Here is a 126,066-nt window from a genome sequence, read left to right as displayed (position 1 = left end):
GCAGATATGCTATGATCTCATTTTTTTCTCTGTTTCTTGTTACAACAGACAGCAAGCAACTAATGACACAGTGTCTATCTAGTAAGCACGGTGATAGCTACAGAGGCACAATCTACACTGTTTGAGCAACGAAAAAAAGGTCACACTCTAATATTTTGCTAGACCACCTTTACCTTTGATTATGTAATTTATCATGACCTCAATTTGATGAGCTTGCACAATGTCAACATTTATTTCTGTTCAGAATTTCATTCATTTTTCTGCAAGATATTACATTGATGATGGGACAGTCACACACACCCACTTACAAATTATTCTTTAATAACTTGAGCCAACTTAATCTGAACATTGTTGGAATATGCCTGTCAACAGGGAAGATAAAGATTTATTGAAGGTCATTAAGTGTATTCAAGTCAGTTGACCTAATTTTTTGGAATATAATGTTACTATACCTAGACCAGACCAATCGAAGCATCCCCAGATCATAACTCTTCTACACTCATTTGTACAGGAAACAGCTGCAGCATCTCTTCTGTTGCTCTTCATACTCCAATACCCCCATCCCTCTGAAACAGGGTAGATCTGGATTCATCAGACCAGATGACCTTTATTTGTTAAGTCCAGTCTTTATGCTCCCTTTATCTCAATTAGTCAGACTGAGAAGTTTGTCTTAAGGTTATGAAGCAGTGCAAGTTAATTCTCTTTAATTTTCAGCATCTTCTTAGTTTGATTGTTTGATGCAAACCAGCAATTTGCAACAGGCTCTCCAACTGAAACAGTCATACAGGTTATTACTTCACACCCATTAATACAAACAACACTAGCATTCTGTAAATGATGGTCTCCTAAATTAACTCTTAAGTCACAAGTTTTGATGCTAGATGAAGTGATCCCATCAAAATTTTACAATTTTTATGAGAAGGCTGCTTTATTGTCATATTGCACATACAAGTCATGCAAGTTCTGTGCTGAATCTAAAACTATTTTAGCATTTACACTTTTCTAATTAAAAAGATGTAAATAAATGGAAAAAATAAATAAAATAAAATATATTCATAAGAGAAGCATAAAGTGCTTTACATAAAAACAAACAGAATATAAGAAAACACTGTACTGTACTAGCCATCTTATTAGATCCACCTTGCTCGTACTAGAATGGACCTTGAACAGTACTTCATCTCCCTGCAGCATAGATTCAACAAGGTTGAATCTGATGACATGACAGCATCACACAATTGCTGCAGATTGTCAGCTGCACGTCCATGATGAGAATCTCCTGTTCCACCACAACCCAAAGCTGCTGTATTGGATTGAGATCTGGTGACTGTGGAGATCACTGGAGTCCAGTGAACTCATCGTCATGTTCAAGAAAGCAGTTGGAGATGATTTGAGCTTTGTGACATGGTGCATTATTCTGCTGGAAGTAGACATCAGAAGATGCTACTTTGTGGTCATAAAGGGATGGACATGGTCAGCAACAATACTCAGGTAGGCTGTGGTGCTTAAACAATTCTCAATCGGTAATAAGGGGCACAAAATGTATTAAGAAAAGATCCCCTAACACATTATACAACCAGCAGCCTGGACAGCTGATACAAGGCAGGATGGATCCGTGCTTTCATGCCACATTCTGACTCTACCATCTGAATGTTGCAGCTGAAATGGAGACTCATCAGAAATGATCCAACTCATCATTTAGTACCATTAGTAAATGTGCATGGTACAGAGAGAACTAGTTCAAATGTTATGTACATTTTAAGTGCAAAAAAAAGTTTATATCTCCTAATTAGCCGCCCAAACCCACTTAATCTACAAAAATGTGATTAAGAAATGTATTTACAAAATGCTGGTTAACAAATAATCAGAATTTCTTGATGTATTTATTTTCTAAATTTAAAAGAAATAAAAGAATTCTTGATTTTTTTCGCTTGCATGTGTTCACTGAAAACAAAGATAAGTTTAGTTATTATTTACAGCATGTATTGGCTTCATTTAAATGCACCCGAGAAAGACATTTCTTGAATAAAGGGTTCATATCTTTGAAATTGTGCTCAGATATAGACAAAAATAATTCTGCGGCAGATATTTTTATTGTTCTCCACCAAAATAATTCCTAATATTTTTAATAATCTTATAACAACTTCTAACTGTTGTGAATCCTATAAACATAAATATACATATTCACATGTAATGTCGCTGTTTTAACTTTAGTAAAGGTTTTATCATTTAATTAACAGTATGCAAACTAGTTATATTTTACAAATCTTGGACAAAAACCAACAGTATGCCAAACAGATGCAACCACTTTGTGATGCAAATTAAGAGTGACAAGGATTTGCGAGATGGTTGGCCATTATTAAATGCATGAAACGTCTTTTCAGTCTTTTCTTGTCTATTTTTGGTGAGCTGTATGAATTGTAGCCTTAGTTTCCTGTTCTTAGCTGACAGGAGTGACACCTGGTGTGATCTCCTGCTGCTGTAGCTCACTGGATAATTTCTCTTGATTGGATTATTGTCTGTAAACCCTAGAGATGGTTGTCAGTGAAAATCCCAGTAGATCAGCAATTTCTGTGTTTAGATAACCCATCTGGTACCTACAACCATGCCATCTTCAAAGTCACTTAAATCCCCTTTTTCCTCATTTGGTTGCTCGGATTAAACAGCAAGTTGTCTTTGACCATGTGTTCATGCCTGAATGTGTTGAGTTGCTGTCATGAGATTAGCTGATTAGATACTGGTGTTAACAAGTAATAAAAAATGTACCTAATAAAGTGGCCTGGTGAGTATAATTCTGTCTAATAAGTGTATTAATATATTGCCAATTGGAGAATGTTTTGCAAAAAGTGTCATTATGCTCTTGTTTCTGTAAATTTGGGATGATGTTTTGCTCCTTATGTGTAAAGTTTTGCTGCATTACATCTTTAGATTAATAGGATACTAAATTTTATAGTTCATAGTTCTTCTCTCATCTTCAGGCAGACTCTGTGTTAGATTCCCAATGCAGTCTGTCTTTGAGATGAACCCTCAGGCATCTGTTGGCCTCCAAAACATGAGCGTAACTTAATCTTGGCAGCAACACACAGAAGAAACATTGCCTTGCAAAAGGCCTTTCTGAAATATTTTTTTCTATATTCCTAAGACCACCATTAAATGTAGTTTAAAAGAAGAAAAAAGTGTGGAAAAAAATGTAGGGAACTCCCAAAACATGTAGAACAACGTAATCAGATAAGACTAGAACTGAACTTTTTGACCACTGAAGAACATATGTCTTATTGCCAAAACCAGCTCCTCTCACCATCCTAAGAACACTGACCCACAGTAAGGCATGGTGGTGGCAGTAACATGCTGGGGGAATGTTATGCAGCAACAGGCAAATTAGTAATAGTGATGGATTGTGCTGAATATTTGCAAATACTTGAGGAAATTCTGTTTCCATCCAAAGAACTGAGACTGGGACTTAGGTTCACCTTAAAGCTTGACAATGACCACAAGTTATCTGATGGCTCTTAACTAGCAGAACTTAAACCAAGTAAATAGAAATTATTACCAAAAACGTCATTCTTTCTAGTAATTCAAAACCAATTTTTGAATGCTACTTGAGTTTAAGGGCACATTCACACCAGCCTCTGATTTGAATCCTGCTCCATTTGCTTGGGGACTTCATTTGGGGAATTGTGAATGTGCAAAGGAACTCTGATTCGGATGAAAGAAACTGACTTGGGTCACCTACAAATGCAGATCTTAGTCCGCCTACTGAGGCGATATGTAGCTCTGGACGGGAGAAATGGCTCAGTTAAATATGGATTCAACATTTTTACCAAAAGTTTTTTACCAAAGGTTTGCCAAAACTAATCAAGCTTAGGAAAAACACCTAATCTGGTGTTAAATACAGCCTTTCATCATCTTTTTTTTTTTGACTGACAGAGTTTTATGTGATACACATACATACAACTGAGAAATTAAAGAATTAATGGGCTAACAGCTATGGTAATTCTTCTTTCTGGTGAAGTAAAGCTCAGAATTCGGCAAAATAATTGGTGGGAAAAGTCACAGTTTAGGCAGCTGCAGCACAAGAAAGCAGATGACAAGTTAGACCTTATGCTACAGCGTTTAGAATTTAGAAAAGGCAAACGACAGATATTTCTGCTTTAAATGTGAACGACATGGGAAAGATAGCTTCTGAATAATGACCAAATAAATAATGAAAAACACAGAAGAAGATCATATCTACAAGTTCCACTACAATGGAGAGGATAACGATCCTGAAAAAGATGATGAGAGAAGGGGGAAAACACTAAGTGAAATATGGGAGGGGGGGATTCGGAGAGAAACTAAGATAAGATGAAAATAAAAGTGATTCAAAGTGCTAGTTTGATGTGACAAATTAATACATTCAAGTGATTTCAGTTTATTTTATTTCATCACCAAGCAGCCACACTTCTACGAGCAGAGATACATTTTGGCTTTTTCACAGGAATGCATGCATCACCCTGAGTAAAATTTAGCATTTAGATATGTCTTGCAGATTAAGCATCGTCTGATTAGGAATGAGGGCAAAACTGTCAGTTGAGATCATATTCACTGCTGAGCCTTCAGGGGTTAACATTACAATCCCTTAACAAAGGAACAATCTGAATCAACAGGGTATGATAGGAAGACACTGCAACATGAGGGAAGGAGGTAAGAAACTAAGAAATGAAAATAAGTATTTTTTTTGGGGGGGGGGGGTCTTGAGGACAGTGACTAACTTGTCTCATATGAAGCATCACATAGCACAGGGTATTTCGCACATTTTGATTGTTTGGTTGTCATGGAGGCGAAGCGGTCAGATGTGGTTACCATCACAGGGACAGTCTACTCACTGGGTTTTTATAAATAAATCACTGGTGGATGCAGACGCCCTGTGGATTCATGGTCGATATTTAAAGTGAGCGTTCATCCTTCTAAATCTGCAGATCCATCTTCTGTGCAGATGCTGGTGCATCACAACAGCATTTTGTACAAAATAACAGACATCAATATATAAAAATGCTTTAAGTCAGAAACTTAATTATCAATATTTTTTCACTTCTGAAAACTGTCTTACTAAAAGTGTGTTACATACCTAAAATCAAACACTGATAGATGAGACAGGATTCAGGCTAATGCTGATTGACAGTGGCCTGCACCACCATGACACACAGTTACATCTCTCTCAGCCTGAACAGTGTGGTCCCTCTCAAAACACAGCAGGCACAAAGTTAAAACGCTGCATTCACTTGACTGGATACACTTCGTGACAGGTGACCACAATGCACCCAGTGTGACTTTTTACTGGAGGAAAATTAATCTTTTGGTCCCATCTACTCAGTTTATTTTTTTTCACTTGGTGCAAGAAATCAAAAAGAGTTTTTTTCCTTGGGTAAAGTTTCAACTATGCATTCTCCAGATATTTGAAACTGCTGCAAAGCTGCTGCTCATTCGAATGAGATAGGACTAGAAAACACTCAATGTGCACATGCATTTGTGCATTTATGCCCGAATATTCATCTGCCACTTTAGGAAGATTTTTTTGCATAAGAGAAAACTTGCAGTGACACAAGCAAATGCTCATAAAGTGCACAAGTAGGATGAAAATCCTCACAAGAGAAGACATTTAAGCCCACAATTCAGCAGATATAGCATTACCATGTGGGAGCATGCACCCATATCTCCTATTGCACATGTACAAACTCCCATCAGCACATGTAGACACACATAGAGAGAAACATGTGCTGGAGCTTTGTGAGTGTGTTGTGTGTCTTTGGTGAGGGATTTGCTGAAGATAGCAGTGAACATAGCGGAGGATTTCTGTCATCATTGAGCACATGGGGAGTGGAGTCTGCCTAGACAGCAGCATTGACAGATTGCATGAATAATTTAGGAACAAAGTGAGAGGCCTCATAGACCTCTGAATCACTACCAAAGACAGCTGCTTGCTCTGACTTTAGTTCCCCTCTCATCTTTTTTAATGCATATTATTTCCATAAATACGTCCCTTTACATCTTGAAGCTGTGCCTGGGCACAAAGGGTGTAACACTGGATCATTGATGTGCAGGAAGAGACTAGGGCCAGACCAACAATGCAATATATTTTTTTAGAAACTAGTGAAAGTCATACATTCAATAAAGATAGCCTCAAGCCATCAATCCCAACAAGGGGTTTTCAGTCACATATGACAGAGAAATTTTGATTGCAAGACAAGTGGAATTTTAAAGGAGTTACGGAAAGATTGGTTGGAGAGCAGATGGAAGGCATTGGAAATGAAAACTGGTGCAATGCATGAGTCAAAAAAAGAGGTACACATCAGCTGTGCCATTAATCTTTCACAGACAGACACTGTCATGCAGAAAATTCTAGTTTCACAACTAAAACTGCATGTAAAGGCAGAAACCTGATCTGCCAGATGGTTTGTTAGAAAAAACCATCTGGGTTGTCTTCCACAAAAACCTCCTGTTAAAGAAAGCAGGTATTTAAAAAAAACTTAGCAGGTATTGGGTGAAACATCTGGCTAGAACTTCCACAAGCAGACTTTAACAGATCAGATAAATAAAGTGTTATAAGTGGATTTAGTGAGTGAAGTGCAGCAGCTGCCTTGGAGCCTGTTTATCATGATTGTGATTTTACAAACATGTGCTCTTCCAAGGTAAGCATGACAAGCTCAAAACATGGAGAAATTATTACAAGTTTAAGTTATGTATCACTGCATGATTTTAAAGCAGTGTATATCTTAAATGTATTTTCTGTATTTTATTGTCCCTGCCAGTTTAAACATTTCTACCTTTTCTATGATTCTGTTTACTAGCAAAGCAAATCTGAAGTGATCATCTAAAAAAAGCCTCAAACAAGACTCATTTGAAGTGAATAAACTAGGCTTTGTAGTGTCATTGCGGGGTGGTGGTTTCGGCTTAGCTAGCACTATGGTAATTTAGTGAAAGAAGTAGTTTAAATTAAAAACAAGGGGTAGATGAAAAGTAAAGCAATGACCTCCTATTTTCTTTTCCAAAGTTCTCATTGATCTCGTTGGAAAATGTAATGACGTTAAGGAAAAATGGCAGGAAAAATATGAAACTTTGGGCTGATCACAAGAGATGCTGTTGCAGCTGAGTACACACTTTGGTGAAATGTTGAAACACTCCACAAGAGAATGGCTGCTGCCTAACTTCTGTAAACAGAACACTGGTTCCCCAAAATAACAGATAGTTACAGTAGTTAACCTTATTTAACCAAATAAGTCAATTGAGAACCAATGATGACCTAGGCCAGCGGCAACAATAAAGCATACACTTGGTCCTACAAAATACAGTCAAATTGCAAAAAATTAAATACAAAATATACATTTTAATTAAAAAGTTGCAATTATTATGATAGTTAATAACAGGAGCAGTGATAACAGACTAGTTTTTGCAATCAGTTTGTAAAAGAGAAATATGGAATGAATAAGCTAAGTTTGATATTCTGTTCTAAATAATTCCAGTTGTTAGAAAATGCAAATTGGATTGTGAAAGGGCCAAAGGCTTGGTGGGCTTCTGGGATAAGTCAATGTGGTTAGTGGAGCGTAACTTGCAATCACTGTTATGTATAGTGTGTAAAGAGCGAAGGTAAGCAAGGGTTTTACCGATTAAGGTTTTATAAATAAACTGATACCAATAGATCAACCTACAGGAGTGAAATGATAGCCAATTGACACACGAATACAACTCACTGTGATGCATGCTGAAGGGACCACCAGAAAAAAAGGGGGTGACAACATGGTAGATAATATCCAGCTTAATGAGGAGGCTCTTAGCTGTAGTTCTATAGATAGTGTTGCTATAATCAAACAATGGGAGGATCGACATTTTAACCAATAAGTATTTTGCAGAGTGGGTGAAAAATGTTTTATTATGATACAAAAAACAATCCTAGATTTAACTTTGGAAAGGAAAGAGTTGATGTGCCCATTGAAGGAGAGATAACTATCAAGCTAAAGACATTGTTATTTGTAGGTGTTAATGCATTAATTTCTGAGCCATCCAGTCAAGAAATTCTTCCAGGGTATTGTAGTAAATTCCAGGGATATGTGGTAATTTTTATTGAAGAATTATACATTTAGTTTTACTTGTATTTAACAGGGCTTGAAAAAGCCAACTGCAAACAGTTTAAACTATGTTGTAAAGAAATCAGAGCTATGATTAAGGATGGACTAGAGGTGTACAGAATGGTATCATCTGCATACAAATGAGTGTTAGAGTTACTGGTAGCATAAGCATTATCATTAATGTAAATTTTGAAAAAGGTTGGACCAAGTATGGATTTTTGAGGAACACCCTTGGACATGGGCAGCAGATGACACTGAACAGATTGCACATGGCCAGAGCAATAACCCTCAAACCATGCCAAGGCACGCTCTGAAAGTCCAGTAGTGCTTAGCCTTAAAGGCAAAATATTATGGTCCACTGAATCGAGGGGCTTTGCAAGGCTTACACGGTATTCTTTTTCATCAATAGCACATATTCTGTCATTTAAGGCTTTAAGTGTTGCAAAGATACAACTGTGTCCTGTTCTTAAACCAGACTGCACAGATGGTAAGACACTGTGGAGCTCCAGGTTATCAGGGATTAATCCCATAGTTCTGTGCATGGTGATGTCAGTGCTAAATTTCTATTGAGTGAATTAAATTTATTCAACTTCAGTTCATTTTTGAGTCAGATCTACTCAAATAATTGTGTTTCTTTTAAATAAAGAATATGAATTTCTCTTACTCAATTTATGGAAGGTGATGAGAAAACTAAATACAGGGATAAAAACACACAGACATTAGATAAACTTTGTAAATGTCCTGATGAAGACCACTTCATTCGGTAGAGTTAATCTAAATATTCTAATAGCTCAGATCTCTGCTCCTATACCATGTTTTTCCCAGGTGGTGCTTTTGATTATTAACAACTTCTGACATTTTTACCTGTTTTTTTTTTATTTTTTTTTTATATATATTAGTAGTTTGGGTATTTTGTCATTGCAGTCTTAAGCAATAGCTTCACTGTCAGCAGCCTTGCCATAGAGGCCAAATATGTGCTTGCCCATTCCTTTAGCCACACTTTTACAGCTTTCAATATCCATGGCTCTAGAAATCAAATCAAAAACAAAAGGCACAAATTCCTTGAATGTGAAATTATATTCTTTCTCTTTAAATTCCAGTCAATATTTGGGAACTGCGTGGGCACTGTATTTCTTGTAAACAACATTTAAACATCCAACCTCAAGTGTTGTATCCACCATCTTGTTTCTCCCCTTTCATAAACGCTAGTGGAGACAAAAGCTGTGTTTTACCTCTGTCACAATCATTACGCATATTTGCATAATTATCACTCTTGGGAAACAATAGCTTTGTTTATCGTGTCATTATTTACCATGCAGAAATAATTTACAAGGAGATGCAACTCGAAGCAAAACTTTCTCTATGCTTTGATGTGCCTTGTTTTCTTACCGTCACATCCAAGCAAAGCTTTAATTATAATACTGCTTCTGCAGTGTTGTGCAAAGGGAAATTAGGGTGCTTTACTCTATATTTGGACTTGGTAATTTTGAGGGTTCTGTCAGGTTGTATACAATGTTTTTCTATGGAATAAAAATTGGACCAATGTGAAACCTTTAGTATTAAAAGTATAAAACATTAACAATGTTTAAAACCTTGACATAATAATTCTCAGGTCAAACATATCTTTTTCTGGAGACTCTATGTCAACATGTAATTAAATATAAATTGTAGATTTACTTAAAGGGGTTATCTAAACTGTGTTTACCAGGCTTTAAGTGTGTTACAGCCTGTCCTTTCACTTTCAGTCAGTCACTCCATTCCATCTGCACTTCCCTGATCCTCCACACCTGTTCCTGATCCGCTCATCATAATCAAGCCAACCTGTCACACCTGTCTTCCACTGTGTCCCCAGTCCTCATATACTCCAGCACCACAGTCACTCCCTGTCGGACCTTGACCTACATACCATATGGACTCACTCCCTCTCCATTCCTGGCGTCCTCAACCCTTTGCCTTCTCCACTATCGGTACCAGTATGATTCTTCTCCTGAGTGCTGATTTATAATAAAGTCTAGCTACCTGCTCTTGTCTCCCTGGAGTCCTGTGTAACAAAGTGGATGAACAACTGTGCATCATCTGCATAGCAGTAGAAGTTAGTGCTATATCCAGGAATGAATTTAAACCTAATGGCAACATGTAAACAGAAAATCTGAAAGGACATGAAATACATCTATAGGAGTGCCAACCGAAAACTAGCAAATAAAAGTGGTCTCCCAGTTTTATAAAGATTAAAGAGAATGGTCGGAATTGCCCGGAAATTAGAGGAAACTAAAAATAGCTTTTTCAAAACAGCGTAAATATTGGCTCATTTAAACATAAAGAGAAAGTCAGTAGTAGAATGAGCACAGTTAATAGTGGCAATAATCTGAGCTGACCATGTGAAACACAAGTGCAGATGGATGGTTTGGAGTTCAACAGTTTCGTCAAAGGCTACTTAACTGATTAAATAAACTTGAAAATTAAAGGACAACGACAATAAGAAAAATGCAATCCATCTATGAAGGTAGAAATGTGCTTATGTTTCTTCTTTTCCTTTTTACTAAGTTTTTAAATTCAAGCAAAAATTATGTTTTAGTTTTATAAATCCTAAAAATCATTGTAAAATCTCCAAAACTTGCTAAAGCCTGATTGCCTCTCTCTATTTTTTTCATGAACAGATGTAGATACTACCCTAATTAGTAATTTGCATATAAAAGCACAGCATGCATTACAACTAAATAGATATAATAAAACAACAAAATAGAAATGCATGCTTTACCAAATGACAAATCAAGTCCCTTACCTATACCCTTTTCTGAAACCCTTACCAGTAAAGAAAATTAAATCGGCTTAAACTCTGTTATGAAATCACTGCCAAAACACAAACTGCTGAATCGTGACTAATCAACCATAAATGTTCAGAAGAAATCATAAATTCAGTAAAGGTAAGAAAGACATTGGGCTTGGGTTGTATTGGGTTGTATAAGTGATAGTCAAAGAGTGTATCAGGGCTGCAGGAGGACTGACAAACTTCTGGTCTATCTTCAATGCATGAACACAAAGCCTGTATTTTGGGTTATACATATAAAACTATTCAGACAGATGATGGTATGTTTGTGGTTTTCTGTAACAGCCACTGCAGGTCTTAAAGGTGCAGCACAAACAAACAAACAAAAAAAAAAAACAAAGGTCAATGACAAAATAATTTAATAGATTAATATCAGTAATTGGTACTCACTGTTCCTTCGCTGTGCATGAACCATTAATTGCCTTATTCCAAAAAAGCTGCAGCTGCAGCTGCAGTTTTTTAAAAATTTTTTTAGTTTCCACAATAAATATGATTATATTGTAAAAATAAATAAATAAAATCATTCAACCAAAAATCTCTTTATTAATAAAGATAATATTCAGCATGTTTAACCTGAACTTGACCCGAACCGCTACAGTGAATACAGACATTTATGGAGGTGGGAGTGTGATGATATGGGGCTGCATAAAAGCAAAGGGTGTGAGAACATGTCTTGTTATATATTGCTTATGGAAATATAAAAATGCTGGCTGACAAGATGACTCCCAGGCTGCTGAAGCTTGGCAGTGGGGGAATCTTCTGGCATGGTGCAGACACACATGATATCTGCAAATATGAAAAGTTGTAAAGCGAACAACAAACTGGCCCACTTCACTGCATCATGTTTAAATTCAAGCGAAGCTGCAGTGGTTGATATATTCACTTGGGCTGATGATTAAGGGTTTAAAACCCTGTATGGGGAGTTTGTTTGCGTATGTGTCTCATAGAGAAATAGACAGTCTGGGATATGGTAGTCAGAAAGGATTGCAGGCTGCAGCATCAGTGCCTGCAAGTGTTTGGCTTGATGCTAACTTTGGACCACTCTTCCCACAAGAAGCATCTTCAGAAGTGTATGCAAGTTGTTTCTCTGAGGCAACAAAAACAATCAAGGTGGGAACTGGCCAAATCCCACTAGGCACTCTGTAATCCCCATAGCCTTTATTAAAAACTGACCTTTTTCATTGCTGATTTATGTGGGAGGATGGGGGGGGGCAAATCCTTTTTTTTTTCTTTTAATGGCCGTTTTGCACAAGAAGTGATTAGAGGCAGGATTTTTGTTCTTGTGTCACGTACAGAGGGACTGACAGTCAGACCCACTGAACCACCCCCCCCAGCTTTCCAAAGAGGAACTTAGAATTGGTGGTCTGTGATTGTGTTTTAATGAGAGAATGACTGTGGAGAGCAGATAAGGCACCCAGTTCAAGCTGAGAGGTCCTTGGTGGGATTAAAATAATCATCAAAAAATGCCATGTCTTTAAAAAAAAAAAAAACACACACACACAATGAAATAAGGCAGCTCCTGACGTCCTCTGCTCCACTACCTCTGCTCATCCCTCCACCTCTCCCACCCCTCCAACACTCGGCCAGTTGACATTCCAGTGTGTGATGGTCCCCCGCTTGTGGTGGAACGTGACATTTCCTCTCGTCACTGTCTTTACTGAGCCAAATTCTCATTCTTACAGATTAGAGGGGGGCAGTGAGCAAATGTGAAGAGGTAGGTAGTGTGGAGGGAAGATGTGACTGATGTGGAATTCAGATACTAGCAGCATCGTTAGCCACTGCAATTCCTTTTCTTCTGTGCAAACTGTATTTGCATATTCGTTATTTACTGTGTAAAAAGCAGCTCTGTTTGAGCTTGATTTGAGCTCTGTTGCTGACCTGTGTTAGGTCACACAAGGACATTTATACACTGCAGTAAAGAATTAAAGAGGACAAAAATGGGGGGCATCAAATTTTAGATACAAGACTAACTATGGTAAACATGGTGACAAACTTACATTATATATTATGCATTTATTGTAGACTTGTCAATGGTAGAAATCATCCTTATGCACATCACAGACATAACAAAGGGTTGGTTGCAAATCTTTTAGAATTTTCTGTATGCAGTAGACCTAATCCATATGGTCATGCAGGTCTAACAACCCATAGTTATATTCAAGACGCAGCCTCGCAATTCAACCGCTGTTTTTAAAAACAATAACCAGTGGATCAAGTTGATGAGAGGCTGATCAAATTATTTCTTTGGTGTTTTCCACAAGCTAATAAAAACACTGAACCATACTGGATGCCATTGTTGTTTTAAAACAGAAAATCCCTACCGAACTGAAGTGAACCATCAAAAGAACTCCGACCTGGTGAGTTTACCGGCTGATACCACCCCTACTGCCACCTTCAGATTAGGAGGAGAAACTGCAACATGACACCAAAACAACGCGTACCCCTAACGCTCGACTGTGAGAGCAGACTCACCAGCGTCAGCTATGCTAAAGCCAACTGTGCGCAAACACCTCGCGAGTATAAATCCGGCTTTAGTAAAGGTCCACCACTGTATGGACAGAGCTCTGCAATCCACATGGGGAGGACGTTAATGTCATCACAGCATACATCACAGACTACATAAACTTCTGTTTTGAGAACACTGTTCCCCTGCCCAACCTACTCCTTTACAGCAGCCCAGGTGAGAAAAGAGCTGAGGAAGATCAAGGCAAAAAAAAGCTGCTAGACCAGATGGCATAAGCTCCAGGCTCCTTAAATCTCGCACAGATGAACTGTGTGGCGTTATGGAATATGTCTTCAACCTCAAGCTGAAGGTGGTACCACAGCTCTGGAAGACCTCCTGTGTGGTACCAGTGCCAAAGACGTCTTACCCCAACAAACTCAAACTATACTGGACTCACAACATGGACACACTGTACAGAAAGGGTCAGTGCAGGCGTCTATCTTCTGAGGAGACTGCAGTCTTTCGGAGTGAAGGGGGCACTCCTGAGGACCTTCTATGACTCTGTGGTGGCATCAGCCATCCTGCATGGTTTAGTCTGCTGGAGCAGCAGCATCACAGAGAGAGGGGAAATTGGACAAAGTCATCAGGAAATCCAGCTCTGTCCTGGGCTATTTTCTGACTCAGCGCAGGAGGTAGGCAACAAAAGGTTCCTGGCAAAACTGACATCCAAGCTGGACCATGAATCACACCCCATGCAGGATGGCCTGTCTGCTTTGGAGAGCAGCTTCAGTGACTGATCCATCCTCACTGTGTGAAGGAGAGATACCGCAGGTCTTTCCTCCCTGCTGCTGTCAGACTTTACAATGAACACAAGGAAACTGTCTTTACATATTTATATACATGTTTATATACACATTTATATACTGTACATACTCACCCCATCAGCCCATATACTGTACATACTGTTTTTTTATTTGTGTGTTTGTGTGTTCTCTTCTCTAAAATGTTTTCTATCACTAACCAGCTGAGGTTATTGTCTAAACTGAACTAAGAGACAAAACAGTTTAAGTGAAGCATTGTGTTATTAACTTAACATTGTCATATCATCATTTTGAGCATGTGCCATGAACGTTTGAAAGCGGTATGTAAACGTACCATCCAGCCCAACATCTTGCTTTCTTATTAGGATTTTGTACCTTGTTTATGGAAACACAATGAGAATGACATCTGCTCTAATATGTAAATGGTGGTACTGTTGGGATGTTCCAGGACACCATGATGGGTCACATTCAGTGTTAACAAACAATCTATATGTTTGTTTGAATTGGTGAACTTTTTACAAACACTTCATCAGTCAATGTTCATCTGCTCTGTTTGGCATCTTAATGAAAATCTGAGGAGTATTTCAGAGTGCAAGTTATCATGAGGTTGTGAGTTCAGAATTACATTTTGTTTGTTACGAGCCCTGCAAACAGCACAGACTGAAACAAAGGGATTCCATGGAGGCAGCTGTGTAACTTTCATTTTAATTATCAAACACAGAAAGCTAGAGTGTGATAAGGTGACAAAACCCCTCAGGGATGGGGAATGTGAACTCTGTTCAACTGGAACTCTCCCTTATTTACTTCTCTCTAAATGCTGTTTAAATCACTCTAGCTAATCTGGGCGGCTTTACCAGTGCTGATGTGTGTGTATTCAGTGTGTGACAGAGAGAGGAGGCAAGGGGATAGAAAGAGAGCGAGGTAGAGTTAGTTTAAGGCCTCGCTCTACAGGGAGAAGGGATTATATTTCTCTGCTGTCATGTGTTCTGACATTCAGAATGTTATTAAACTTCAATAGACTGAGCTCAAGGTTCACTGATTACTCTTACTGGAGCCGAATCCATTATTCAGGGTTTACTTCACACCGTGTTTACCGAAATCACAATCATACCTGCGCTCTTCACACACTTATGCAAATTCACCGGCACAGGAACTTATATATGCATACATGCAGAGTTATACTGTACACACAGTTAATGAATGCATTGGAATAAACTTTTTTTTTTTTTTTTTTTTTAATTTAATTACTTTTACAGTACTTTTTAGATAATGTCACTATCTTAGCAAATTTGATTTGCATGCCAGCTTATTGACTTGCAAGAGGGAGAGGGCTGAGATTCAGAGGTAAGAATGTTTCTGTAGCAATGAGTCTTTCAAGATAACTCTTGACACTGATAATGAGGGCAGAAAGAGATTGGCCACTTGCAGCACCAAGCAGATGCACCTCACAGGAATGAAAAATGTCTCCCATTTCAAAAAAGTTCTTTTTCAAGAAAATGAAACATTAATTGAAGAATTGCTTTGTGGTGAAGAGATTGAAGTAGGGAATTCTTGACTATTGAGTGAAATATTACACTGAAATGGAAGATATTTCCTGTTCCTTGGTTTTGACCCCATCCACCAAAGGAATTGGCTAGGAGTCATGCTGGGTTCAGAAGGGAGGCTCCCTAACTTTGATCACTGGAAAAAGTAGCCCTGCACCACAGTCCTCTCATCTGTCATTCTGTCTGAGGCGATGTGGAAGACCATACATCGCTCTCTCACCATCTCTCCAGCTATCCTACACTCTCTGTCTCAAGCTCCTGTTTACTACCTCCATCCATCTTACCCCACAAGGTCATCACTGCCTTCATCTGTTGATATGGACAGTTGGGAAACAAAGGACAAGAAGTTAGCTTTAGGGTACCTGTTCTCCTCAAACTTCAGGAGCAACAGCATCTTCTTTGTTTCCACAACGATGGTCAAACACAAATTGTAAACAGGGACGGTTAATCTTGAGAGCACTGGACTAACAGGCTCTGTCTTGTGATTCATCGTCTCTTTCAGCCAGTCCCTGAGTGACCCTCAACATCGCAGAGGCATGCAAGGACCAGTACAGCTGCAGCTGGATAATAACTCATCATAACCGCACACATTTTCATTTACAGCGCAAAATAACTGCATTACAGCTTATAAATCAATGGCTAATGGGATAAGTGAAGCTTCAAACTGTGAGCCTTAATGTGTGTACTGACCACTGAAGAGGTAAAGTAATGTAACTCTAACCTCCCTCAGGCCCACATATTTGTGTCTGGCTGCTTCCTCTCTGTACTGAAGTAAACCTAACTCTAACCCAAGTTACTGTCGAAATACTCTTTAAAAGCTTTTTAAAAAAATCAATCAGTCAGTCAGTTAACTGTTTATAAACATTTCACTGACAGACATAATTACAATTTGTGGGAATTTTTTTTCCAGGTACAACTTTGTCCTAAGTGTAAAACACTGCTATTTTGTTTCTTAAAACCACAGATTTACATACTTAGTATCTCCCAGGAATAAAGTTAAAAATATTTAAAAAAATAAATAAATAAGATGATGTGCCTCATTTACCACTAAGCAAGTATGCATTTGAAGACTGGAGTTGTAGTGATGGAATAAATTAGAATAAATGAGCTGCTAGTGGACATTAGAGCACTATGGTTAACTATAAGCACACTGAGGTTAGCAACCTGCTGAATGGAACTATAACACCGGTCGATGTTCTCGTCTCTGGAGTCAAATCAGTCCTAAACTGGGAGTTGAATTAGGGTTGGAAAATAAAGGCTAATCAGTTAGCATACATACTGGATGTAGAACATCATTCTGTGATTTCATCCACTTTACAAATACAGCTGTTGTATGAAAGAAGATGATTCAGCCTTTCCTGAAGAGAAGCTTTGGAAACTTTACTGAGCCCAGATTTGAAAAATATATTTTACTATCATATTTATTATTACATTATCATTTTTCCCAAAACTCAAGTTCCTTCATAGCAACATTTTCTGTATTTCCATGGCAATTTCAGAAGAATTATCTAAACTGGTCTACTCAAGGGTGTAAAAATGTTACCGACTGACATACGGCCATGCTGAACCTCCCTTCAAGACTGTGCTGAAGTGTGGTTTATGTTGGCTTTAGGATTTAACTGCTGTGAAACAATATGAAAATAAAGTTGTACCTATGTGAATCATTTATTTGTTTTCGCTCAACCACTGCAGCTTGCACAGTGTGCTATCTCTTTCCAACCGATGAACCAGTCATGAGAATCAAAGTTAAATCTAACGTGCTTTGCCTTTTCAGTGCTCTCCAAATACAGAAAGCCAGTGATACAAACACAGGCCTACCTTGAAGTCTTGTTTAACGGGTTGCTAGCCTTGATATAATAATGACCAGCCTTATCATGCTAATGCCAGATTAGTCCAGTAGATTGTTGGATTGGATTTTAAAGCCGCCGCATTTGGTTTATTTCACTATGTAACAGCCCTCTTATTTTCCTCCTCTGGTTTAGTGTCTGTCCTGTATGGCATCTTTTTTCTCATATTCTTGATTTTGTTCCTTTTGCTGTGTCATCCACTAACAGTTGAGTCACAGTCATTTAATGACAGGTTTATGTCAGTAAATGATTCTGCCATAAGACGTCATCTAATGATTTTTGTACACAGACTTGACTGTTTTCTGTGTACGCTGACATGAACGAAATGAGAAATTCTTGAAACCTCCTCCAACGGAGTGTGGACAAGATTTAACCGGCAAAATGTGATGTTATACCAGTATAAAGCTGTAGACCTGAGTTTATCTGCAGCCTAATCCACTTCTTTTTATGCTTTATTTAAATTTCTGCTTTTCACTCACTGTTTTATTTGGATATCATTGTGTTGATATCCATTTGCTAGCATGTGACACAGTGCCGTAAAGTGAAATGATGCTGTAAGTGATGAACCAGGGTAGAAAAAAAGTTGTAAAGTGCTGTTTCTTAGCCTCAGGATGCTGCTGGGCAAAGACAGCTCCCAGATAGTGCATAATTAATTTCATTGTCTTCTCACACCTTGCATTGTATAGATGAGAATTTAACATATGTTGCAAATGTTGCATTCTCATCTATACAATTCTAATTCTACAAATTCTACAAATGTATTCCAATTTCCCCCTTCTGATACCAGAGTGCACTCTGCTGGATCACATCTAACAAATAGAAGCACACATCTGTACAGTCTATGTTTAGAAGCACTTACAGACCACAATGTTTGAATTCAAAGTTTCTACCTAAAGTTCTAACAGATGTTCAAACTTCAAAGTAGCAACTGAAATTTCATTCTTTAACATCCTCCAGTGTGTCATGAGAAACAGAAAATACATGTTCATCAGCTCAAAGACTTTTTCTTTTTCTTTTTCTTTTTTTTTGCCTCTTTTAACATAAAGTGATGGTTGGATGTGCAAATTGAGGTTTACAGATGATATATCACTGAAGAGCACTAGTGACCAGCAACATTATCTATCAGCTGCAAAGAAATCAGTCCTGACATTCCTCCTGAGCTGGTTTAACAACTATTCACACTTTTATCCACACACACAACTTTTACGGTACTGACAGAGGTCAAATACCTGAGACAACCCACAAGTCAGTTAGATCTGAGAAAGCCTCTTGGATGGGAAGTGCATCACCTTACAGTGAAACAAGGTCCAGTCTGTTTATGGTTAAGCTTTTAGGATGACCTTATTAGATTTCTTGTCATAAAGCACTAGTCCCAGCATAGCTATACCCATTTCATATCTGAGATCAAAACCCCCTGCACCTTTTGTGAAAGAAATTTAGCTACATATGGTAATCACTCATATATACTCATAATAATCATATGTATATTTAGTTTTCTTTATTAATTTAACATTGTTAATCCATTCACTTTTACATTTTACAGAATACTGAAGTTACAGTTTTCATTGTGTATGAGTGTGTGAGGTCAGACTGACCACTTTCTTCCCAGAGCTCTGATATGACAGAGTTGAGACTGGTTTTCGCACCTGCTAGATAGCAATAGTTGTTTGGGATATCAGCTTGTTGTGGTATGTGGGCTTTGTCTGAAAACTGGAAGAAAGTGGCGCCACTAAGTCTTCTATTCCTCATTTATTATTTTGCTGTTTGACCTTCGGCTGGGGACCAGCTGAATAAAACAGTTTCTCTCTGATGAATCATCGGTCTCTTCCGACTCCATGAGAGTCGGGACGATCACTCTCTTACTTGCAAGTAATTCTTTATTCAATACTTCTCCTGTAAATAAACCTTATATACTTTTACTCATTCCAGACTCTTGGTAATTTTTCTACAACACTTTTCTTTCTTAATTTTATTTACAAATATAAATCAATCCTGAACAAAAAAGCAGAGATATATTTGGCCATCAATGCATCCACTCATAAGTCATGCTAATGGACATACAAGTCCATTTATAAGTTTTATAAATATACAGTCTATTATTTTAATACAGAAAGTACATATCAGTTTGCAAATTTGGTGAAACAGTATCCAGTGTCCATCTTTCCGGTCGATTGTTTTACTAGCTGCCAACAATATATTTAGAATGCAGTGTTATTTTCCAACCTTATAACTCCATGTTCCGGACTCTTTTGATGGCTCAGTGACATCGATAATGTGCATTTTCATAGCCATTGTTATTCAGCAAGGTCCAGTAGCCGAGAAACTGCACCATATAACTTTTTCCTTTGGAACATCTCGTGATATTGCAGCTGAATTTTGCTTTATGTCACGCTAGCAAATAGATATCAACACATGTTTTCTCCAGCTGACAGATTGTACTGAAGGAGCGCTCTATTCTTACTGAGTTCATCTGGTGACAGTGATTGAATGAAATGTCAGCTTGTAGCCACATGTTACTAATCCATGGCCACAAGATGTTATCCATGCATTGGCCATGCATTAAGTTGTGACCACGTGTTACAAAAGTGAGGGAATGAGATAATTAAGTTGTGCCCGCAAGGTAAGTTTAATTGTATAGCAAATTTCATGTACAAGACAATTCAAAGTGCTTTAAATAAAACATTAAAAGCTTTGCAGTGGGGTGCAGGAAGCAATAACAAGTGCATTAATAACAAATTTTAAAAGAAATAAAAGAAATCCAATTTAAAAAAAAAGCTAAAGGACTGGAGATATATGATCCTCTTTCTTGGTCTTAGGACTCAAGCGGCAGCATTCTGGACCAACTGCAACTGTCTGATGGACTTTTTAGGGAGACCTGTGAGGATAGCATTACAGTAGTCCAGTCTACTAAAGATAAATGCAAGGACACGTTTTTCTAAATCCTGCTGAGTCATTAGTTATTTAATCCTTGATATGTTCTTTAAGTGATAAAAGGCTGACTTCACAACTGTCTTAATATAACTGCTAAAATTCAGGTCTGAGTCCATGACAACTCCCAGATTTCTGGCTTGGTTGTTAGTTTTGAACTTAGTTTGAAGCTGAGTACTTAATTTTAATCTTTCTTCCTTGGCTCCAGAAACTATTATTTCAGTTTTGTCTTCATTTAACTGAAGACAGGTTGCTAATGCATAAACAACTTGCTCAGTGTTTGTTGTTTTGTAGTTGATTTATTCAGAAAAGTGAACCCATCACTGAGTCAGATCTCAGGCTGAGAGGAAAGGAGTTCCAGAGGAATGGAGCCACTGTTGCAAAGGCTTTGTTACCTTTGGTTTTCAGCCATGTTTGCTTCAAACCAGCATACCCTGATCACATGATCTCAGGGACCTGCTGGGAATGTAAGGCTGCAAAAAGGTCCCTGATATAAACTGGTACTTGATCAGTTAGAGCTCTGTATGTTAAAACCATAATTTAAAAATGCAATATGTAATGAATGGGGAACCAGTGCAGCTGGGTTAGGATAGGGATGACATGAAAACACTTGGAAGATTTTACTAGTCTTGCATTAACCTGAAGACGTTCCAGATATTTTTTACTTTAACATGTAAAAATAGAAATACAAAAGATGTAACAAAATGAAGGCATGAATAATCATCTCCATCTCCGATTGTAACACAAGTGGACTTGGCAATTCTTTTTAAATGATAATACAAGAATGAACCAAAGATTTAATATGAGCATCCAAAGATAGCACAGTGTCAGGAGTAACCCCAGCGTTCCTAAAAGGGGGCCTAATAAACTAAACAAGTGGGCCTGACAAACTGTCAGGTGCACAAACAAGGACTTCATTTTTTACATCATTCAGTTGAAGAAAGTTGTCATTCATTCACCTCTTGACAGAATCCAAGCCCCCAAGCAAGATCAGTATCTTAGAAACATCCTGAGGTTTAAAAGAATGTTATAGAGAATGTTATAGAGAGCAAGGTGTTATCCTGTGGCCACACATTATTAAGCCGCGGTATTGCATGGCCACGAGTCCATTTTCTTTTCTATCGATGTCACCGTATGGGCTCCTCTTCCATTAATAAGCATTCTTTGTATTTTTCTTGAATTTCCTGCCAAATCATGGAACATTTATGTTATATTTCACAACTGTCTTTGTCCCTTAATTATACTGAGGAATTATGTTTAAATGGAGGCAATGAGTTCGGATATGAGCAGACATATTCGCTTTGACTTGACCTTAAAAAAAAAAACAGAAGAAAAGAAGTCATGCCTGTGTTTATACTGAAATATATGTTTGATCAAGGGAGAGCTGAGATCATCCTGAGGCAATTTCTATGTCTTGACAACATGTCAGATGCTTTCCTCAGATTTCATACTGCCATGAGTGACAGTCGCTCAGACTGAAAGAGCCGGCCTGAGGGCTGGATGAATGAGAGACGAGAGGTGCTACATGCTGTGAAGGGCCTTCAGTCTCGCAAGCATCTCTGCAAGCGGTCTGTGTGCTTGTGCTCGTGCACGGGTTGGTTGGCATGTCTTTGCTCATGTGAATTAAAAGAAGAAGAGGAACAAAGAAAACACTTGACCAATGTGTCCAACCATTGCCTGAAACAACAGGCAGGTGACTTACAAGTGACTTGAAAGAGAAAGTGAGGAAGAGGTAAAATCTACATTAGTGAGTGTGAGCAGCTCTACCCTTTTATTATAAACTGAGGTAGTTCAGTCCTGCGATGGACTGGCGACCTGTCCAGGGTGTACCCTGCTTCTCGCCTGTTAGTTGCTGGGATAGGCTCTAGTTTTCCCACAACCCTTAGCTGGAATAAGCGGTACAGAAAATGCATGGATGGATGGATGAGGTAGTTCATTCAGGTGGTTTCAAAGGGGAACAAGGTTTTCCTCCCTGATGGCTGTGAAGCTTTACTCCGTCCCTCAAACACAAGCTGACAGCAGCTTCTTTACCACTATTGATTTCCTTTCTTCCTCAGTTTAGAACAACATTGTTCACATGCCAGGAGGAGGCACTGCAACAAAGTTAATCTACCACCACTCATAACCACATTACTAAAATGCAAACCAAGGAGAACAAACAAAAAAAACACTAGCAGCAAAAATCAATAGCAAATATTATTTGACCAGCACAAAGTCTCACACCATTACCAAGTACGAGGCAGCAGGTGTCATCTGGCATTTTGGAGAATTTCATTTGGGCACCATGACGAATCTCCCAAACAGCGGTTAGTGGCTGTAGCTATTGTTTAATATACTTTGGATTTTTACTTGTGTTGTTGTGTTTCAGGGCTCTAAGAGACTTTTGGCTCCTTATAAAAAAAGGACCAAAATGACTGGATCAAACATCATAACAAATTCTATTCAAAATAAATAAAAGTTTGTTTTCGGTGCTCCACTTGCATATAACAGATTCATCTTTAAGAACATGTTTGTTGAGCGTGGGTTTGCATCCACATCTGTGTGTCTTGGTCTCTTGGAAACTCGCCCTGCTTTTTATTCCAATGCCCCCATTAGAGAATTATATGCTGATTAGCTTGCTCGTGATTGTGTACATGGACTCTTGCGTAGGTATAATGCTTCTCTCCAACATGTCTCTAATGAGGGAAGGATTGTGAGAAATTGACACCTGGACACAATTAGCTGTCATTCACTTTAACAAAATACTCTCTCTGTGCTTCTGCTTTTTTCTGTCTCTGTTGTCTATTATAGCATCCAATTTTTTCTTTTTTTTTTTATCACCACTGCACCTGCAGCTGCTTATGTGAATATCCATCATCATGCTGTTTAAGGTGTAATTTCCAGCATACCCCTGAAGGAACACAGAGCTTCACAAGTCATCTTAACTTTAGATTCACTGTTCACAAAATGTCCACAGAAAGTGATACATCCAGATTTAATGTTTTATAAGCACTAGTTATTTTATTCCTATGTTAATCCAGAGTATTAGTTTGTACTGCAACTTTGTAAGTCCATCAAGTCGTCTTTAAAGTTGACAAGCCCATATTATTCTCATTTACCAAATCCTGAAGGTTTAACACAATTGGTTTGCATGTTAGTGTAAAAAAACAAACAAAAACAAAAACAAAAAAACAAAAAAAAAAACAAAGAAAAAAAGTAAAAGCACCTTATTTTCTCACGCCATGGATGAATGGATGGATGGATGGATGGACATTTTAATTGTATATATGTAATTTAATTTATTTATTTAGTCTGTTTTTGCCAGCCACAATACAATATAGGAAAAAAGAAATTGCTCTTCCCTTTTAATCAATTAGTTAAGAAAACAAACAAACTAACAAACAAACAAAACAAAAAGCAAATCATTGCTTAAACCTTCCGTCAAATCAAATAATTTTCCTCATCATGTTGATTAAATTGCTGCCCTGTAATTTCTATTTCTATTGTTTTTGTTTTACATTATGTATTTGATGTTATCTGTGATTGTGTGAAGCCCTTTGTATAACTTGTTTAGAGAAGGCTAAATAAATAAAATTATTTATAATTGTCATGTTAAATATTGTAGAAACATTGCTTCCCAACTGGGGTGTTCTTCTCGCTGTGGCTTGTAGATGATAATTTGTCACCAACTGTGCAGAGATGAGGAGAGACAGTGCTTCAGATGGGTCTTTAGCTCCTCTTCTGAGATGTTGAACACAATGAACAAAATTTTGAGTAAAATTATAGTAAATGGACTTGTACTTATACAGCGCTTTTCCAGTCAGTTTGACCCCTCAAACCGCTTTAAAGTACATATCACATTCACCCATTCACACCCCGATAAGCACATCGGGAGTCAACGTGAGTTTACCCAAGAACACATTGACATGCACTCAGGGAAAGCCAGGAATCGATCTGCTTACCTTCTGGTTAAAAGACGATTGCTCTTCCTACTGAATTACCAGCCACCCCAGGATTAAGGACCATCTAGAATCCTAAAGGTTAATGATCAGTGATTTACCTCTGTCTGGACCCATTTCTCAGCAGCTTTCAACTTCACAAAACAGCTCAGAACCACATTGTCCCCAATTTTAACACAAAATTGATTTAATTTGTAATTACATTGTGCTTAATTGTGATAAATTACACTGAGTCAAGAGATTAATGGTTACAAAAAAATCTAATGTACATGATTTCAGTTTTTCTGACGACTCACTGTTTGAAGCCCTTGGTTTTTAGCTCCTATCCCTTTAAGGAAACATATTTTATGGAGATGTGAAGAAGTAGAAAATGGATGGCAACCCTCTGGCTGATGCTGAAAAGTCAGTTGTGTACCCCGTGTGGTCAAGAGTGTGTCCACAGTCATGCTGTTATAGTAAATGTTAAAGGTTAGCATCGTGATTCAGGCCTTTTCCCTGTTGCATGTCGTATGACCCAAAACAGAAAAAAACAAGACTGAAAGAATTACCAACAGAAAGAGAACAACTACAAAAAAAAAAAAAAAAAAAAAAAAAAGCTGAATATTACCGGGCCCAAAGCACTGTATGCGTTTTCACACAAAAATAAGAGATCACCTTAATATGTATTTGTTAAACAACATGTGTACAAAGTCCCAAAAGAATTTTTAGAGTAGCTGAATGAGAATAAGTAAAGAAAATTTTAAAAGTTAAAACACAGAGCATTGGAAAAAAATGAAAGACAGACACAGGAAGAAGTTAATTATACAGTAGACACTGGCTGTCAGAGTGAGGAAGAGCGGGTCCTCTTCTGCAGCTGATGTCACTAATCATTGGGTGTGACCCAGCATGACATCCTGCTCTAATGTAACACACAAGCATACTCATGCACACATGCACAAATTGATAAGTGCTACGGTGCAGTGACACATTTCTATATTTATCCTCATTATAATAATAATAATTTAGAAAGCATATCATGCAAAGCAACTGTTGCATGAAATGTTTCTTCCAGGTAATATGTTTTCATTTCCACCCTGTATGCACAAAGGGGATTTTGCATGTTTGCATGTGGATGAGAAAGTAGACTGATTCAATTTGAAATCACCAAGCACTTCGGATTTGTGCAACCAGAAGCAACAGCTTCCATCTTGTCTTATTTGACTTGTGTTTAGAATAATCTATGTGGACTTACATGCAATAAAAAAAAAGGAGCATCACATTTTTTTACAATAAGGTTGAGGATTTGTTGATTTTTCACAGTATATTATAAAAGCTGAAATTAATTCCTCCAGTTGTTTTGTGCAATTCCTTTAAATGTGCTTAAAGTTAGATCAGAGTTTGGAATAATGTTTAGAATCAACAAGCAATGTACAAATGTACTGCTCACATCCAGTTTGGGTAAAGCAAAGCTTGTAAGCTATTTCTGGTAGTCAACAAGTCTGCTGCACACTAGCATGGTGCATAATTTATGCTTTTAATCCTTTTCCAACTCTGCAGGTCCTTGTAAAATGCTGTTATGACCCCTCTCAGGACTAGGGGAAGCGGAGTCAATAACAAAAATAACCCACCGGACTCAAACTAAAAGATATACCTGTATTTATTCAAAACCCCAGGCAAATAACAATCACTATGTACAAAAGTAAACCAAAGTCACACAATTCACAAAGCAAATAACAAAAGGTGTCCTTATTTCAAGGTTAGTAAATTATAACTTAACACAACAAATGTAGAGCTAATAGGAAACAACCCAAAACAATCAGCTTAATAAACAAAATGTCTTATCTCCCAAAACAAACAAAAGCTCTCCTATTGAGACTAGTTAACAATACAAACTTAAATCAGCTACTCAATTATGAGAGCGTCTCTTCTCAATTCTTCAAACTACACAAACGTGTATCCACACTACCAAAAAAGGGAAATCTAACGGCTTTAAACAATACTACTACAGACCAGCGTCTCTCCAACAATCCCAAGGCGAACTGTGGGTCTCAATGGATCACAGCTGCCACGAATACAGCCTCATTCAGTCTTTTAAAGATCCAGGTGTTCTTGGATAGGTCTCGAGGCAGGAGGTGCGGGAGTGGCAGCGTCCAATCCTGACGAAGGAGGGTTGGTCCGCAGACGGAGGAAGAAGCGGCCAATCACAGAGGAGGATGGTGCAGGGGGTGTTAACCGGCTTGACAGCCAATGGTCGAAATGTTCCAGTTCAGCCGGCTTTACATGAAACACGGCCTCAGGCCAGAGGCCTGGGGACGTGACAAATGCATTTTTGAAAGATGCCATAAATGCATTAAATGGTAAATTTGATGAAGAGACTACTAAGTGCTTTTGAGTTTGTATGTGACATGGAGAGGTGAAACAATATTCTCATGAGAAATTTCCAGCACCATGGGCATAAATGTGTGTGTATAAACTGGGTCCATACAACCGAACCATACCGCACCATTTCAGGACCTCCTTCAGTTGTAGGTCCATAGGAAAATTTCTATGGTACGGTTAAGGCGGAAGTACTGGCAACACCGATGAAATCTATTGATTGGCAGACAGAAAAACGTCACTGCCCACGACAAAAGCAGGCGCAACACAAACAACGCTGCTGTTCAGTTTGTGGTTCAGTTGCACATTGTATTTGGGCGTCGGAAAGATACTAGAAAAAGGATGTCTGCAAGTAACAGTAAGGTCTGGTCGGCTCTGGAACTACAAACTTTCCTGGCTATAGTTGGCGATAGCGTGATTCAGAAAAAGCTGGATGGAGCAGTGAGAAACGAAAAAGTGTACAAAGAGATTTCTCAGCGGATGGCTGCCGAGGGATTCGAAAGGACATCCGAGCAATGTCGGGTAAAGCTTAAGAAGCTTAAAGGACAATATGAAAAACTTAAGGATGACAACAGCCGTAGTGGGAACAGCCGAAGTACTTGGAGGTGGTACAACGCAATGGACGACATTTATGGCCATAGACCAGCAAACAAAGGCAGAGAGGGAGGGCTGGACTCGGCAACTGCACTTCTAGAATCCATAATAAATCCTCATGGTAAGAATTTTCCCACTTGGGATGAGCGTTAGCTATGCTAACTAGTTAGAAAATTACAGTAAACAACCAGTCAGTCTTCGCACAACTTCTTTGTAAATTCAGATTAAATGAAAGGCTCGTAGTTAGAATGCTAGCATAGCTTAGCATTCTATTGTTTCCTGCCTGATGCTAACAGCTATTTACGATCCCTAACCGTTCACATCTTGTGTAATATTCTCTTTGTTTGTGAATCAAACTCGTGATATTTTCATTTTCAGATTTAGTGGAGGGACTTGACACCGATGCCTCGTCCTTTCTGGACGAGGGTCCATCCACTTCGTCAAGTAGCCCCAGTACTCCTGTAATTGCGTCACCACCGACCCAACCAGAGATGACACCCACTGCACTACCGCGTCAACACACCGGTAAGTCATGATGTTCTGAAGAAAAGTTGTGATTATGCATTTCTCCAAACTTAGAAATGACATTAAGCAGTAAACAAGCTTCCTCTGTAGTTTATTTGCATTATGAAATCCAAAATCATAACTGTAAATAATCTTTATATATTACTGTTTTATTTTCTTAATGTGTTTTGATTTTCTCTTTTTATATTTTGTATTTGCGTTTGTGTATAGATTTGCCTTATTTTTTCTGTTCTTTTCCGTTTATCCGATTGCTGCTGTGATAGGAAATACCCTTCATGTGATTTATAAAGTATCTTTATAGCTATGATTGCAGTCTGTCCTTAACTAATGAATAATCACCCAGTTTTTTTTTTTTTTTTTTTTTACTGTTGCTTAAAACCCACTATTCTGGTCTTTTGCATAATCCAGTTGATAGAAGACGGTCGCAGCTGGATGTGCACACAGTCATGGTGGAGATGCGGGCTGCAGATGAAAGGCAGCTAGAGAGAATGGAGAGCCTTTCTGAGCGTCAGTTTCAGGCACTGCTTCTGGACGCCCAGGAAGCGAGGCAACAGGAGAGAGAACTTACACGGCAGCAGATGGAGCAGTCAGCTACCTTCAACCAGGCCTTCCTTGGTGTCCTTGGGCAACTTATTCAAGTGCTGGGAGGCAGTCGTGACCCCATGCCACAGCCCAAGCAATAGTGAGAAAGCGACAGAAAACCTTTAGTTTAGTTTAGCTTCTATTTGTTTTTATTTTATTGTTTTTAATAAAGGTGGTCTATCTAGTACACTTTTTGTGCATTTCTTATTTCTATTAAGTAAAATATGTAATCTGTTTTTTGTCTAGGTTCTTTGTAATTATTCTTGTTTCAATATATAAGTTATTAAAGAAAGATTTTAGTGCCCTGTAGCAAGTACCCTGTAATAAAAAAACACGAGGAAATGAACAAGGTAACAGAATTTATTAAGGCAAACGATCACTTAACAAAATCTGTAGAGGCCATGGGAGTGTCTGCTTATATGTAACATTGAAAAAACTTGTTAAGTGTTGAGGTGCCGCATCAGAGCCTCACGTACTTCACTCCCCTCTTCTTCAGCATCCCGAGCTAGAAGTACTGGCTCTTCTGCAGACATATCCAAATCATGCAGGTAGTCTTCTCCATGACTTTCACAAAGATTGTGAAGAGCACAGCAAGTAAGCACCATGGATTTGACAAGTTCAATGTCACTTTCATTCCTCTTTAAAAGACATCGCCACCGACCTTTAAGTCTCCCAAATGCATTTTCAACTACGACCCGGGCCCTGGATGTTTTTTTGTTGTAGGTTTGTTATTCTGCTGTCAAGCGGCCATTGTCTGGAAATGGTTTTAGAAGCCAGTTCTGTAAAGGGTAGGCAGAGTCCCCCAACACATAGTAGCCAACATCCACCCCCCCAATATTCTTTGTGCAAGCAGGGTACAGGCCTCCCTGCCCAACCACGTCCCACAGTGTGGACAATCGCAGAACCTGAGCATCATGCAAACTCCCGGGCTTTCCTGCATTCACACTCCAAAATAGTCCTTTTCCATCAACAACTCCCTGGAGGATGATGGAATGCCAGCCTTTTCTGTTGAAGTAGTCGGTGTGGTATTCTTGTGGTGCTATTCGTATGTGTGAGCCATCAAGAGCACCAACACACTGTGGAAGGCCCCACCTTTTCTCAAAGTATTCAGCCATGTCTTCAAGCTTTTCCCGGTCTGGAAAACAAATAATTTCAGGAACTAACAATGCGCAGGCAGCCTTACAGAAGTCCTGCACACACCGACATACTGATGATTTACTGACACCAAAAAGATGACCGATGCTTCTGTATTCACTGTTGGTCGCCAGCTTCCACAGTGCAATGGCAACTCTTTTCCTCAGGGGCAAACAGGCTCTGAAGTTGGTGTTTTGCTTCTCCATCACTGGACGTGGCCGTGCACAAAGGTATGAAAATGTTTCCTCAGACATTCAGAAATTGTGGACCCACTGCATGTGTGTGAACCCCGGGACTGTCACATCCCACCATTCATTGGCCCGGCTGAAAGCCTAAATGACTGGTCGGCGGCGCTGCTTCAACAAAAGAAGAAGCATCTAAAGAAAAAAAGAAAAAGAAACACAACTTAATACACTCAATGTAATACAACATAATATTCCTTACAAAAAAGGGCATGTATAAAGGGGAGCAACATAAATAAGGAAATATGCGATTTAACATAGATATATATGAAACCTGTATCTTGTTAAATCATGTATATCCTTTCCATCTTACGTTTTCTTTTTTTTTTTTTCGAATTTCCTTATTTTTATGTTATGTTTTCATAAACACAAGAAGTAAACAAAAGACTGCAGAATTGAAAACAGAGTTCTGTTCTATTCTACAGTCATTTAGCAGACGCTTTTATCCAAAGCAACTTACATTTGAGAGTAAGAACAACACAATTCAAACAAGATGGGACGTCATCATTAAGTAGTAGTCAGACTGCTGTGAGTCCAGTTGGACCCAGGTGCTGTCATATAGTGTTAGAGGCAGTGCATATAATTTTTTTTTTAAAGTTTTTTGTACGTCATTTTGTTTAAATACAACATCACGATTTCATCAGACAATGTCAACTTGGGCATAAGTGCACACTGCTTATTCAGTACTTGGTTGAGCCAAAGAGCTGGACAAATGTTTTTAACTCATTACATTACAGTGCAGTTCATATTTAAGCTACCCATGTAATGTCTTTTCGGGTACAGAGGTTATTTAGTACAAGTTAGTAAACATATGAGTACAACTACATGACATACATGATAACATGGCATGAAGTCGCTTACCCTGTGGCGCCTCTGTCTTTGTCTTTGCCGCACAACGGCGTCATCTCTCTCGTTCCACCGCAAGACCCAAGCCAGAAGTTTTCTTCTCTTTTCGGCTGTGTTTCTCTTTGCCTCCCGCAATCTTCTCTCGTACAATGCGGTTTGTGATGCTTGTACAAAGAACCACAAGCTAAGCAGAACAAAAACAAGTTGCTGAATGGCCTCCATTGTTGTTTGTTCAGTAGCGTCTCGTTTACTGTCGTCGCACTAGAATGACGCCACACTAGGCATTTGGTCTAAACACCGCCACCCAGTGGCAGTCCGACTTGCAGTGGAACTGTTGTGCCAGAACCGCTCACCAGAATTGGCTGGACCATTCAATAATGCACCGTACCGTACCGGCCCTAGCCGAACCGCTCAATGGAAACGAGGACAATGAGTCTCAGACAGAAGATTGGATTGAGGACGGCCTTGATTTTGAGGCATTTTGATCGGATAAGAATGAGTGTCGACCACCAGCTGACACTATCCCTTCCAAAAAGGGAAAGATGATATGATCCCTTTCCCCACTTCAACAGCGGGGTAGACTTGTTGAAAACATCAAGTTTGACCTGATGTTGGCGCTACAGGAAAGCTCATTTTATCACCAAAACCAAGAGTTCATGCTCACCCAAAATTGGATGGAAACTTTAAAGATAAATTAATTCTAATTTACAAGTTTGGCCTGATAGTGGCGCTAGAGTACACATCGGTTTTATTATCCAGTGATTATTTATGTATTCAATAAATATATTAAGTGACTGAAACAAAAACTCAACTATTTTCTGTGAACTTTTTTCTGGAGGCAATTATCTCTGGGGTCAGATTGATTCTAAGGGTGAAATGTTTTAGTAATATTTGATGATAACAGGAGGGTTAACATTGTGTGCATTAATTCTAGTAGTGTTTTTTTTTCTTTTTAGATAAAAGTCAATTCATTAGATTTTACTGGGTGTTGGTGAAGTTTATTTTTATCCACAGAGACCAACCTGTAGTTCATTTAGCCTCATGGTTTTTGCCACATTTTACTAAGTAGCAATGTGTAAAAATTACTGACATCTGGTGGTAAAGATGGGCAGCTTCCAATGCCAAGTGCAGTGGTGAATGGACGGTGGCATCACTGGCCAAATCCAGAGATAAACATGTTTTTATCTGATTGGATCCAGTCACCTAACATGCATTACATCTGCATTACAGGTAAGTAGCTACTTTTTGCACATTTCTTCTATGTGCTTTTTAAGGCTTTACTTATCCCAAATCATGCTCTAGTACATATCAAACAAAGCCAGTATTGTAGTTTTAAAGCTAAGAAGGTTTTCACTTCACACATAGAGTTGTTTGTTCTTTTAGAGACACTGTAGTAAAAATATTGGCAGAAAAATGGCAGCTTCTATGTATGTGGACCCACTACAAGTAGATATAAATAAGTAATTCTAAGAAAATAAAACGTAACAGTTATTTAATCAAAGAGATTAGAAACCAATAGAAATAAATTTTAGATTGTTTTCTGTCACTGACTTCGATTTAGTTACATGCTCCACTACTTTATACAGTATTAGTGAATACCCCACGTCACGTGTCAGAAGACTTACAGCTGTGTACAGGAATCACAAATGAGGGTGGAAAACACTATAAATAAATATGAACATATGAAAATAACACTATAAATTTACCAGTTCAAGACACACTTGCTCCTAATCATAATGTCACCCAGATAAATAGCTGGAACAGTGCCAGACTTTATAATGAGTTTAGTGGCAAATTTGCAAAGCAGCTGCCCCAAAAAATAAGGACTGCAGATCTTTGCCAACTGAAGTATACACTCTGCCATTTTAATAGATTACTTGTTCACACAAATAGCTAACCAGCCAGCAACTAAATACATTTAAACATGGAGAACGTGGTCACAACGAAGTTCAAACTGATGGTTGTTGATGCCAAACAGTCTGGTCTGAAACTACTGATCTACTGGGGTTTTTTTTATACACAATCCTATCTAAAGTTTACAGAGAATGGGCTGAAGAAGATAAAACATCTAGTAAGCAGCAGTTGTCTGGATGGAAATCAGACAAGTGCTGAAAACTGACGGAAAATTGTTGATGAAGTCAGAGGAAAATGGGCAAACTTTGGAGATGACAGAAAGGCAACAACCAAGGTATGCAGAATACATCTCCGAAGGCACAACGTGTCCAAACAGATGGCCTACAGCAACAGAAGACCACACCAGGTTCTACTTCTGTCAGCTAAGAACAGAAAACTGAGGCTACAACTCACCAAAACTGGAGAACAGAAGATGAAAAATGTTGCGTGGTCTGATTAGTCTCAGACAACTCAGATGGTAGGGTTGGAATTTTGTGGTAACACCCTAAAAGCATTGATCCATCCGGCCTTGTATCGACAGTTCAGGATGGTGGTGGTGTAAAGGCGTGGGAGGTGTTCTCTTGGAACACTTTGGGCCCCTTGGTGCCAACTGATCATTGCTTAAACACAACAAACTACCTGAGTATTGTTGACCATGTCCATCCCAACACAGTGCACCATCTTCTTATCACAGACTTGTGATGGCTACTAAACGCAAGGTAATGTACCATGAGAGGCATGGTACACCAAGGACAGGTGGGCAGTCAATCACAAATTATACATACTTGAAGTACTAGTTCATCAAATATTGCTTGTCCTTCATAATCTGCAGGTGGACCAGCCATTCAGCTTACAGTATAGTGGTTATGGCTAATTATCCAGCAGCTAACAGAAACTACTTTCTTCCTCATTTTTCACATAAGACGGGCTGCCTCAGATTATTATTTTATTTAACTTTAACTTATTTTAGACCCAGGCAGCACTTTATCCTTCTTTTCCTTGTAAGATCTAAAGTAATACTCTATTTGCCCAAGGCACGGTATAAGAAATGTGACTGTTTTTAATAATAAAAACAACAAATAGCCATAGTTTAATCCTTTATTCAGTTACAAAAGCATAATGCCTTCCTTCCAGGACACTTTGGTTAGAAAAAAAAAGTTATTTCTCAAAAATCTGACTCTTAATAGTTGTATTCTCTCATGTATATATATATATATATGTATGTATGTATGTATATATATATATATATATATATATATATATATATATATATATACATATATATACTTTTGAACCCATTTATTGATCACGGTTTGAGTTAAACTCAGTAACACCCTTTGCAAAGTAAAAAAAAAAAAAAAAAAAAAAACACAAACAAAATATAAAAACAAACAAAAAAACTGGTGATTCCAGCTGTAAAGTACAGTGAAATACAAACAACAGCAACAAAACAACAAACAAACAAACAAAAAACAAACAAATGTAAAAACAGAGTAATATTCACAATGCGTTAAATTTCAAGCACTTAAAAATACCATCAGGAAATATTTCTTTAAACAGCAACAAATGGAGATAAAATCAACTGAAAACTGGCAGATTATTTAACAACTGTGTTTGTGTGTATTACTTTTTATACTCTTCAAAGTGCCACTTCCACCAAAATTTCAACTCTCCTTTATACAAACACAGTTTTTCATTTTTCCTTTTTTTTTTTTTCTTTTTTAAGAAATCTATTCATGGTATATAAAACATGTTTGCCAACATAAAGCCTCTGCTGAAGAGTGCTGTGCTGGGTACTAATTAATACATTATCAGGAAAAAGAACACACATATGAAGGAAGAAAGGAACAGGTCTTCACACGGTAGGTAACTAATCCTGGTACAATGACACATGATTTAAAAGAGATTTCTTTTCACAGGGGAACAAAACAAACAAACAAAGGAAATTTAAATAAATATAACGAAAAAACATTTTATATACAAACATGTGGGGATACGTATGATTTCAGTAAACTGCCGGGTTATTTTGCTCCTATGATGATGTACAAAAGTCATAGATTAGGTTTGGTGCCATCCTTTTTTAATTTTATTTCTTTTTACAGTTTTCTTTGTTTTTTAAAGCAGAAACTCAGAGAGAGAGAAAAAAAATGCACACACACAACCAGATGTGGCAGCGAATGAGGCGGTCTGTCTTTGCTGTGAAATATGAGGTCATCTTGAGTGTAAGGTACATGATCTAACAATGACCCCCTGGCTTCTGACAGCAGTGGAAATCCCATTTCGAGCAACGACCTTTCAGTCACCTTTAAGTAGAATCACAGCTTTAGATGCTCCTAAAACTCACAGATATCCAGCCTGTGTGATGATAGTGTGATTCAGTACATTTCAGGACATTTGTTGCTTGCAATTACTATAATTTGCCATCTTGTCAAAGCCAGTTTTCCTCCAGTCTGGCTCATTTGATTCAGCAGAAGGATTTTGTATACTTCCTTTAATACCTTCTCACAGTGCAAGTGCTTGAAATAACTGTACTCAGTCTTGGAAGATGTTTGTAGATTGAAAAGAACTAAAAGACTGGTACGAGGAAACAGATGCAGGAGGAAAAGGTGCACCTTTTATGTAACCTTTGCCTGTGTTGCATTATGAAAAACAGCTATTAGTGGCTCCACTGCTTTGACAAATTTTCATCTTAAGTATTTATTTTTTTTTTGGCTGTTGATAAAATTCAAATGAAAATACCAAAACTAACTAAGCAATTTCTTAAAAAAAAGGATAAACTGCTAAAAGTCTAAGCTTAACTTTTCTGCTAGTTTAAACAGAAGAAAGAAGAGCTGTCAATTACCTCACGTCTATCAACTGTCTGCGGTGTAGCAGCAGAGGTCAACGTTGTCTCAAATTGCTGCTATTAAGAGGACAATATAACTCCTAATGACCCTGTTTTTGCCATTGTGAGCTGTGTAAACTTTCATCAGTGCACCATTTGTGCTTCTGGTATAAAAACTAGCAAACCAATGAGTTAAAAACAGAAACGTTTGGTTTCAGTTTTGTCGAAGAGTCGTTTTGCGTATGGCATCCCGAGAAGTGTGAGCTTTCTGGGGTGAAAAGGAGAGAGGGAGGAAGCGAGGGAAAGAAACATCCCTAACTTTTCTTTTCAATAGGAAACTTTTAAATATGCAAAAACAGATGACACTTCAAAAACTATTTCATGGAGTACTGAAAATAAGAATTGCATGAAATTGGTCTGAGTGGGCTGCACAGCGTTCCAACACCCCTGTTGAAATCTAAATGCATGGCCTTGACTCACTTCACAGTACTTTGCTGCTTCACCGGTAGCTTTTTTTTTTCACACATGCATAAACATACTGTGGTACACTGAACACTTCTTGTCACCATAGTGATGCTGCATTTAACTCACATGGAAGTAAATAGTTTTATGACTTGAAAGCAGCTTGATCTTTGAGGACAGTTGTACTGGTGAGTGAGAAACTGGGAGTTCCCGTGTGTCGTAAACGTCTCAGGAGAATACACAGAGAGCTTGAGCAGTAACGCTCAGCAACCAAGCTTTCACTTTAGCTTGTTTTCAGTTACTTTTTGTTGGTGAAAAGATACCAAATACCAAAGCAAGAAAATCCATCAAAACAGGACAAAGTCATTTAGAAATGTGTAATAAATAAAGTTTAAATAACATTGTGAATTCATGGTAAAGAGATGAACCACTACCATCACACTTAGATTGAAATACTCCTCTTCAGAAATCTGTAACCACATTTTTTCCCCCACCTACAGCTAACAATAGAAAAGAGCGCAAACAGGAGCAAAAAACGCTGAAAATATACCACATAATGAGCTAAAGATGAGCTTAGATATTAATGTAAATTTCTAGGACAACACTGACAGTATCTTAGATTTATTTTCCTTTTCATTAAAATTTTGCTTAAGTTTTGCTTCATGCTGTTGATCACATATTCACAGGAATGCAGCCAATCCTGCAAACTGGCCATGGCAGTCCTACAAATCAAAGTGCATCACTTATAGTCATTTAGAGTTAAAAGTTCTGGCATCTTTTGGGATGGCAGTTCCCTGTAGGCTGCCTGCCCTCTGTAATCTCTCCTCTTGTCTCTCTCAGACCTGCCGTTCTGATTTTTCTTCTCTTTATGTGATCTGAAAGAGAGGACTCCACCAAGCAGTGCAGTGATCACCTTAACCTTGACCTCCAATAAACACAGATGATAGTCACTGTAAATCTCTCAGTCACATCAAGTGTATCTGTCCCCCTCCCTCTGCCGCCAGCTAGCAACAGTGAGACTAGGCCAACTTGCTTTTTATAGGCCATGCACAATCTGCAGGGGATATGCCACTCTCAATAAATTGCATGTGCTGCCAATTTCATTAAAACTGAATACGACTGAAAATACATCACAGGAGTGGATGAATTATGCAGCAACAATAATACGAGGAGGATTTCCTTCATATTGAATTCAAATTTGTCAATCTTTTGCTCTTTACACGGGCTGCAAATACACTCCAGAGTATGTGAGTGGGTATGCATGAATGTCACAGGAGTATACAGTGTAAGGTCACTCAGTACTTTACATAGACATAGAAGAATGTCTTTTTCGCCATTCTCTTTTCCATTTAGGTCAAGGTGGACATTTCTGAATCTGCCGATTCTATCTATAAAACTCTGTATCTGCTGGCCAACCAATGACCCAGTAGCAACAAGTGTACAGTGTATCTGTGTGCGTTTGTGGAAATGGTCATATGGCACCAAGACAAGGCATGATGTGTTGAATGAGGCGTAGCAGCAATGCATGTTTGTTGCGGAAACCTTCAGTCGAAGATAAATTAAACTACTTGTGACAAAGCTCTGTGCTATAACATCAGTGTAAACCATGTACGGTATCATAAAAACTCAGCTATGCTACACAGAGCACTTTGTCTTTCTAAAATGGAGTGTAAAATGTGAAAGAGATTAAGAATGTTCAAAGAAACAATATCAAATCATAGAAGCGTTCACAAGTGTTTGTCCTCCTCTGTGACATCTACGCAAAAAAAAAAAAAAAAAAAGTTCCCGCCGACCATCAGAAAGCAACTAGGTAGTACAAGGTCAGCAGTGGAGGTCAGGATATTGCACACGCAGACTAACGTCAACAGCTCCATCAAAATGGCACAGCGCAGGCGTCACACTGAAGTGTCAAGTTCTTTTTTTCCCCAACTTAAATGAACACTGTAAAAAGATTTTCAAAAACACACCCCGCCCTCCCCGTCCCACACTGATGTCTTCTTTATTGCAGTGCATTTCCCTTTTTTTCTGGATCTCTTTTTCAAACATCCTTTTATTTAAAAATGTCTCTGCTGTAGTTCGTAAGGAGGGGTTTCAGAGTGCATTTTGGCAGTAAGTCACGTTCAAGTCGGGCAAATTGACAGCCAGGAGAATAGATCAGCCGAACCGGGCAGCCATGATTATTGAGGTGAACAGAGTCTTGCGCTCTTCTTCTGCCCCACCCTGCCGATCCCTCGCCGCCAGCACAGTAACGCGATGATCACATGCCAGAGGCACCCAGTCCCATGCTGGCGGTGTGGCTCATGCAGGGCAGCGTCTGAACGGTCTTGGGGAAGTCGTGGGTGAGGATTCGTCCGTTCTCTCCTCCGCTCCCGTTGCCGCTCATCCTGGTCAGGGTGGAGCAGCGCATGGCATCATTGATGGATTGCTGCCAGAAACAAACATAACAGTTAGCCTGCAAACCAGGTCTCAGTTGGTTAACATATGCATTGTGTCTTAGTCAAACAAAGAAAGAAGCACTTAGAATTTAGTTAGAGGCTCTATTATGCAAATTAAACTAAATACATACATATATAAGCACATAAAAAGCTCTTTATGTTACAATCTGAGGTGGTGCTTGCACACTAAGAAATTCAGGAGCTGAATGAAGTGTTCAGAGTCATAAAGTACTAGTTTTCTCCCTAATTTATGAAAACCTGAGAGAAATTCGCGGGTGGTAATTTGGGGTGCTGGTCACTGTGCTTCAAATATATTAATTTGTAAAAAAAAGGAGGTGCAGAGCAAAGTGTGGGCACTAAGAAGGGAGCTGAGACTTCACTCATTGGTTTAATTCTCCCTTCTAGCGTAAATAAAGCCACAAGACTCGAAGGCTGATCCAATGATGTGTGATGCTGGCGTGTGTGTCTGAGTATGCGCACACGTGCCCCTCCTTCCCTCATCCCCCTTTTCTATAGCTGATTAAATTGGGCAAAGCAAGTGTAATCTCAAGTAAGCGCTAAGTGCTGCATGGGGACTGGAGAATTACAGCAGCCTCTAATTGGAACTGTGTTTTTGTTTTCTACAAGCCAAACAGCATAAAGGCAGTGCCGGACTAATAGGCTCCTCGCCATTCTCATCAGCATACTGATCAGGTGCCTCTTCATCGGCTGATTAAAATATAAGAGATTCATGTAGAAAATCTCCTCTTTGTCTTGGGTCTGCCTTGTATCTGTCTGTTTACATGAAGAGTATATGAGTGTGCCCTGAGGGGCTTTGATGTTGGAAGAATAAATCAAAGACGGTTTGTTGTAAATCGATCAAGGAAGAAGATGTCAAACAGATATGATCTCACAGCAGCTGGAGGAGAAACCTCACTATCTTCCAGTGAAGAATAGAGCAACTATTCCTTCATTTCACATCTTTGAACATACAACAGCTTGAGTTACACCGTATTAGGTTAAAGCAGGGATGGAAGACATGCGAGCCGCACCAGGACCGTCTCATGGTATACATAGAAACGATGTTCACCACAATGGGCCCTGCTTTTGCGAGACAATCAGCAAAAAGAGAAGAAGGAGCAGGGAAGAGATTTGCTCAGAGCGACAGAAGTAGATAGATGTACCACTGTGATTCAAATTGCCTTTATACCTCTACTGCAAGGTGAAATTTGTGAAAAGTGTGCACATGATTATTGTAATGACTCTAGTAATGAGATTTAAGTAGAAACATCCAAGTTATTGGAAAAAAAAATCTAAGTAACCACATGATACAGAAGAAAATGTTACTAAGAACATGGCATATTCTTTTATAGAAATATACTGCAATATATAACATTAAATGTGTAATGAGTTTCCAATAAACAATATTTACAGGTGGCAGCCAGAGATGTTGGCCATTGTGCACTAGGATATTATATATGGGTTATTCCATGTCAGCTCAAACATGAGTTATAGCTCAGAGTTTTGATTTTAGTCCATTTCTTTTGTTGATGAAGATTAATCTAACTGAACAAAAGCGCCTGAGCCAGAGTAGGATTATTTATTGATCAAGTTATGATCTTTCAAAGAGGATGGGTCAGATTTCACTCTTTGGCATAAATAAGCACAAGCAGGTGGAGGTTCACAAAGAAGTCTTTTTTTTTTTTTTTTTTTTTGCTTATGGGGTAAGATATGTAGCTAGAACGTCAAGCTCCAGTCTAGTTGGTCAATTTAATGATATTTGTAATTTATAGTGAAACTGTAAGGAAATAATGCAAATATGTGTCCTTTTCACATCATATCTCTCAAGTTTTGAAAAGGTATAAAATATATTTAAATGATCTTTTCATATTTACTTTTCTTTGTGTCAATTTTAAGGCTGCAGGTGGTTTAATTTGGCAGAAACGATGGCACCAGAACATTGTCAACTTTAGCAAAAGAAAAAAAAACAAAACATAAAATAAAAAAAACAAAACAACTTTGTAAATAGTGTAAAAATGGATGATGCTGATTTAATAGTTTATTCAATACATTTGTTTTTAAGGCTTTAAAAACTTTTAAATTTTGAAATAAATATTGTGCTCATAACAGGGGTGGATCTAGAAATTTTTTGGAGGGGGGGCCCAGGCAGTGGCACAAACCAGGAAAAGGGTGGCACATGTACCTGAGAACTTTAAAAAAAACCTGTAGAATTGAGTAAATAATGAATTGATGGTTTCAACTAAAGCGTAAAAGTAATGCAAACAGCCAATGATATTTTTAATTCAGTAATAATTGTTTATTTGGGATGATCCTGCATTTGGCTTTAATCACTGCAGCATAAATACTTGAGAACAATTTACTTTGAGCCAAATCTGCAGTTTTATCAGCGTTTGAACGAGGGAGTGTTGATGGAGATCAGTGTATAGAGGTAAATCACATGCTGCATTCACTTGCACTTGGGCGTGTGAGGTTTACCCAGGTAAAGGTCAGTTTACACCAAATATTTTTAAAAATGCCATTTTCTGATCTTGTAGTGTATATTATAATTAAGTATGAACTCTTTGTTCCAATATTTGGAATATTTAAAATTTTTGGAATATTTGTTTTATATATTTACCTTTTACCACAAAACAGCTGACATGGAATAGACCATACATCATAACACTAATAAGTGACTGCATTACAATGTTAGTTTTAGAGCAGGAGGAAAACTGGCATAAGGGCAATTTTAAAATCAAGTGATTAACAACACTGCAGAGGATCAGTGACAAAGACTGAGCGAGGGAGCGGCAGAGGTAGAGAGAAGTACAGGAGAGCGGTGGCACTGCGGTGGAAGCCGTGAGAGGCCCTACTGTGATCACGGTTAGATGGGCGGGAGGGGGTGGAGGCAGATGTCATCATCATCATCATCATGGTTTGATCGCAGCATTTCCTACCCCGTGGCTGTGCTCTGCCCTTATATCTTAACAGTGTTGTTGGCGTACAGGCCGTAGCTCTGCAGCTCTGTGTAGGGGGCGCTAGCACCACTGTCTAAGGCTGAGCAGTGAAAGGCCTGAGCGGCTGAGGCGGCAGCAGCTCGCGCGGTGGACACCTTCATTCGGCGCGACTCGGTCCGGGACTTGTAGCAGAACTCCACCAGTGCCACCAGCATGGCCAGGCCCAGGCCTCCAATCAGGATGTAGAAGACTCCCGCCACGTTGCTGAGGCTCAGAGCGCTTGTCTTGTCCTGGAGGAAGAAGGGGTCAGAGCCAAGTGGTAAGGAGTGACAGTGGCAAAAGCAAACAGGCATATGACATCACACACATTTACCCACAAACAAACAGTGACACACAAGAATCACAACTTATCAGACTCTAATGTAATACATGTATAGTAAAATGACATACACAAACACACACATTAACCTACGTTAACAACAAAGACTAACATGCCAGAGGCTTGTCTCACAAAGTAGGATGTATGTTACATATCTAAGCTTTAGATTTATTCTGTATTTCTGATCTCACAAATACAGCTACAGTTAAGCTTGGTGACTAAGAGTGCCGAAAAGCCATTGCAAAACATTAGGTCAGCTTCCCAACACAAAGGAAAGGAAAGTTCCCTCAGTGTTTGCCACTTTACCATCTGTAGATACTGATAAAAACTTTGTAATACATCATATGTAGTACAGCTATAGCTAGTTCTCACAAAAGAGTAAATACAGCAGGTAGCTGTAAAAGCCATTAATAAGATCTCCTGCTGCATGCTAATGGCAGTGAAGGGCTTTCAGAGGCTGTTGACACCTATACTGGCTGACTCATTTCATCACTCCAGAAACAGAGTATGAGGCAACTTGATAACAACATGGTATTAAATATGATGTATTATGTTTGAGCACATTGTTGAGTGGAATTTAATTTAAATAACAAGGAAGTTGTCTGCATACCATTAATCAACTAGCAGTGATTTATCGAAGTTACAGTTTAGCAATTTTTCTGTCTCAGTTTATCTAATAAATCATTCTTGCAAACCACTCAGTATAAATTAATTTAAGAAACATTAAGAAAATATTTATTTTTTTTGTCATATATTTAGCTTCTATGTATTTTTCGAAAATACTTGTAAAAGAAAAAAAAAAAACTAATTTAATTCCCAAACCTACTCTAGGACATTCTGTAACAAAAACCTAAATCTGCAATCTGTAATTTGTTTGTACTTAATAGATAAAGGACAAAGGAAATGATTTTCAGAATGTTTACTATGACCATGACTTCATTGTGTTAAAAATACGAACAAATCAAGAGTTTGATGCCAGGACCATGTTAAAAATGTTAGTTAAAGAAAGAAAAAAACAAGTGATATTGTTTCAGAAGATTTGATTAACAGCAGATGTTTTCTATAGACAGGTAAGGGTGCCAGGATTGGGTATTAAATGGGACTTTCAGATTTATCCCACCGAAAGCTTAGTGTTTACAGGCAAGAGTGAATTGCAGCTCAACACTTTGCAGTAAACCCTAAAAACCATGGATCAGTAAAAAATATAATATTAATTATTATTGTAATTGTCAATGCAATATTGTAGAGACCTGTGATCTCAACTTAACCACAGACTGTTGAGCAGCTGAAAGCTTGAATCCAGAACAAATGGACATGCATTTCTCTTGCAAAACTTTAGTTAACGAATGAGAGAATTCCTTTTGTGAAGAGGTTAATCTCTTGGAATGTCTGAGATCTAATACACTATCTGGGATAGGTTTGGTTCAGCTCAGTCTGGAAAGAGCTGGTGAGTCATTTTAATCTGTTTTTTGCCAGATCAGATGTGATTCAAGACATTGTTTCCAAGTCTTCTTAGAAATGTTCCCATGAAGACAATGTGCATCAAGTTTTCTTTGAAGATGACAAAAAACAGAGTAAAACTGTCCACAATAGTGATTTTCTTAACATTTTCTTATTTACATCTTAATACGAAAAGGAAAAAAAAAAAAAGATAATTAAAACTGGCTAATGGTTAATATATCTAATTTTCAACTTTCAAGATATTCTAAATCAAGAATTACTGCCACCAAGTGGTCTGGAGTGTGGACCAGTGTTTCCAAGAGCCCAGATTGTCAATACATTAGTTTGTCTGCTACATTTTCCCATGCGCCCCCTGTCTTGTTGCCACACCCCCCACAGGGGGGCCTGCCCCCTAGTTTGAGAACCACTGCTATAAATAATTTCCTTTGCACTTGTTTCTTTGAAGTAAAACTTCAAATGAGTAAAATTTTAAAAGAATGGCATTTGAACATTCTTGCTGAGTGCTGCACATCTTTGATTTAACTTATTATAACCTTGCTGATATAAAGCCCATTATATTGGCAGATATCAATGGATTTACTAGTTTTCCCCTTATCTGTAATTAAGTTTGATCAAGTTAATTGCTGTGGTTATGGTATTTTGTTTCCACATTTTTGGGACCAGAAGCACCAGTTTCACTTTAGTGAATGATTTTAGTGACTTTTAATGAACTCACTTTGTGAGGCAAGCTCCAGTTACTTGAAACAGACATCGACCTTAAAACATCATAATTATACATTGTTTCTAAATTCACTTCAGGTATGGGTAATAAATATCCATACACATGACTGTTTAATTATGACTTCACAATTTGCTAGGGAGAGGGGTACAGACAAAGTGCATTAACTTCCCACAACACATGCATTCATGCAGCTATAGCATTATATGAAGTTAACTAAAGTTTTTAGGTTGACATTACTTCTAATATAGGTATTTTTTTGTCTCCATCTCAATGGCACTTATGCCCACATATATCTATTAGCAAGGCAGTAACAGAATCATTTAGATAAGAGAATCATTCAGCCTATAATATAAAATTTGTATTCATTATGTAAATAAAGGGAATTTACCTTGTCAACATTATTTCTTGTAAATAGGATTTTCATAGCTTGTCAAGCTTGTCTAACTCTTTGGAGGACTGAAAATGTGCAGGTTGTTGCTCCAAACAGAAACTAATTCTTTCTTTCTACTTTATTGAGCTGTTGAAAATGCAAAAGCTTCCTTAAGTTCCTTCTCAGACAACAAATCCTGGGAAACATTTTTGATTAAATGCCTGTGTGTGTGAAAACCTTCCCCTTTAATTAAAACAAGAACAATTAAAAACGGACCAAAGGATAATAAATTAGGCTAATAAAATGTGTTAGCTCATCTAACCATACATAACTGTTCAAAGCAAGATGTTAAAACTGCTTGATAGAGGTTGGGATCTTTTTCTTGTTAGGTGGTGAGAAAATTGTATGTTGCCCATGTTATGTGAGGTGGGAGCTAGCAGCCCAGGAATGCCCTAATAAATTAATTCCCAAAAGAAACGAAAATATACCTGTCAGCAAGCAGATAGTCAGCAACTGAAACTAGATTGATTATGGTCCTCTTTCAACCATTTCATGAATGAACACATATATATATGAAAGAAAATACACTTAACGTGTTCAGTTCATGCTTAATGTTGGTTTTTAATGAAAAAGAAAAAAAAATTACATCCCAGTTAATGTCACAATCAAAACTGAGAGATAGATGCACCATGCTAACAAAGGTAACGCTAGCTAGCTAGCAATCTTGGTATGAGATAATCAACATGCTAATTTATGTTGTAGCTATTTGTAGTTTGTCTAGTTGGATTTTTTATGCATCCTTGGGTCTTAAATAAGGTAAAATTGAACCATTTTTGACTTAAGAATGCAACAGCCATTTGTATTGTCTAAATTAGAGTGTAACTTAAAACTTCTTAAAGCTTCAAGCTGTGAAGTCATAGTGACTATGTCTGTGTGCAAGTGCAAGAGGAAATTAAACTGTTCTGTACACACTAAGTCCAGCAGCAACATATATATTTCAAGGTTGGTAAATTTATTATGGTAAACTTAGAAACTACTGCTATTATTACCAGGACTGTTACCAGCAGTCACATATTGTCTCTGCATGACATTATTCAAAAAGAAACAGGAACTGTCCCCTTGTCAAACTAAGGCAAATTTTAGTGGACATGTGTGTATGTTTGAATTTAAAGTGGATTATTAAATGTTTCTACAGTCAAATCTGGCAGAAATCATTCTTAGAAGATTTATAACATGTTCTATTTTGGTGTATATTCAGTCACATTTGCATTAAAACTGTCAATGAATATAAGGCAACTAATTCTAGACAGAATCAGCAAGCCACCTATAAGAACGTGGAGGAATCTGAACTTAAGAGTCAAAGCTGTACAGTTAAGCTGCTTCTTGAGTTAGTTGATAACAGAACTTGCTGATGCATGCGAGTGCAGAGGGACATTTGGTGTTACTCGAGCTTGATGTTGCAAATTCACAGGGTTTGCATGCACTATCTACAGAGAAAGAATTAGGGTAGGATTAGTTTAAAGGCCAATATTTAAAGATTACAGCTCAATATGTTAAATTATTTTAAATAAATTCTCCCTGATTATGTATTAATTTATACTTGTGTTCTAAAACAATGTTTGCAGGGGTTTTAGGGGGTCGGAGCGGGTTCATTTTGTCTAAATGTTAAGAGCAGTTCATTTACTGTATATATTTAACAATCCTCAATACTCTACCCCATGATAGATATTTACAGGCTGGTAATGAACATTAAATTTCTGACAACACAAGTTCATTAATGGCAGGAAGAAGAAGAAGACACCAGAGTACCACCAGAGTACTGGCCCAAATATAAGACACTGTTTCTGGAAATCCAGTCCAGTTCACATTAGAGGACTAGATTTTTTTGTGTAATTCAAAGAACATTATGTTTTCGGTTATAATTCAGCCTCTAATCTGCAAAGGAAGCTATGTTAAGAAAGCTGGGTTTAGTGTTATGCAGCCAGCAAACTGAACTAAATTAAAATGATCTGTTATTGCACTTGCAACCTTTACTTTCCTTTGCTTTCCTGTGAAGTGAACTGCTTGGTGTTCAGCCAGGTTTAGCAAAATTCCAAACAGAAAGTACAAACAATCACTTTATAGGGAACTTTGAATTATGTAGGGAAAAGTTAACAACTCTTTATCACCTAACAGTAAGCTATAAAGTAAGCTAAAATTTACCCAGCAGTCATGGACTGGTTGAAATAAAAAAAACTTGCAAATTAGTAGAAAAAAATAGAAATATTTGATAGCTTAGATAAGAGAATTAGTAACAAAGGAGCATTCCTTATAAGATGGTGCTCAGCATGCAGTACAGCATGGTGTACCTTCACATTTTCCATATCAGAGCCAGAAGGTGATGTTTCCCTGGGGAACCATTTTTAACAGAACAGTCTGTATTTTGATTGATTTATTATAAAAGAAAATTACTTGTAACACCAGCATATTTAGAAAATTGCTGCTTTTCTAAATAAATAATTAGAATATAAGCCAAAAAAGCTACTCCCTGCTGTACCTAACAGGTGTGTGTTCCGATAAGAGGATGAAAAGTCCCACAGGGGCATAGCTGAAGTTGTTTTGATTGATTATTGTTGATTAAAGCTGAAACTGAAAATGATTTAATCAAATAATTTGTTTTCTGAGAACTGTTGTACTGATTTTACACATATTTCTTAATCACTTAAGTTTGCTTTCTGTTTATGTTAACTGCTATTTTTTCATCTAATTATAAAAAAAATAAGTAGTTTACATGCTCTTATGGTATGTTTTTGCATTTAATTTAGCATCTTTAAATGTTTTCAACCAAAAACAAGTGAAAGTTTAGAAGTGTCGTCTTATATTCAGGCCAGTGCAGTAGTACTACTAGAGCCAGGTGGAGGGTTGTATCTTTGTGTGGTACAGGCTGAGGGCTGGACTTGGGGCTGGTCTAGGATCAGGACAGGGTTATGCTGGGAAGTGCTGTGAGGTGTCGGGTTTGGGTTGGAGACTAACCTTTCTTGCGGCGTCGTTGCTGCCACACTCCCCTTTATCGTACCACCATTTGTTTTTCAGTTTGTCTAAGACGGCTTGCTCATTGAGTTTCAACACCGCTAGGTTTACTGGGATTCTTCCAACCATAAGGAAATAACATAAATAACATATTATACCATGTTATTTTATGTTATTAATAAAAAAAAAACAACAGCAAACAAACAAACCAAAAAAAAAAAACAGATAGCAGCAAATACATCCACACCATACAGCCTGGGCTTGCTTGCTTATTGCTAAAGAAAAGACATATCACACACACACACACACACACACACACACACACATAAATATGTAGCATAAACATCATTAGAACATCAGAGTCAAAGTGATATGCATTAATACTCCATCTAGCTTGGTTGGCTTTCTCCTTAAAGTAGTAGATGTGTATTACTATATCACTTTGGGTAACCGGCAGTCTGCTCAGCCTCACTTGTGCAACACAAACATCTCAGTTGTTTTTAAGAGATTATTTTTTAAGAGAATATAAAATTCATTTTACAACCAGAAAAAAAAATAATAATAAAATAAATAAATAATAGAATGCAGTCTTAAGACTGAGACTTTCTAAAGATTTTCCTTTTTTTTGTTGAAGCAGGGAACATGAAGCTGAACATTCCCTCTATGTAGGTTTCAGATTCATCCCTTTGCTGGCCAAATGGTTACCCTCCTTTGCACTATTCAATTGCTCTTCCCCAAACCAGAGAGAATAAGTGTTGCGGGAGTGGTAGTGTGGCGTGGACCTGCCGGTTACCCCCACCCTCACCACCCTTTACCAGCAGGGTGTATCGAACTGGCTCTGACCTTGGAGTCCCCGCCCCCGCTGCCGCACTCTCCCTTGTCGTACCACCACTTGTTTTTCAATTTGTCCAAGAGGCCCTGCTCGTTCAGTTTTAACACCGCCAGGTTTACTGGGTTTCTTGAAAATAATATGAAACGATAGCCATTAGGAGACAGTCTATGGGACAGATATAAAGAGTTTTGTCGCATGGTGGTGGTGAATATGATAACACTGACTTGGTATTTAGGAACTCTCCTGCATATAGCTACTGATATGAAGCAGGAGCGCTGGCTTTCAGTGCACATGATAGTTGCATTCCTGCAATGGGCTGAAATGTTTGAGTGCCCATACAGTAGTTGAGTCAGGTTTTACCAAGCAGGGGCCTCAGAGAGAGGCAGAGCACACACTGAAAAGAGACGCCTTGGATGTGTTACTCCACCTACAGATGGTAATTTCCTTTCAGATGCCCAAGCATACACATTGGTATGGTAAATAACCTACCAATGTTAGACTACAACAGCATTATGGTGAATTGAGGCCTATGTTGAATAATTTATAACGATCAGTAGAGACACATGCAGCTAGAGGCCTTTACTGTTTTAGCTGCCAAGTTCGCCTTCAAGTCGTTTCCTTAAACCGTCTGAAAGGAAATTATATGGCCAACCATAGATGGAATCACAGACTCATCCAAAGCATCCCCCATTGGTTGCTCTCTCTCTGGTATAAGTGTGTGTGTGTGTGTATTTCCTATAGCTGACTGGCTGTGAGCAAAGACTCTCTCCATCCACAAACTACAGAAAGGCAGAATCTAAAATCAGAACTTGCATAAAATAATGCAAGATTACAGCCTTACAGCAATACTCCCTTACCCATCAAATCAGCACCAGATCTGTACAGAAAGTGTTTGGTTTAGTTTTGGTTTATTCTGCCTTTCTCATCAGCAGAGACAGAAGAGTCTTTATCCACAACCTCGAGTGCACGACACAGCTGTAGGGAACACAGGTCTCCTCAGGGCCGGTAAAACCTCTGAATTCTTTCTCTGCCCAGCGAAGTCAGACAAAAAGAAAGAAGTCAAAGTGCATGAACATGGATGGCCTTTGAGATCAACAGGTTATTTTGTTAGTTTGGAAAGTTGGTGGGAGGTGAACAGATGTCAGGAAGGCTTCAGGGTGTTAGTGGGACAGGGTAAACTGTCATGAAGGTGGCTGGGTATCATATATGTGAGAAATGAAAGAGAGAAATTTAAACAGAACATTAAACTGGTTAATCTGAATGTCTTCTCTGAAAAGATTCCTGTAAAAGGAAGTGATTCCAAAATGTAACTTTCAATCAAGCCTGCAGATCAAGATGAATAACAACATTCTCATAAACTGAAAATATACAGTGAAAGAGTTTTGAACAAAAGAAAAAGATGTGGCAGGTAAAAAAAAAAAAACCTATCTACAGCAGTTTTTAGAAAAAATAGGATTCAAGAAAAAAGATCCTGCAAAAAGCTGACAAATAACCTGAAAGATACATACAACCTCATTATTTCCATGAAAAGCTGAGGTATGCCAAATGACACAAGAACTGGACAGAAAACCATCAACTACAAGTCTTATAGAGTGATAAATCCTCCTCAGACCTCAACGTTACTAATGCATTGTGGGATCATCTTGACAGAGAACAGAATGAAAGACAGCCAGCATTTAAATAAGAGCTTTGGACAGTCTGGAGAATTATTCCTGAAGACTACTAAAAGAAATTACGAGGAGGGTTCAGACTGTCAGAGAATAAAGGCCATGTTGAGTTTCAAACCCATTAGAATCATACAGTTTTTTATATATATTTTTACAAATTTTCATTTATGTTTCCCTTTTCAAATCAATCACTATGCATATTTCCCATTTTGCTGGTAAAATCTAAAAGAAAGAGGGGTACGTACTGTGATTTAAATGTTGACGAAGCTAAAAAAGAATGATGACATGTTAAGGTTTCAGCTTTAGAGTTTTTATACCATAACCTCTATATAAATGATCTTAAGTCTTCATGTTCCCAAATAGTGAGGTGGCATATCTATGATTGGGATCAGCTGACACCCTGTTGGTGCAAAAACATTAATTAGTAACTTACTGCAGGCCTGATTGAACCAAACTCTTCAAATATGCAGGTCATTTACTGACATCTTATCACAGGTGGGCATGAAAAACTGAAGTTTAACATGGTTTAATAGCACTCATCCAATCATGAATGTTAGCAGGCTGTTAATGAAACTCAAGTCAGGCATCTGTGAATGACCAATATAACAACCTGAGATCAGCATACATCACTCATCCACTAATTACCAAAAAGAGAGGGCGATAATGTGGGCCATCCTCAGCAGTTAAACGCAGTATCCTGCTGCTATGCTATGGGTCTAGACCAACCGCTCTACATGAGTTCAGAGCAGATTAATTTCACCACCTGCCTGTAATTGCTATCACTAATGCAGCACTTACTTGATGTGTAAAATCAGATTTCCATGAAATTTAAAAAGGAGCATCTTAAGAAACATTTCTACTCAGTATTCTGACCCCTGGCTGTCAGCCAAGGTGGAATCCCAAATGAATCGTCAGTGAGACTGAATGAAATCTTCCTGTTTGGCTCCTTTCATTAAAATGAATGAGGCCTATTAGAGACAGATTAAAAGCTTCAGATGCCACCAGCATCTGCACTCTCTCTGTGGTTGCAGGAGAAATATAAATGGGAAGTTGGTTATGGTGTTAATGTGATGTGGATTGACAGCTGCTGCTCATCAATGGGAGAAGTAAACCCAGAATGAATTATTATTCATTAGATCATTTATCACATCAAATGTGAAAATTCAACTCTGCTGACTTCACATTCAAGGTGTGAGCCCTGGCTTAAGTGTGAAAGTAGCCATGTGGGATGCTGATGATTTAAAATGTCCCCCAGATTTATATAATGTTTGGCAAATTTACATCATGCACTTTTGTTTTTGTAATTTTGAATGTAATTGGTGGGCTGTAATAACATGAGGATGGCATCTCAAGGTTCTACTTTACACTTCTGCTAGTGCTCACAAGTCAGCTTAAACACGTAAACACAGTGATGTTTGATAAAAAAAAGAAAAGAAAAAGTCTAGTAATGAGTTTCTGAGTAATGAATGCCATGCTTTGTACATCTGATCCAAGTACATTAAGAATGAAGAACCTAGCACCACAATAAACACGCTGCATTATTATGATAAAAAGATGAATAAAGAAATCAAACTGCATGAAATTGCTCAAAATGAATGCAAATTTTAAGTTTATAATGAGCAAACACTGAGCTCTATGGGCAAAAAAAAAAAAAAAATGGATAAGAGCACCTAAAGGTTTTTATCTAGCTGAGCTGCAGTACCAGGGGATTTACCTCAGAGGTGATCCTTTAGGTGTGGCTATTCCATAACCTTTGGAGTCCAAGTTCCCGCCCACCTTCATAGTGTCGCACGGTTTCCTCTGCTCTATGTACTCGTTCATTGTGGACTCCAGCAGGTAGGCATACTTGCCTTTGGACTTCCTGACTCTCATCACACCCTCGTCGGTCGTTTTGACGAACACTGACGGGTCAGCTGACTTCATGTAGGACCACATCTTCTCAAACACGGCGATCTTTGACCTCTGACAACCAGAAATGTTAACGAGAGAGGGATGGATGAACAGGGGAGGAAACAGGGTCAGTTTAAATCCTTAATTATCTGTCTCCATGCTGCTTGTTAAAGTCAGACACCTTAAAAATGTCACATTATTAAGCAAGTAAGGATTTGTGGGCTCACACAGCGTAGCAGGCCAATAATAAAGCGACTTTATAAAACAGGTAAAAAAAAAAAAAGGTTTTGTGAATTTATGAACAATGAATCCTCACCCTGAAGAACTCTTTGGTGGAGCCGGCATCTAGCGTTCCATAGGCGATCTCTGTCTGCTTAGCAAGATCCTCTGCACTCTCTATAGGAGACACCATCCTCTCCACGGTGAGGAAGGCAGCCAAGTTAGCAGTATAGGAAGAGATGATGATGAGGGTGAAGAACCACCAGACGCCACCAACAATGCGGCCTGAAAGAGACCTAAAACCAGAGGGAGAAGATATTGTTGACTAGTCAACATTAACTACACTGTGTTAAAGATGCAGGATCAATTGTCACTGTGTGCATCTTTGATTAAGAGACGTGATTGATTATATGCTAATAAAAGAATTTGAGCAATAGCATAATTGATTTTATGGTCAATTTTACAGACAATCAGTAAGAGCAATCTAAATACCTCATGATGTTCACATCATCCAAGTGACCTACATTGCATCACACACTCTGCACTTCGTTTCACCAGGCTTGGGGAGCTTAGCCCAATCTGCTGAGGAAAGATAACCAGCTCCACAAAGGCCCACTCAGTTTTCTGCCTGCCAAATTAATCTCACTTAAAGAAAGTTGCCAATACATTTCATGGAACCACACACATTAATTGTTGGGGATTAATAAGCAGAGGAGAACACTTTACCGCTGCTCTAATTGCACTTTCAAGGAATAAATAAAATAAATAACGATGAGCAAAATCCCCCTGAGTCAAATCCCTGTCTCTCCTCTCTGCATGTCTCTTCACCTCAAGAGAAGCCAGCTTGAACAGCAACAGCAGAAATCATGTTCAGTTGCATATCGGTAGCCGACAAGCGCCGGGGCAGAGAGTGGAGGAGCTTATGCAATGAAAATGACACAAATCTGAAACAAAAAGGGCTTTCATGATTCACCTTTGTGTTGTCAAGCCAAATGGAGCGTGAACATGAAGGCGAGATTAAGTATGGATGAAAAACAAATAAATAAAAAAGAGAGAAGCTGAAACATAATCATTTAAGATGCTTTTCAGATGATGGGTGGATGATGAAAGAGCGGCGGCAGATGAGTGGAGAGCAAACACAAAGTAGATGCAGAGCCTTTGAAAGTCAGAAAGCAAAGCTGCCTGCTGGATGTGTGTGTTTGAGTGTACGACTTGGAATGTCTGCATATTTTTAGAGATTTCAGTGATTGCTGCTCAGATGGGAGAACTTAAACTTTTTCTGTACACCAAAAAGGACCATGCATTTCCAAATAAAGTGAATAATAGGCACTACAGCAAATGATTAACTAGCAAATTGGTTGATTCCTCTGCATCAAAACTTCATATTAAGTAGTCACAGAACGTTAAAAAAAAGAACAGTTAAACACCATCACTTGCACATTCAGCAACTTTTGTCTTCTTCACCTTTTGGTATAATAATAATAATAATAATAATAATAATAATAATAATAATAATAATAATAATAATAATAATAATAATAAAACTGCACCAGTATCATTTATGCCGACATCTCTGCAGAAAAGTAAATCTAAGTGGAAAAGTAAACTGTATAAGTGGTCTCCCTAAATTATTAGTGCAGAATTAATATAATCTTCATAAAAAAATACAATAGCCAATTTTGCATTATATAATTGTAGTACATGAAATTATGCTTAATTAAAAAAGTATAAAAATGTATAATGTTCAAAGCTTTTAAACAGCAATTAGGGAAAAATGTTGTAAGTAGAGGTTTTACATGTTGCACACTGAACTTTTATAACAAAATGCTTGACTCTGTGCAATAAATATAAGTTTGAGGTGAAGGTGTCGTACTGTACGACCTCAGGCATAAAATACTTGGTGAAAAGAAGCAGACTTTTCTAAGCAGCCCAACAATGAGTCTTAACCTAAATCTCATTGAAAACCTTTAGAGAGGGAAGAAATCTGTCATTTCTATAGGGACACTGGACTAATATCTGAGTTTTTAATAAAGCAGGGACTTTCAGATGACTGAAGGAAATGAGTTTGTAATTATTTAACATCCAAATGTCTTCAGATTTATAGTTGAGGGCAACTAATGTGTCTTTTTGTATAGAAACCGAGAGCGGCCACAAATGCAATTATTTATTTTGATGCCATTATCTGGAGATCACAAGATAATTTACCTCATTACCTTGAAAAATCTGCAACCTACTCTAATTTATCCTACGATAGCATTTTATTTTCTACAGATTACGAGATGATGAAGGTTAGCTGGAAAATTTAAAGCAACACTACAGAAGTGTCTGACCTTAAAACTCTGTGCTCTGGTTAATTTTGATGGCACACTAAATTTCATTACACATTCCTGGAGTCCTGGAGCACATTCATTGCCATGCAGTGTCCTGAGAATAAGTAACACTTCATATTTCTTTTTGCCCAGCCTGCAGTTGTACAGTTACACCTGCAGAGTTTCCTCACACATAGATAGACCAATGTATGGTGCATCGCCACAGAATCGACTCAAAGCGCCCCCCCACGAACACAATTTTAAAATAAAAAAATTAATGCTGTCAAAAATAGCGTGTTAACGGCACTAACTAATTTAATTGCATTAACATTTTTAATGCATTTGACGCATGCGCAGCATGACAAGCCCAAACATCCGTCATTTCTCTGTTAAAATGGAGATGGAACAAGATCAGCCAGCTGGCTCTATGGATGGATTTGAGCATAAAAAAACATTGATGGAACAACCAGTGGGCATCACATCCATGCAGGATGATTTTAACACCCACACTTTTCCCGGTAAGTGGGTTCAACACCTCCGTGTTTAAAAAACAAAACTTTTCTCTAAGTTTTGCATAAATATGGCTGCTCTGTGGTCCTCTCCATGTCTACGCCTCCTCCTCTCTCAAAACAAAAACAAACAAAAAACCAAAAAAACAGCCAATGAGAGTTGTTTTTTTTGGGTGATCCTGCATTGTAGAGATTTTATCACTGCCGCACAAAGACACTTCCACTTCAATGAAAAATGTGTTTTTAGTGAGATCGTCAATCTTATCAGAGATTCTTCATCAATGCTGACTGTTTAACTTTAGTCGTCACTGGTGGTCTTATAACAGATATTATCACCAAGGAGATGGTTGGTTGGGTAGAAACAGGTTAGTTCTCTCATCTATTAAAGAACTAATTTTAAAAAATTAAGATTGAGCTGAATAATCTCAGCAGGTGACGGAGGAACAATAGATACACATACAGCTCAGAAATAGTGTTTTATACACCTTCTGCCTTACAGCACAGCGACACACGGCAGCAGGTGGACATCAGTTTTGAATCCACACCAATGCTGACTCGGCTTTAACAGCAAAAATGACTGTACCGCTGCAACACCTAAATTTCCCAGCTTGGGATGAATAAAGTACTTCTATCTATCTATCTATCTAAAAAGATGTTATCAGAGGAAAGGTAAATAAATAGAGAAAATGATAGAGCAAGAAATAAAACAAGTTAATATGGGACTAAAGAGCTCAGAGCACTTGATACAAGACATGATAAATCATCATCTTCGTTAAGGGGTGCCAAAGTGTAAAAAATCTGCTAAAGTTCAGAATAGATGGCTATCTGCCCTGCATTTATTGTTCAGTTCACTTCCTGGTAACAGCTTTCCCAAACCCTAACAAAGAAAGACCTTTTACTTTAATTGTTGTTTTTAAAATAATTAACCAAATTAACTAAGTTTTTATCTCAAGGAGCAATTATAAATTATTTTGTTATCTGGAAAAAAACATCCTTGTTATCTCAAGGTATCAAGATACTTAATGCGTTTTCTTAAGATAATGATGTAAGAGGATCACTCTTGGTTTCCTTATCTCAGCCTAAAAATACAATTTCTGTTCTGCTAACTATTTAAATAAATCAGTTTCCAGTTTTCACGCTGTGTGTACACAGTCCAAAATTTATAACATGACAGTAAAGGCCAGCTCATTTGTCTTTAATTTACTTAGATTTTTTTAGAGCATAAAAGCTTAAAGTAATTGGCATTTCTTTACAGTTTAAATGAGCTATTAAAATATCCATAACTGCTATATTAGTGTTCATTCTACTTTCTAATCTCTAGACAGTCACCATGCACCTCTGTGAAAAAGGAGGGCTGTGATGACCCCTAAAACATGATGGGGGGAAAGAGAGCATAGTGTTTGGATGAAACAGTAAGGAAGAGGTGGTTGGAAGGGGGGCAGAGAAATGGCAGAGATAAAAAGTAAACCACCAGTACCACCAGAAGCAAACATATTCCTCAGCTTTGACTGCTGCTACCCTCCAGAGATGGCAGTAAACAGTCGTCTAATCCTTTCCCTTCAGTCGTCCTGTTTTCTTTTTCTCTCTTCATCCTCTCTTCTTTTCCTCCCCTTCTGTCCACCATGCATTTTCATGGTTTCCCCCTGCCTGTGCTTCCATGTGCTTGTGGGCTGACAGGGGTTTGTTTTGGGCTAAGACAACAATGGTCTACAACTCGGCACTAACGCCAACACATTCAAGGATGGATGCGCACACAAACACACGCTCTGCCTTGCAGAGAACAATGTGTTAGTTTGTCTGTGCAAGAGAACAATGGGGTCACCGCTTGTGAGTGATGAGGAAAAATGGGCTGTTTGTATGTGTGGGTGTGTGTTGAGTCTCCTGCAGTTGTCTTCCTCACTAGCTGAGCAGAGCAACTTGCAAACACAAATATGTTTGTTTCCTTTTGAGCTGCCTTCCTCTAAACTTTCTTCCAGCTTCTCATACATTATTCCACAACAGCCAACCTCAGTAAAACATTAACTCAGCTGTCTTATTACAGTAAAGGAAATCTTCTAAGTAGCACTGTAATTTTATACTCTTGTTAAGGCAATGATTAATCAATTATTCACTCTGCTTCTTTTATTGCAATGCGAAGAAAAAGGAATGTTAATATAAAACTGTAATGTGAAATATTAGATGTATTATTTCAACTTTAGGGATGAAATAATATATCTAATACTTTACTGACAGATATAATAGTGTGCACAATAATTCTTCATGGAATTATACCAAATATTTATCACTTAAAGCCTTCAGATTTCACAGAGTGACACACATTTTAGTTTTTGTACCACTGTTTAAAGAAATAAATAATCTGGTAAAATATAAATAAGCCTTTTGACAAGGAAAGAAGAAAGCTTTCAGTATACAGCAGGGTTTGGATATGATACCAAATTTAATAAACCTGATTTTAAAATCAACCCTCACTGACTGTAGTTTTGGAACAGTTTTCCAATACTGTTCATTGTGTAGGTGACAGTAAGATTCTTGTAAATCTGATAAGGGCTGAGATTTTCCCAAACCCAAAGTTTAACAAACTCCATATTTTCTATTACAAAACAATGTGAAGTTAGAAAAAAACAAATACAGGACAAAGTGACAGGACGTGGCAGATGCAGACTTTAATGACATATTGAGGCAAATTGGTTTTGAGCAATCTAGGTGTGATTTCTCATGCTCAGATAACTGCAATCATCTGATAAAGGATATCAAATTATGTAAATGATCACTTGAGTTATTTGATAACTCTGATTTTTGTAGTGCACATGGGATATTTTTTTTTCAGGTAAAGAGGATAATCTGAGTCAGTTTTCCTGCCAGGTTGCATTTTGTGCAGGTGAAGAGAAGGGACTCTGGATGTTTTGTGGAATCAGAGACTATATGTAAAAAAAAAACAAAAAAAAAAACTAAAGTTTGTAATAGATAACTTTTCATTCATGGAGATTCTTTTACTTTATGTCTCAAGCAGCATCAGGCTATCAGGACACCAGTATGAATGTAGTAACAGATACGTATGATACAGAGACAAAAGAACCACACTGATAGTTTTCTTTTCTAATTTGATTATTCATTTTTTCTTGTTTCTCTTAATCTGCTCTCCCTCTGCTTCTGCAACATTTACGGTACCATAAAACATAGCTATGCTTTGTTATACAGTCTGCAAAATTACTTACATTAACAGCTGATCTTTGAGCATTAGTTCTGTTTTGTGTCCTGTTCAATACACTTGTAAACAACTGCCTCTAATTTTAATTAATTAATAATCATTTGTAATAGCAAACTTATTAGAGTGAAGTGAAATGAGTATTAGCACTTTGCAGGACATTAGCTCAAAGCTTTCCTGGTTCTTCTCATAAATGAATTTCTATTTGACTGAAAATAGTTGTTTGTTTCTGGCCTCTTTCATGCCCATCAAGCTCATAATTATTTGCTTATAATTTGTTATATGCTTGTCCATTTTACTTTTATAGACATCCCGAATGTCAAAACTGGTGTTCTTAACCTGCAAGTTGCACTTTAACAGCCACTGGGGTGGATCCTGGTTTGTCTTTGAAGAAAATAACACTGTAGAAGGAACACATGACTTAAGCTGGAGCAGAATCACTGTAGCTTTCATGTTTCATAACAATTGACATCTCGCTTTTACATGTATCAGTGCTGAAAAGATTAAATGAATTGCATACTTTTGCATAATCCTATTGCAGTTTTGCACCCTGTAATAATCCATTCTTTGAGAAACGAAGAGTGGTAGTCATGTAGCCCTCCAAACAGAAGGGCATTTGAAGATCCTTAAGATCCCCACCACTACTTAATCTCCAAAACACCTGGACAACTTCTCAATGTAGCAGAATGTGAGACAGAGATTTAAGGACAAAGGAAATAAATTAAATTGATTCTTAATTCCTTCTTTTGTGCCTTTTATTTAATTGAACTTTTACAGAAAAATGTCATGGACACAACACAAATGGGATCATCTCGTATCTACAGCTTCATCCTCTGCTACATGATCTTTACCCACAGCTTCCTGGGAATCTGCTGGAAAACTAAAATCTCATTAGAATTCCCGTGGCTGGCCTTGCCTCTTCGATGTAGTAATTAGCAATGACTAATGACTTGAAAGTGTAAAAAATGAGCCAGTAATGGCCACATTACAATGGATTAGGAATTGTAGAGGTTTAGATGAGAAAGAAATGGTATCTAATTATGGTGTGATTCTAAGACAAATCAGGGATGGAGAGGGAGTTTCCTGCTGCAGTACTTTTTAAATATTATTAATTCATTTTTTTTTTTTTTGTTAAAATTGACTGAAACAGCTGTATATTCTTCATGAATGAATGCATCCAGCCCCATATGTGTGTAGTGGATATGTAAGACTAAGCGTAACAAAGTGGAGGTTGTAAACAAATTGTATCCTTGAAAGCAGAAACACCTGCAGATACAGGTAGCATACTTAAAGATTTGTATCTACAAACACTTAATGTTAGTGAGTATATGCTGAGTGATGGGCCCCTGCTGCGCAACAAACTGCTGAAAGTATTCTCAGCACCCTTGATGAGAAATGATGACAGATGTATGAAGGCAAAAAGAAGGACAATCAGAAGGGCTTTAGTATTGTTTATGTTATAACTCAAAAAAATCTGATGTGTGTGTGTCTGTGTGTATTCTCCATTTGCTTTTACATCTCATTAATATGACTTATTTTCAAATTGAGGGATAGCTGTTCTATCGATACACAGATAGTCAGTTTTCCAAATGCTATAAAAGGATTAGGTGTATTCTTTTTTGAAGGCTGTGAGGTGTAAAAACAGAATACAATTACTGAGGTGAATCATCTGATTTAATGTGACAGCGCGGGCAGAGACTGATGGCCTACTGCTTCATCATGCTTGAGCGACATTATGGTAAACAGGCCTTATAATCTGTTTGGCACATTATTTGGAGTTGTGAATCAGCAAGGCTTTAATTATTATAATGTTCATCAATAAAGCTGCTTTCAACTGGTTTAACAGCCTTATTAGTTCAATCACATATATCATAGGGGTTTTGTAAACGAGCCTTTCCGCTGCTTTGCCTTAGCTTGGTTGTAAATGTTTCGAGTAGATAAAAGTTTTATGATTCCCCACAGTCTCCTCAGCAAAAGTAACTGGTTATTAAAAGCATACATAATAACATAGGCATGTCAGGATAATTAACCAGAATGAAGTATTTATGAACATGATTACCTTTTTATGTAATTTGGGTCCCTTTTAGATCAGCGTGGTTCCCGAAACCACATGCATAATGCCATTTTTGGTTGTCTGCCGGGGCTCGGAGCAGAGTGAAAGCCTGAACAGACATGCCAAATTGGATCTGTGTGCAACAGATAATGCTTTTACAGCACATCAAGTTGCAGAAAAACATGCACTTTTTTGCACTTGTCTAATGCATTCAGCTCGTGTGCAGCTTCCCACCCCTTCGTTCCGTCTCTTTTTCCTCATGCTATTGCTAAATGAGCCTCTGGAGAATGAGGACAGGTTCTAAACAATCTTGCTACCACACTGTGGGCTTATTCTTGTGTACTTTTGTTTGTTGCTCTTTTCTTTCATGAATCTTAGGTTCTATAATTTCAGAAAGCTTTAATCTCCAAGGCCAAGCTAACATGCAAGCTTTCAACATGGAGAGAAAAAATGGGGAAAAGCATGTCTCTTCCCTTAAAGGTCAGGATTAACATACCATTGAGTTGAAAAGGGAGCATTATGATAATGCTTCCACCCCAAAGCAAACGTACCACAAGCTGGTAATTACACTCTTTCAAGTACACTGTGGAAGAATTTTACAAAAGCATCATGGTTCTAAATACTTTGTAATTGTTTAATGCATGTTCACATAATTTAGAAGAAACAGAGTTAAGTAGCTGCTTTGCAACATAAGGCTCACTTAAGTGGTCGAGCATGAATACAAAACGGTTTAGCTTGAAGGCAAAGTGCACAAGTGTTGGTGACGAGAATCAGCGCAATGAAGATGTGACTGTAATCCCTGTACATGTGGTCACAAATGTGTTTGCTGAACGATATGATGAATGCTGTCTAAGCCACATGTAACCTGAGATAAGTCAGTGCTGGCATGCTGCAAGAGCACTTGCTATGCGCCCACACAAACTCACACATGCAAAGCCTCTTAGTCACTCCAGCAAGAAAACACGAGTCCAAAGACAACTACATTGCAACTGTTCACTGAAAATCAATAAAATATAAATGGACTTACAGTGCATTAGATATGCCTGTAAAATAACTGAAAGACAAACAAGTGTGTCTAATATTTGACACTTGATGTGAAGCTGCATTGCTGTAAAATAAATGTCTCTTTATTGTTGCCATGGCAACACAATCTGCACTCCAAACAGTAGAGCTGAGCTGAGGAAGACTTAAGTTATCTCATTCCTCCTCTTCACTCTGGTTCTCTCTCTGTAAGGGCATTCACCTCTAATAGTAAGAGAGGTTTGCCATTAAAGAGAGAAATCTCTCATCAGGTCTTCACAGGCTGGGAGACACAGGGCTGACTGATAAGCAGTGAAGCATGACATATTTCCAGGTGAACTGTTAGCTGTGTTTACGTTGGTTCAGGTAGATTTCCTTTTTGGCCTCGGCCTTGGTGTACAAGGACAGATATTCATACCCTATCACATCTGGGTGAAAGCTAAACCCCTTGCTGCATCTGAAAACATCCTGCATGTGTGACAGACTTGACAGAGTACACACCTCTGAGGGGATGGTATCTTTGTCTGTGTACAAAGCGTGATACTTCAGTGAGATCCTCTGGGAAACAGCACGCATGTGTGTGTCTACACGTCTCACTGATTTCTGCAAGTGGGTGCGCATGCATGTATGATCAAAAGTTGCCTTCATGCCATCTCCACATAAATAAAGCATAAGTTATGCTGTGAACTAAACTGAACTATTTATGAATAAATCATCCTTTTCACACAAATCTACCCAACTGCTTTGTGGAAGCTCACTAATTCTGCAATGATGTAACTTGGTGCAGCTTAATATGATCCAGTTTCTTGTTGTTGTGACAGCGATAACACAGTGTGATACTTAATTGATCCTTTTCCAAGATCAACGGTTTTCTTGATTACAAGAATTCCCATGGTTCCTCCCTGAAAGTTTGCTTAGCAACCAAACAGCTGATTCCGTATGATCAACACATAAGGCATTGTTTCAGTGATGACATCCAAACCAATCTGACTGCATTACATACTCAAGAGAATTTTTCCACCCAAATACAGCACAGTCTGTCAATGAAAGAGAACAAAACGTTCCAAAGTGCAAAGTTATTACCAACAAAAATGTAATAAATTCACTTTTTGGCTCAATTTCTCATTATTCAGATTCCACTTTTAATTTATTTAGACTGCATGAAACAGTGCCATGCTGATACCCTGTTACAGGGCTTTTCCTTTTTATCTACGTTTCATAATCAGTCATTGCTATTGCAGTTATAAGCAGAAACTACAACCCAGGTTCCAAAAATCTGAGACGCTGTATCAAATGTAAATAAAAAGAGAATGCAATGTTTGGCAAATCTCATAAACCCTTTTTCTTTCCCACAATAGAACACAGCCAACTTATCAGATATCTAATTCTTCGAATTGAGAGCATTTGTGCTTATGCCTACTGAAGGTTAGACACTGAGAACTCAAAAACATAACACAACATTTTTTCAGAAAACTTTGAAGACCCAGGGTCATAACCAAGCTGAAGGTGTGTGAGGCTGGACACAGAGTAGCACTTTGAGCTAAATGCTAAGATCACAATAGAAGTTTTCAATGTTCAAACAGAGCTGACTTAATGTTAGATAAACATAATGGTAACCTCATTCATGTTTTGTGTTTACAACTCAGTTTCCAAAAAAAAAAAAAAAAAAACAGGACATTGCCTAAAATGTAAATGAAAGCAGACAGTATTTACAATGTCAGTGTCAAGTTCATTTATATAGCATATTTAAACAACCAAACATGCTTCCAGCATACTTTACACAAACCAATAATATATAAAAACAAAAAACACAGGGATAACACACAAAGGTACAACATAAAAACTCCAATAGGGTGTCTTTACTCAGCCAAAGGCCAAGGCAAACAAGTGAGACATAGATATAAAAGCAGTTTGCAGACCGCACAATTAAAGGCAAAGTGTTCTGTCTCCTCTAGTTTAGATCAAGGAACCTCCAAGACCATCTGACTGGCTGAACAAAGTCCTCTGAAAGGCCAATGCAGTACAATCAGATCAGACCGGTATTCTGGGGCCAGCCCATGCAGACACTTAAAACAAAAGCATCGCAAAATAAATCCTGTACTTGACTAGAAGCCAGTGGAGTGAAGAGAGCACCAGAGTTATGTAAATATCTAAAACCTGCAGGGAAGTGGTACTCAAGGTATGGAGTTTGTAAGTATTGAGGTTTTAGAGCAACCTCTACGCCCATCCAGTCGTCTCTTTCAGGAATGGCCTTGAATATTTCTGCAAATCAATGCTAAACTGCATACTGCATCCATCACAACAACATGGCTTTGCAGGAAACCATGGGTGTATTTCCAGTGACACACTAATGTATTTTCTGTATGTTTGCTTAGTTTCACAGTTTTCCTAAGTAAAGGTTTCAAAATGGATTCAGCCTCAGATTTAGTGAGCTAGTGCAGCAGGCTCATGCCAACCACAAGCAAGTGGCAACAGAATATATACATTATATTACTTATAGTTAATAATGTTTTGTTAAATTCAACAACCCTAGCAAACTAGCAAACTTTTTCCTTGGTATAATTGATAAGATATTTCTAGACAATTTATCTATGGTGTTATTTATTTAAAGCACAGGCAGCTGCGTTGTTGCTTTTTCCTGTTTTGCATTGGAAACAGAAAAGGAAACATTGCTGGATAACAAGAAAAATACTGACCCTCCTGGGTTACCATAATGCACCACAAACACAATCCATTATTGAATGATTCTGACCGCCAGGCTGAGAAATTGCAGCTGTGACAGGCAGTGTGTGAGTGACAGAGCTGACTTATTTCAGCCTACAATCATGTAACAGGAGCAACATAGGCAGCGAGGAGACAACTCCACAGGGCCTTGCACACTTATGCGACAGACACAAACAGGTTCAAACTGAGGGCCAAGTCAGGTATGAGAGTAGTCCCTGCTACAGGTTTATGTTAAGTCTACTTAAATGGCTTTCTTAACTCCAAATAACAGACATGGGGCCTTTTTTATAGGCTTACTCTCTTACCATGTTTTATCAAAAGTAGTGACATAAAAAAACAAAATTTATGAAATGAAAATGGTTTGAAGATCCAAATACTTTATCGGGTTTGAAAAGAACAAATTCATGAAAGTGACACACTTAAACAAATAAGTTACACTTGACATTTTGCTTGAGTTTTCATAATTTAAATATACAACAAAAAGTTACATGAAACAGAAAGGACGAACCTACATTTGTCACACTATCAAATCCATTTCATTAAACTGAGAGGAGCCAGATTAGTTGCCTATGTTTAGAAACTGCTTGTGGTGAATGTGTGGGAATCTGCTTCCTGTCTGAAATGACAACCCTAAATTAAATGGAGTATATCTTCACAAGTGAGAATAATACAAAAGTGTCAGAATCAAGATATGTGTTACTGTATCAGAGTAAATACACCTGGAAAACAGTTGAAAATGTAAATGATTAGCTCCTCCTAAAGGAAACCCACATTACTTTTGGTAAAAAGCAGCTCCATTCATCTAGGGAAGCAGAAGCACTCAGAGACCTCCACCAAGCCATAGGGTCACTCACCTGAGAAAAACCCCAAAAGAGCAACAGCCCACCCAGTACCCACTCTATTTTGAAGCTTCTGGATCACCAGATCCAGAATATCAACATGATCTGAGCCAAAAAATTTCAGATTACATCTACTACCTTTTTATAATTATTTTTTTCTTTGTTTTGCAAATTATTCTGGGCATTATCTTGTGAGTTAGAAGCTGTAATGGTAAAAATATCCCTTTCTCCCAGTTGTAAAGACTCCTTTGAAAACTTCCTGGATCCAGACAGTGACCTGGATCAACACCAAAATGTAATCACTTGTTCCTTCATTACATTTCTGACATTTCCTGAAAATGTAATCAAAATCCATCCATAACTTATTGAGTTATGTTGCTAACAAACAGACAGACAAGCACACACGGCCATAAACATAACCTCTGCCTTGGCTGAGGTATTTGGTAATGTCTAATGATTAACTGTGCAAATTAAAAAAAAATAACCTGAGAAGTTTTACAGTTTTACAGGTGTTAGTGGTGTTACGCAGGTAATTATTTCAGGAACCCATCAGGCGATGTTGATGATCGACACCACTATCAGTGGTCACAGTCAGGAGAATCGAGGGATAGCCACCAAATTCACCTTAGAAACATTATGAGGATCTGGAAAGATGTGAAGCCCAAGATAGTATCCTATAGGCAGAGTGAATACTTCAATTTAAAACACCTCCATCTTCGTGGAAACTACTAGGACCTTTGCAAGTCAATTCAAACAATGGCAGAGTCATTGCAGAACATATTAACAGACATTTGACCACAACACAGCAAAAGGCATGATTTATGATTATGTGATTTTTTTTTGTTTGCTACTCTTTGGCTGCTGCTCACAGTTTTTGTCACACTGTGATGAGACATACTGTATTTGTTATCAGCAGAGTCTCTGCTTTCATGTGATGCCTTGTTTGTGTGGTTTGCTTTAAGTGGAGAAATTAGCAGAGGCACTAACGTGGACAGTACTGTTCTCGTATTTCTTGGGATTTTAATTGTGTTTCATTTAGATTGGTAATAGCAATAGGTCTAGGAAGGGCTTATCTGAAATAAATCAAACCATTGTAAAGAAGATCCTCTGCAAGTGGTTTAGATTTTAAAGTTTCCAAGAACCCCAACATTTAATCAAGGTTTTGGAGGCAACTTTAGAATTAAAGTGCAGAGAGGAGGCTTCTACACAAGGTGTTTTCCAAACCCAGCACAACCATTGGAAGAGGCAGAGAGATCTCTGAAGTCTGGAGAGCAGAGCGGATGAGAAGAGGACTGAAAAGAGGTGATGGGGAAGGAAGTAAATGGGTGGATGATTGGATGGATGGAGTGGTGTTTAAGTGTGTGTGTTTGCAAGGAGGGGGGGCAGTCTCAGAGTCCACCTGTCGGCAGAGATAAACACAAGGAAGACCCAAAAGCACAGACTGTGGCTTATGGAATGGCTTGAGTGACAGTCCTGACATTTAGAAAGAGCACAGTAAACAAGGTCTAATAGAGAATAAATAGCGCAGGGAGCAGTGTGGCCAATACACACACAGTGACGTACTGTATGCATCGATGTATCACAGTGTGTGATTGTAGATGTGTGCATATGGACATGCACATACACAAATACGTGCACATGAACTTTGATGCACAGCTACCTTCAGAGTGATACAATCAGTGCTGAGCAACAGGAAAAAAAATAGCAGTGAGTGCACGTTTTTAATAGATGCAGTGCAACACACACACACACACACATGCACGTAAGCAAATGGAAATGAAACACGCCCACTGATTAATCCAGGACAGAGTGGATCATCGGTGTTGTTCCTTGGCCTTTTGTCTCTGATTAAATGGAGAAGCATGAGAAGTGAAATGCTTCCAACTGTCTACATCACTGTTGAATCGGCTCTAGAAAATTCTGTCTTTATCTACTACTGATAAAGGCACTGTTATAGTAAGGTTTACAAGTATCTGTTAGGAAATATCAGCAGCTTCAGTAGATAGGTGTTTTTGGCATACTTATTTTCTTTAATGTTCTCATATATAAATATATTCATACCGTATTTATAAATCAGGGTTAAACCCTTTATATAAAAATGGTCCCAACTTACAGAGAAATTTTTAACCTTGTCTAAGTTCTACAAAGTACAAACTACAACTCTAGTTTAAGTTTCTACAAAGAATGAAGCATACTACTCTTTCAGCCACCTGAAACATGGCTGTATATTTGCAGAAGGTTAAAGGGCCATTCATGCTCCTTTACATACGTAAATAGGGATGTCCGTTTCAAATGGTGTCCTCATACTTCCATGTGTCTTTTACGTTGCCATGATTCTTATGTCAATTCCTCCACTAGTCGGCAGTGCTAAGTTCAGAGTACACCCCGTGTCCATTGCATATTTGTTTTCTGCGTCAAACATAAATAGGCCTTAACATGTAGTTATTTTTCCAAAAGCGTTATACATAGTCTGGTGAGTAATATTGTTGACTTTGTGTTCTCTGGTGAAAACTAAAACTAGTAAAATGTAGCTTATCAATATAACTGTATGGCAAACCAAGTTGATAGTTTGTTTTTGAATCAGTGATGAGATTGTAACAATGCACTTTTTATGTTTTATCCACATTACCTTAAACAGCAATGTCTCTTTAATTGAGTAGATAAATACTACAAATAACATTAAAAATGGCATGAACTCTATTTCAGTACAAAAAGTCATGTGACAACTGTTTGCTTAACAGCACCATGTCACATACCAGTAACTTAATATAAACACACAAGCTGTTTCAAACATGTACCATGGCTGATTTGGCAATGAAATGCAAGAGGATATGACTGGAGGAAGCATGGAAAAGAAGGAGGACAAATGATAGAGCAACAGTCAACATCATCAAACTGACTTTTACTGGCTGGAGAGAGCTAAGAGAGGACACAGGATGCAGGGCAGATACCATAATAGCCTTCATTAGGGGGCACCAAAGTGCCAAAGTTCAGCAGTACCCGCTTTAACTTGATCTAACTTATGGTAATATTTATGTCACCAAAATTCTCCTGATATCAGTGCTGGTTTTTAAAGAAATTCAAATAGTAGACCTGTCAAATCTAGAAAGAAATTAATTTACATACCTTAGAATTGGTTAAAATTGAACATATTGTGCAGGTTGTGAGTATATACTAAGGTGTAAGCGCAACAAAGTTCTTGTTTTTAAATGAAAAAGTCTCCTTTGCAAAGCACATTGTATTGATTTATCTTTTGAAACCCTGTGAAACTGAATAGGTGAGATTACAAGTACTACTGTCTCCTCTAGACAAGACAAAAAAGAACTATATTTCATGTTCCTTTAAAGCCTATAGACAAACTATAATGCTTTAGGAGAAATGTATCTAAATGCACCTCCCTCTGTGCGAATATGCACTGTGATAACTAGAGCAACTAGGTCACCCAAATTTTCAAGGGAAGGTTGTTTTCTTCAGGGCAGTATTCAGCGAGGTGAAACATTCACTGTGTTGGTTTTCAAGACACTACACAGACACTGTTATGATGGTGGCTGCACCATGTGCAGCTAAATGTTACATATCTAAATTATTTACTCTTAAATTCTGTCATAGGAACTCCTAAAACTCATTAAAACTGACATTAAGAGTCACATGTAAAGGTTACAGTAAGAAAGAAAAATAAATTCACCTGTTTAAGTCTTTAGAGTTACCCAACTTTACTGATATCATAAAGGGCATACTGCTGAACATGGGTTTACTGCCATCATGTCATCTCTCTCTTTAACAGTTACAATTGAATTAAAGGCAAGTAGTTTAAATAAAGGACAAAATTTGTTGTAAAACTGGTTAATTTGGCAGTCGAAAGGTAGCAGCAAAATTGCCTCAAGCAAAGGAATTATCTATTTTGTCCTTTTAGTCACATTCAGTGAAAGGTCTTGCATCAGCAGTGATCACTTGCCCTCAAGCTAAACAAATGCAAATTGCAGAAAATACGCATGAACACATACAGTATCGCACTCACACAAACACACAGAAAAAAATGAGAGCTTTTGTAACCAGAAAGGAGCTGCAGGGATTAGACTATTTGAGGAAGCACATTGACATTCTCTCTCTCCTTGTGGCATATGAAGAAATCAATAGTTATTGCAGATGCATTTTCCACCTGTAGGAGAACATTTAGACAATAGGCTTTATCCTGCATGAAGCACAGCAAGAAACAATAAATGTCAGGTTAAGGTGCATGGGAGGAAGGATCCACTACCTCCATCATGTACTACTGAGCACCTATGTGCAGATTGCAGCCCTGCACATGTATGTAACAGTGTGTAAGCTGTGCAAGGTAAATGAAAATATGTCTTGTAAATGTCACAAGATGGCATCCACGATAAAAAAGCAGGGTGTCGTACAATAATTTCTTTATCTGCTCCTTTCATTCTCATATCTGCCATAAAAATATGGATTTAGAGATGGAAAATGGTTTTGTTCAATTTGTCTTGAAACTGAAGTAAACAAATGAGGTTTATCTGTTTTAGGTTTTTTGTAATCATGACAAACATGTTCACAAGGGAGCTTTAAAGGATGGTACCTTTAAACAGCGCTAGGTTAAGTCTTTTCAGACTTTATTAGGCTAGCAGTCTCATGGGTCTAGCTTCTCATTTTCTGCAGAAGCCAGATTGATCATTCCATATTACTCAAACAACATCAAACACAGCAACCAGATTTAATGAAATATTACACTGCATCTCTATAGGAAACCATACACCATTACCCTTTTTATTTTAGTGTTCACCATACACACATGGGACTAAAGTGTACAAATACATAACATACAGTATATGTAGTTTAATGTTTAAAGAGACAAAAAAGTCCATCTACTCATGATCTAACCTGTTTCTGAGTTCAGCGTGAGCCTACAATTATAATACTGACTTTTATCTCCTCATCTCCTTCTAATCCCTATGGAAAGCCCAAAAAGTCAACCTTAGTGTCTCTAATTTCAGACACTTAATGAGATTTTTAATTGGTGACCTTTGGAGAATGATTTCATACCACAGCTCATGAGAGCACTCAATGGGAGCCAACAAGAACCACTACAGTCCTAACACCAGGATCCTTCAGAACACCCTCTCAAAAGATTCATATGTATTTTATTTTTGACCCACTTGGAAACAAAATGTATAATCACTTCATGCATGTAGCTCTGTGAACTAAGACCTAAACTACATATGTATATATATATATATATATATATGTGTGTGTGTGTGTGTGTGTGAAGTATATATATATATACTGTATGGAGACAGAAAATGAAAACAAAACAGATTGAAACACAGCCACATTACAAACTCCTGTTGCTGCACCTGATGTCTGATGACAAAACTGGCTATTGCAATTTGCGACACTGTGTCAGAGACTCAATGGACTGTGGATCAAAAAAGGCTTGAAAATTAGTTGCCTCAGTTTCTTACCGTGGTGAGATATCACAGCCCTGCTGCATGAAGGCTCCTAGTGAAAACCAAAGGGAGTTGAAGATGCCAAACTCATTGGTCTGTTCTGGACTCTGCTGGTTGGTATTCTGCTGCGTTGGTGTCTGGCCCTGCTGCACCCCATTGGAAGCTGCTGCTTGTGTAGGAGTCTGCGGCTCACCCCCCTCTTCGTAGTCCTCAGCATGCCACTCGTACGGGCTGAATCGACTCACAAGGAAGAGGACAACGCTGACGCCAATGTAGGCAAACACAATGCACATCCAGATTTCATAAGCCAGCGGGTCCAAGAATGAAAAAACGCCAGGTTTGGATTTGGTTGGTTTCTTGATCATGATGGAAATACCAAGAGACATGAATGGCTTGGAGAAGTCTATCACCTCTTCACGGACAAGGGTTATAGTGAGTGGAGCCACAGCCAAATCTGCTTTCTGAAGAAAAAGTACAAATACACAAAGGCATGTAAGCAGGGTTTCACAGTTCCATTTATCTACACTTTCTTTTGTCTTTTATGCTCTGCCTGAGAACCTATAACAAATGCCCCTCTATTAAACATCTGATGCTTAATGCAGGAAAGACTTCTAAAACAAGAGAAAAAAAATAAAACAGCTTCATGGCCTATTCAGATATCATACTGTTAGGCTTTCGCTTAACAGTTTTAAAGAATGACCTTTAGCAGTTGCTTTTCCCAGCCTTTTCCAGAAATCAGAGGACTGTGACCACAACAGCAGCAACAAAAATCTTCATACTAAAGACTATTGAGATTGTCCCTGGGTGTCCATTTTGCATGTAAATATAGCTAAATCAAAGCACAGGTAATGATGTCTGACAATGCAGCAGATTAAGAGGAGCAGTTTGGAAATGTTTTAAAACTGACTAGCAGATTAAGATGTAGTTTAAATGGCACACTTTTCATTTGCAATTTAGAATTTCCTTTTTGCTAGATAACAAAGTAACGGTAAATAAGAACAGCTTTATTGGAAATTTTGCAGTTTGAAGATAAAGTACATGTGGGAACAGAGTCAGGGACAAAATAAAATGTAAAAAAGGCTGACAAAAGTCTGAATATAAATGGATTTGGTGATTTTTTGTAGCAAGATTCACAATTGTTGACAACACTGGACTGCAATCTAATGGCGCATTTATCCAACACATTATTTGCTGTTACTGCAGATGAAGGCCCACATTACCTGTTTGATCTTGTTTCATTTCAGCTCAATGTGGGAATCTACTGTGCTCTTTTACTTAAATCTGTTTTACATGTCTGTATATTTATGTCTGTTCTGCATCATTTATATACGTCTCCACTCCACACTGTATGTGCTCTGCTACATTTCTTCTCTTGCTCACAAGGAATGGTGACTCTGGACCCATTAGTTATCTTTTTTAGATTATTGAAACACATTACACAACACATTATAGGTATTTGAAACAGGGCATCTTTACTTAGGAATTCATTTTTGAAACAGCTCTGCTTACTCACCCCATACACCAATTCGCCAACCATGCCATTCCACATCTTGGTTTCAGGATCTCGGGCTCCATACTTGCCATCAGAGACAATTTTCAGTTTGTACTGGTAGCCCACATGCTTGGCTATCTCTGCAGCAAGTTCAACGATGTAGCCCTCATACTTATCATTCCCCACAAGTTGCTCATGGTTCTTTTTCAGCATCACATATGGAGACTCCTGTTGAATATAGGACAACCAGAATCAGCAATTTTCTTTTTAACTTTAGTCAGTCTAAAATAAATACTTTTCAGAAAAAAAGTTGAAAAATCATGCTGTTGTAACTGGTGAGGCCGTTAGTTTGATGTTTGATGTTTTATTCATAACTGACAGTTGAGTCTTTGGAAAGAAACAAATTAGAAAGAAAAAGGCAAAAAAAAAAACACAAAAAAACAACATAATTGTTGGCATGAAGCACTACGAAGGAAAGATAATCACCTAAAATTACAAGGTATCATTTTGGCTTTGTTCCCTGAGGAACTATTCAAATACAAAAGGTACCTAAATATGAACATCATGTTTGCATAGCCAAAATGAAAGGAGTTTTGATAATGTGTAGCTTGCAGGCAAGTAATCAGAACAATTCAACATGATTATGAAATCTGAGCCTTTGGATCGGAACTGAAGAGGCACCGGTATATATCTGAGCCATGTAGGTGAAGCTGATGGCATTTTGAAGCCCAGCTGACTTCAGTACCAAGGCCAGGCTGTTCGCTTGTCATATCAACATTGTACATTTTACACTGATGAACTCGCCATATAAAATTACAGATGATATGACACCTGGGGTCCTGTTTTATTTCATGCAAGATGTTATTTCAAACTGATTCCCAGTCAGTTCAGTTTGGACTTCCCACCAGCATTTGTAAAACTATAATTCCCACAAAGGTGTTGTTTTTTTAAACTAAATATATGCTGAACTGTTCAAATCCTGCCATCTTGTTACATAGAGTATTGAGTTTCCTCAATTTATTACAGTCATGTGTGCTCTCAGGCTACTTATGGCTGATATGAAGGTAATCATTGCACACTAGCAGACAAATAGCAAGCCAGGGAGACAGTGGACAGAAAGGTCTGGTGTGCAGTGCTTTCACAGGACATAGCAGACCACACTCACACACAAATACACATGCACAGAGAAACAGGGTAAGGCGAACAGACATCCCCCCAGGACATATACTCATTGACCTTGAACAACTTCACCAAGATCCACTGTAACTCAACCATGTGAAATACATGAAACTTTGACATACAGAATATCAAACTATAAAAACTAAACTTTGATATTCTGTATGTCAAGTTTAATTTCTACAGTGTTATCCAATGAAAATATATACTAAAATACTTGCAGAAATGTGAAGGGTGTACTCACTTTTGTGAAATACTGTACATATATATATATATATATATATACAGTGTTGGGGGTAACACGTTACAGTAATGATGTTGCTTCTTTGGGTAATGAAGTAAAGTAGTGCATTACACTTAAAATACCGCTAACAAAATTACTTTACTGGACCACAGTAACATGTTTTTCTGCGTTACTTGAGCCGTGTTTGCCTATGTGTAAAGTTCTGATCTGTTTTAAGTGGTGCACGCATGCTGCCGTCGGTGTGTGTGTGCATGCCTGGGCACATTGCCATAGAGATCGATTTGCGTGACGTAGCTGATTGTGCACAAACCAAGGAAAATGAAAAATGCAGCTGGAGACGGAGACAGGGGCTGTGTCCGAATGTCCACCCTACTCCTTCGCCCCTCGTTCACTACATAGGGCTGCACTATATAGCACACTACATAGTGCACTCATTCTCTTGGCGATTCGGACACGAAGCTGCCTATTTTTTTGTCGCCACAAACCACGTGACTACCGCCGTCACCACAGCAAACACAAACTGCGTCAAGATGTCATTCCAAATCCAATCCAAAGTTGTGTGTAAATATTTTTATTTTTATTCCCTATGTTGTATTTTATTCTTTGTTTGCTTATAGGTAATTTCGCGCAGCTCAATTTTTTCGCCTCCTTGCGTCATGTTGAGCTTCTGCCCGCAATGCATTGTGGTCTATATTGACCCGTCTAGTGACCATCGATTCGCACTACTTTTCAAGATGCATTGTGGGTCATTTTGAGTGCCCTAATTTTTTCTCGCTGGATATTCAGACACTCTGACAAAATGGCGTGACCCCCTACATAGGGCCCTATGTAGGGAGTAGGGTGCATTCGGACACAGCCAGGGGCTTTTGGTCAGTGGTGATATTTGCATTATTTTCCAGTTTCAGTCCAAACTTGTGGCAAAAGATCCTGCTCGCCGGTCAGTGGAAGGAGTCATTCAGCAGCCGACCCGCCTAAACAAGTTAAGCTTTTTTCAACATTTCCTGGAGCGCAGCAGCCGGTAAGACAGAAATGAACAAGCTAGTTGCAGAGTTAATTGTAAAAGCCATGCTCCCCCTGTCGACTTTTGAATTGCCCAGGTTTAGAAAAATACTTGATAAAATGATAGTGAGACAAGTGTGCCCATTTCTTCCCTCAGACAGGCATATTGCTCTTGTGGTTTTAAAGCCATTTTGTTAACAATATATAGTAAACACTGCAGACAGGCAGTGATGATTCGGCTATAATGTTTTTCCATGTTTACACGGTGAATTAATAAATGGTGAAGTAACGTAATATATAGTGACTTTTCAAATGCAGTAACGTGTAAAGTAATTACAATTTACAGAAGTCATGAGTAGCTAGTAACTAATTACTTTTTTAGAGTTTTTAGAGTAACTACCCCAACTATATATATATATGTATATATATATATATATATATATATATATATATATATATAAATAACTATGCTATATTACTATGTAACTTACTATACTCATTGCAGACGTGAGGAAGATGTTGTAAGAACCACATTTACTGTTAAACCAAGAGCAAGACATCTGCCTTCTTTCATCCCAGTTACCTGTTTCTCCATATCTCTCTTTCTTTTCTCCCTTCAATGCATTCAGTAAACCCTGATCTCTGTGCTGCAGTTCTTCTTCTTTATATTTTTGGGCGGTTAGCAAAAACAAATTGGTGCATTACTGCTACCAAGTAGTCTAGAGTATGGACCAGAATATTTCCAAGAGCCCAAGTTGTCAAAACATTAGTTTGTCTGGTACATTTTCCCAATTCCATGTGCCCCCCCCCGTCATGTCCCCTCCCCCCAGGGGGGCCCGCACCACAGTTTGAGAACCACTGGGTTAAAGGACGGAGAAGAAATCACAGACTTCGGCTGACTTCATTGTGTGGAGGGAACTTGTAGGAACTTAGTCATAACAGAAACCAAGACTTTCTCTGTGTTAATTTCTCCCATACACTTCAACCCTTCTCCTTCCTAAAACCATTATTTTTCTCTTTTTCTTTTCTTACTCAGACTTACCAAGATAGTGGTGACTATATAAGTCCTGTTCAGCAATCCATAAGTGTCATTGCTGCCCCTCACGAGGCTGGCTGTAGTCACATACTTTTCATCTTCGTTCCAGTAGCCGACCTAGGACAAGATGAATTTGTCACAAAAAAGTGAACCGCACTTGCTTAACTCTATAAAGTTGAATTATCATAACTGAAGATTAAATCAGCATATTTTACACACTAGACTCTGCACAACAACAGCTAAAAAAGTCAGCTAAAAAAGTAACAACATTAAATAACATTAGGATTCTTTATTTGCTAATGTTGACCATGTCAATGCCAGAAAAAAATTAATAAAAACAAGCAAATTAGTCTTTTTTATTTTTTACCATGAGATGTAGTTGTAAGGTTTGCTGTCATCAGCAAAAAACGGGGAAAGATTAACAACTATAAAGGTTTTATTCTTAACTAGAAAGTAGCTGTTCATTAGCTATCTGCACTTCATTAGTTAGCTGTACTGTAACATTAGTTAGCTGCACTGTAACATTAGTTAGCTGTACTGTATCATTAGTTAGCTGCACTGTAACATTAGTTAGCTGCACTGTAACATTAGTTAGCTGTACTGTATCATTAGTTAGCTGCACTGTAACATTAGTTAGCTGCATTTTAACATTAGTTAGCGAAATGTAACATTAGAAAGCCTTTACTGTACAGACAACTCTCCAATTACATGTCATCAGGGTAAACACATCAAGTGAAGAAAGGAGTATATTTTGTGTAGACAGTTTTTTTCATCAGGATAGTTGAAGTGAAAAAAAAATCCTCTTCATTTACTCAAGAAATAAGTTTATCATGTTTTTTTATTTTGTTGTTTTAAATATTTCTAATAAATACTAATATAAAAAAGGTCCAGGAATATATTTAGTTGGATAGATTGAACGATGATGGAATAATTAAAAGGGACTCCTTGGACTGATAGTGTGTAATATTAATATTAAAAAAAAAAAAAAAAGAGCATTTAAATATATATTTTTTGACTGGTATTTATTTTAAATTTAAAAGCAATTTTGTTGTTGTTGTTGTTTAGTATCAGGAAATTCATCAACTACAAATTTGACATGGATTTTCTTTTATTTACTCTTTGTTTTATTAGTAATCTGTATAAATCCCCACTGTATTACATATCCCACATTCCTTGCTTATCAACAGTGGAATTTCATTGCTGTTTAGAGTGAAAAAAGCAAGATGAATCTTAGTCCTACTTAACAAAATACTCTCTTACTTAAAGAATATGCATGAATAATCAGGTGATCACTCGAGAGCTTCTGTAAAAGGTTAGTCTAACATTTCACTGTTGTTACAAGTAGGTTGCTTAATCCTCGCTTAATTAAACCCTTTTATACTCTAGACAGAGGATCTGTCAGTGTAATTTAAATAATATAATAAATCAGGGCACAGACCTTTCTTGGACCTTTTTTTTTTTTTTTTTGTTGCTATAGTCCTTTCACTTGTGGCACTTCATTTTTTATTGTATAGGTGTCTATATGAAAGCAAACAAATTGAAAAAAAAAAAAAAAAAACTATGTATAAAAGATCTGTCCATTTAGCTATCAGTCTGTTTAACTCTAAACAGGGTTTTAAAATGAGCATTGAGGTTATTCAAACAGTAAATGTGCAAGTTCACTAAAGTTTCTAAATAAGGTCCTTTGGCAAAAATGAGTATCTTAAGCTGTTGCTTCAGGGTTACCTTCTTAGGTCCGGAAGGGGCCAATTCCATAACACTGACGGTGTAGTTGGTTCTGCGGCCTTTCTCATTGAACTGAATGTGACCCGTCAACCCATCAATACGGACCTGTAATAGTGTCAAAGCTAGAGAATAGGTCACTTGCATACTTTAACTCTCTTGACAGATGGATGAATAGTGTAAAGGCTGCTGTGAAGCTTGATAGTCTAGGCCTTTGTTTTAATTTATGTGGTACCACAAAGCATTTGTATGCCATATTTACAATGAAATGCATGTTGAGAATAGCTTGCATGTGTTTGTAGAGTAATCATTTGTGAAATTCCACTGAGCTCAGGTCCATGCGGAGGTGAATGACAGATGGTGTGCGTGTATGTGTACAGTGCAGTGTGTTTGTCTTGGCTGTGTGATGGAATTAATTGAGCGAACATTGCTTCAATCTTCAGTCTGTCCGCAGGCAGATGGCTGGATTGACTCTGAGCAGGCCTCTGCATAGCCACTCTGCAGACAGAGGCGTAGGCTGCATGCCCACATGTGCAGTTGTATTATTCAACCTCAGTATTTTATAGTACTGCTGTACTCAAACAGAGAAATAACATGCATGAGATATAATGAGAAATGTAACAAAAATAATTACCTTTCTTCCTTGATACACATGTATGAGTGTGTCTATGTCTTCATGAGATCATGAAGTCTCACAGCAAGGCCAGCATTACCAATTCTACTGCCAAATATTACATTTCTAAACTCAATTGCTGATGTCATATCCCATGATGATCACAGCTGAGTAATATTGCCAGCAGGTTTTGTTTACTAGCCGTAATGTCACATTTGATACTTGGAAGCTCTCATATGACTTAATGTGAACTTTACACGACAGAATGAGACCTAATTTGTTCAGCCAGCCCCAACTCAAGAGCCGTTAGCCATTGTGCCAGTCAGGAATTTGCGTGTGTATGTGGAGGGGCTGTGTATGCATGTATGTGTGTGCGCGCATTGGCATGTCTCTGTTTATGTGTGCAGACCTGCTGCAAGGCTCTCTGGATATCAATGCCCTGTCCCCAAGGAGCCGGTGGGTTGGCGAGACACTCTCCAGCGTTACCCCGGCGAGAGATATCTATCCTCTGTCTCCTTAAATTCTGGAAGGCCGTGGACATGACTTTCACCCCGTCATATGTTAGAGCACCTGTGTACTGCAGACAGAGAACAAGAGGAACCATTTATGAACTTTCATCAGAATCAAGCCAGAAATCGAGGAGTACACCACTATGACTCAGCCATTTTAACAACACCAAATCTGTAATTAGTCAAATTTAATTTTTAATTTAAAAGGATGTCCATCATGTCAACTTTGCTTCAACTCTTACCTAACTTTTCTTTAACTTTTTGACCCTAGAAACACACAAATGTTTGCAGTGGAAGCAGTTTTAGCTTGCTGGACAGCATAAATCAATAATCATTTAATATAAGAAACCCCAGATCTGAATCAGAAAACTCAGATAGGATCTGTCCCACAAGATTTATTAGAAAAAGATTTTCACAATAGACTGTTCAAAATTGCAAACTAAGCTAAAAAGGGGACAAAGTTTCAAAAGCTGTCTTGCAAAAGGCATAGAAAAGAAAAAACAAAAAAAAACACACAAAACTTTTCATGTTACTTCAAAGATTTGTAATTTCTATGAATATAAATATTCCATTAATGTAAGAAATATTACTTTGAGTCCACTCTTGAGCATTTTGGAGTCTTTGTTATCAAACTCCATCCACTGCTGGACAATACGGCTCACACTCGGCTCGGAGTTGTTGACGAGTTGGAAGCCGGTGATGTTGGCACCGCCTTTCCTCAGGTCTGTCAGGTCTATGTCCAGGAAACCCTGGGACAGACGGCAAGATAGGCACAGGTATAAAATAAAGTAAAAACTTATACACATTACTACAAAAACACATATATAGCTGTAAACCCAATTCTGAAATTGTTTTAAGGCCTAATAAACATGTTGTAATAATTTTTAAATCTAAAAAAAACAATGTATAGTTCACAATACAACAAAGAAAATGGCACCAGGGGTCACAGTAATCTGACCTTTGTCCACCAAAATATAAGAAGTTCATCCATCATGATGTGCTTGATGGTCTTTATTCACAGGAATGGGGATGTGGATGTGAGGTTAAAGCAATATTTCATCTTTGACTACCAAAACAAATCAGTTCATCCTTGAGTCCAAGAGAACATCAGTACCAGATTTGAAGAAATCCTTCAAGGCATTCAAGAAATAGTTCTATCTTGAAAAACTGATGGACAGCGAGATGGATGTAGGAACGGATGAAAAGCCAAAAACATAATGCCTCCAGCCACAGCTATCACCAGCATGGCATAAAAAGCAAAGGCAGACACAAAGACGTGCCATTTAAAGCAAATTCACGCCTATTAGAGATTGTGTCAGTAGAGGACATCTTGTATTATATGGCCATGATCTGTAGTCTGAGCGACACTCTTTCATACCGATTTGGATATTTTGCGCACAGTCCTGTTTGCTCATTTGTCACAGTGATTCCCAACACAGTCTTTACTCTAATAGACCCCTAAAGACAAATACTTGTACTTCACTAACACTTCTTTCTTAAACAGAGGTTACTGTAATTTTCACTTCACTATATTTGTTATAGTACTACACTACAAATTCTATCAAAAAGACTTTTTTGTGTAAAACCAGTCAGTATCTGAAATTTAAATTATAGGCTTGTGAGTGTGTGTGTGTGTGTGTGTATGTGTGTGTGTGTGTGTGGGGGGGGGGGGGGGGGGGGGGGGGGGGGGGGGGGGGGGGGGGGGGGGGGGGGGGGGGGGGGGGGGGGGGGGGGGGGGGGGGGGGGGGGGGGGTTCTCTAAATATTACGTTTGTAATATTCCTTAATGAATTAAATCATTTAAAAACATAGCTGTAAATGATTACATAGACAGTAATTTAACATCCACTCACAATTTTTTTAATGCTTGTGTCACTGAAATCTAATGACATATGTAAAGGATGGTATAAGAGGCGTGAATACACCAGTCGTGATACAATATTATATTTATTCGATGGCTGTCAATATAAAAAAAATCAGCTATTATTTGTTTTGATTTAATTTGATTTAGGAGCAATAAATTAAGCGAGGTGAGTCAATATTACATGCTAATTTAACCATTTATTACATTTACTTTTTTTCATTTTAAATGCATTTTTGTACTGCTTTTGACTTAAGTCACATTTTAACTGCAGGGTCACTCGTTGTCCAAAGTGCAAAATATTTAATGAAAGTGGTGCTTTCTACAAACCTCTTGGATAATACAGTATGAATACAAGGTTGTGTACATTATTGTGTAACCGAACGGTGAACTCAGATTTAAAGATGGCCGTGCCCAGCACCACTGGCAGTCCATTGTTGCCTTTATAAAAATTCTTTCTAATATATTTTGCGTCTGTTAAGTTTTTAGTGTAAACAGCAGCAAGTTGTTGTTATGGAACATTGCGTTGTTAAAGGCGGGCTTGTTCATGAAAAATTGCCTCAGTGTGTAAGGTTTAAACGCATTTTTCCTCTGCCTTTAAAGTTTTGTTGCTGGTCTATAAAGCTCTGAATGGTTCAGGACTAAAATAAACCAGTGACCTTCTGGCCCATTCTAAACCAACCAGACCCCTCAGGTCATCTGGATCTGTTTCTTTTAATTAATAATTAATCATTATCACCAAACTTTTGTTGTTCTAATGTTGCACATTTTTACAATGAGTTTGTGACTTTCGAGTTTTATACGCCATTTGCAGGTGCTCACAAACTGTCTATTTTGAAGGTGTTCATTTTTTCCAAGTTGGAGCAACTGGAATGCCAACTACAATGGCATCACCTACTCTCGACCTCTCGGGATTACAACTGGAACACACTATTATCTCACTGATTGTTTTTATTTACAGGAGTTTAAATCTTCTCAGACCCCCCCCCCCCCCCCCCCCCCCCCCAAAAAAAAAAAAAAAAATGCTGCCATTGAAAAGAAATGAAAAGAAAAGCATGAATGCTTTTGACTAATTTAAATTGGATTTCTGATTGACTTTGCCATGCAGATCTGAGTGGGAGCCAGGGGTAACGTTTAAGTATATTTTGACTAAAATTATTTTGTGTAACTTTGCCTCACAAGTGCATAAGTTAATCACAAAATTAAAAGTCAAATTTTTGGCCAGAGAAGTTCTCCCTTTCAACAGATTTTACTACTGTCTTTCCTGAGGGAAAGAAAATATAAAACGTCTTTCCATGGCAGTAGAACTCCAGAGCTAATCTTTGACAGACTCTGTTCTCATCATTGGCTTCAGTTAACAATGCCAGGGACAAAACTTTTGCAGACTGCGGAGAAAAATGCAACACATGCTTTGCACAAAGTAGAACAAAAAAAGAAAATAGATTTTCTGCAACGCCATCTTCTACTTGTGTCTTTCCCCTGACTATAATGTGGCTGTTTTTCAGAGCGGGAGAAAGACAGAGAGCAAAACATGCAGTTTCAGCCTCTCAGCAATAAAAGCAAAGTTTTGACTGATGAGAAGAAAAGGTGCCTCTCTGCTTTGTCATTGGCTTGCCAGGCTTCTCTCTGACAGCACACAACATTCAGTGTTTTTTTTTCTTCTCTTCTCTGACATGATGTGTTTCATGCAGTTTGAAGCGTTGGCTCTTTTCGTCTATCCCAAACTCTTTCTTGTTTCACTTCCTTTGATCTTCAAATTACATACAGCAAAACAGACAAAGAGAGAGGGCTTATTGTTAACTAGCTTTAAGTTCTCTGAAATAGTTTCACACCTTATTTTTCCAGGGAAAGGTCTGCATGGTACAAAGTGAAGTCTGCCTCTTTGTATCGCCACCTCCTTAATGTACCTGTGTGTTTTTGCAGGTTTCCATATTTCTCAAAAGACAGACTTGTGTCTTTTCTCTGCTCTGTGAAATTAGCTAATGCTGAGCACTGAGCTGAAGAGGTTACTATAGAAACTAGCCTTTGCTAAGCCTGGATGTGGAGGGGTTGTGGCAGTGGGGTGTTTCCTGACATATAATGTTACAACATTTAAGTACTGACTGAAATTCAAGCTATTTCCTGTTCAGATCCAAACACACAGGCAGAATTGACACAATTCTATAAAGCTGCAAAGACAAAGAAAAAAAAATCTCTATATATTTTTTCTATCTATTTTGTACAAGCATGTTAATAGGTCCATTATAAATGAATGCAACCACTTTGCAGATCAGTCGTTCACACCATCTGAGTCTTATCACTTAAAATTAAATCTGGCAAACTGGCCAGACAAGAGAGATTGAGCCAATCTAAAACCCCCGCAGTGAGAAACCGTTGAAGCCAGCAGCTGCATATTAATGTTGTTATTGCCATAGTTTCTGTCAGTCTCAGTTTTGTCTTCATTTGGTTACATTTAGAATGTGCTGCAGTGGTCAATGTACCATTTGCACTTGGACCACGGCAGCAAAGACATCTAATGGATATAGCTTGCATATACTGGATGCCTGACCCTTTTCTGTCACTGTGAGCTTGCAGAGACTTTTGTCTCTGACAGTCGCAGGTCCCCCCGTCTCATGCTTTAGTCTGGTATTTCTGTGACTGTGACAGAGAAAGAATAGCTGAAGTGGAAAATAGAATGAAAAGATGTAAAACTGGATAGTTCCACCCTAATTTATCAGGCATGCACAAGTTTATTAAACTGGTGATACAGTGCTATAAGCCTGAAATGATGTTACAGTAATCCAATTTTAGTAGCTATTCAGTACTGTTAAACTACATGGGCTTTCTTTTTTTAAAAGAAATTTAAGGAGATGATAAAAAGCTGTTACAACAATGATTTCTTACCAGGTTGGCCAGAATGTAGTGGTAGCTCTTTGCATTCTTTCCTTGTTCAACAATCTGAAAGACATGAACAAAGATGTAAAAAATTAAAATCTTGTCACACATAAGAGATGGTAAGCAGTTTGCAAATGGTTTTGTATGTATGTGTGTGTGTGAGAGAGAGCGAAAGAGCAGTGTGTCTCAGCAATACACAGGAGACTGTCAAATTCAAGGTATTTGCTTTTGTGCTGGAAAGCAGAGGAAGCCCGCAAAACATTCAACTTAAAGTAGAGATATCAGTCAGAAATAAAAGAGACCCAAACCAAACATATCACATAAAATCTGAAAAAAACAAACAAACAAACAAACAAACAAAAAAAAAACTATTGTTTTGGAGTTGTTCATCTGTGAGAGTTCAAATACAGAAAAATCATGAAACATAAACATTGAAAAACAAACACACAGCTTAATAATAAATGCTGTTTTATGATGATCAAGAGGGATTCAAATGGCATTTGAAAATATAATGCTGTATAGAATATTATGGTATATTTTCATTTCCCTTTTCTTTTCAACATTATTCCCATGCAAGCACTGATTTCAGCTTTCATCTTATATTCACGTAACTTAAAATATTCTGTTTCACTGGAACTCCATAATTTGGTTTTCTGCTTCTGGGTATCTATAAGGGGACAGAAGACAAGTATCAGACTGTGTTCAACGGGATTTTGAGCAAAATTTATAACATAAATTGAAGCAAAATGTCTTAGGAACTACATGTAACATATATGTCACGTCGGGCTCTTATGGGTTAATAAAAAATATCACAGGCTTATGTAGGTCACATCAAAAAGTAGATAGAAACTGAGAAGTTACAGAAACATTTCAAGCAAGAGGCAAACTGCACTAAAGAGTGCAGGTACTTGTACCCCTTAATGAGAATAATCTGTATTACCAAACTATGAAGTAACCAACCTGATGGTTACATAATTGAGAAAGAACAAGAAATGGGACTCACTGTAAAAAAAATTAAAAGATAAAATCTGGATTTTCTATCGGAATGCACTGATGGCACATCCACCAGCATGAATTATAAATCGATCAGTGCAGTAGTTCTGCTCATTCTGAAAGGTGTCAAAACACTGCAAAGGCTGCCAACTAACACGGTGCAATGGCCACTTACAGACACACACATACAGAGGAACGTTATGTGTCTCTGTGTCACTGCAACTTCCTGTGATGTTGTGGTGACATCAGCAGTGAGTTGAGAAGTGGTGAAGAAAAAAACATTAAAACAAAAATTTTTGTATTCTTTCTAAATGAGCAGAAAGTCCTTTATCATTTTACGTATCAAAAACCTTTATTATAACATGTCATGTAAAATAATTATTCACATTTAAAAAAGCTATTTCAAATGACTCTTTTAGCCTCTTAAACCACTGGCAACTTAATGACTTCTCAGTGGACACATGGCCCAACATTTTTGTTTCATGCTCAATAGAATAAAATAAATATGGTCAGTTTCAGCCCAAAGTCAATGCATTGCAATCGGGACACATCAGATAAGTACTGGCCAATGCCATGGGTTGACGCTAATCCTATTTGTCACAAGGCTGATTGCAATCAACAAGCTTAATATCATCCAATATTGATGTTATGCCAGTATATCTTTGCATCCTTGTAAAATAAATAATTTGGTTATTTACAAGGATTTATCCCCACGAGTCTTCTGTGTTCTCTGATTATCTTTGGTGATGCTAAGCACTATGTTCTTTTCAGGTCAGACCACAGATTTGAAGTAAAACCTTAGGCTTGGATGTCTACAGAAAATGCATGGTGGATTTTAAAATGTGTTTAGCATGATTGCCCTCTATCCATCTAAATTCATTTTGAATTTGCATTTTTGGCAGACACTATTACGCCTACTCATAGAATTAGAGGGAATTTGATTAAATTTATCATTGTAATAATGGCATGTTTCGACTGTACCACTAGACAACAGAATTCCCTAGCATGATGGAGTCAACTCCATGCTTAACAGTTGAAAAGGCTGCTTTGTTTTGTTGTTTTCCATCATAAAGTCTGCACTCCTTGCTAAGTGCAGCAAAAAATTCAGTTTAAATTTAATTAGCTTAGAGATCTTACTTCCAAGTAGCATAACGTTTTTCTCACATAATCATTTGCAAACCTCTGGTCCTAAATTGGTGATGAGAAGGAATAAAAGTTTTCTTCTGATGATTCTTTCACAAAGGCCATGTTTGTGCATGTTTCTGCACAGTAGAACATTCCGTCTAAATGCTGCTTAATCCCTCTGTAGAGCTTTTGTAATCAAACAGAGTTGTCAAAAAATGTGTTTGTGTAAAGTCTAAAATGCCTTACAATTCTTTAACCTTCTCCTGCTTTGTGGATGTGATTATTTCAACTATCTATGCAGCTTTGGGCAGCTGATAAAAAGAGATAATGGCTGCTGAGCACCGGAACAAGTACTACTTTAAAATATTAAAAATTTGCATCACCTGGCCTTTCCTAACAATGATTTTGAGTCATAACAAGCTAATTAGAGACTAAAACCTTGATATAAATAATAGGTGGAGCTCAATTCTGAATGCTCTTTGCAGATATATAAAAAAAAAACCTGGCCCACATATAAATATTGGAACTTGTTTATGAATATATTGGCATGGATGAATCAGAATGAGCTGAACATGAAAATGGCACTTGTGTGAGTAGCCTGCCGACTATTGCTGGTTCCTGGTTACATCACTAAGCTTAATTCTTATAAGTGGTGTCAACTCTCAATATCTGGCAATCAGTCTCTGAACAATTGCCAGATAACCCCCCTTTAAAAAAGATATAGGATGTTTTGCTGTTGCTTAGGGACATTCAGGAGTGGTTGGCTTAAAACTTCTAAAGTGTTAATGAAAAGAAGACTGACGTAATTTTGTTTAATTGTAGTGGCCCCTTGACTACTCTACCTGGAGACCTGGACTTGTCACCTTTTCTCAAGCTCATTGTTACAAGTCTGCGTCTAAAAGCTGACTGAATTGAAACTGGACAAACAGATAAATAATGGCTATAATAATAGTGGCTAACTTAAACCCTTGTTCATTGAAATATTTTACTGACACTGGTTAACAAAAATGTAGTTTGGTAGATAACGTGTTTGAACAACCACAACAAATGAGGTTGTGTGTAAATGTGTCCTTCCCTCAGTTACGTAAAAGAGAGCCGAGTAGGCAGCATTAATTCAAGGTATACTGAATTCAATTAATGAAACAGTTGATAAGGAGCTCTCTGTGATAGCATTTTGCCTTGTGTGCAGTTTGTATGTATTTATTTGTGTGTTATGTATGTCCTATTGCTGTTTGGAAATTCTGCTCACGGGTTTTTTTTTTTTTTGGTTTTGTTTTGTTCAAAAAGGTCTCAAAGACTCTGGAGCCACATCTATTACAGACTGTGAACTTGTCTTTAATTTTGGGCATCTTCCCAGAGCCTCTGAAAACAGCTGTAATCAAGCCTCTGCAAAAACCAGGGACAATCTAGACAAGACACAAATGAACAACTACAGGCTGATCTCAAATCTTCTGTTATTAAGTAAGATAATCGAAAAAAGCCATTTTTCATCAGCTAAATGACGTTTTAAGACAAAATTGCTATGATGTCTTCCAGTCAGGTTTTAGACAGCAGCACAGCACTGAGATGCTCTGACCAAAGTCATTAATGACATATGTTTGAATACAGATGATGGAAAAATGTCAGTCTTAGTTTTACTGGACCTCAGTGCTGCATTTGATACAGCTGACCACAGTGTATTACTGAAATGACTGGAGAACTGGGAGGGCCTCTCTGGCACTGAACTGCAATGGTTTGAATGAATTTAGAAAACAGAAAGTACTTTGTGTCAATTGGTAACTTTACAGCTGAGCAGACAAAAATTACATGTGGAGTTCCCCAAGGTTCCATCCTGGGGCCTCTTCTGTTTAACTTCTACATGCTCCCACTGGCACACGTCATAAAAAACAACAAAATTAGTCACAAAAGCTACGCAGATGACACACAGATATATATTAATGTCACCGGGAGAACAAGGCCCCATACAGGCTCTTGGTAAATAATGAAAATAATGACTGGATGTGTCTGAACTTTCTTTAGTTAAACATAAAAAAAACTGAGGTGATTGTTTTTGGAGCCAAAGAGAAATGATTAAAGGTCACCACAAAACGTCAGTCTATGCACATAAAAATCATCAACCAGGCCAGAAATCTGGGTGTATTGATGGACTCAGATCTAAACTTTGAAAAACACATTAGGGAATCATAAAATCAGCCTACTATCACCTTAAGAATACATCATTGGTAAAAGGTCTGATGTCTCAGTAAGACCTAGAAAAACTAGTCCATTGATTATTGTATTGTAATGTTTTTACAGGTCTACCTAAAATCAATTAGACACTTGCAGCTTATTCAGAACTGCTGCTTGAGTCCTCACTAAGACCAAAAAAGTGGACCACATAAGTCCAGTTATGAGGTCTTTACACGGGCTACTACAGAACTAGATATGAAGAAGCTGCATTCAGCTTCTACGCTCCACATGTCTGGAACAAACTCTGAGAAAGCCTCAGATCAGCTGAAACACAGTTTATTTGAATCAAGGTTGAAGACCCACCTGTTCTCTTCTGCAATCCAATAGTTTTTATTTGAAAGTCCGAATCTGCACTGTTTCTTTTAAACTTGATTTTTTTAAACTTAATCGTGTTGTTATATTGTTTGTTTGTTTCAATGTTCTGTAAAACACTTTGAATCACCCTGTCGCTGAGTTGTGCTTCCTCGCCTTGCCTTCCCTAAAGATGCCGTAGGTCATGACAGAAGGTGGCATTTGTTATTAATGATGACCCCATCACTAGGCAGATCCTGGAGCCAAGCCTCAAGCAAGGAAAAATAGAGCAATGGAGGAGATATACACAACAGTGCAGACAGCAATACAGCCTAGACAAACACACATTACTGCCACAGTGGACTGTCAAATGGAAAAGTTTTGGCTGTGAGTACTATTTTAATTATACATGGAAACTCTAAGAGTCAATTAGAGTTCAACACCAAAAGAACAGGTCACTTTCTGTCTCTGTTCAATGAAATAAAATAAAAAAGAATAAAACACAGAAAATGTTCTTAGATTCCAAGAAGTATTTGTATGAGAAATGACCCTCAGGATACTACCGGTGACATTATTGTAAGACAGTTCGCGTACAGTATGAGATGAACTCAGTATTAAGTTTAAAGGGCAGAACAGGAAGAGGCTTGAGCATGTGTGTGCGTATATGTGTGTGTCAAGTCCTTATTCGAGTGCACAGGCAGGGCAGCGTGGAAGTAGGGAGCAGATGTTGGTGATTGATGGCGGCCGTCTGAATGGGGAACTTCTCAGGCTCAGCTCCTGTAAACTGGTGAGAACTGATGCAATAACCTTAACTGTAGACACCAGCCCATCAATAACACTCACACTGAGCAGTCACAGTCTACACATACAGATCAGGATGATGTGTGTGGAAGGGTGCGTGGTTCTCTTTTGTTTTTTTTTGTTTTTTTACAAACAATGCACTTGAACAGAAAAAAATACTGAAAAAATAATTGAAAAATGATAAACTATATGGTTAATATCAACAAGCAAAACAAATTACACCTTGTTGACTTCTCTGCTGAATAATATTAGTCTGAGAAAGGCAGTAATACACCACTTAAACTTTTAGGTGCTTTTGAAATGATGGGTTCTTGACTTTAGAGTGTTAACAAAATTCATATATTTTAAGCTAGAAACAGTTTAATTGGCCACTAACAGACAACTACCTTTAGCTGCTTTAATTAGCTGTTTCTCAGCAAGCACATTAGCTACCACTAAGTAATGTGGCTTAAAAAGACAGTGATGTTAAAAATATGTACTAAGTCAGCTTAACTGATTCATAACATTATGCAAAAAAAAAAACAAAAACAAAAAAAAACAAAAAAAACAAAAAAAAACAAACAAAAAAACCAAAACTTTAGCAGACAAAATAAAGCATAAAGCATATAAAGTAATGGGTTTTCTTAAGCAGCGTGTAGGTCTTAGTTTAAGTATTTTAAATATATGATATAACAAGGGAAATAAAAATGAATGATTTTAGAAGATTTTTTTTCCTTTGAGGTAGTAAGTACATAATAAACTGCTGTAGTATCTTTATGAAAGCTCTGTATATTGAAACATTGGTATTCTGAAGTAAATATGCCTTAAGGGCAAAGATCTTCATGTATTTTTATATATGGACTGGAAAAGCTGTGATTCTGGCTCGTAACATCAGATATTGCACCACAATCTCAGAATATGTGCCAAACTACCCTTTCTTTACATGGTAATAGAGGAGCAAGCGTAGATAGCGCAGATGCTAACATTGCTAACATGTTTGCACATAAATGTACATGGTAAATTTTTACCATTTACCATAAATGTACAGTTACTTCCTGATTAAATTAATGAACAGAGGCTTCTGATCACATTATGCTGTAGGTACATAAATCAATATTCCAGTGACTGAAGGTCTGAAACCAATGTGAAAAGTTCTGAACTAGACCCGATCAGACTTAAAGAATGCCTAGAGAATTTTCTTATGTCAGTCATCATTGTTGCTTTGACACAAGGTCCAATAAAAAGATTTGAACCTCAACTGTACTACTTACAGTTTGAGTTTTTTTTTGTAAATGTTTCTACATGAATGTGGTTTTTTAAACCAATTTATTTATTCATCATTTGAAAGGATACGGAAAATTCCCTGTCTTTTAGAAATACCCATGTTTTTCAGAAGCTTCTCTCAGGAAGAGTCAGGGGACTCAGAACAATATAATTTCTTTCCCTATTTTTAAGGACAACACCTTAAGATGCTGATCTATGGTAAATAGTTTTCTTTTTAATTATTATTATCACTTTGCTGTTCTGATGTTTGTTTTTAAATCCTGTTATTTCTTTAAAAAATAAAACAATTAGATAAGTGGAGGACAAAAGAAACACTACACAATATGCTAATATGATAATATATGCTAAGTTATAAGCAAGTACCTCTTTGGAAATTCCCTTGGTGCAAAAGATTATTAGGACATGTCAAAGTGTCTCATCTTTGACAATTTCATGGACAGAAATAAAGAATTTGGGACAGTTTAAATGTTGTTATGACAGGCTGTTAGTAACGTGTTTAAAGATTTGTTTAATATTTGTTGAGTTTCTGCGAAACATAAACTCAACCCTGAATCACCCCTTTTGTTTAGTCACTTTTTCATCCTTGAATGATTCATAATTCAGTACTGAGTGACATAGCAGACAAAAGAAAAATATTCCTCCAAACATGGTCAGGTATAAGAAACAAACCAAAAATAAATGAAAAAATATCCAATGTCAGAAGAAAAACTTTAAACATGATTCAGAAAACCTGGAGACCTCTTTAAAAGATTGCTAGACATAAATATATGAGGAGAGGCCCAAAACAGTACATGACTCAGTACATGACTCTGAAGTGGACCATTTCACATACTGAATATCTTTGCTTTTGCTACTTTAACCCTTAAGCCCCAGGCTATGCTTTGAAACCTCTACCTGAACAACATTCTCACTTACAGCTGCAGTCAAACTGGACAGCACTGGACTCCAGGGGATAGGAGACAAGCTGGAATTAAATAAGTTTCCTTATCTTTATCACCAGACCTGCATGACATTTCAAAGAAAACTCCACAACCAACCAAATAGCTCTCTAAAAAGAGACAGTGCCACTGGTGTGTCAACAAATTGACTGCAAGAAAGAAGAAGCAAAACAGCTCATAAAGTACATCCATAAAAGTCAAGCAAACCAAGGCATCTTCTTCAGGGAATGTGATTTGTTCAGAAAAATTTTAAAACAGTACTGTGTTCTCATAACAGATAATAATAATAATAATAATAATAATAATAATAATAATAATAATAATAATAATAATAATAATATGCAATGTATAATTGCTATTTCATTTCAAGTCAAGGATCTAATGCTTCTTCCTGCAAAGATGTGGGTTTTGGCTTGGAAAAGACTACACAAACAAAAAGGAACACCCTCAGCTACAATGTACACCACTTCATCACCTGCAGAAATCCAGAGTTTGACAGGTTTCCCTTGCTTGGTAACTGTTGCTAAGCTATAATTGGACAATTTGTGTTTGGTTGGAGGGGGTCGGTGCACAGTCAGTTGTGATGCCAGGATCCTTTTCCTTTTAACATTACAAGGGTGAGTAAGTGATGATCCTATCACAGAGGAACTGCCAGCTCCAAATACCATCACTGTGTTATATATCCTTCCTGTTCTTGATCCTCTAGGAGACAAAACACCAGGGCCAACCAGCAAACAGCCCCCAGTTCCATTTATAAGCCCTTCTCTCTTCCTTAACCTCCATCCTTTATTCATCTGATTACAATGTTAATCACCAAATCTTAGAATATTTTAATACATCTTACAAAATTCATTTAAACTAAAGTTATGTGAGATAATTGTGTTAAACATGAAATTCAATGCAGTACTGTTTTAAAGTGCAAAATGGCTACATACCTTTTTGAGGATGCCAGTGAGCCTCTCAGTCTCACAGTCAATAATTATCTGTCCTTCCTTCCTCTTGTCCAAATCCTGGAACACTTTCAAGAAGGAGGCCTCAGTCATGGTCTCCACGTTGACCGAGGTCACCAGCCAGTTCCTTTCTGCTGCTGTGTCCAGAACCTTCTGCAGAACTGATAAGCCTGGGCAGGAGAAGGCACATAAACAACACTTTTTTTCTTTCTTGTTGGGACTGTCAGAGGGAAGTAATTAAACTTTATAGGCATTTACAACAAAATGTTTTGCAAAAATGAGAAATGACCAGTTCATACTGAAAGCAATTAAAAAAAGGTCCACATGTTATAAGGGAACATCAGACATAGCTGCATACAAGTTAGTCTCAGAAAAAAAAACACTGTGATCCAAGCAGATGCTGTGCAGAGACTCATACTGCTTCTTGTGAGCTTATCCATCAGAATCTCCCCTGTAGCTTTGGTAATAAAGTGTAACTAGCGGGACAGTCTATTAAGCACACTGACACTTATAGGTGTGCTTTTGAGGTTTGCGTGCCACCAGGCTAAATAATCGCCACTTTCGTGCTAATAAATAATCAGCCTGTGCATCATCACAGACGACACTTACAGCTAGCTTTGTGTCCTTTGAGCACCAATTCCAGGTGGCGTTACTCAATACACTGTCACCGATATGCTTCTGAGACACTTGAGCATCACAGAGAAACAGACAGAGCAGCCAATGAGCTAAGGGCTTATGCTAAGACAGGAAATAAAAAGTGATTAGGGAACACATTGATCTTGAGCTCTGATTTACAATCTGACTCACTGTTGTACTTCATTGCTGCTGGCAGTAGACCAATCAGATTCCTCTCAAGCTGACAGTCAGAGTTGTTCCATGAAAAAAGTAATTTTACCCACATCAAACTAGCAGCCATTATCTAAATGAATTGCAGCAATTAGAAAATTTAGATATGCAAACTAATACATGATGTGGCTTAGTTTGCTTTCCTTTTGCTAAACTGGAAAGCACCGTTAAAGCCACCATTGGGTCTGCATGTCATGTTTTTTTTTGTTTTTTTTTCTTATCCAACATGGTTGTTTGCTCATGTTCATACAGGCCTTTCATGAGTAAAGCCACACAAATTCACAAAGTCTCCAAATCAACAGAAACAACAACACACTGTCAAAAGAAGAATGAGAAATGCAGTCGTAGCGGATGAAAGATGATTGCTTGGCCTTATTAGAATGCACACCAGCTGCTCTCCAGGCAATTCACGCTGCTTATTTGACACCAGCTCATTAAGAAAAGAAAAGATGGATGGTACTTCGGTTTAATAAATGACTAAACCTAACATATCCATAAATAAGAAAAACAGAAAAATGTGAGTTTGTTGCCTGTAAGTTCTATGAAGGAGTTGGTAAAGATTTGTGTGAGAGTTAAACGTTGATGCACTGCTTCTGTGACAGTGCTTTGTTCCTTTCACTGTTGCTAATGAGTGAATAATTGCAGTTCTTGGTGCTGACGGATTAAACAGTAGCTGTGAAACCAATGATAGGAAGGAGAACACAGGAGATAATTAATCATGGCTGTGAGAAAGATCTGTGGGTCAGCTTTCCTTGAATGGAGTTGATTTCAGGTGTCAGGAAAGGTTTCAGCACCACGGACAGCACCGTGAACCATGTTTCAGAGGAGCTTGACTTCTTTTAATCTTTTACCTTATTTTTAATTCTTTCAAAATGTCTTTTTTTGCATCATAAAGTTATTTAACTTTAATATTATACTTATTTTATTCTATAATGTTATTGTAATACTGAATTTCTCAGGCTGAGAATGCAACTAAAGTATGTCTCATTCTGATTTTGAGTTAATAAATCAAAAATGTTGATTTCACACACATACACAAACCAACCAATATACATATATTTCAATACTGACAAACTGCATTGCAAACGAGAATGCCTTCTAAAAATTCTCATGCCCCTTTTCACCACTTCCAGGAGTGATATCTCAGCTTCTACCCGGGTGTAATTTTATTCCTTTTGCATCTGACTGTACCATCATGACTTGCAGTAAAAGTTTCCATTATTATGTGCATGATTAATTAGGAGATTGTCAAAAACGACCATAGATGAAATGGAAATCAAGCTTGTGCATCTCTGAATAACTGCTGATTGCTATTACTTATTTATTTTTAAATACTGATTTTGTACTGTTTATTTATTTATTTACTTATTTAATCTGTCTATACAGAATAAAATGAGACTTTAACCTCTCTTATTTCTTAATACCGCTTCCTTTTCTGTCACGAGTGTGCATCAAATACTCTCCCTGGTTTTTAAATGTGCCCAATGCACCCCCAATAAATCAGAGCCAGCCGGACAGGGAGGCTCTCAGGCCTGGCTAAGGTAAAAATGGTCCTCGAAAGGCATCCTGGAAGAGAATAATATCATAATGGAATCTGGCTGTCATACATAAGAATGCTTTTGGCCAGAGGCAGTACATGGAGACCTGAGCATCAGACAATCAAGAGTAGAGAAAATACCACTTTAGGTAACCATTTACTGAATATTGTTTATGATGGGTTTAATGGGCTATCAAATTTATTTTCCCATTTTTGCTTTTTAGAAATAATAATAATTAAAAAAAGATGGATAGTGCATTGATCTAATTTATAAGGGGATGATGCAATGCAAGAATGGAGATAGATGTTGCTAGAAAAAGTGAGGGGTTCAGAATATCAAAACTCCCTAACAGGCAGAAAAGTGATAATGCGTGTGATATATTTTTGCATCACTGTTTTGCTCAGATAGTGGAGTTAAGCAGAAAAAAGAAAATAATACGTGTGGCATGCACAAATGAAGTAGACATAAAATTAGAAAATTATCAACCTTTTTACTGACAGTATCACAAAGACAGAAAGGAAAATCTTTCAGATTATCTGAAAGAACAAAACAAACAAATACTAAATACACAGACTACTCATAATACTACACAAATCCATTGCAACTACTGTAAATATGATTTTTCTTAAGGGCTTTAAATAACCCTGTGAGAGGGGTGACTGCAATGTAGTATCCAGGCAACTAAGGACTACTCATATGGACTCCACTGGCTCCAACCCACTACTCACTCACAGAGGGGTGACCCTGCACAAACACACACACACACACACCTACACACACTCTCACATACAAGCATACAGCCTAACCCTTTCTGAGCAGATAATAAAGATATCACAGAAGATAAAAATAATTTCTGGGACAGAAGTGACCTCTTCAGCCGTCAACATGAACAGAGCTCGATACCTCTGTGAAATCTTCACAGTCACCCAAAGATGCAGAGTTTAAAGCTTTCTTCAACTTGCTTAGTTCTCTCACACAAGTCAAACACACGAGAAGATAAAAGCTCAACCCACTCTACACATCTGCATCTGCTAAAAGCACACATGTATATAAATAAATACATAAGTGGGTGTATTTTGCATGTCCAGAAGCTTCCCTGCTGTATAAATGCCCAGTGCTTTCACGGTTGTACTCAAAAACACACAACACCTGGAACAGATGGCGTGGCATAAGGTAAAGCTTTTTGGTTATAGAGGAGAAGGATGACAGGTGTTCTACTTTTTTGTGTCTGCCTATGCAGGAGGGTCATTAAAGTGGTTTAGCTTGAATGCATGCATTTTTTCCCACTACAAAAGAGCTGTAGCAACGCAGGTTACTGCTGAGGACTGCTCGATAAAAAGCCTTAATCTTTTTTTCTTTTGTGTGATTTATCTGGTAGTCAGAGAAGGTCAATGTTTCTTTTCTGAGGTATTTGTTTGTACAAAGAGAACTGCTGTTGCCATGGCAATATGAAGACCATCACAACAAATGTTTCAGCGAATAAAATGCATGCACACGCAAAGTGTTCTCGCCCACTTCAATGGCACGTTCTTTTGTAATGAGCAGAATCTGACTGCAATATGAAAAGAAAATGAATAATTAATAGTTTCCTACCTGAATCAGAACTGTACATGTAGACAAACTTGGTCCATCCATAGTGGTCGATGACTCCCACCAGAGCATCCTGAAGCTCAGGCCTCAGCTGGATGACAAACTGGTTGGCTGTCTCGATGGGAAAGGACGGTGTGACAAAGCAGACGTGCAGTGCTCCGCAGAAGGACATGAGCATGTTGACCGTCTTCCTGTCATATAGGCCAATGATGGCATATACACCTTTAGAGAACTGGGAGCAAACTGCAAGGAACAAAACAGAAAATATGGAGAAGGGATAAGCAAGAGAGCTCTGACTGTGACATCCCAGATAATACCAGACATGAAAGCGGACCAATAGTGAACAAGGCAGTCTTCGCTTTTATAGTAAATACCAAAATACTGCACACGAAACAAGTGTGTAGCAGGTTTTGTTCTGTTAGTGGATGTACAACTAATTTTATTTTATTTGTTTCATCAATGAGCATCTTGGTTTCACATTCACAAACTCTAAGCTTCTTCTTTGATATTGATCAAATTTGATATTTACAAAAGTTAAACACACAAGCACGAATGACTAACCCTAACCCTGAAATGCATAATCCTATTTCTGCTACAACTGTAGTCATGAAAGTGTATGCAGTTTCATGCATACTATTTCATGGTTTCCTTTTTAAAGGACGTCACTTCAAGCTGCATAGAGCAGATGTGGAAGAATACTCATACAGTAAGTCCAGTCTAGTTTTTAAAAAAAAAAATATCAAGTGCAAACTTTCATATTACACCATCAAAAGGAGGATGATGAGAAGTTGAGCTGCGGAAAAACACACAACATTAAATAACACCATAGTTCCCCAGACAACACCAAAAAAATAACGGACAAGGAAAGAATGATCTGTGGGAATTTTGGGAGTAGACGATGTTCCCCAACTGAATGTGACTCCAGTTGTGTTGTGAGAGCAGCTGTATGTTATAGACCCATTCTAAAATGTTCAAATTATCATTTAGGGAGTCATTTTTCTAACTAGAATTCTGCTTTTCCCTGTCCTACATTTAGAAACATGCTTTTTCTTGAAAATTAAGGAAAAAATAATATCAGATGAATCTGTAATGGAAATGTATGTTCAAATTAAACTGCGCTGGCCAATTAAACTAAAATGATATCAGAGAAATAAAATACTGATGGTGTTAAAAAAAAAATGAATAGTAGAGAGACCAAAGAGACTCATGTCACTCGTCAGACTTTCTGAAGTCTTCCAATTAAAATCATGTTTGTACATCACCAGTGTGTGTGTTGTGCCATCAGTGGAGGAGGTAAAGGCAGGTTAGGAGTAGAGAGGTTAATCAATGCATCTCCAGGGTTTCATTGACATTTCACTGGCAGCAGGAGGCAGTTTCCATCTTTCATTTGCTCCCCCTCCCCCCATCTCACCATTTTCCTCCACCTCATTGTCTGTTTGTCACTGTGGCTTTCTTCACAGCCTGCTATCTTTAAATGGCAAATTAATGATAATAGTCATGTTTCTGAAAGGTATATCCTCTCAGTAGAACATGATATCTTTACACTTGCAGGTCTGGTCTGGGTTATTTTCTGCTGAGGCAATGGGTGAGCCTCACTTATCTCAGTATTTGCCAAACAGATTGAAGTCGCTGCCTGTACCCACACGAAGGCCAGCCTGCTGCTCAGAGCCGAGGGAAAGACAGAGAGAGGATGGCCGGAACCCAAAACGCCTAACCTGTCACAGACCTGCACCCTCCGGGCAGGCACGTGTGTGTGACGGAGATAGAGGGAGGAAGGGAAAAAAAACACAGCACTATCACATAAAAATACATGCCCACACACATATAAACACACATACACATATGCAGCCTCGAGAGCTCCAAAAGCCTGGTGACTCACCCTACTTAAAGCAAGCCCTGAAATAGACATTTTGCGCCTCGCCACACTGACTCAGTAACAGAACTATCTTTCCTTCATGGTCTGCACACGCTCTTGCTCATAAATGGATGCCTTTTTTCTCTCAGCTACTGCTCTCCACAAGCATGCATTACAATTTTCTAGGACCAATTTCAGAGGTGTCCTCTGCAGTCTGCCTGGATGAAAGGTAATGAGAGCTTGTTTGACTTTTTGTGCAGTGTCCCATTAATCTGCCCCACAGGAGGTTACCGTTTCTCACTGAACATGAGTCATTTTTCATACCTACAACAACAACAAAAAAAAAAAACAAAACAACAACAACAAAAAAAACACCTCACATTAAAAGAAAAAAAGAGAAAGGAACATGGAACCATGTGGCACAGACCTCCTGCTCTGAGTTGGCAAGAAAACCATGTGTTCCCCTAACACGACATGAGCATGACACAGATCATTAGTGAAACCCAGCAGTCCCAGTTCAGATAGCGGTATACAGCAGAGGCACAGTGAGAAAGTTTGTATGTGAGCGGCTTGTTAGTGCTGCTCCACATGTGTAACGACATCCGAGTCAGGGCTGAGAGACCTCCAGTGATCTTGAAGACCCCAGCAACACCTGTCCTCCCTGGCAATCTGTGTCTTCTCGCCACAGTTACAGCTGCCATTGTGGCAGGGCTGAGGTTGCCCGGGCAACGGTCTGTTTTTCTGGCAGGGATTACAGTAGCTCAGAGTTGCCAAAGGACTTTTGGAAGATGGGGTGGGAATTGTGAGCGTTTGGACTTTTTTGTCATTATTAGGCTGCCCTTCAAGGAATTAGCAAATTTGTAAAACTGACTTAGTTTTTCAAATTCCTTGGATAGTTTCTGAAATAATGGAAGATCAGCAGTCCAGCTTCGCAGCATATTCATTTACTCAAAACAAGTAAGGGATAATACCCATTTAGTATTTTCCACTATTGTATTAATATGGGAGGATTTCAACTGGAGGCAAGGTTTTGATGGTTCTAAGTTAAAAGCTTTTTATAATCCTTTTGGTTGTTGTTTGTGGTTACACAAATAACCTTTAGCTTTTGCTGGGCCTCAGCTGTTTGCTTAAGTTTAGCTCCAATTAAGCAGGAATGTAAGATAAAAAGAAACAAGAATTTCCACTGGTCACGGTTAGGCGGTAACAAAATCTTTCTGCATGTGCATGGGAAATCAGGACAAGCTCAGTTGTACAGACATTTTCAAACATTTAGAACTTTTTCTATGAATGATCAATAAGTTCATTTACATTCGTTGCGGCCTAAGTGTTATGGGCTGCAGGAGAAAAAAGGGAAAAACTCAAATCCCAAAGGGACTGATACTCAGACAACAGGAGGAGCTGTCAGAAACAACTCAAGTCTTCCCTGTTCTCTGTTTCCTGTGCCCAGCAGCTGTTCCTCTGCTTAGCATGAGCCAAATATCAAACGACAGACGTGTCTGTGCCGGCTGCACAAAGAGGGCATGTTTGTGACAGTTGCTCCTGAATCTAAATTTCTGAATGATGGGCTGCTACTGGTGGTGGGATCGGGGGTGGGTTTCTCTCATACCGGCCATAAATATCTAACAAGCAAATTTAAGTTTGGCTCGACAATTAAATAAAATATTACATCAAACAGGATTTTCTTTCATTTATGATTAATGAAAAGAAAAACAATCTAAATATTTGAAAGATGTTTGGGAATAATAAAAAAGGAAAATATAATATTAATTGAAACATACTTTAATATTTGCCAGATATCCTGGCAAACGGATGTGAAAGTCGAATGTTTCAAGGTGTCCTTGAACAACCTACCTTCCTCCCAGCTGCTCCACATGAGCTGCTCACTAACCTGTGTATCTAACTGCAGTATTATAGAGCTGCTTCATTGTGTGGGTGTATGTGATTCTCTTTTCAATAGCCTCTTTATAAAATAAATAAAGAAAGACAAAAAGAAAGAAAAATCAATGCAGCAGTTGAATTGAATTGTACCAAGAGCACTCGCCACTGTATTTTAAGGGGTTCACAAAAATCAATATCAGGATGAGCTGGTAGCAGAACCATTTCACATTTCACTTTGGACTTTGCAGTGACCAAATGCGAAATATGTATCCTAGTAAAGACATTTTCAACTTTATGTGCCTCCACATACTGTACCCCCTGCAAGAGAGAACGAGTTCTTGACAATTTTTGTTTCCTTGGACCAGCATGCTGCTATACCGTGCAACATAAGGTCAGAAATACAGAGGAAATTTCATCTCTGCAGGATACTGAGTTCAGCTGGAGGGAGAGTACTGATTGGAGGGTTCATGCTCACTCATCCTGAAAGATCTTTTTTTGTGATAAAGCCTCTCTGCAGAGGTCCGACCTGCCAAGTGAGTCCACAAAATGGGACACCTGATTTAAGTTGCTTATCTTATCTGTTGATCAACCGTATACAATTCTATGTTCTGCATGTTATTTGTTGGGCAATACAAATAAAGCCTCCTTTCTTGTGGTATAACATCATGAGTTTTTCCTCAGGACATTGCTGGACAAAGACTGGGAACAATATGCTAAATCCAGTCAAGCTTTCCTCCACGTCTCCATAACCTTGTTATGAGAATATTTTGACACAAACTTCACTGAGCATCAATCCTACCTCTGTGCCTATGTTTATAAGACACAACGACCTTCACGCCACCAGACCACAGCTTTCAAACAACACTGATGTCTGAGGAGGTCAAATCTGCTTTCTTTTTCACACTTTCACTAAAGGAGGCCCAAACATGCAAACTACATTTTAAAAATGGCCAAAACAATGACTTTTCAGAGTGTTTTATTTCTTCTGTTTTTTTGTTGTTGTTTTTTCCCATTTTACTGACAATGTTAAGCACATACACTGTAACTTTCATGATGCATTAAAAAACCAGGAGATGTTTTTTTGCTTCATTACATTTGAGAAAGCAATCTAACCTGCACAAAAAGATGAAATTCATCCATATCTTGGAATGGGCCAAGTAGTTTAATCACCAGACAGCCTGTTTTCTTTCATCTTTCCACCTGAACAACAGCTGAAAGGGACCGTCAGCTGAGGAGAGTGGTGTCCAGTTAAGCTGCTGACTAATCTGTGTTTTACACACTAAATTTTATATTGAAAAATTTAATAATTTTCCCTTTTCAATAATGGAAAAATGACATTTAGGTCCAGATTTACTAAACCTGGCAAGTTTAAAATTTAGAAAAAGCAACACAAGGAAGAATTTATTTCTGTGCAGGAGATTCTAAAACTCCACCGAGCTTCAGGCACAATTACCACACTTTATTAATAACCAAATCAGGGTACAAGGGGCACCAAAACCTAGCATAGCATCACAAACAAGAAGAGCTGGCACACCAGTGACACAGCTTGATGATCAAAGCTACAAAAACATGAACCTAATTACTTAATCAGTTAAATGTCTAAGATCTGTCTTTGCCCCAGACCAAAAAAAGACTATTAATTGGGTTCACTTTGATAAATTCACTCCTACTTTCACTTGAGTGCCATAACACTTCACTTATTAGTTGACCTGCACTCAAATGTGTTATTATTTTTAATGGAAAGGTTTGACAGCACATAGACAGAGAAGATTATTTAACCCTTCAAAGCCCGACCCAGTGCACGTGTCATGGCATAAGACTCACACCTGTTATGTTCAAAACACCTTGTTTTGTTGAACGCATGTGGTCTTAGCGTTAGTTGTCTTAACCTGGGAGCCAATATGGTGACACACTGCTGCTTTCCTGTGTTTATACTCCATGAGGAAAAAATAATGGTTTTCAAACAGCAAGCATCTGCCCTTGGTTTTGCCTTGATAAGGCTCCCACTTTTTCTCATCCATTTTCTGATTTTCCAATTTTAATTTTATTTATTTTTTTCTTTTTCTGGATATACACAGGTGAACGATAACAAAATAAATCAAATTTACTGCTATAAATTCACAAAGAAATCAGAATATTGGGGAAATATCTAGGTGTATTAATCTGGTTTCTCATAATCAGAGATAAAGCATATAACTGATAATGCATATTATATTATGCTGTGTACATGATCACTTCAAGCTCAACAGGCTCATTTAATGGGAGAGTTTGTCACAACGGTCAATGCCTGTTTACAACTGTGCTTGGAGTCATTTCTATGCCTATTTTTACCACTAGATGTCAGTAATTCTTACACACTGTACCTTTAAACCTGCAAAGCTTATTGATCTAGTACAGGGGTGAAAAAGTTCGGTCCTCGAGATCTACCATCCTGCAACTTTTAGATGCAACCCTTCTCCAACACACTTGAATCAGATGTCATCTGCATGTCATTCAGCTCTGCAGGGCCCTGGTAATGAGCCAGTCATTTGATTCAGGTGTGTTGGAGGAGGGTTGCATCTAAAAGTTGCCGGATAGTAGATCTCGAGGACCAGACTTGAGCACCCCTGATCTAGTAAATCCAATCAAAGAGAATGACCTATATTTGTAGTAGAGGGGCGTTTTTAAAAAAAATAATTGAGAGGTGTGTGATTTTAAGCTGTGCATTAAATTGGTTGTTTTGGCCTTTTTTACCCCCTCAATGTCTATAATTATCTGAAGTAGTTGCTAACATTTATTATAATTATTTATGAAATAATGTTGGCTTTAGAGAACATTTGACATTGGTAGACTTTTCTTTTTTTTTTTCTTTTTTGATCCAAGTCTAAAACTTACATTTCCTAAGAATAATTTGGTAATTTGTGATTTTGTTTTTTCCCTTTTAACATTGATCAAAAATCCTTTATCAGTCAGGTCCCAGTATATAGATGATTTACTAAGCTGGTCATGAAATTGCAAGATATGCAACAGCCTGCTCTCTGAATTTAGCTTCCTGAATATCTTTTTAAAAATATGGTAGGGATGACAGCAGCTGGGTGGTTGCTGTTACGTCAGGCAGTGATATACACCACCTTACAAGGATAAAAGCTCATTCAATCAACCACAGAGCACACTGAGGGAAGATAAACACATGTGACACCAGACACTAGAAGGCGCACACAGTTATCCTCCACTCAGTCACCCATAACTAATAACTGCCAGATAATTCGTGTAATAAAAAATAGAAACTACGTTGTGGTCCCACCGGCCCCATCCATCTCCTAGAGAACTAATCAGCTATGTTAATGAAAGGCTCAGCAAAAGAAGTAAATAACCAGCCACACATAAGTGTTCAGAACTAGCCTTCACTCTAAGGGTACAGATGCTCCATCCACCCACATCAACACCCCTCTCAATGGTTTTGACTAGACAGCATCTCACACAGTTTGTGCTTGCGAAGAATCCCTCAGGTTTTGGGTGGGGGTGGCCTACTCTGTGGGCTCTCTAACACAGCGTGACTCACACAGTCCAATCAATCTCCCTCTGCGCAGAGGACAGGGAACCAGGGGACCGAAACACAGCCCCAACCAGGATCTGCATGAAAGTCTCCACACAGTTCTGAGTAGGAGGCCTTTACTGTACGAGCAGTTTTCTCTAGGATCTCCTGCAAAAATGTATTCATGCCAACCAGCACGTCCGGTGATAATGTGTCAATGTAGCAGATTTCATCCGTGGAGATTCTAGCCAGAGAGTCGAGATACTGAGTAGGGAAATGAAAAACATGTTTTGAAGATATTTTTTAGGATGATAGGTTTTGCCTCACTGCTTTCCCATCTTTCTAATGTATCCATATGCCCCATGGAGTGCTGCGCTCCAGGGAGGAGTGCCTGCCGTTCCCTGGTATAAACAGCTTTAGCTCTTCAAGCTCAAGTGAGATTTACCGTCTGTGCAAAAGCAATAAAACTGCATTTATGACACTCTTGTTTCTGGTGTCTGTGGCAAAAAAAGGGGGGAATGGAGGAAAATAAGACAAAAGAAAAAAAAAAATGTACCAGGTGAGTTAAAGGTGGAAAAACGAAGGGCTGAAGAAATCACAAAGTGAAGTCAGAAAAGAAACACTGAACTTGTATGCTTTACTCTCAGGGGAATGCAAGTCATCATTGCATGCTGAGCAACCAAACAGCTTAGACTGTAAGTCGGGGAGTTTCAGACACTCCTAAGAGACTGCATTACTAGAGAAGAAGGTAATGGAAGGTTAATAAGGATGAGCCAAACAGCAAGTGAGCCTTGAACATGTAGGTGATGGCAGACAGAATGTAGAGAATCAGAAGCATTAGTGCCTGTGAGAGTAGATGATAGAAAGAATGCCGCGTACAAAGGGAGCAGATGCCAGCCAAGCGGTGGGAAACACTTCGACCACACCATGAAATCTAGATCTCTTCCATTTCCTCTAAGTAATAAAACAATGGCGCTGCTTCGCCTCATTAAATGGGTAATCAAGGATGTGAGTGCACTCCCCTCAGCTCTGAACATCTTTCTCTCTCTCCTTGTGTCTTATTCTCTACGCCATTGTCTCTCCTCCACGCCGTTTCTCGCCACGTTTCCAATCTGCTTTGCTGCGGGGCCCTGCCACCTGCTGAATAAACGCTTACCTGGGCAGCGGGTCAGAAAAACAGCCCAGACCAGCTCCTGTTAGGGGGTATGGAAACTCCAATTATCTCCTTAACCATCATCCCTTTGCAATTATCTCCCCATCTGCGGATCAGTGTCGGCAGGTGCAGAGGTACAATCCTGCTCACACACTTTTGTTTCCCTGACAGAGGAAGTGATGGAGGTGGAAATGCAGAGGAAGAGGAGCCAAACATGCAATCTACATGCTAATTCCTTAAGATCCTCTGTTTAAATGAATAGTTTTCAACACATTTTGGATGAGTTTCTGAGAAATGTAAGTGTTTATTGTATTTTTACTGTAAATGTTGTTTGCATTTTCTCATTAGTATCTTTTAACTAAATAAAACGCGTACAAAGGGTTCAAAGCAGATTCAGACAACACAATACAGCAAAATTAATAATGGATTATTGTTGGTATTTCTGATTAATTCTGTAAACAAAAACTGCTTACTACAGATACAACTAGGTTGTTTTAACTAGTAGATGAAACGTATTTTCTTTTCTTTGTTTTTTTCTTTCCAAGCAAATTATAAAGGAGTGAAAATAAGGCAGAAGTTGCAAGCGTAACAATTGCTAGACACCTTAGCTTAAATCTGCCATGACATGAAGAGACATGACACAAACATCCATGTGGGTGTTTGTAAAAGAATTTGACCACCACATTAAAAAAATGTCTGCCACAGTCTGTTCTCATTTTCAAATGAGGGTTTTTTGTTGAATATTTTGTGTTTTTTAAATAATGCCAATTTACACTACTTTGTTAACCTACTATAAATTGTTATTTTCATGGTATTAAACTGCCAAAATCCCAGTTTTATCAAATCAAATCGAACTTTATTTATAAAGCACCTTTCATGCCAAAGGCAACACAAAGTGCTTTACATGATTAAAAACATGTATGCATATAAAACAAAACAAAGTGGGAATACATAATAATAGAAACACTCACCAAAATATTTCACACAGCCACACGCATACACATGCACACACACACACACACGCCAAGCAGCCTTCCCTCCCCATTCTATGCAAACATGATTCTTTTATTTCGGTCTTGAACTGAATGTTATTATAAAATACTAAAAGTGATAAGCATCCGGCCTGATGCTGCTGTGAGGAAACAACACCGGGGCCAGTCCACCCATGTCTAACAGCGGCAACCGCCCCCATCAGGACAGACCGGGGCTCACATCACAGCCAAAAGGCTGCAATGCAGGGCCCCAGCCACCCCGAATAGGTGCAATCACCACGACAGCAGCTCCAAGACCGAGCAGGCGAAACCCCCCGGCGTGGAGGACCCCCACGAGGAAAACACTGGAGTTAAAATTAAAATTGAACAACCTTAAGAAACAATAAGAGCAGCTAAGAATGAATGAATAAATAATTAAATTAATAAATAAATAAGTAGCACAGTTGAATAAAATGAAAATAAAATAACGTGAAATAAAATAATGTAAAATAAATTAAATTTTTCAAAACATCAACGTTCTCTGCAGCCCTGAGGCCCTCTGGCAGACTGTTCCATAGACGAGGGCCGTAACAATGGAAAGAGGCCTCACCGTATGTCTTGGTCCTCACCCTTGGAACAACTAAAAGGCCAGTACCAGAGGACCTCAGGGTCAGCGAGGGTTCATGACTTAAAAGAAGGTCTGATAAATAAGATGGCCCAAGACCATTAAGACATTTATAAACTACCAAAAGAACCTTAAAAACCTTAATATTGTTAATTAGAAATCAAAATACATAAAACGAGACATACATTTACTTATCAAATGATCATTTGGTGAAAAAATAAATAAATAAATAACAACATGGCAAATTTCTCTACTTTCTTTCTGTGTGTGGGTCACAAACCAAGGGTCTGGTTGTAGAATTAGGTTCCTGATTGATATGACCCAGAAGTGCAGCCACAAGAAAAGCTGGTCAACCTCTGAAAATGCTTTAATGTTTTTTTCCATCTAATCTTTAATGAAAGAAGAGATCATTTTAACCTATAATTCTTATTAGCCACAGCCTTTAATCATGCACTGGATCAGTGAGCAGCCTATATAATTCAGCTCCCATTAAAACTAAAGAAAAGTACATATTAGGTGAATGTCTCAATATGCTTTTTGCAAAACATTTTGTGAACATCTGTAGTTTCACTGCTGCACATCGCAGCTTAGTGTAAGTGCATTTGGATTTTTGTTGCAGCACAGTTGTCTTCCCTTAAGTCCTTTTCTCTAAACCTCTCCTACCATCTTTCCATAACCTCCTAATGCTAATCAAAGAGGTGAAGGAAAAGTGCTTTGGAATAGAATTTTTTTTTACTATTCAACCCTATCCTAGGGATTTGCATGTGTGAAGCTCATTTATGTCTGTGCTGCAATAGCTGCCGTTTGGTCACCTGCAATTCATTCAGACAACTGCTAAGACAATGAGGTGTGACAAAAAATAATAGGTCTGTCCAAAGAAGAAGCCCAAGGTTTTTCTTAAAAAGAAGAAGAAGAAGAAAAGGCTCTAATCTGGTTGATAACAACAACATGCTGTTTGTATAGCAAGTCTGTGCTGCTGCAGAGATGTTTCTTGTTATATTTTTAATTTTAAGTGCCTCTGACCAGTGGTCCGCGGAATTTTCATATCACCTTAGAGAATCAGCACATTTAGCTTAGAACCACTGGAGCACTTCAATTAATGTAGAAGGAAATTTTTTTTCCAAGATAGTGGAAAAATGATGACATGGACGAGGTGCACTTTTACTTATGGGTTGCATGGGAAATGAGTCCTCTTAAATGAGCAAGTAAGTTGTACATTTAGCATAAATGCACACTATAAATTTTGTAAAGTGTCTCGCCACATATATTTATTTAAATCTGTATATAGGACAGTTTGACCAGCAAATACATCAAACAACACCGCAACACACACAACATCCATGATCAGATCCCCTTGTAAACTGCAGCACTTTTAAATTGTAAAGTTTAAATGTCCAAACTGTGGAGGATTCATCAGGCATACATTGATGCAGTGCTGAGCTCACCAGTGGGGAAGATGAAACTCAGCTCAACAGTTGCAGCAATGCATCAGTGTATCAGTTAATTCCAGCTATAACCTATTTTAGAAATCCTGAACTTTCTATCACTGTAGTTCGGCAAAACATGACTGCGAAGTTCATGCACTGACTGTTACTTGTGAAACTTTGGTTCTCTCTTGCTTGAGCTGTGTTGCCACATTACCACAGGTGCCGCATGTCAGCCACATTTCACAAAATGAGGAAAGTTTTTCTTTTTCCCATTTGTCTTCTGCAGTTTAATTAATCAGCCAAGTCCTATGAATTCTGGCATCCTGGAAAAATGTGTTTTGATAAAGACAGAAAATGTAGCTTGCTAGTTTTTTTCTTCTTTTTCTTCTTCTTCTTCTTCTGTTTTAACATTCAAGTGTTAGAGGAGGGTTTTACTCTGAGATAGAGCTCATGCAAGTTAGAGGTATAGCAACTGACCACAAACAAATTCCAAAAAAAGTCTCTGAACCACAAATCAACCACAAAGTACAGTCCTTGTCATCATCGTCCTGTTCACACTCTGAGATCATAAGATCAAGACGATACAGTGAAAGTTATTGCGATATTGAGTTATATCCACTACTGTTTTTTCTTTCAAGAAATTGTTGGCGATGAAGGAATTACCATTACATGATTCTACTTAAATGTCCTACATTCATGATATAATATCAGTGCAGCATCAACTTTTTGTGAAAAATTGTGACAGTGTAATTAGGTGACAGTGCATACAACAGCAGCAGACAAGAAGATTAAAAAGAACTAAAGGAAGAAACAGTTAAAAACAGAATCTGGCAAGTCTCAAGTAATAACATCATCTGGAGCAACATTATTGTGTTAAAAGTATGTAGACACGTGCAACAGGAAAATTCCTAACTTAATCCATAGGTAGAAGTGTAAGAGATAATATTAATAGTAACATGTGGTGAACATATTTTTAAACTCTTTGCTTTGTCCAAATCCTGTCTTGCCTTGGATTCATTACGTATTGAGTATGTAACAGTTATCCGCTTAAAATTGTATAAGCGCAGAATTAAGTTATTTAAATGTTCCTTTTTACTAGTTGCTGTAGCTGAGTGTAAATATGCTTCACAAACAAATTTTAAAAAGCTCAGCTGTATTGACTAATGTCTATTGCATTACATGTTACAATAATATGCTCTATTCCAGCCTATTTTCCTTCAGGACCCCCTTCATGAAAAAACTAAAAAAGCCATGGAACCCTGCCCCACCAGTGCTGAAAACATGATTGTTTTTTATATTTTCAAAAGTGAGATTTTCACCATAAAATTTCACCATCTGGCTGAGTCCTGTCGTTCAATAAAGCCAAAGTTAAATTAACAACAAATAGGTATATATATATATTTTTTTTTTTATAAAATAGACACATTGGCCCCTATTTGTCAAACAGACATGAAAATGAGCACACATCTGATCAGAAGAATTACCTTATGATTGGATCTACATTTGATTCATGAAACGTCCGTATCTGACCGAATGTACTAATGATGGGGCCTTGATAAATGTGGGGCTGATATTGTCATTTACATATCACGCCCTTAATTATTCATGGTCCAGAGGCCTCACCCAGTGAGGTCAAACCGTGGTGAGGAGAGGTTCTGTCAAAAAAACTTTTTCAGAGGTCGAGATCAAAACCCTCACTTGTGAGGTGTAAAAGAATAAAGAGGTGTTGTTTGACAGCCTAAAAACTGGAGTCAGAGGCGTGCACACAAAAACTACATGGGCGTCGCTGTTGTTGACCGGACTCCAGCTGATAAAAAAGTTGCCTCTATGCCGATGATTAATGTTTGATTAATTTTTATTTTTGGTTTAATACCCATGCCTGGTAACTGAAAGTCACTTGATAATAGCCTATAAACCACATGCTACAGGAGATCAATGAAAACCCTAAAAAAAGTGAAAACTTTTCAAACTGCTTAAAGTTGTCTGTGTTTACTTGCATTAGTTAAGCATTATTGTGTTAAAGGTTCTGTTATATGAAGCCACATTTATAGCATACAAAAGAGAAAATTGGTAGCCTATAGCATTTTCACCTGTCCAGTAAAGAACTGCACAGTTTAGTGCACAGCATGGGAAATCTGGGCAATCGCTCTCTGTTAAACCTGCGCTCCTGTTCTGTGGTTTGTCAGCAGCGTGATGCGATGCTCCGAGAATGAATATAGGTATGAGTTTGTTTGCAAACATAGAACTCTGTATGTAGTTATTTGAATTTGTAGTGTATAATGATTTATGGGCCTATTAAATTTATAATTTTCATGTGTGGGCTTAAGGCAGATTTATACTTGCGTGGCATCTGCGTCACCACCTTAGGCGCCACGTAGCTCTGCAGAGGCTCAACGCGCACCTCTTCCAGACCTGACGTGCACCCCGGCTAGGCAGATGGTTACACCGAGGTACTCCCTTGTGATTGGTCAGTTTGGGATCGCGTGTTGCCGGATATCTGGATCTTCTGGCTGAATTTGTGTGGTAACCACCATTTTTAAAAACAATAACCAGTGGATCAAGTTGATGAGAGGCTGATCGAATTATTTCTTAGTTTTCTTTCACAAGCTAATAAAAATACTGAACCATACTGGATGCCATTGTTGTTTTAAAAGAGAAAATGCCTACCGAACTGAAGTGAACCATCAAAAGGAGTCTGACCTTGTGAGTTTACCGGCCGATACCACCCCTGCTGCCACCTTTAGATTAGGAGGAGAAACTGCAATACAACACCAAAACATCTGAATGGTCAAAGCCTCAGGGAGCCCCTGTACTCTCTGGGGGACGCCCTTGGTTCCAGATAGGGAACCATTGCTCTATTCCATGTGTATTCCTGTTTCGTGTTGAATTGTTCGCTGCACCAGCTTTCAGCTACCAGAGCAGGTCAGTCATTTAGTACTGTAAACATCTGCACGAGCATACTGATGGCTACAGCAGCCTCATGCTGTCACCACTAGAGCAGTTGCATAATGTCACATTGTTTTATATCCTTGTAGGCTTTGCTACCTCATTAAAGTACACAGCAGCTCCCAAGATGTACTCTGTGACAAAAGAGGGACTCTGCTTCTGTCTTTGCTGTAAAAACATGACAGCTGCCATCATCAGACACTCATCCCTCCACAGCACAAATCTTGGTCCTCATCTCAAAACACGCGTTTTCTAATTGCCAGTCCAACACATCTCGGCTAAGACCTCCAAGTCCCAGCTGCCATTACCTCCAGAGACGACAGATTTTTGCTTTAAATACTTGGTGAGCACGTATGAATACAGAAGAGGATACACAACAAGCTCAGAAAAACAACCAGGAGAACAAACAGAAACAAGAGTGGACACAAGCATCGGTAATGTGTACATGTGTTTATGGGCTAAATGAGATGTGTAATTAAGATATGTTTCTCATCTTCACAACAGAATTAACAAACAATGGCCATTGGGGTTACTTTAACGTGACAAATAGCTTTTACAAAATGGCTGTATGAGATTGAGGAGATTAGGTGACAGGTTGCTTATTTCCTCTTCTCTTTTCCTTCCTGCCCCAAAATGTGAATCCCGTCTGCTATTATTCTACAAACCAATACTAACACACACACACACACACACACACACGTACACGTGTTGTACTTCCAAATGAAAGACACAGAAACAATCTCCATCTCTCTTCTGCTCCACACTCTATCATTCCACAGCATGGGGAGTTTTGGCTGATCTGCATTGATTGCTATGGGCCATCCCCTATCCCTGGCTCTTGGTAGGAAAACAAAAATAATAAAAATTAAATAATCCAAGCTTTCACATTCATCAAAACAACACCTGCCAGAGCCAAGCCCAAGAGAACTTTCTTTTCCTGTTTAATTTTATTTATTTAGTTATTTTTTATCATCCACTAACCCATTCTTTGTTTTCTTCTCAACAAGTAACAGTCATGTCCCAAACAGTCAGCAGGGAGCGGTGTCTCCTATTTGTCTCCTGTTTTCTATAACAAACTGAATGCTCCAAAATTCCTCTAAACATACAAGCTTTGTGGAAGTCAGTGGCAACAGCTGCACCTTAGTGACTGACACAATTACTAAACACTAGAATACAATGCCCCAGAGTTTCACTGACACCAGCCATGGGGCATAAAAAGACAGCTTAGCCTCCAACCATCCCCATCCTCTCTGGTTAATGCTTCAACTGAGTCACTCCATTCTTGGGTGTAGTTTTTCCCCAGGGGTGAAAATGAGTGGAGCACAATGACTTTATATATAGGAAAAAGAAAAAAACTCTCCCAGAGACAGAATTTTTCTTTTTCACCTTATCAGGGCAGATCCTATAAAGAACTGAGTGTTTTCAAACATTTCACTGGCTAACAGAGTCAGTTCAATTCTTTTTTTCTGCCAGGTTTTTATTACATATTTATGCTTATAAATCAGTGGAGTGATAGCTTTGGTAGTGCTGCATTGAATAATACATTAAATGCTGCACAATAACAAGCTATGTTTCTTGTTAGCTATTGTGTGCGCACACAAGTGTGGAACCACATAATTCACCAAGCAATCACACGAGCGTGCACACATCTCTGTTTAGTTGTCAGACCGCTGATAAGGCAAACCTGAGCCAAGCAAACATTACAAAGGATGCAGATGAGCATGTTTATTTTATGTATGTTAAAATATTACTTATTTTTATTGCATTATCATGCAATGGTAACTCAATGCCTAACTCACTAAGCTATATTTTTATAGTGATGTCTGATATGGACTAAGTTCAGATATATTTTTAAGAGAGATTATGTTTTAACAAGTTAAAGCAAAAAAAAAAAGAGAAATCTTGGCAACTTTTAAATTAAAATGCTATATTTTCCTATAAGGCTAATAGTATATACAAGAATGATTCCTCATTCCTCCTAAATATAAATCACCCAATCTTTAAGGTTAATAACTTTATTATTTTTCTTTATTATTGTTGTCAAACTAGTTCATTCAATTTGTTTCAAGTCTGAGAGTTTGTATTTTCCTCCAGTTTAACATTTTATTCAGTTCATCTGTTCTGATGCACTCTGCTTGAAACAGTTCACAGTTAACCTATGGTACATATTGTACATGAGAAAAAGGTTTACTTCTGGCAACAGTTTCATTTAGATGTTGATCCCTACGATAAGCCTGCAGAATGTTTCATTTTAAGAACTCTGCTCGTGGTGCATTGTTTGTTACTGCTTTCAAAGTCTTCTAAAATTAGGGGACTAACATCAGAGTCTTCGACCTACACACTGAAGAAAATATTTTGGCAAAGTTGGCTACAATACAACTGGCATCACAGGTACCAAGGAATTTTTGGCCCAAACATGACACACATCTACACATTCTCTTACTTGTATTTGGCTTTAAATAGCAGTTTAAGTAGCTCAAGTTGAGTGTCTCAGACTAAACTCCATATAGCCACCAGATATGGCCCAGATCTACATTCTCCTTGAGCGTTTGGGTCACACATGCCCTCACAACAATTGCTGTTACCTCATGTTAAAACCAGTTGACATTGGCAACAATGCAACAATTGACCTATCAAAAGTTAAGTCTAGGTCTGGACCATGTCTGGCCAGAGCTGTAACTGAGCCATAAGTCCCAAAGATCGCCCAAATTAGACCCAAATGTGACTGCTATCTGGAATTTTTGTACTTTTGGAGAATGTTTGCACAGATCTTCAAATAATCTAGTCATAGCAGTAGCTGTCAAACAGGGATGTTCTTTCATTTTTACCAAGCAGTTCCGAAAAGGAAAAAAAAAAAAAAGAAATCCTCAACAATCCCATTTCGCCAGGGCATTGTTGATGGATCCGGTTGTTCCATTTTTTTCTTTTTCACTTTTCCAAACTGTACAGGATTGGTTACAAATCACTTGCTATATCCTGATTATTTACATGGCAAGTAACTATGACCACATCCATGTGTCTGCTATTGTCGCCAAAAAACACATGTAGTGGCATTTAAGTATATTTACAACATTATTAATGCTCCATATTAACAGCAATACTTGTTAACGTCCAACAAGACTTGATTCATCATTAATATTTCACTTTCCCCTGGATTTGCCTTTGCATGCTGTGACTTTGACATAGACCAGCGTACATCCCATCACCTGGCGGTAATTCATAAGTGCCCTTTATGCATGCCCGGAAGAAAGAACACCCCATCCCTACCCTCATCTGTGCTGCATCGATTGGCTGGCCAGGCCTCCATGCAGAGCTCAGTTCATTGATCAAGGCTGCCTCATAGATCTTCCCCCCCTGTCCTCTTTAACTGACCCTCACACACCCAAAGAAATATTGCTGCCAACATCAGTGTGACAACACAAATCGTCTTTTCCATGTGCTCTAATTAGTCCTAATGAGAGGTTTGTCTTTAGGATGGACATGGAACCAAATGAGTTACTGACTCGCAAAGCTAAAAACGTACATCTAGATTCAGATTTCCACAATCTGACAGGTTGAATTTTGCTGCGAAGTGCAGCATTCAGTAGATAGGGCCAAGAATAGTCAAAGCTTTCACCACACGGCTGACATCAAAGAGAAAAGTAGATCGTATAGGAGTGAGCCTGCAGGCTTTGACATAAAGCTAGCGAATCAGTGACGTCTGTATTATAACCCAAGTCAATAGAAGATTATGCTAATGTGAAATCTAACTTCAGGGAATGGTGACTAATGTTCTACATGTACAAGCAGTATTTCCTGCAAGCACCCTAACTGGCAATGTGAAAACAAAGGCACATATAGACAATGATCCACAGTGACTGACAACTAAAGCAAACCATTCATTGTTTGTCTCACCTTCACCTCTTCTTTAATTAATCTCCATGAAGACACACAAAATGCCCAGATTGAACATACCTCTACCACTTCTCTTGATCTTCTGGCAGGTGCTAGTTAGTGTGTGTTAGCATAATGTATATGTATGTGTGTGTGTCTTTGTGTGTGTGTGTGTGTGTGTATGTGTGTGTCTTCGTGTGTGTGCATGTGGTGGGCGGACTTGCTTCTGAGGAAGTGGCTGGTCATAAGGGCCAACTGATGAGCATCACCCTCATCCGGAGCTCCATTCATCCCTGTGCACAAGGGCCCATTCACCCTGCCGCTTTTCACACTCACAGACCCTCCAAGAGCCCCGGGCACGTTCCCACACTCATACGCTCACAGAGATGAACTGTCACTCACTCAAGACATCCTACACAAAATGGGCACCCTGGTGCAATATCACACACACACACACACACACTCCTCCACATAAGCATACTAAAAAGAAACCGAGGAATAGGCTGCTTTTCTCATCTGACTCATTCTAAACAAACCCTGGAGCCCTTCCTTTTTCCCTTACAAACCCGTCTCCATAGCCTCCACATCCACGTTCTCTTTTAGAGCAAGTGACACACAGCAGGACGAGGTGTCACTTTCATTTTTGTCATCTCCTTCTGTTTTGAATTTTCTGACATGCTCTTACCACAACCCACCATCATAACTATGGACAGCAGTGACGCGCCTGACACGGGGAGAAAACAGAGACAATGTCAAATTGTGCATGGAAGGTTGACAGGGTGACTGGATGGAGAAAGCAGGAAGGGAATCTCTGGATGTCCTTTGGTGCTACAAGTGACTGGATCTAGCTAAGCTCTTGTAAAACCTGAGTACTGGATGTGATCCTTGTTCAAACAACCCATTTCAGGTGGTTTCATGACAGTGATTAGATCCAGATTTTCACGAGGCTGATTGTTCATGTAGAGAGAAAAAAAAAATCTACATTTTTGTGGAGGCACATTCTACCTCTTAGCTTACTCAAAAAAGAGACAAAAAAAGGAGAAGACACACTGTGCTGCATGTATGCCATTTGAGTTCTTCTTCAACAGTCTCCAATACTGCTGTCTCTCCAGTGGCTGCACGCTGTGACAAAGACATTAATGTACCCCACCATCACTACCACCACCACCTGCCTCCCTGCTGCTACGAGCTCAGTGTTTGATCCAGAGGAGAAATTCCTGCAAACATTCACCAAGCAGCCTGCCCCTCATATCCGCATCTCTTCTGAGCACAGGACTGTCTCATTAATGAGGGCATCTTGGGTGTGTTTACGTTTCATTACACAGCTCTGCCTGGCTCTCTGGCCTAAATGGCTGCAAGGCGGAGAGAGTGTTGGTTGAGGTGTCGGCTGAGGACTTCACAGGTTTTGTGCTCCACTTTTGTCCAAAGCATGTCTGCATAAACCACGTGGTCTTATGAAAAGGCAGTAATATTGCTGGAAAATATATATCTGAATCCATACTTACGCAGACATGGGTAAATTTGCTTTTACATGTAGTATTCAAGGTACAAAAAGCCAACACTGAGTATCTACAAATCTCCATATGTGCTGTTGGATGTAATGCTTTATTTCAAATCTAATTTAAGGCTCACAACTGGCTCTCACAGGAACCAGTGCAACAGTATTACAGCATTACCTTTGTATTGTTTCTGTCTTTATAAAACCACATTATTGTTTCTCCCTTTGGTAATATCACCGACGTGCTTGCACATGAGTGGAAATGAAGTAACAGCGATTTTTTTTTAATTCCAAGGAGGTTTCAGTGTGGCAATGCAGTGTCTGAAAGCAGTAATGGAATGTCTGTCACTGAAGCAATCACACACACACACACACACACACACAAACACACTGGGTGGAGAGACAAACGGACACAGTTGTCAAAGGGTATCTCCTGGAAGTGTGTGACTTCACTGAAGTGAGTGTGAGTTGAGGATGGAATGAGAAAAACATGGCTGAAAAGCGTCAAGGGCGACAGAAATCTTCCCCGAATACAAAGAAGGGATAAGTGCAGGGTTAAGAAAAGATTAGGCTTTTTAGGCTTGACACCCCCCCCCCCCCCCTTGTCTAATTTCTGCAAAACTCATGGCACTGAGCTATTGTTTGGCTGCAATAATGACACACATTATCACCCCCCCACTGCCAGGATTTAAAATGTAGCCAGTGAACCATTGATTTTGCTGCTAATGCTGCTTTTTTTATGTGAAATGCCGTCCAAAATATTCATCACTTTCTCTGTTTCTATATGCGTATAGATCAGACTGGGGTCCAAAAAGTTGAAAGCTCTTGTGCGTGCGTGTTAGCGCGTTGTTTTTTTTTTTTTTTTTTTTTTTTTTCTTTTTCTTTCTTTCTTTCTTTTTTATGTGACCGGGTTAAACCGCATCTCTACTGCAAGAAAATGATCATTTGAAGCATTTGGAGACATTTTCTGTCTTTCTTTCGCCATCGACTTGACACCCTGATCTGAGCTCTGCCTCTTTGTTTTCTATCTTGCGATCAAAGAGAGAAAAAAAAAATGAAAAGCGCACTGGGCTCATTGGTATCTGTTTTAAAATGCATATAGCTGTTATATGACAGTAGCGTTCTTCTGCTGGTGCACAAGCTGGTTTTAAATCCCCTTTGCTTCTTCTGAGCGCAAATCACGGTGCAATCATGCAGAGAAAAATAAGTCCTCCGTTGTTTCCACGCAACAGTTAATAGGACAACATAGCAACACTCGCTTGCAGCAGGTCTGTAATATGAGCGATTATAACCTAAACTGGCATTTTTGCTCCAATCCATAGAGTTCCAGACGCTCTTTACAAAGTCCAACAGGCTGCATGTAGAGGAGGGGGTGAGCATGGCAGGAACAGGCAGAACAAAACAGTTAAAGACAATTATTATCAGTTTCTAGTGAAATAATACTTACATGCATATGTCATGGAGAAGCTATTTCCCATTTTGACCATATCCACCTGCGGCACCAGTTTGGGGATGTCCTGGTGGTGGGAGAGGGCGAACCGAAACACCTCATATTCGTGTGAATCGGTAGGGAACAATCCTCCTGTTGAGCAGCAAGGAGTTCATGTTAAGACACTCTGGACATGAGGAAAATCGGGTTAAGCACACACACAAACACAACATGGGCTCAAGTTGGAACCGAATGTGTTTTTTTATTTGACAGAGGTGCTGATGTGTGCGCGCCTTTCTCACCTATATTGATGTTACTTGGGAAACTTGAGCTCGAACCCAAGCACATCCCCAGTAAACTGGTGTAGAGGATGGTGAAGCTTCGCTGCATATTTCCTTTTGCATTGGCGAAGGGAAAAAGAACCGAAATCCAAGCATAGGTTTGTCCGTGTGTGAAGTCAAATCCCCCCCACTGCTTCTCCTCCGCTCCAACAGCCCCCCGTTAGAGCAGCATTTGCACCGACATCGATTCAACAGCGAGGCAATTATCGCAATGGCGAGAGGGGGCACCTTTCTCTCTCCTCTTTTCACTCTCTCTGCTGATGCTCTCCTGTCCTTGGATGAGACGGAGAATGACTTCAGCAGGAGCCGCACTGCAAAAAATACCCCCGTCTGAAGGAAAAAAAAAAAAAAAAAAAAAAAAAAATCTGTTGAGCCTTCATGACTAAAATAATCACCCTGTTAAACAAAGCGGGCACCATGATGGGACTTGTTTTATAGAGAGCAGGAAATTTGGATTTTGGTTTTCTTAAAAAGAAAAGAAAAGAATAAAAAATAAAAAGAGAGAGATTGAATAAAGTCATACAGCAACAACAAAAGAAATTAAATAATAATTATAAACAACAATACTACTACTACTACTACTACTACTACTACCACTACTAATATTTATTAATAATAATAATAATAATAATAATAATAATAATATTAATACTAGAGCCAGTAATAAAAGCTGCTTCACAAAGAAAAACAAACAAAAAAAAAAAAACAAACAAAAAAAAACAAAACAAAAAAAAAAAAAACAAGTGACAGTTCTCAATCCAAATGGAGGATATCACTACTAAGAAAGAAAATGGATATTTTCTCTCTCATTACTTGTTTAATGACATGCGGATGATTATTTTTTGCAGTGTGCACCCTCTGAGCGCGCGCGCACACGTTGTGTCTCTCAAGAGAGGCACTGGATTTCATGCAGACTGTAGCCTACTGCAATATATACATATATATGGAATGATTTTGTTTTTTTTTTTTGTACTCGCAATTATTAAAACGTCTTATGCATTACAGAGGCCGCAGGTCTAATGAAAACATGATGATAACAAGACATTTTGTGGATTATTGTTGGTAAATTGCTAAACTGTTTTCAGTTTATTCATTCTGCCTTGTTTCTTAGTTCGTCAAATGTTCTTTTAAAGGTAGTCTAAAAAGTCAGATGAGCAATTGACAAATAACAAATTTACACATATCAAAAAGCCTTGATCTCACACCAGTTAAGTAACCAATTACACCTAGCACGCCCAGTCTATTAAAGTCCTTTAAAAAAAAAAAAAGTAGAAATTTCAACCTCTGTTTTAAAGTAAAAAAATACTGTACTCTTAATTTTGTTCCTGAAGATTATCCAATGAAAAAAAAAAAAAAAGTAAACTTTTACAAGGCATCTAGTTGCAAAGCTTTTCTGCGTAAGGGGTTCTAGTGTTGTGACCCTAAACGAAGAAGGTAACTCAAAGTATAGTGTTAAATTTTACTAGGTTAGGGTAGCTATTCAGGTCTAATGTCTTTGAGATTAAACAACTGATGTTATTACCTCAACTTAACTGCATGAGTGAATCTGAAAAATAGTCTCAAGTTTGTTCAACTTAACATTTAGATTTTGATTGACACTGTTAATGTAGGCTGACAACAAGTTTTGTTTTAATTTACTCAAAAATGCTTTGCAGCTGGTTCCCTCATACTTTAAAGTTCACTCAACTTTTTCTTTAGCAACTCCTTACAGTGTGGGGCCTGACTGAAAGCTCATGAATAACCTAGACCTTTTAATTAGCATATCTAAACAATCCAAAGATCAATTTAACATTTACATACATATAAGTTTTCATGCAGTTTTGTCTGTGATTGATATTTAAAATAAATAAATAAATAAATCAAAGTTATTAAACTTCAGCCACATTAAAACACTGAGATTTACTGAGATTTTACTGAGTATTTCAGAAACAGCTGATCTACTGCATTACAGAGAATTGTCTAAAAAGGGGAAAACATCCAGCTTGCAGCACGTGTCTGGGTGAAAATGCCCTGTTGTTGTCAGAGGTCAGAGGAGGATGGGCTGATTCAAAGTGATAGAAAGGGCAACAATAACCTAAATAACCATGGTTACATCCAAAGTATGCAAAATGCCATCTCTGAATGCACAATACGTACAAGCAAAAGGGACTACAAAAGCAGAAAAACACACCAGGTGAAGATCCTGTTAGCTAAAAACAGGAAACTGAGGCTATTGCACAGACTCACCAAAACTGGACAAGATAATATTGAAAAACCCTTTCTGGTCTGAGGAATCTTGATTTTAGCTGCTACACTCAGATGGTAGGGTCAGATATTGGTGTAAACAACATGAAAGCATGGATCCATCCTGCCTTGATTCAACGGTTTCGGATGCTGGTGGTAGTGCAACAGTGTGGGGAACAATTTATGTCACATTTTGGACCCCTTAGATCCAACTGATCATTGTCTAAGCACCACAGCCTATACCCAAATATTATTGCTGACCATGTCCATCCCTTTATGAGCACAATGTAGCATCTTCTGATGACTACTTCCAGCAGGATAATACACCATGTCACCAAGCTCAGATCATCTCCAAATGCTTTCTTGAACATCACAATGAGTTCACTGTACTCTGATAATCTACACAGCCACCAGATTTCCATCCAGGCTGTGGTGGGACGGGAGATTCTCATTATGAATGTCCAGCCAACAAATCTGCAGCAACTATGTGATGCTATCATGTCAACATGGAGCAAAATTTCTGAAGATTGGTTGTTGGTCCTTTACAGGGGGAAACCAGAGCACTTTGGAAAGGCAAAGTGACACCATGAAGACAGACAGAAAGACCAAAAACCAATCATTTAATCAATCAGCATGTTTAAAACCAGAACCTTCTTGATAGGAGGTAACAGTGCAGGCCACAACACCTAATAATCCTATTATACCACCAATCACAGCCAAAGCTGCTCAGACACCAATGCAGTATTTCTGCATTCTTTTTTACATCTGCTTATGAATCCAGGTCCTACAGCTTTAACTGGTTAAGAAAATGATGAGAGGTCTTAAGGCGAAATGAGTCATTCTTTACTTGGCTGGTAACACAGGATTATAATTTAAAAACAATAAATGGAGATTACTGCTTCTCGCCTGCCACTTAAGAAATGTGTGTTTTAGTTGCTGGGGGCAACAGATCATGCAAATGGCTGTTTAAATTGCAAAGTAAAATTTCCAGTTTAGAAGTTTAAGAGAGAACACACATTCTGGAAATTGGGCTTTAGCATTGCCAGAATTTCTTCTTCAAAATGGTTTGGAATATGAAATTTTAGAATAGTGAATAAGAGGTTCATGCTTTTTGTGCCCCTTCCTCTCCCCACTAATACAGTGCAGGACTGGAAAGTGGCTGATAAGCAGAGGTATGAGTCAAACCTTGAATTAACTGACAACTACAGCCAGTTATCTCCTGGGATGGATTTACATGGTCCTATGTTTTGTATAGAGTGTAAAACACTAGTGATATTCACATTAGATTGATTGCAAACCCCACTATACAGTTTAATGTGCATGTTAAAAGAATGAAGAAGTAAATCTTTCTTTCAACACAATCAAGATTAGGGACAAGCCCATCTGTCACCCAAAGTGAGAGTGCTTTTTAAAATTAAAGTCACTTCCCTCATTTATTGTTTTTATAACACATTCAGGCAGTAACATGTTTCTGCCAGAAAATGAAATTTAGAAGATTAGAAGCTTATGCTGAATTAGATTTCTAGTGTTTCCAATTGAGCAGAAACATTTAAACCCTGACTGACTACCTCTGGTACGCCTGAGAAATAGAAACGCAGGAAGTAAAAGGTTATCTAATTTATGAGTGATGGATGTTCTATAGATTGAGGCAGAATGGTCAATTTTTCTCGCTTTTGTTCAAAATGATGAAGGGTTACCTCAGACATAAATGGTTGGGCAGACTTTCATTACTTCATTCTTTTCCCCTCACATCTTTTGGCATTTTGTTCTCCATGTGCAAGAAGACATTTGATTAATGCATATTTTCCACCCATTTTGATAGTGTTTGCCCTGAGTACCCCAAGGGTAATGAGTGCCATAAAGTCTTCATGGCACTCATAAATATATTAATCCTGACGAATGCAAACAGATATTAGAATAGCATTAGATAAATATTATTTAGTGCTAACAATCACAGAAGAACTCCTTGTTCCTCTGTAGGTAAACATATTGTGGCCTTTAGATAAGTTCAGAAAGGGAGAAATGTGCATTTCATTCCTCAAGATGTCTTCATAATGGACGAGTCTGTCGAGGAGTTTTTAAATAAAAATCCATGTGAATGGTATAATGAAGATAATTTGTCAAAATCTACCAGTTTCACTTGGGTTTGAGCGTTGGGAGAAATTAAAAGAAAGAGAAAATATTCCCCAAGTGCTATTTTTATAGTTGAGTCACCACAAGTGTATAAGTCTGGGGCAGCTGTGGTTAAAGAGCTAGAACAGTCATCTGCCAATCTCAAGGTTAATGGTTCAATTTCTGGCTTTTCCAGGAATTCTCCCTATTCCCCATGTGTTTACATGTGTGTGAGTGTGTATGATGGTAAAAAAATACTGTAAAGGCAAGGAAACTTTGCGAATGAGTGTTTGATAAACTTGTTTGTGTGAAAAGATTAGTGTGACATGCACATTGAGTTGTCAATAAGACTAGAAAGCGTCATATAAATGATGTTAAATAGGCTGAAGATGAGCTATCACTGTTGCATGCTGGGATAGGACTGCTATCTTTTAAGGCCATTGCCTTTGATTTATAGAGCTATTGTTATCTGGCGAGATTTTTTTTTGTCTTAAACCTGTAAAGTCTAATAAAAAAAAGGGGGGGGGGGGGGGGGGTGTAGATAAAGAAAAAGAGAGACTAAGAAGATGTAGTTTATTAGAAGCTAATTAAGAAACCACATGACTAATGACTATTTTCCCCAACAAAGCAGATGTCAGTCTTAATTCTTTCGTTGAAGCTCCAAAATCCACATGAAAAGGCAAGAGAGGTGATTGGATAGCATGGTTGCAAAAGGTTCTTTCATTAATTCAAGCGTTTTTAACTGTGGGATAAACAATAATGTGAATAAATAAATAAGCAACAAACAGGTGAGTGCATAATGCTCATCAGCCAAATCCATCCAAGCTTAAGTAGCTGGAGCAGTTTCGCTTAGAGAAAAAGACCAAAAATCAAAGGGTGTTCATGTACCAAACTCACAGAATCATACTTGGAGACTTGGAGCTGGGATTGCTGCAGAAGGTAGTTCGAAATAGTAGACTGCATAGACTTTGGGGCTAAATACACATGCACCCACATTATTATTATTATTATTATTATTATTGATAATTAATTGATTAATTTATTTAGCACAATTTTCCAAAACAGACTGTAAATGTGAGTCTGCTAACTTTGGAGGCTATTTGTTGCATTGGTGGTGTTTTACTACAGACTGGTTGTTAATCAAGCTTTCCTTTGTAAACTCTTATTCTCAAATATGTCAAAATGCTTCAGTTTTCAGGTTATTGGTTTTCACTGAGTAGGACTCTTGACAAATGAATCACATAAGTCACATACAATAAAAAGCAAAGAAGAAATTACATTGCTAACACTAATTTATTATATGATTAAATAAATAAATAAATAAATAAACAAACCAACAAACAAATAAATAAATAAATAAATAAATAAATAAATAAATAAATAAAATAAAATAAAATAGAGTATCAGGAGAGGGGTATGGGTGTTTAGCCATTGCATTGCTAATTAGAGTTGGGCAGTGGAGCTCTACCTGGACATTGATGGAGTGTGTGTGCATGCTTCCTGTTGTGGATCACATGCTCAATTATAGAAGGATGTTATAAATTAAACATGTGTTCCATCAATTGTTCACAAGATATCTGGAAAAAAATGTTATAGCCTAATCTATAGTTGTCAAGTGAATAAACATTCCAGATGCAATCAATTAGTCCTAATAATTTGCCAATTGATCACACAGTTTTCCAGATAAGAGGCCTATTGAGGCAAACATATTCTATACAAATGCACAGATACCAGTAGCATTCATCTTGAAGAAGGTGGCCTTACAGATAATCTGGTTGGGATGTAGTGGGGAGTTTGTAATGCCTCAGGTATGCAGTAGATCAAAATCTGACTGCACACCAACAGGCTGTGATTAACCAGGAAATGTATCTGAATGTACACTGTGTCCAGTATCTCCGAACCTGAAACCGAGACCAAGATAACGCAAAGTTACAATATTGTCTCACTGTGTTTTCTTGTCACCAGTTGGTCCAGACCAGGATATGTTTTAATGTTGAATTGATGGAAATTTCTTTTTGTTTGTTTTGTTTAAAGCAAGCAGTGTTAAGTGCACTCTGCTGCTTCATTAGCAGGACTAATAATGTTGGTATTATATGGGTCCAGTGTCTTAGAAACTGGAAAAAAGAAAAAAAAAATTAACAAAAAAGGGAAATAGAGAAATAAAAAATCTATTTCCAATCTCCAAATTGTTTAATTTCAGTTCTACATTTGCTGCTCTTAAAAATCAAAGTGTAGTGGCCAGCCTCTGGTTTAGATTGCGCTGCATTCATATTTATGCTGAACTCTGTGAGAGTTAAATCCCTGTGAACATGAATTCTTCCTCATCATGGAAAGAATTTGGAAGCAACACTTTCTTATAGATGCAAAGTGGTCCACTGGAGGAAGAGGAGGAGTGAAGATTTTAGGAAGCTTTGTTGCATTTTCACTTACAAGCGCTTGTTACAGTGAAGCCTGGGTGCATGCACAGAGGATGTTATTAGTAATACAGCATGGTTTATGTGCTGTTTAAGACCGTGTTGCATCCTGTTGTCCCCACTACTAAGTTCTTGCCTGAGGAATGAATATTAGACTTTCATACTCATTATGAATCAAATGACCAAGGGTCTCACTAACCTCCAATAAACCGCTAATTTGGTTTGCAGGTTTGAGACCAGTATTTATCTAGGATCTGCTTAAAAAATGAATACACAAAAGACAATAAAAAGCAAAAGTAATATAAAAGAATATGGAATAGAAATGAATTCATGAATTAATTTAATAATAAAATTAAGTCAAATTATAAAAAAAAATTTCTCATTTAATTAATTTTATAGCAATATTTATGATGTGATGAATTCCTGGTAAAATTTTCTCATTCATTTTCTTATTTTTGCAGGTATTTGTTCCTTTTAGGATCACTCCTATATTGCACAGATATTGTTCCAGTCATGACTATTGTTACTACTCTGAGAACCACCCTAATTTCTTCTTCCTCGTTTACATAGCAGATGGCAAAGCTATGCTGTATAAATTGTGACGGCCCCACCAGCAGGTATCATTTTGAGTTTGTTTTGCAGGTGCTGCCAAGGTGATAAATGGCAGGAGCGTCACCTGGGCCTGGCTTGTTCTGGCCATATGAAATTCTCACTAGTTTGCACTGTTGGTGTCTCCCTGGTTAGCCTGGGAGATCATCTTACTTCTAACAGGCTCTGCGTGTTATTTTGGCTACATCTCTGTGCATCCAAACAGATCCTCACACAATGTTATTTTAAGTAAATAAATTGTATTTTTCTGATCTTTTCACTTGCATTGGCCTATTTGCTCCTGGTGGGGACTTCTTTTCCTTTCTTTAACTTGTAGCTTTGTTTAGTTTAAAGAGTTACAATGTTCTGAGCTTAAAAATATGTTTCTGATATATTTTGCTGGTACACTAACATTTATTATGCACATTCCTGGAGCTGTCATTGCCCAGAGGCTGAGAACCCGCACTTTACAAGCTCTTTCATCCACAAAGGTGCATCACTTTATGGCCATCAAACACACTGACTGTTATGAACATTGATTCAACAGAAGAGGACATTATCAGAGGAAGAGAGGCAAAAAAAGAGAAGGGAAAGAACATGAGATAAGATAAAGAGTCAACATCAGATATACTTACTGGCTGGAGAAGGCTTGGAGAAGAGACAGGATGCAAGATGAATGCCAAATTAGCCTTTGTTAGGGAGCGCTTCATAGAAAATAACTTATGCTTTAATTCTTTTAGAATTTTCCTTTCATATTTACTTGCTGTGCGTCCAAATACATGGAAGCTGCCATATTTGTTCCACCATTTTTACTGTAGTGTCTCTGGAAGGACAAAAAACTGTGAAACAACTGGTCTAATGGGAGAAATCAGAACGGATGTAAAATACCCAGGAGACACCAACAGAGCATTTTACTTTAAAAATTTAGGATTGTATTAGTATATTAACTGCAGTAATCAGTAGCTTATGTCTCATCACTTGATGAGTGGTAGAGGTCTTAGGAAAAAACCTAAACAAAAAAAACTTATTGGAGCTATATGTGTGAGGACATAAAGAGAAAAGTGAATGAACGCTGCCTTCGTTAATGGATTGTGTTGGTTTTAGCTTATTATTCAATTTATCTGCATGTTTGATTTATGCAACGTGAAAGTATCCCATCCTCGAACAAATGCCGAGCATTGGAATAGAATCCATAAGAAGAAGAGCGGCCCGGACTCAGTACATGCCTGATTCCTGCTCTCTGGCTTAATTGGGAAGTTATTGACATGTAGTTTAATTAGTTGCTCCCCCATAATAGATTTAGCAGTTCTGCCTAAAGCAGGGGCTGTTCTGGAATATAAGAAGATGGAAACTTCCAAATATACCAAGATTCTGTGAGAATTTTCTTTGTTTGAACAGGTTTTCTTAATATCTAAACATTCTAAACAGCAGCACCATTGTCTCACATTTTTAAGACATTAATCTGCTAAGCGCCTCTCAACCCTGTGAGGTTAAAAAAAAGCACAAACTGCAAAACTGGGATCGGTTAGCAAAGGAATTATATCGTGATTCTATGCAATTTTCGAAGTGATTAAAATTTGATAAAGTGGTATAAACTAGGATGCATCTTTGCTTTTTATTCTTGTTTGTTACATATAGTTTAATGATCAGAGTGGAGATCTGGTCAGCTGATACCTCCATGTAGAAAACATAATGCATAAATATGTACCATGGTCAGTCAGGTACAACATGTATGGACAGTAGTATGGTCCTTCAAGGCTCTCCCCATCTCAGAGCAGTTTTCTGTTATCAAATTATGGAGAGCCACTGCAGATGGTCACACTTAATATTCGTATCATTCAGCCTCATATACCCAGAGAGGATGTCCCTGCACAAAAAAACACATTGAATCAGATAATGCCAATTATTAAACAAGCATATAGTGAAAGGAGAAAAACATTAAGTGGCGTTGGAAATAAACATGCACCCTTATTTTTCTTTTTATTACCATTCAGGTGCTCAGTCTCACTCTTTCTCTTTCACCAACTATGTCTCTTGCTCCCTCACTCTCATATGGTACCTGCATAATTGCCTTTCCCCTCCACTGGCTGCAGGGGAACTGGAGCTCTCACAACGTTACTGTGGTAATACTGATTGATGGAGTCGATACTTGTGTGGTTCCAGAACATCGAGCATCGGCGTGCACAGACATGACAAAT

General features: G+C 38.1%; 2 protein-coding genes across 5 annotated transcripts; one reads left to right on the top strand and one right to left on the bottom strand.

Annotated features, from left to right (window-relative positions):
• The first annotated feature begins 27,144 nt into the window (after positions 1-27,144).
• On the top strand, positions 27,145-27,932 carry LOC121642798 (zinc finger and SCAN domain-containing protein 20-like). Its single transcript, XM_041989749.1, has 2 exons — positions 27,145-27,517; positions 27,775-27,932. The coding sequence occupies exons 1-2, from the start codon at positions 27,145-27,147 to the stop codon at positions 27,930-27,932; spliced, it is 531 nt and encodes a 176-aa protein (XP_041845683.1).
• A 5,770-nt stretch (positions 27,933-33,702) lies between these two features.
• gria1a (glutamate receptor, ionotropic, AMPA 1a) lies at positions 33,703-116,809 on the bottom strand. 4 transcript variants are annotated; one of them, XM_041990481.1, is made up of 16 exons: positions 116,493-116,809; positions 116,209-116,343; positions 95,025-95,264; positions 91,033-91,217; positions 82,467-82,520; positions 78,314-78,472; positions 77,624-77,791; positions 76,605-76,709; positions 74,886-74,996; positions 71,446-71,652; positions 69,948-70,393; positions 51,921-52,119; positions 51,429-51,676; positions 48,059-48,173; positions 41,431-41,565; positions 33,703-38,329 (listed from the first exon to the last, which is right to left on the bottom strand). In XM_041990481.1, the coding sequence occupies exons 1-16, from the start codon at positions 116,578-116,580 to the stop codon at positions 38,162-38,164; spliced, it is 2,763 nt and encodes a 920-aa protein (XP_041846415.1). In that variant the 5' UTR covers positions 116,581-116,809; the 3' UTR covers positions 33,703-38,161. The 4 variants fall into 4 exon arrangements, with proteins under 4 accessions (XP_041846415.1, XP_041846416.1, XP_041846417.1 ...); XM_041990482.1 differs by lacking the exon at positions 48,059-48,173 and adding an exon at positions 47,219-47,333; XM_041990483.1 differs by having other exon boundaries at positions 38,244-38,329; positions 41,276-41,565.
• Between the last annotated feature and the right edge of the window lie 9,257 nt (positions 116,810-126,066).

The sequence above is a fragment of the Melanotaenia boesemani genome, chromosome 7, assembly GCF_017639745.1.
Source record: "Melanotaenia boesemani isolate fMelBoe1 chromosome 7, fMelBoe1.pri, whole genome shotgun sequence".
Taxonomy (NCBI): Eukaryota; Metazoa; Chordata; class Actinopteri; order Atheriniformes; family Melanotaeniidae; genus Melanotaenia; species Melanotaenia boesemani.
The sequence above is the reverse complement of the archived record's forward strand: the minus strand, read 5'-3'. Positions and strand labels throughout refer to the sequence as shown.

Excerpts from the sequence above, each read along its gene's own strand:
- LOC121642798 (XM_041989749.1), top strand. The coding sequence starts at position 27,145 with ATGTCTGCAAGTAACAGTAAGGTCTGGTCGGCTCTGGAACTACAAACT. Across the intron at positions 27,518-27,774 it reads ATCCATAATAAATCCTCATG|ATTTAGTGGAGGGACTTGAC; the intron begins GTAAGAATTTTC and ends TTTCATTTTCAG.
- gria1a (XM_041990481.1), bottom strand. The coding sequence starts at position 116,580 with ATGCAGCGAAGCTTCACCATCCTCTACACCAGTTTACTGGGGATGTGC. Across the intron at positions 82,521-91,032 it reads TCACTGGCATCCTCAAAAAG|ATTGTTGAACAAGGAAAGAA; the intron begins GTATGTAGCCAT and ends CATGTCTTTCAG. Across the intron at positions 48,174-51,428 it reads CCTAAAGGATCACCTCTGAG|AAACCCAGTAAACCTGGCGG; the intron begins GTAAATCCCCTG and ends ATTATTTTCAAG.